The 128,111-nt window shown below is 49.9% G+C and overlaps 5 protein-coding genes across 11 annotated transcripts in view; all 5 read right to left on the reverse strand.

Moving 5' to 3' along the window:
• AIMP2 (aminoacyl tRNA synthetase complex interacting multifunctional protein 2) overlaps nt 1–2,152 on the reverse strand; it is a 7,276-nt gene extending 5,124 nt beyond the window's left edge. The window contains exons 1-2 of the mRNA XM_061560869.1: nt 1,899–2,152; nt 1–111 (exon numbers count right to left, since the gene is read on the reverse strand). The exon at nt 1–111 is cut by the window's left edge and continues 114 nt beyond it. Coding sequence (XP_061416853.1) covers nt 1–111; nt 1,899–2,021 — 234 coding nt within the window. The 5' untranslated portion in view covers nt 2,022–2,152. The remainder of the gene's footprint in view (nt 112–1,898) is intronic.
• A 2,228-nt stretch (nt 2,153–4,380) lies between these two features.
• LOC133347995 (probable ATP-dependent RNA helicase DDX17) lies at nt 4,381–14,050 on the reverse strand. 2 transcript variants are annotated; one of them, XM_061560784.1, is made up of 13 exons: nt 13,877–14,050; nt 10,707–10,908; nt 10,122–10,218; nt 9,786–9,919; nt 9,588–9,653; nt 9,157–9,298; nt 8,633–8,793; nt 8,311–8,483; nt 7,848–7,958; nt 7,585–7,646; nt 7,339–7,398; nt 5,625–5,855; nt 4,381–5,416 (listed from the first exon to the last, which is right to left on the reverse strand). In XM_061560784.1, the coding sequence occupies exons 1-13, from the start codon at nt 13,882–13,884 to the stop codon at nt 4,824–4,826; spliced, it is 2,040 nt and encodes a 679-aa protein (XP_061416768.1). In that variant the 5' UTR covers nt 13,885–14,050; the 3' UTR covers nt 4,381–4,823. The 2 variants fall into 2 exon arrangements, with proteins under 2 accessions (XP_061416768.1, XP_061416767.1); XM_061560783.1 differs by having other exon boundaries at nt 13,832–14,029.
• A 1,911-nt stretch (nt 14,051–15,961) lies between these two features.
• Nucleotides 15,962–22,383, reverse strand: LOC133348011 (importin subunit alpha-1-like). Its single transcript, XM_061560819.1, is given in 12 exon segments — nt 15,962–16,498; nt 16,813–16,959; nt 17,294–17,476; nt 17,951–18,148; nt 18,150–18,185; nt 18,525–18,788; nt 19,009–19,103; nt 19,375–19,643; nt 19,821–19,906; nt 20,349–20,489; nt 21,826–21,943; nt 22,360–22,383. Coding segments are annotated over 11 exon segments (1,584 nt in total). The 5' UTR covers nt 21,895–21,943; nt 22,360–22,383; the 3' UTR covers nt 15,962–16,402.
• Nucleotides 22,384–27,962: 5,579 nt separating this feature from the next.
• On the reverse strand, nt 27,963–105,022 carry LOC133347982 (myosin-10-like). 6 transcript variants are annotated; one of them, XM_061560745.1, is made up of 44 exons: nt 104,907–105,022; nt 101,497–101,648; nt 98,464–98,727; nt 93,358–93,514; nt 87,784–87,811; nt 84,702–84,804; nt 81,690–81,719; nt 76,656–76,748; nt 74,721–74,784; nt 72,699–72,797; nt 72,287–72,430; nt 67,443–67,538; nt 65,706–65,824; nt 64,823–64,975; nt 63,745–63,918; nt 63,033–63,206; nt 61,067–61,181; nt 56,744–56,937; nt 53,051–53,172; nt 52,591–52,660; nt 52,319–52,479; nt 51,148–51,256; nt 50,431–50,562; nt 49,955–50,161; nt 48,905–49,042; nt 48,405–48,528; nt 47,244–47,415; nt 46,898–47,110; nt 45,929–46,073; nt 44,848–45,054; nt 44,054–44,158; nt 42,996–43,148; nt 42,316–42,564; nt 40,933–41,145; nt 40,054–40,266; nt 38,772–38,933; nt 37,887–38,015; nt 37,626–37,714; nt 36,931–37,054; nt 36,112–36,320; nt 35,477–35,585; nt 34,423–34,595; nt 34,043–34,066; nt 27,963–32,483 (listed from the first exon to the last, which is right to left on the reverse strand). In XM_061560745.1, the coding sequence occupies exons 1-44, from the start codon at nt 104,926–104,928 to the stop codon at nt 32,303–32,305; spliced, it is 6,114 nt and encodes a 2,037-aa protein (XP_061416729.1). In that variant the 5' UTR covers nt 104,929–105,022; the 3' UTR covers nt 27,963–32,302. The 6 variants fall into 6 exon arrangements, with proteins under 6 accessions (XP_061416729.1, XP_061416726.1, XP_061416728.1 ...); XM_061560742.1 differs by having other exon boundaries at nt 72,287–72,438; nt 72,698–72,797; XM_061560744.1 differs by having other exon boundaries at nt 98,464–98,730.
• A 5,451-nt stretch (nt 105,023–110,473) lies between these two features.
• LOC133348065 (ER lumen protein-retaining receptor 1) lies at nt 110,474–120,387 on the reverse strand. The gene is made up of 5 exons (XM_061560907.1): nt 120,195–120,387; nt 118,716–118,816; nt 117,518–117,676; nt 114,673–114,925; nt 110,474–112,736 (listed from the first exon to the last, which is right to left on the reverse strand). The coding sequence occupies exons 1-5, from the start codon at nt 120,283–120,285 to the stop codon at nt 112,702–112,704; spliced, it is 639 nt and encodes a 212-aa protein (XP_061416891.1). The 5' UTR covers nt 120,286–120,387; the 3' UTR covers nt 110,474–112,701.
• Between the last annotated feature and the right edge of the window lie 7,724 nt (nt 120,388–128,111).

A 128,111-nucleotide genomic window follows, 5' to 3' on the forward strand; every position in this document is an offset into this window, starting at 1 on the left:
GGGCACTAGCACGGCTCGCACCAGATCATCCACCTCGTTACGCAACTTGTGTAGCCGGCGCAGCATCGCCTCCTGCCGCTGCTCCAGCTCCAGCAGGGTGGCATCCTCCCCCTGCACCGCACATTCCAGCAAAGTTGATTTCTGTTCTGAAAAACTGTGGCATGATGAAGTGCTTGTCTTGTCTACCCCTAGAACTGGTTAGTGATGGGGGGGCCTGGCTTGCCTGAGACTCATTGGGCTCAGGTGGTTTCATCCACCCAGACGTGGATTTGTTGGCCCAGGGTTGTGCTGCGTTATTGCCAGGAACGGATGAAGCTTTATTAGGGTTCAGTATTTTGAGAGCCCCTCTTTGTATATTAAATTACTACCCTTTGCTGTTTTACCACTACCCATGTCTGATAACACACGATTGTTATTTATCTTGGTTATTTCAGTTCTGATTTTTAAATGTAATATACGATTTGTAAAGCTGATTAACAGTTCCAAATAAGAACGGCATTTCAATTTCGACACAACTCGCGGTATCAACGTACTGTACGCATAATGATGCGGCAGGGTGGTGCAATAGTAGCACTTGTTCCTTGTGCCTCACGGCCAGAAGTTCCTGGGTTCGATTCCCGACTCGGGCGTCTTTGTGGCGTGTGTATATTCTCTTCCTGTTCTGCGTGAGTGTCCACCGGATTCTCCATTGTCGTCCCATAGCTAAGAGCATAAACCATCACGCAAAGTCCAGTCATCCTCGCAGTGGATTTTGGCGAACCACCGAACAAAGACGACCGCATTGACGCTTTCAGATGCGTTTCTGTCGCCATCTGGAACGCTCTTCCATTCCGATACAGTATTTGGAAACCACGGGAGCAATGCACTTTTAAATCTAGATTGAAAGCTCATTTCTTTAGAACTACTTTTTGTGTTTAATTTGTTGTCCTTCCCCGCAACCTCCGATTGGCACGGATGGTTACGTAGGGTGCGAAAAAAGTTCAACATACTGTACAAAAATACACACATGTAACGTAATTGGCATTCATGGTGTGGGCTGAAATTAGGCACAATAACCCAGGAACCAGTTTCACGCTGAGTCATAACTAATCATCTTACCATTCGAGTCCCCATCACATACCTGTCAACCCCTTGTCAGTGCTCACCTTATTAGGATACCAACTGAGACCTTATTGGTCACCCCCGTGCCCTTATTAATCTCAACGAGCATCCTACAAAGTGCCATCACAAGGGAAATACACAAAATACAAATGTTTTGTTGTTGCCCGAATTGAAACGGCTGTACGCCGTATGGGACCTCAAAACTCAATTTCCCTGGGATCAAACCGACCGTGTGTGTTCACAGGCTATGCCATCACCAAGAACCATGACGAGAGCCATGAACAAAACCACTTCAAGTCCCACATTGAGCCCCCATCGCCCAGCCGCGTGGCGTCTCTTCGCGAGTGTCACCCCAAGACAATCACTTTCCAGGTGCCTCTGACCACGCGAATCTAAGAATGAACGCAAAGCCCCCGAATATAAAACCATAGAGTGCAACACAGCCAGAAACGAATTTACAACGATAGGACGTGCAGTGGGACTCCCAAGTGTTGGAAATCACGTTAATTTTATTCAGTATTTTAAGCGACACCGGCATGTGCCGGTTTACCATGGCCTAGAAGGAAGAGGCCGTGTTGCACCGTGGCGCTGAACGCTATTTTATTAAACTTTCTCATTGTACCACAACAACAAAACAAAACTCGCCACGACAACGGCAGCCAGCGGACACCTCCCCGCGACTTAAGCCCAGGAGACATTTAAACCGTGTTCGCATTAAATGCCCCCCCTCAACCCCGAGCGGCGCAAGGCCCAAGCCTACACGATTTTCCTAACAGCCCTGCCGGGCACCACCGCACCTGCGAGGCAGCGGCGGCGGAGGCGTCGACCCCGGGCGCGGCGTGGACGCCCGGGAGTCGGTACATGCAGCCGGGCAGATCGTCCAGCGGCGCGGAGCTATAGAACGGCTTCACCTTGTACATATTAATTGTATGTAACTCGACGATAACTCTTCCCGCAACACCCCTCCCTAACTCGAGTGTGTAAACCACCGCGCTTTGCGATCTGCGTAGAGGCGGCAGCGGGTGGCGTGAGACTGGCGGGGAAGAGGAGGAGGAAGTGGCCGGAAGTGGTCGATCAGCACGTGTCAGCGACTTCCGGTGGCCTCAAATTTCATTTATTTGGTAGAGCCCTGTGAGCCATGTGGCTATTAAGTTCAATCTGGCTGTGACGGTCCCACCTGATGCCTCCAAAACGTCGTTATTTTTATTTTACTTTCATTAAATTTAACTTCATATTTTACCTACGTGACTTTACCGAAATAACTAATGAATCCTTGCAGTCACGAAAGCTTCAAATCTAGAATCTTAAGTTCAAGTTCATTTATTAGGTATAGCCCTGTAAGCCATTCGGCTCTTGAATCGGGTGCATCCGCAACAAACAAAAAATACAAAAACATGAACAGTACATGTTGTTTGTCGTTTATTGTGAAAATTCCGTCACAGTGCTTTCATGGCTTTATTTTGGTCATTTAGAAAAGTTTTTTTGGTTTGGCCATGTTTGTTGTAGTACGGAGGAAGACTGATGGCCTTAATCTAAGTTGTCTTGTGGTTGTTATGTTTGACTTGAATCCCACTGGGATTTTTGCACACAGCGTTGGTGTACGGTGTTTTTTCTGCAATATTTAGCTGTCTTTTCTTGGATTTTCTGTTTGCACTTAGTTACATATTCACTTTAAGATGTTTCTTGTTCATGTTTTTGTTTGTTGCGGTTGCACCCGATTCAAGAGCCGAATGGCTCACAGGGCTATACCTAATAAATTAACTTGAACTTGAAGTCGGGTGCGGGTGCAACCGCAACAAACTAAATATGAACGGAGAACATCTTAAAGCAACGACGCGCAACAAAAACATCCTGGATAAACCAGCAAATCTTCCCAAAAAAACACTGTGCAAAAATCCCAGTGTGATGCAAGTCAAACAATAACAATCATAATACAATTTAGAGTACCCATGTTTTCGAAATCACCAAAATAACGCTATAAAAACAATGTAACAACAGTAATCATAGGAACTGCTTTAAATTTGGCTGTAAGCAGCGTGCGGGGAGGGGTCGAGGGTGGTGGCTGTTCTGCTGTCGAGGGACTCTGGTGACGAACGAGTTGGGTCCCAGAGGGTTGTTCCAAAGTCGATTTGTTCGCGAGTCTAACGTTTAGTCCCCGTCGATTCCAAACGTGTTGCACGGCGTGTACACGAAACACAGGGAATGGCTTTAAAAAAATTGTATAATCTCCTGTAGATGCCACCGATTCTTCATGTTCTGCAGATGCCACTGGTTCTTCGTGTTCTGCAGATGTAGATGCCACTGGTTGTTTTTAAATCCTTTATATTAAGTTCACTTGCTTGCTTGCACGCTTACGACCGTGCAAATCTTTCGGTCGTTTTTTAACCCACTTCCCGTGATCCAATCGAGCTGACATTTGGCACACAGACTCGTTGTGCGTGACAATTTATTTTAGTGAAAAAAATTCCCACTTTTTTTTCATATTTAATTTAAAATACCAATGTGATTTAAATGAAACTCTTACTCAAGAAAAACAGAAATGAATAATAAAACAGATGCCACGCATATAAAGGATTTATAGTGAAAATTTTTGTTTTTACGGGTTAATTTCTTTGCAGATGTAGATGCCACTGGTTAATTTGCTACATATGTAATTGCCACTGGTTCATGTTCTGCAGATGCCACTGGTTCTTTATTTACTACGTATATAGTTGCCACTGGTTCTTCACGTTCTACAGATGCTGGCTCATGTTCTGCAGATGGCATCTGCATGACATGCAGGGATCTATTCGTATTTCTGCACGTTTCTAAGTCGACTATATTCATGAGTAGTCCCTGTACTGTACACACTGCCTCGTCTTCGCTTCTCGCCGCACTGACCAGCGTGAAGAGACCCTCCACCAGATTAGTTAAAATTGCATCTACAAATCCTTGACCCCAGAATTTTTCTAATTTTATTTGCAAAACACTTAAAATGATTTTTGAAAATTTCTTTACAAATATTTGTACATTCTTATAAAGTGTGCAATACATTTTAAAGTAAAAAAAAACCCCAAGAGGCTCAGCGGGATCTATAAGTTATTTAAATGAAATCTTGAATTGTAACGCGAGATGAGTACAACATTGAGCTCTTTTAGGCTTCCTAGATCTGAAGATTTGAGCGTAGACAGAATATAGACAATGTGAAAAAATCCCTCAAAGACGTAATGGCTCGTCTCGCTGTGCTTAACAAAAAGATCAGACCACAAACACGTCGCACAACACCACACGGACCACTCGTGTGCTCATTGGCCTTTATTGAAAACGATACAAACATGAGTGCTACGCCATAATTTGGTAACACTACAAATACAGAGCTCTGAAAAGGTTAAGACTATACAAATAAATGGGAATGTGTCAAACACCTTCACAAGGACTTTTTTTGTTTTAAACCAAAAACATGCTACTTACCATGGGATGATTGCCCCGATAATGCAGAACCTAACTCCATTTCCTAGTCCCCCCCCCCACCCCGAGTCCATGTTGCTCGAGTACCAATTCAAAGTCCAATTGTCATACGAGTGTTGTCAAAATAAGAGGGACACGGGGAATGGAGTTGGACAATCACTTTTACACAATTTTTTCTAAATCAAGGAACAAAAGTATATGTAAGTAAATGTCCTTAAATGTTTGATCTACTTTCGAAGTGTTAATACACAAGTGAACAGAAATGAAGAGTGAAATCAATTTTTAACTCCTGGGGGAGGAGGGGGTGGGGGAGGAGGGGGCACAACACCATTCGCAGGCAAACAGAAGTTAGCCTGGTTTAAGTCAGGAATAAAGTTGAGGCTCATGAGCGGCATGGGTGACTGGTACTGGCTGTACTGCTGCGCAAGGAGGGTTGAGATTTGGGGCGTGCTCGCTGTAAGAAACTGCTGCTGCTGCTGCGCTGACTGCTGCGAGCTTTGGTCCCCACCCACCTGGGCCAACTTACCGTCCCTGGCAGCAGAGAAAGAAGGGATCAGTCCCAGGAGACCTGGCTGGCCTATTAGGGATAGACCACCTTGTGGTGCTAACCCAAGCAGGCTTTTTTGCAGCATCTGGCTCTGGCTGTTGTTACTGTCAGCATCTCGGTTCGAGCCAGAGTCTCTGTTCCCTCCCGATAACCCGTACCCACGATCCCGACTGCTCCCGCTATCGCGGTCCCGACCACCACGGTCTCGGTCGCGATCTCGGCCGGAGCCAAAGCGACTACCGAAGCGGTCACGTCGATCGTCATCGCTGTCATCGCGGTAACTGCCGCCACCTCCACCACCACCACGGTACCGGGAGCGACCTGTATATAGACAAAAAGGGGGGGGGGACATGGTCAATACAGCATGCGTTCACACATCCCTGCACAAACCACCACCACCCTTACTGTACCAATGTGTGAAAAATGAACTCAAACCCAAGACAAAATAATCTAATTTCCAGTGTACACCAGCCACAGCAAGACAAGTATTAAAATCTTTAGCAAAGTGAAAATGTTATCTGTGCAATACCTTTGCCTCCACGGGCCCCACCAGCCAGCTCTAGCAGCTTGGGGTTGATGGCCTGGTTGGCCTCTCGTAGGACGTTCACCAGGTCGTTGGCCTGGCGGAGGTTGGATGGAGTAAAGAAGGTGTAGGCAGTGCCCTTGTTGGTGCTGCGAGCTGTGCGGCCTATGCGGTGTACATAGTCCTCCGACGAGTTTGGGTAGTCGTAATTGATGACAAATTTGATGTCTTCCACGTCTGAAGGGTGACGCAGCAAGGCGCCATTTACACACCGCAAGACAGCCACACACACAAAGTCAAACTCGGTCGTGCAAGGATTAGTCACTTACCTTTGCCCGGAGTTGTTCAGTGGGAAGAGAGCACACATTCCACTGCATATGCCAGTGCGTGCGTATTTGTGAGTGCGTGCGTATCAAGACGATTCCGCCATCGTGCCCCGCCACGGGCATGACGGACAGGCACCCGCTTTTCGGATGTCCAATCCACGAGGGGGCGCCAGTCGCACTCAGCGCGGCCGAGTGCTGACAAGTGTCCAGCGTTCGTTGGCAACCCCCAGTGGCCAGGCAGCCGATTTCACCAGCCACTCTGATAGCCGGATGGTCGCATTGGCCAGCTGATCGCACCAGTCACTGCTGTTGCCAGCTGGTCACAATAGCCAGCCGATGCCTTGAGCCAAGCCGGTCGCACCAGCCACTGGTCAGTCACCAAGGGTTGCTTAACGCCAAGGGCTCAGACAGTGCCTCTGTACTGTGGGACATGGCTACTTGCCAATTGCACTCTGACCCAACAAATTCTGGGTGCTGCTGAAAATGCAGTTGAGTAAATTAAAGGGTTTTGATTGCTATCAAGTGCACTGCCTGAAATCACATGGAATGCAACATCCCAATTTGGCGGTGGCAGGTCCTGACATGACTTGCACGGCAAGGGAGGAACCAGGCGCTCCACAGCCAGGCTAAAGCCACCCGCTCAACTTAAAATACCTCAGGGCTCTGGGCTGTCGGGGCCAGTGTGGTCATCGCCGTCATTTCAAATGGGACGCTGGGAATGCTGCCCCACTCCCGGACGCTTGTCCAGGTAGGAGGCTGCAGCTGCTCTCTCGCGTTTTCAACAATTACTACCCATATTATCAATGTCTTCGGTTGCATTTTTGCCTAAGTCGGCCCACAATTCCAGCAGGCAGAAGCATGTTCATCTGCCGTAGGCGTTCCACCTGTTGTGTGCGTGCTGTTGGACACGCTGCTTTATGAAGCACGCCCTTGGCTTTGCAGCCAACTTCAGCGTCACTGGCCGGCAGATTGGGCTGCGGCAGGACAGCGGGCAGGCCTTAGAGAGAACAGCCCGCGTTAAGGCAGTTTAGCATTTTCCCAAGTGGCGGCAGTGCAGGCGATGAGCACTGGCGCCCACAGTGGCGCCCACAGAGGCCCTCGGTTTAAGCCGAGGCAGACTACGCGAGTAGGCTGCTAGGCGGTGGACGGGTGGCTGGCGCCTAGAGGCCTCTCCGGCTCGCTCGTGTCCCCTGGCCGTCATGCCAAGGCCCTGCCGCGCGCAAGGCCAAACTCCTGCACCTTATCGTCGCAGGGAACACTAACACAGAGCACAATTATACACAGGCGTTCATCACACATTGCACGTTCGGCCAAGCCTCCCCAAATTCCTCACAATGCTAAAAAAAGTAGATGTGCTTAAAAATTAGAGTCAACATTTGCAAATATTTACAGACCTAGTCCTCTGGAAGCAACATCAGTCGCAATGAGGATGGGGGCCTTGCCAGTGCGAAATTCTGCAAGAAAACAAATGGAGTTCATGCATAAATACATGAACACATATGCACAGAGGGAGTTGCAACAAATAAAAGTCAATGCCAACTGTAATGATAAATGATTGCAAACATTGTAAAATTACGAATGGGAATTATCTGATATCCTTTGAGACAAATAAACAATTTGTGACTGATTGCAGCATTTACCACTCAGAACCCAATCTCGCTCCGGCTGACTTTTGTCTCCATGAATGCACATTGCCGGCCATCTGCACACAAAGTCCATCAATTAAAAAAATTGAGAGACATCAATAACAAAGGCTATACCGTTAAGGCCAACACAGGCTGATGACCATAACCCACACCCCACCCCGTGCAAATAATATACTGTGACACCATTAAGAGGTATGTGCAACTGCGCTTGGGTGCGAGTGTGCTTGCGTTCTGACGTGAGAAGAGTGCAGGCTCACCCGTCGCGCCTCATCCTCCGTGTCAGGTCATCCACACGCCGTTTAGTCTCCACAAAGATGATCGTCTTGTTTTCCTTCTCTGCCATGATCTCCTCCATCAGGCGGATCAGCCTAACGACACGTACATACATTCTTCATCAACCCCAAGGACATTGCATCCAGCGGTGAAACCTCCACAGCGGGTAGGTCATTGCCTCCATGAGAATTTACAATTAAAATTATCCTGTCGACGATATGCTGTTACATTGAAGTCAATGAAAGCTATAGTGTATAAATTATGAATTAAATACCAAATTTTGACGATATATTAAATCTCAGGGGGTAATAATTGTTAGACGCCTTCTAGTTATTTCCTTAATAGTGCTGACAAGTGTCAGCAATATTAAATAGGTAGATAAGGCATGGCCCGAGCAGTGTGCACAACTGCAGAAGTGAGCCTTGTCGGCCATGCACATCAACTCACTTGCTGTCTTTCTCGCTGTCCATGCACACGTCGACAATCTGCAGGATGTTGTGGTTGGCCGATAGCTCAATGGAGCCCACGTTGATCTGGATGTAGCTCTTCAGGAAGTCCTCTGCAAGTTGTCGTACCTCCCGGGGCCACGTGGCGCTCCACATGAGTGTCTGCCGGTCCGGCTGCACGTACGATGCAAGCACCGAGCACAGCATCAGTAATCTGTGAGCCTTCGACTTTTGGTTAAGCCTACACTTCACAGCTCATGATGAGCTAATATCCAACAAACCCAATTCATTTGTTCAAATGGTCTTATATCATATCATAATACCCGGATCTGGTCGACGATGGTGCGGATCTGTGGCTCGAAGCCCATGTCCAACATGCGATCGGCCTCATCCAGCACCAGGTAGGTGCAGCGCCGTAGGTTCGTCTTGCCCGACTCCAGGAAGTCAATGAGGCGCCCCGGGGTGGCGATGCAGATCTCAACTCCTAGAAGAGACAGAGCACATCGCGATTCTACCTTCGGCACAATGTCCACGGCAATGCAATTGGCACCGTTGGACCAGAAAAGACACTCGTACCAACAATTGTGTAAAAGGTTTAGTACGACTGAGAGAAGGGATTTCGTAGCATTTTTAAAAGAGTATGTTAGCATTATGTATCTTTAGGAATGGAATAAAAAATACAGTTTGTCACATCTGACCACAAGATCATTTGGACAATTTAATAACGAGCAATCTTGACCGCAATCCAGTAAGATCAATGAATTGAGAAAATGTGTAGGGCAATATAAATCTGAAATATAAACGTTGATTCTTCAGAGTACGATGAACGCATGGCAGGGGAGCGCACCTCTCTCAAGGTCGCGCAGCTGTGGGCCCTTTGGGGCTCCGCCGTACACGCACGTGGACTTGATGCGTGACAATCGGCCGTAGTCCTGCGCGACCTGCTGCACCTGCTGTGCCAGCTCACGCGTTGGTGCCAGCACCAGCACCTGCAAACGAGCACCATTAGCCATACCTGCTCCATTTCAGCATCACTTTCACCGATATCATGGGTGTTTTAAATCACTCACAGCAATCTCTAATATTAAACAGGTAAATATTTCACATTTCTTAACTTCAATCACTCAATGTTTACAATTTTAATTTGATCAGTTATATAACAATATAAAGTAACAACACATTATCTAACATTGTGTCCACTTAACACAAGACATCAACAGAGCTTGTAAAACATGCAGATCATGCTCATCTCAAACAATCACCTCAGACAGTACTCACCACTGGGCCATCGCCACGCTCCAGGAAGGGCTGGTGGTTAATGTGCACGATGGCTGGAAGCAAATACTGTAAATAAACAGAGCAACAACGATGTATTTTAAGATTTCTGTGGCACGAAGCACAAGAGGCACAACTCTGCGAGGGCCCAACTGAGTCATACGTCACTGGCGAAGTGGTGAAAAGGGCAGTGGCACTCACAGCCAGGGTCTTTCCTGAGCCCGTCATGGCGATGCCAACCATGTCCTGCCCGCTCAACGCCAAGGGCCATCCCTGTGCCTGGATCGGGGTGGGCTCCTTAAAGTTCAGCTGCTTTATGACGTCCATCACGTAGGCTGAAAAGGTAACATAATACAGACTCAACACCAGCTACTTGCCAACGATGCAACTCAAAACTCTCAGAAAGATTATATCCAATACAAGTAGAGAAAGCTACTGCATGCTGCGCAAGGTTTTGCATGGAAAAAGTTGCGAATATGATAACATAAGCGACATTCCTTTAATAAGTTGTGTACGCTATTGATTGGTTCTACTCACAAGGGAAGCTGGCCTCCTCGAAATTGAAAACCGGTTTGGGACAGCTCTGCCCTTTGACTGTGATCTCCTTCTTCCGCCTGTATTCATCCACCTCATGCTGCAAACACAACAAAAGCCGTGATGTTGGGTTCTCACACAAGATACACACCACATACTGAGAGGCAAGAGCAGTAAACACCCAAAGTGACGACGACACAACAGTTCAGTTTTATTCGCCAGTTTCCCAGATATTTTACAAGATCCGTGGTGCACGAGCACAGCAACAAAAACACCAATATTCCATATAACTCGAGGGTCCTTAAGATAGAATAAGTAAGCAAAAGGTGGCTGGGATAAACATAACATTTTGAACTAGGGCGTCAAGGGCCAGTTGCATAAAATAGCTTAAGTGTTTTTTTGCTCATGCCTTTGAAAGCAACAAAATAAACGATAGGAGCTGGTTGACTAGTCTAAGAATTGTGCTAAGGGCTGCTTGGCTCGTTTTTAAGGTTGACCACTGTCCACTCCCTCATTTTTTCCAGGTATGGCCCCCTCCTTTTTACCTTTCATCCGCTTTCCACTTCCCGTGGCACAGCACCTGCGTACCTGGCTCCGGCGTACCACGTTGGGACTCTCCACGTAGAAGTTCTTCTCAAAGCGTGGGAGTTTGCTCATATCCCACTTGACCTTGCGCAGCTTTTCGCCAGGCTGCCCGAATTTCCTCATGCCGCCGCCGCCACCACCACCGCGGTCACCCCCACCGAACCCGCGGCTGCTGCCGAAGCGCGGGCTGGAATCACGACCCCACCTAATTCAGGAGTGGAGGGATGTGTTTTATTGGCTGCAGTGTGGTGGTGTGGTTAAATCGCTTCACTTATAATTTGTGGATTACAATTCAAATTTCAGTACGGGTTTGCTCAGCTGGTTTGATCTTTTTGTGGCAATTAAATGCTGGCCCCTGCCAAAAGAATATGAAATTGCCACGATATTTCACCTCATTTATAGTTTTACGACAGCGACACTAACTTCAATCTGAAATACAGACTAACAGTTAACAAATATCAATGGTTTTGCTTCTTTTAAATGTCAGTTTAAGCAACACAGTGCGCCTAGTGCCATACATCATTCACTAATAAATAACATTTACACAATTTACACAGTTAAACCATCTGTATAACTCGACACTCATTTGGGACATTGGTTCATGCCTTTGCTCACGTGAACCAGGATGAGTGCATCCCACACCCAAGTGCGCCTGGCTCCCTGCCAGGATTCATGACCAAATGATCCTCATGGCGTGCCCCGGGGTACCAAATAACACAAAATGCCCGAGGCAATTAAATATTTAATTTCTGGGACACTATTTTTTCCAGGGGTGTATTTAGCTCCACAACTGGGGTACCAATCAATCCAAAATCAGTGTTACTCAGCCATGTCGAAACGCCAAGCAGCATAAAAAATCCGTTGTTAAAAAATTCAACTTTGAATAGTGCATCGTGTACAGCTCGTCGAGATGAGTTGATTGGCGCATCGCCGGCCATCAAGAGACTAAAAATTACTGCATCACGGACATTACGCGAGAGCCGGGGAACTATTGAACCTTATGGCGGTACCCTGGGGTATCAATGTGCTTCTACGTTTTCACGTCTAAATAACGTTGCCGGACCAAGGCAGGGCAGGACCAGCCTTGAAAGAGCCGAGGACCGACAGCTCCATGTATGGGAGGTCACGTGGCCTGGGCTACGGCTGAGCGGGCCGCACCCCGTGGTGACCTTCACCCCACCCCCCCTGCCAGCGACTTGTTGAGGGGGGTTTGGACAACGTAAAAACACACGGGGCTAGCCTCATTAGTATACCTACAGAACACGTAAGCCGTGTATAGTAGCCAACAGAATACAGCATCTGACTGCCCATAAACATCTACAGCTGAGGCATAATCAATCCGCATATTTCAGTTGCTATATCACCGTATTCTCAGGATTTCAAAACGCACCCACCAACCCCCCCTTGCCGATGTTTTTTAATGCAAGTGTTGCTGACGAGCCTCTCGATTTCTTTTGGGTTTATTTTAAGGCACGAGTTTACGTTGCGCAGTTACTTTCCAGAACGTCTCTAAAATCCGGAGAATACGGCAATAACTGGAATAGACAATGACATAAAGTAAAAACATCAACGGTTAAAGCAAAGTGCCAGTGTTCCCCAACCTCGCATTACGTGAATTGTCCCCCCAGTGGTGACTTACGGTGGTGGATTTCGTCGATAATGATCGTTACGGTGTGGTTACGAGATCGATGACAGTGGTTGTATTCTGATCGCCGTTGTTGTCCAAGAGAAATGTCGCGGAGGTGATTCTCGGCTAAACACCAAGAATGTCGGCAGTGTGTTTATTTGTATAAAAGCAATGAGAATTATTGCTTTTTATGGTTTTCGGTTCAATTGCAAATATTTTGGCGTGGTTCTGCTTGTTACAGAAGTTTACTTCATTTCGTAGTTTTTAATTATACGCAAATTATTAATGTATCCACCCAGCCATGGCGAATATAACACCGTTTGAGACGAGGCTCAAAAGAAAGCTGTCTGGTGTGGACCAATCGGTTTCAAAGACAATATATTATCAGAGTATGTTTTTTGTTTGCATTCTGACCACAAGTATTGTGGTTAATGCAGACATGATTCCTTGTAAAAGTAAATTTTATTATTATTACTATTATTTATATTATTTTTATTTATTTATGACTTTACCGAAAAAATTATGAATCCTTGCAGTCACGAAAGCTTCACATCTATAATCATTGTAAAAGGTTTCAGTTCGGTGTTTTAACGTCTTAACACAGCTGTTTTGTTGCCAGAAACAGGGGGAAAACCTATTATCAAATAATAAACTTGCTTGAGGATCCTACATCGAGACACCAAATTAGTTTAGTTTTAAATGCAACATTTCACTCGATTGCTCAATGCGTCACTGCGTCGTGGATTGCAACATTTGTTATTGTGGTCATTATTGGCGCTGCGTCACGAAATGTACAATACTATTTTTTATATAGTATCTCTTTTGAAGTTAATAGCAATTTGTGAATGTTGTATCGTCATGTCCGTTTATATATTTATACATTTTAACGTCTTGTCGTAGTCACGAGTTATATTTTAAGTTTGTTGAAGATGCGTCACGTCCATACTGTAACAAGTTACTTTTGTTTCGCCGTGAAACTTTTACATTATCGCCGAGGTTCTTTAATTCTCCAACCACTTAACTCCCTCGCCGCGTACCGATCAATAAGCTGTATTAGTAACAACACGTGCCATTTGGGCCTTAACGTAGCACAAGTTATCATTGGTAGGCCCGCGGCGTTATTGACCACGCAGCGTCGCCAAATGTTTACTTTTATAATTGCTCTCTCGTAACGCTAACCCCATATTATAGTTATTACAACTGTTAGCATGTTTGGTGTATAACAGACGTTAGTATTGTTGCAATGTGTCTGTGTATTATCACTGCCCTCGTCACGTATTTAACGATTAATGTCAGCACCTTCACCCGTTACATCCCCCCCCCCCTTGTGCGATGTCCTCACGCAATTAAGACGTTACTTTTTTTAAACAAATAACCCGTTATTTTGCGTAGCTTTATTACGTATCATAACCACTTCTGTGTGTTGTTATTAGTATCGATGTTGTTGTTTTATCTCCCGCGTCCCCAACCCCCCCCCTCGCGTTGTTGTTCTCTAACGAACCTGTCGCGGCCGCGATCTCTATCGCCGCGATCCCTATCGCTGTACCCCGGCATGTCGAAGAGACGTTGGCGACAACGACGTGGTAGAAAACGACGGTAGACGAGGTGGAAGGAGGCGAAGAAGTCGTCGCGCTGGAGGAGGAAGAAGAGACGACGCCACTCGCAAGCTTCAAAATGGCGCCTGCCTTCGCTCTGACGTCACCGACCTTCTTAAAATGGAGTCCGGTGGCGTCGACATAAAAAAATGAGGTGACATGACGTCATCGCGCGTGGATGACGTCACCGACGGCGCCAGTGTAAATCGGGGGGAGGCGGGGGGGTGTCACGTGACGTTGTTTCGAGAACATGACGAGCGCGGAGAGTGCTTTTCAACGTGGCCGTCCTTGTAAAGGGCAATTTTTCCCAAATAATCTATTACATGTCCTATCATGCTATCAATGCTGTTGACGATTGTGTATAGGAAGTGTAATTGAAGCAATGCAAATCCCCGCCACGCCACCATCCACGACCATCTCCCCATTTACCATCCATGATCAATCCACTGCTGAATGAATACCTCCCATCCTTGGCACGTTTTCCCACAACCAAATCAGGAGAATATTGGCTCCTCCAGCCCCAGTCTATTAAGACTGAGCAGTACCGCATACTGTATAGGTCTATAATGCCATCAGATCTCGGTACTAATGAATTCCTGTCACCCAGATGGTCAAAACATTCGGGTTGCCAGTAGATCAAGGCTGACAATGGTTAAGCTCCCACAAACTTAGGTGATACGCTGCATCAAGAGACCATTGTACGGATACCAGTGGAATGTGAACCGAGATAATGGTTTCTACTTTTGCCACATTAAGACAAACTCAGGTGATTTAGAGTATCTACAGCCTGAAAGATAGCCACAAATTACCATGTAGTTACAATACACTTGTTTTTTGTTAAACGCGTCACGACAGCCAATTCGTAAGGCTTGTCACGTAAAACAAATTCGTTCCTGATACAACACACCGATGTGTTGGGAGAGCAGACAGTAACAGGTACTGCAATTTTCGTGCACCCAAAAAATTGTATGTTCAAGCAACATCTCCCTACAACCCATCGTACTTTAGATGTATACATTACCCCCCCCCCCCCCAAATCCTCTGGCCTTCCCACCCAAATGGCTCAGGGCAACAATTATCCCTCCAAAGAATGAAACAGGATTTCACCACAAATATGGCTGCCGCCTGATGACGGTAGTTGTAATTACTGGTAAAACAGTCGTACGCAAGATTGCAAATGTTGTGGATTGGCTTTCCAACACCGGTGTGTTGGAAAGCAAATCCTTTCAGGTGGTGGTGGGTTTAACACATTTACGTATTCCAACCCAAAAACCTTGATGAATATTGGTTGCAAAAACATACGTGTTAAGCCTTCTCCAACATAGGTGTGTTCATAATCAACGTTTTTGGGTTTAGATCGCGTTATTTATAAATGTGTCGTAACCCTCCACCACCCAACACAGCCAATCAGTAAAAAAGTGTCACGTTGACAAAAAGACAAATTAGTTTCACTGCTTTAGCCCACCAGGTGTGTTGAAGCGCGAAACCACAACATTTACAATTTGAGTACGACGTTTCGCTGGTAATTGCATCCAGCATCATCGGGCAATTCACCAGAATGGTGAGGCTCTGCTGTGTCTCCCGTTCTTATATAGAGCAGCAGCAGGGTGACGTCATTAACTCATCAGGTGCATAGATTTGAGGGGGGAGTTATTGTAATTATATACTAGATTAGTAATCAGGCTATTGTTACGATGTGAGTTGTAGATTAGTAATCATTTGGAATGTGTTTTATTGTGATTATGCTACATTAGTAATCAGCTAGTGTTTGTTTCCCTTAAGGAATTGTAATGTATCTTATTTAATAATACGCTTCCAGGCCGCACTAAGCCTGTAGCTGTCTGAGCGATTAAAGTTATTTCTGTTTCTCTCAATTTCAATCGATTCTCTAATTAGTCTTTGCCAGTAGTAACTAGTTTCACACAGCACTTCAACGTTGTCAAAATCAATTGATGTGTTCATGAATTACCTTTCACCAACAGAAAATTAAACAGTCTATGCACCTCACCATACAGATAAAATATTTCACACTTGCATATTCACACATTTTTATTTAAAGAAATACTGTGTACAAAAGAAAGTTTTAAGCCAAATTCAAGTAGACTGCAGTACATATTCACATTAAAAGTGGATGTGAGAGCTGCTACAACGGCAGTGGTAGTCAAAACGAGCACAGCCAACACAATGACACAGCAGCAACCTCAGGAGCCTAGTGTGCGTGTGCCCAAGCGGTCTAGTATTACACTGGATCGCCCAAGGAGGCCCAGAGAGTTGAAAGAAGAAACACATAAAAAACACAGAGACGAGGGTGAAATGACACAGCAGTCGTTAATTTCCAGCATCTTGTTTTAAAATTCGCTGCGGCAGTTCATTATGCCCGAAGCGCGGAATCTCTCGCCCCACTCCCAATTTGGGGGGGGGGGGGGGGGGGGAGCGTGAGGAATGGTGGGTGGAGGTGCACTGGGAGGGAGGGCGGCTCAGAAGGCAAAGTTGCCGTGCTGCTCGTCTGCCACCTGGAAGTTGTACCCCTGCTCCCCAGCCTCGGGCACCAAGTTCTCCGCCTCGCTGTCTTCCTGCCAACAAAAAGCACCCAAAACACAGCACTAAAACGTTAAGCGAGAACTTCACTTGTAATTTGCTTTTTTAGTAGTAAAACATCGACACGGTCTTACAAATTGATGTGAAAATGAAAAAAATTATGGGCCAAAACCATCTCGTAATCTTCCAAAAATCAGCCACAACTTCAATTCATGTCGATTTAAAGCTTTCGTGACGGCAGGGATTCATCTTCTTGGTTCTTTCGGTAAAGACTTTACCGAAAGAACCAAGAAGATGAACTTCAATACAGCGCAAATGCGGCCAGCAGCAGCGCTTTGCCAGGACGCACCTCAGAAAAGTACTTGTCGATGATGTTCAGGGCAGCCTTGTACACCGCCTCGTTCTCGTGCGACTGAAGGTGCTCAATCTTATCCAGTCCCCCAAGCTCCTCCACCATCATGCACAGCTTGTCCGTCTGGCCAACCTTGTCACCAGCCTGTGCACAAACCGCACCACGTACACCGGGACATCACTTTGCAAGGCAATCCAAAATATGCCAGCCGACAGCAAGCAATCATTCAGAATGCATATTGGAAACAGCCACACGTTAAGCTTTATAATACATGACGCAATCAAGTGTGCTTGCAAAGTGCTGCAGGTTTATCCTATATACCATTCTATGCACCCCTGCAGGTACTTTTTAATTGGGACTGACAAATTAGGGGTCCCTACTAAATTATAAAAAACTTTTTGCAACACCGGTAAAAATTCACCATTTCATGGTCTTACAAACCAAGCCAGATAACAGTTTTGAGGAAGAAAAGTCAAACCTGGAAGATGTTGGTGATGGCGTCCAGGATGATGAGCACCGTGCTGCTGTCCTTGACTTCAAGCAGAGACAGCAAGGGCTCCATGGCCCCCACTTGGACCACGTACACGATATGGTCCACAGTGCCGCCCGACGTCAGGTTCGTCACCGCCCATACCGCTTCGCGCTGGGCTTTGAATTCTCCCTGGGTACGAGAGGAATAAGAAGACATTGGTTAGCCTCCACTCTAGCACTGCGGCTTAAACCGTATCGACAGTCAATCTTCTGGGTAAAATCCTAGAATGTCACGTTCGTTACACGGCAGTCGTACGTGTGGATGCGTGGTCATTATACAATTTCTCAATGGCTATAATCAGATGCAAATGTCATTGAATAACTTTTTGTTAGTATATATACAAGTCACTTGTGTTTTGGCGACTTCAAGTTATAGTATTTTGACAGAAAACATACAAATCACCATTATGGTAAAAAGGACTTTAAGCCGATCCTGAAAATGAGTGCACATATACTAAAAAAAGTCAAATTTAAATCTACAATCTGGATGACACAGAGCTCAGTACAAGTCAAACCATTAGGTGAACCCTAAAACTGAAATGGCCTCCAAACAGACGACGCTCAAGTGGGAATTGGACCCTCCCCACGCACGTATCCCCCCCACCTTGTGCAGGACTTCGACCAGTGGGGGGATGAGGCCAGCAGTGATGACTGCGTTGATCTGATCGGCGTGCCCAGCCGTGATGTTCGACAGTGCCCAAGCAGCCTCCTTCTGCACATTACTGCGCTGATGACGCAGCAGATTCTGGAACACTGGAAGAACACCGGTGTTGATCACCGCCTGCGTCTGCTGGTCTGTGCCCTGTCACGATGTTCCCCACTGTTCGGAGCGCTGGAGTCTGAGGAGAAAGTACAAACACATGAGTGGTGACGTTGCTCCTAAAAAGGAAAAAAAACATGATACCGAGCAGAAGCTACCAAGCAGACATCTTTGTTCTCCAACTTGAAAATCACTCCACTTTTATTAAAATAAAACTTAAGGGATTGTGTCCTGATATATAAAAAATATAATCAACTATGAATCTATTTGTCTATTCAGATCAACGGCAGTGTTAATGATAAGTGTCGACTGGTTGTACGAGCAATTATTGTATTCATTGCAAGCAGCGAGTAACGGGAGTGTCCACGAGTGTTGCAAGTGACGTGGTGACGCGGTGCATGCGGTTATGATCACCCACCAGCACGGTGAGCTCTGGCGAGGCGAGCAGCTGTGCAAGGCGCGGCACCACACCGGCCGCCACCACCATTTCGATGCGATCGTTGGGGCCATCGCTCAGGTAGGAGAGCGCCCACGTGGCATCCGTCTGCACCTCCCTATCCTCGTGGTGCAGCAGCCGCACCAGCGCCGGCAGCAGCATCAGCACAGCCTCCTCAGGGGGAGGGGGCTTCTTGTTGCGGCACAGGTTCGAGATCGTCCACGTCAGGTTGCGCAGGTAGCTCACCTGTGCACGGGGAAACCGAATGACAAAGTTAAGCCCAATAGCTGCACATTCATTACAACTTCATAATATTTATCGCGAAAGCATATACATCAGTAACTGGTTTCATCCACTTTAACAATTAACACAAGTTGACTATCAATTATAGTGTGAGAGAGCTCATGACAATCAGAAGCCCAAGATGTGTGCAGTGTCGGGAAAGCGTTGGGGAAGTGAAACTCACGGACAGCATGGACAGGTCTGGCATGGCCATGAGGGCCAACAGGGGCTCTACAGCTCCATACTTGATAACAAGGTCACGCAAGACAGGTCCATCACCTGCAGGTTGACACCGAAAAGAGAAAAAGTTAATTTAATGTTCGAGAGGCCAAATCTCAATACCGCCAGCACAAACACAAAGGACACAACCAACGCATGCGTACAGGCGAGCCTGGCCACTCGACTTCCAACAGCTGGGGGACAGCACAACAGCCAATCACCGCTCCCGTCTCCTGCAGCCACAACCCCATACCCATCACCACTAACCCTTGCTGATGCCGATAGTAATGGCACTCGCACAGCTTGTATGCGCGTACACACACACACGTACCGGCAATGTTTCCCAGCGCCCACACAGCCTGCTCGCTGATGTGCGCGTGCGGCGACGACAGCAGCGCCACGAAAGCAGGCACGGCACCGCCGTCCACCACGGCCTTGGTCTGCTCGCTTGTGCCCGACGCAATGTTCGTCAGCGCCCATGCCGCCTCAAACTGGATCTGGCTGCAGTCCTCGTGCCCCAGGAACTGCACGAACCGTGGGATCAGCCCGGCGCTGATTATCTCGTTCAGTGGTGGGTGCCGCTCGCGAGAGAGCAGTTTCCTGTGGAGAGCACATGCGCGCACGTGGCTCAGTCGGGGGAGTGGGTGTGTGTCGACGGGCTGCACAAGTAACCGAGAGGACATGCGCAGTGCGATATGATGAATTGCACCTGAATGAGAACTGGAGTCTCAATGACCCAGCTCTAGGCCATTTAAGAAAATACAAGCAGGGCCTCACCGTGCTCCCTGCGTCGACTGCAACTGCACATCACTCTCATTGCTGCTCACGCCACGGACAATCTCTTCCAGGGACATCTGTTGCACCTTCTGTCGACAAATGCCACAGCACACACCAACAAGAAAGCACCCCTCCGATTAGCAGCTGGCTACATATGCTGCGAAAGAAGTTCACCGTTTAATAAAGCATTCTTTGAAACTTGTTGGCAGCTACATTGGACAATAATCACGGAATGCATCGATCAATATACACTCCAGACACGTGGATTAAAATTGTGCATGCGAATCGATCACTTGTAGATAAAATATGCTGTTGTATTAGGGCTAATCACACAAACGAGCCTACAATGAGGCAAAACGAGAAACGATACAATTTCCTTTGAATTGCAATCTCGAATCGTGACAATCCAGACTCATTGGGGGGGGGCGTGGGTGGGGATGACCAATAATTTCTGTGCCCCCCCCCCGCTACGACTCTCATCCAGGGTCAAAACGTCGGAGGCGGCGATGCAGGAATGTTGCCCCCCACCTGTCCGTTCTGCTGCTTCTCCTGCAGTGGAGACGTCGGTTCGTCATCCATCGCGGCCACATTGCGCCGCTTCAGGATCTGGTCGTCCTTGCGTGCCTTGCGCAGCTCCAGGCACAGGTCCTTGCGATGCTGCCGCAGAGCCTGCTCGCCGCCCCACAAAACGAAAAGCACGCCAAGGTTAAGTGTGGGGAGGGAAAAAACCACAGGGGGTAGCAGCGAGACGCCAGCAGCTGCCCACAACGCACAGAAACCTACGTGTGACGCACGAAGAGCACACGGTATTTACCGGCAGGGCAAGACGTTGAGATTGCTTCCCCCACAAATTCGTGCCGATAAATTAGTAGTACGTACGAACTCCAATATTAACTAATAAACCCTACACGGAAAGAAAAACTGTATCCCTTGATATTCATCAACGGAACCCAAAAATAAAGTTTCGGAACACACAAAGATCTGGATTACTAAAAACAAGATAACCAGCAAGGAAAATACCTACTATGTACCGGGAAATGCAGCATTAGTTAAGAGTTGGCTATTGGATAAGGCTCTGAGGGGGGCCCATAGGCCGAGGTGGCGTTTTGCCGCTTGGAAATTGCGGTGTGCACGGTAGCGACGGTGTGCCATCGTGATCGTGCGAGATGGAGGGATGGGACCCGTTCTATTGCGGGGACCACACACGATGGGTCACGCTTCCATTGATCATGACCGACGTTCAAGGAACTAGTAATTGACGGAGGAAAAACGACTGGGGGATGAGAATTTGTGATGACGAGATGCGACACCGAGACGTTGCACGTACGTTGAATTATTTTGCACCGTACGCGGCCAAACATGCGATGGGAGACATGGGAGGTGGTGAGGGCGTGTAATGGACACGTGGGGGATGCGAGATGGAGAGATCGCGACGAGGATGCGATGGCGTCGATGTCATCGCGGGTGGTGGCTTTAACATCCCAAACCGGCATTTTAAGCCGCCCTGATGACGTAACCGCTTCTCATCACCAAAGAAAAATCACGCAAATAACATCGCGATTAAATCGAAATCCCACCCGCAAAAGGACACGTGTGCATTTGTTGATTCCAACACTTTTCGCGAGGTCGAATTCACCCCCCCTCCCCCTATACCGTCTCGTCAGTATTCCGTGCCCAAGCCGGTTGTATAACCAGGCCAACAAGACCAACAAGACATGTGCATGTGGGGGTGGGTCTGGGTGGTCTGGCCGCGCTCACTGCGACAGTGTTCACTTCGTGCGACTGTGGCCGACCTCTCCAACACGTGCGAATTGATGGGACACGAGACAATGCCGCGCTAAGGTCACTCCCCTACGACCAAAGCGTCTCTCTCGTTCTCTCCGTGCCGAGTGCGCGATACCCCGGGGGGCGGCATCTCGCCGGGGTTGCCGTCCTGCCCCCTCGTTCGCAGCCCCCCGGCACTCGGCTCGCTGGGCACGGCATCCACCACCCACGCCTCACTCACCGCGGCGTCGCGTCCTTTGTTCTTGAACTGCCCGATGCGCTGGGACGAGTTCTCGTTGCTGGAAGCCATGGTGGCGGTGGCGGTCGACGGAGATGGCGGCGTTAGCGGGAAGCGGACACTGCAAACGGACGGGAGCCGCGCTTGGGTTAGTTCGCTCGAGACGAAGAACTTGTCCCGAGCCGCACGATTGCCCGCGTTCTCCCGCCTCAAGCCTGAAACAACGCGATTGTATCCTCCGACTCGCCCTTTAAAATCCGCCTCTATAACACGCCGCGCAGAGACGCGAGCGGCGGGGCCCGGTGCGAGCCACGCGGGCTCGGTGGGCGATAGAGCACAGCAGAGGGCGCCACGGGTTTAGCCGAGCCGAGCCGATCGCTTCCCGGACTGGGCTCAGCTCATCGTAGAATCACCGGTTCATAGATCCTTTTAACCCCCTCCCTCCCCCGCCAACGATTTCAGTAGACGGGAACCCCTTCGAAACCCCTTCGAAACCCCTGCGCCACGGCAACGCGAACCGCCACATCGACCACTCACCTCAACTCTCTGCGGAGAATGCGTCAAGTATGGTCGCCAGCCTCTTTATATAGGGCCGGCGAGGCGCGTGCCCATTGGCTGCGAGGACACGGCGCGCTCACCGATTGGTGGATTTAAAAAAAAACCGCTCCGCCGAGGGGGTGGTCTGGTCTCGCGCCGCAAAACGCGACCACTTCTCGCGAGACTTGAGCTCGTCGCCGCCTCCGCACGTGACTTTTAAATTTTAAAAGGCCAACCGACCCCGTCCTCCCCTGCAGCTGGCGACAGCGTTTATACAGTGGGGTTTATACAGTGGGGTTTATACAGTGGGGTTTATACAGTGGGGTTTATACAGTGGGGTTTATATAGTGGGGTTTATATAGTGGGGTTTATATAGTGGGTCTATACAGTGGGGTTTATACAGTGGGGTTTATATAGTGGGGTTTATACAGTGGGGTTTATATAGTGGGGTTTATACAGTGGGTCTATACAGTGGTGTTTATACAGTGGGGTTTATATAGGGAGAGTGGGGTTTACACGGGGAGAGTGGGGGCTATACAGTGGGGTTTATACAGTGGGGTTTATATAGTGGGGTTTACACGGGGAGAGTGGGGTTTATACAGTGGGGTTTATACAGTGGGGTTTATACAGTGGGGTTTATATAGTGGGGTTTATATAGTAGGGTCGATACAGTGGGGGTTATACAGTGGGGTTTATATAGTGGGGTTTATATAGATCGAGTGGGGTTTATATAGAGCGAGTGGGGTTTATATAGTGAGAGTGGGGTTTATACAGTGGGGCTTATACAGTGGGATTTATACAGTGAGAGTGGGGTTTATATAGAGTGGGGTTTATACAGTGAGAGTGGGGTTTATACAGTGAGAGTGGGGTTTATACAGTGAGAGTGGGGTTTATACAGTGAGAGTGGGGTTTATACAGTGAGAGTGGGGTTTATACAGTGAGAGTGGGGTTTATACAGTGAGAGTGGGGTTTATACAGTGAGAGTGGGGTTTATACAGTGAGAGTGGGGTTTATACAGAGAGTGGGGTTTATACAGTGAGAGTGGGGTTTATACAGAGAGAGTGGGGTTTATACAGTGAGAGTGGGGTTTATACAGTGCGAGTGGGGTTTATACAGTGAGAGTGGGGTTTATACAGTGAGAGTGGGGTTTATACAGTGAGAGTGGGGTTTATACAGTGGGGCTTATACAGTGGGATTTATACAGTGAGAGTGGGGTTTATATAGTGGGGTTTATATAGAGAGAGTGGGGTTTATACAGTGAGAGTGGGGTTTATACAGAGAGAGTGGGGTTTATACAGAGAGAGTGGGGTTTATACAGTGAGAGTGGGGTTTATACAGTGAGAGTGGGGAGTTTATACAGTGAGAGTGGGGTTTATACAGTGAGAGTGGGGTTTATACAGTGAGAGTGGGGTTTATACAGTGGGGTGTATACAGTGAGAGTGGGGTTTATACGGTGAGAGTGGGGTTTATACAGTGAGAGTGGAGTTTATACAGTGAGAGTGGGGTTTATACAGTGAGAGTGGGGTTTATACAGTGAGAGTGGGGTTTATACAGTGAGAGTGGGGTTTATACAGTGAGAGTGGGGTTTATACGGTGAGAGTGGGGTTTATATAGTGAGAGTGGGGTTTATACAGTGAGAGTGGGGTTTATACAGTGAGAGTGGGGTTTATACAGAGAGAGTGGGGTTTATACGGTGAGAGTGGGGTTTATACGGTGAGAGTGGGGTTTATACAGAGAGAGTGGGGTTTATACAGAGAGAGTGGGGTTTATACAATGAGAGTGGGGTTTATACGGTGAGAGTGGGGTTTATACAGTGAGAGTGGGGTTTATACAGTGAGAGTGGGGTTTATACAGTGAGAGTGGGGTTTATACAGTGAGAGTGGGGTTTATACAGTGAGAGTGGGGTTTATACAGTGAGAGTGGGGTTTATACAGAGAGAGTGGGGTTTATATAGTGAGTGTGGGGTTTATACAGTGAGAGTGGGGTTTATACAGTGAGAGTGGAGTTTATACAGTGAGAGTGGGGTTTATACAGAGAGAGTGGGGTTTATATAGTGAGTGTGGGGTTTATACAGTGAGTGGGGTTTATACAGTGAGAGTGGGGTTTATATAGTGAGTGTGGGGTTTATACAGTGAGAGTGGGGTTTATACAGTGAGAGTGGGGTTTATACGGTGAGAGTGGGGTTTATACGGTGAGAGTGGGGTTTATACAGTGAGAGTGGGGTTTATACAGTGAGAGTGGGGTTTATACAGAAAGAGTGAGTTTATACAGTGAGAGTGGGGTTTATACAGTGAGAGTGGGGTTTATAAGGTGTCGTGATATTGAATAAGTCACTGGAGTGCGTGCCGCTGGGAGATTGGTAGACAATGGAATTAGGGGCAGCAGCCCGTTCTACCAGTTGGACCTGTGGGCAAGGCACGGAGCCCTCTGGGGGATCCAGAGGAGGTGAGGAGCTGAGGGCGGAGCCTGGCCACGCGGGCGAGGATAAAAGGCGAGCTCCGAATCACAGTCGGGGCTGCTGCGATCTGGAGTGTAACTCGTCGTGCGGTCATCGTCGTGATCTTCGCCCTCTTCAAGTTGTGGGTTTGGCAGCATGTTGGCTGTCCCGATCTGGGATATAGTTATCCCCTAAGGCTGTGAAGGCCGGCATAAAAGAGAGTACCTCCTTCTCGTGTCTGTGAATTAGTACACGACACAGGTTTTTAACACTCGGGTGTATACAGGGAGAGTGGGGGAGGGGGTTTGACACCCGTATTTATAAAAGGGAGAGTTAGTGTGTTTAACAATTATATTTCCACCCTTATTGCCGTCCACTGCCAGTTCCACTATATCGAAGCGATAGCCGCTCGCGTTCACTTAAAATGACGTTGCGTGGCCCATTTCGCTTCAATTCTCCGTGCAATCCTCTTGCACGTATTGGCGGTTGGAAGCCGCGTAACGCTGTGACCTTGAAGCCCTTGGAAACATTTTCTTTCCCGCTCTGCGTCGCCGTTAATGATTACAATGAGTTTCATCCGCAGAGCCACGTATGTGCCCACAAACAAAAGTGCGTGCGATTGGTCTCATTATATTATCATTATTGTAACGACTTGACATAGTTGTCTTAAGACGGTTTCTTTATTGTAGAGACACGTTCACTCGAAGAGGACGGAGGACCCCACTACGCAAATTTTTTACTTGCATAGTAAAGTAATTTATTTTTAAATCCTTTATATTAAGTTCACTTGCTTGCTTGCGCGCTTACGACCGTGCAAATCTTTCGGTCGTTTTTTAACCCACTTCCCGTGATCCAATCGAGCTGACATTTTGCACACAGACTCGTTGTGCGTCACAATTTATTCCGTGAAAATTTTTTTCCAAAATGTTCCACTTTTTAGGAAAAAAATAAATTATATTTAATTACCAATTGCTTAATGGTGGCAAGCAATCATCTGACCCATAGGTGGCAGCCATCTCAAGCCAGAGGACGAGAGGACTCTAGCCGCCACGCATATTAAGGATTTATAGTGAAAAACTTTGTTTTTACGGGTTTACTTGTTACATCCTTTATATTAAGTTCACTTGCTTGCTTGCTTAGGACCGTGCAAATCTTTCGTTCGTTTTTTAACACACTTCCCGTGATCCAATCGAGCTGACATTTTGCACACAGACTCGTTGTGTGTCACAATTTATTCCGTTAAAATTTTTTTCCAAAATGTTCCACTTTTTAGGAAAAAAATAAATTATATTTAATTACCAATTGCTTAATGGTGGCAGGCAATCATCTGACCCATAGGTGGCAGCCATCTCAAGCCAGAGGACTCTAGCCGCCACGCATATAAAGGATTTATAGTGAAAACCTTGTTTTTACCAGTTAATTTTTAATTTGTTTTCCAGCCAGATAATACGACAAATCGCTAACCTTAAATACCTGGTCGTTCGTAAAAGTTGAAGGCGGTATAGTACTATAGTAATAGAGCGAGTGCTGAATCACTGAACCGGAATTGATAGCTTCAAAGCATTTAGCGCGGGGCCCTTGAAAGTGCGGGGCCTGTAGCTACATGTGTAGCTACTTTTGCTACTAGGATAATCCGGTCCTGCCCACAGCGGCTATAATTATCGCGACGATGCAAGAAGTAGCGAGTGGAGGCTCTGCGCACAGACTGGGGTAGGGAACAGAAAACTAAAATTCCATACTTGGCATTAGGCCTCGGTAAGGTAAAAACGAGCCTACCTTTACCCTACCTTTTTACCTTACCACAATACAATCACTCTACTCTACCTTTTACCCATTAGCAGGTAAGAGGTAAAAAGCAACGAGCCTACCTTTACCCTACCTTTTACCCTTACCCCATACAAATTACCCGATTACAGGGTAATTACTGGGGTACTACACATGAAAAAGGTTTATAACGGTAAATGCTAGGTAGAACGCTTCATTCACATAGATTACTCTCGATGATTCCAATTTTACACGCTTGTTGTTGTCGTTGTATCCTCAAATCTTGTAACTCAGTTTTAATCCACTTCCCAATGTGGTATCGACTGCAAACTTGGTATACTTATGTCATACTGATGACAAGACTATATTCTGTCATAAAAATATATATTTCAAAACATTTTTATACGTTATGTTCCGGCTGAGGTCGAGTTGCCCACGCTCAACTGACGTTGGCTGTAATTGACCACGGTTCCTTACGTTATGGCAAGCTTCGGGGCCACTTTCTGGAGTCGTGGAGTTCTGCCATTACTAGTACATTTCATAAAAGCATGTTTAAAAAAAAGGTTTTTAAAATATTACTTATTAAATGGAAGCCACGGATTGCGCCACGGAGCTTTTAGCGGTAAACAAGGTACCGTATTTACCGGGTAATACTTCTCACTACCTTTACACTACCGGGTAATTCTTCCGAGCTACCTTTACCCTACCCTTTACCTTACCCCTTGGCATGTCGACACCTTTACCCTTTTACCTGGTAAGAAGGGTAAATTACCTTACCTTGCCGAGGCCTACTTGGCATATTGGCGATGGCTAACGTTGGCCGAACGTTGCATGTTTACTGGGAGCTGACATTTTCTACGGTTCGGTTTTAATCAATGTGAACCAAGCCCATGACCGAAGTACATAAATCTGCAGTTTCTCCCACACCGCTTGTCTTGTTAAAGTCTGCTTGTCCGCAGTCACCTCACCCGTCCGAGAAATAGCGATATTGTTCATGAATAAACGTAAGCATTTAAATTCTGCTGTGTCCGATAGAACGTGCCAAAGTTAAATCAAATCCAGCAAACTTGATCTCCTCACGACACTGCTCGCCCATCCCCTATAACCTGAACAGCTCACCCCTGAGGCTTAAACCTAACCTACCTTGGCTGTGACCATGTATGAACCAAAGACACGTTTACGAACCAAATAAACCCACGACTTAACCGCGAAGTCGGTGTTGGAGGTCAGGGGTGTGGGCACATCGCTTCAAAATTAGGCCGAGTGGAACTTGTCAGCAGAATTGTAATCCAGATCCCAATTCCGAACTGGCCACCTCTAAGGGTGCACGATATCTGTTTGGATCCCCTACACTTAAGCAGGAACCGACACCGATGAAGACAAAAAAACACGTGTTTTAGGGTACAGCAAGTATAACTTTTATTTTAAAAAAATGTTATGCCATAACTCGAGCAGATGCCACATCGTTTTGTATTTAATGAGACGCTTTCACCGCTCCCCCCGGGGCCTTTTGCTGTGAATGAACACTGCTGTAACGTATAATCGTCATTACTAGATATACTTTGATCCATGTCTCCCTTGAAATATACTTTTCGTCTCAATGGGCTTTCACCTGGACACAAATATAGAGCGGGCAATGGCTCTACTGGACCAGGTGAGAGTGGCTTCCCAGAGAGGCTGCTCCCTCACTGCTCAAAGCAGTCGAATCACCTCGCCTAGCATGTGGCCAGGTTGTCTAGGGCTGACCAATCACAATTCATCACGCAACAGAAGAGTCCATGGGACCAGACAAGAAGTCGTGTAACAATTCATCCCTCCTCCCCCTCCCCAGCGAAGTCGATCATTTGTCATGAATTTTGGGCAGCGATTTTACTCAAGAATGTAACAATCATATAATTTGAGATTTTAAATGACATTATCATACACGTATATGATTTGATGCATGAAGCGTGAGTGTAAAGAGTAGAATTTTAATTGATAAATTGATGCATTGTTACATTCCCACATACTATTTCACCCTTCGCTACCACCCGTGATGGCAAAACTTAATCGTTATTAACAACCTAAAAAGATTCAATTTATAAACACCACTCGCATAAGCAACTCATATGAAAAAAGTTATCACGTTAATTCACCTTTATTGATCATGTAAAGAAATCGTTACGATTCGTGTTTTGCCACCAAGTTAAGTTCTCCACCTCATGGACAAACGGGTAAGCGTCGGATTCCCAATTCGAGGAGCGGAGCGACGAAACCGACCCAAAAATGAAACACGTTAATCATTTGTCATCCGATCACAATCAAAATAAACCCAAAAGGAGGCTGCAACCAGAGTCATGACGCATGACATACGACCATACCATTAATAAAGTCGACTGCGTCACACGTTCCCAAAATCCACATCCCCCCCCCACCTTGTCTAATGCCTTCCATGTAGGGAGGGCCCATAGACAGAGATCGGTGCCTTGATTCTACAGTCGTAATGAACCGTGCTGGCTCAGTTCTGGCTCACTTGTGGGCAGCACGGGGAGTGGGGAGCCGCAACGCTTGAACGCGACTTGAGTCCAGCACCTAAAGCTGGGGTGGGACACCTTTTTTCTCACCGAGGGCCAAATAGGATTTTAAAATAACTTTATCGGACTGCACCGAACACACGGCTGGTGTTATCTAATCATAATAAAAAGATTGTGAAAATAACTCGGGCTGACCTTTTACCGCTTTACTTTCACTGCAACGCATTGATGCCGGGTCGCAGTTTCAAAGTTGGCGTGTGAATAATACGCTTGTAGTGATGGATAAATATCGTTTGAGAGCCATAACGAAGAGGTAGGCCTCATGTGGCCGCAGTCCGTACGCAATGAGGTCGTGGGCCAGACACGGCCCGCGAATCGCAGGTTCCCCATTCCTGCTCTGAAGCCACCGTAATTTAAGACCTGGCGTCGGCATCAGCCGACAGACGTTTCGGGGTTCATGAGGCAATGTGTGAAAAAGACTGCTGCGGCCACCCACGATAGCTTTTGGGGCCCGGCAATGTGCATGTGGATGGGTACTCTAAAACCATGATTGGGTGAAAGGGGCATGGGCCAGGGTTGGGGATGGGGTGAGGGGCAGGCTTTGGGCTACTTTTACTGACTATTTTTCACAACAACAGTCTTTCACATGACAGCAAATGCCCCCCTCCCCTAACCTGAACCTCAAGATTCCAAATCGCTGTGCGGCCTCTGCAGTAACACATGTTTGCCAGGTGGCGGCGAGAGACCCCGTTCTGCCAAACGTTGCACGGTTATTAGTGGGGCCCTTGGAGCAATGTTGCTTGTCCGTAAGCCCAATGATAACGTTCATGGTCAGGGCAGAGGCCAGACTTACTAACAAAGCATGTAACGATTCGCCTGCCCACTGTGTCCATGAAACGTGGTAAAAAAACACAGTAATCAAATTGTGTAATTTATACCGACCCGCTTGTACAGTTTATTGTTCAGTTTTTTAAAATACGTTTGTTGTCTCCGTTCATCTCAATTTCTAACATGTACTTTGCATAACTTGTAAATAATTGATTCTCACACACACACACACGTGTATTCCGAGCAGAATAATTGATTTTAACAGATGAATGGATACATCTTCACTGTTGCCCAGTGAACATGCAAACCTTGGCCCAACATCAACCAATGTTTGCATGCGTACTGGGTATACGCCTCAATCTGATCCCACAGAACAGCTCGTGGGGTCGAGCTCCCATGCGCGCTGTGCCGCACACCTCAGATCACCGAGTCTCCGGATGAAGTTCAGCTGCTATAGCTGTGTTCACACCAGGGCCACGGATTCACAACAGGAGCACACTGAGAACCGAACTCTCCCACTCAGAACTGGAACTCGTTTATGCCACTTCAAAAGGAAAATATGGCTCAAAAATAGAGACAGAAGTAGCCCCCCCCCCCCCATCCACGGATTGGCTGACAAGCGGTCACAATCCCATTGGTTGAAGCCCTCTTAAATGTCCCTTGTGTTCCTCTCCATTTGCTCGGAGCCGCAGGTCTGAGAATGTAGCGTCCTAATAGGAACCCCCATTCCCGTCGTGTTCTCAACAAGTGACCACTGGTACAGACTAAATTCCCTAGTGTAAACACAGCTGACGCACCTAAATTAATAACCATAAGCAAAAGACGTGGAGTTGAACACGATTACACAGATGACAGTGGTAGAGCACTGTAGTCATATTTCCCCTACGCTGTGCAAGTTTGCGATCTCTGCAGTTGCATCAAATACGTGGACACGGGAGTACATTAGGCATCACAGTTTTCTCTCAGGAAAGAAAAAGAAAATGTACGAGTACATTTGCAGCAGGATCGACGAAAAGCGAAAGCCACACTGGGAAAGGCTCCGTGGCTGGCTTAGGTCTTTCACTGCCTCCGACTCCGGAAAAGCACAGGCGCAATAACTTTCCAGGGACGTACGCGGTGGGGGGTCCAGGATTCAACAACGGAGGAAATGTCTCCAATCCAACGCTCCTCGTCCGCATCAGCACGAGAATCAGGTGCGTAGTAAATCATCGTCTCTCTCTTAACACAAAGCACATCCAAAACAGGTCATCGATATGTCCACACAGGGCCCGAGTTTGAAAAATGTCACCTGCCCACCATCACCAATAATCAAGCGAACACCTTAATCATTTCCTTTGCTGCACGTGCATTGCACGCGTTTCCAATGTGGGGCTAAGACAGGCATGCATCATTTTCTCCCTCGCCCCTCTACGCCCACCTCCGCAAACACCTCCATCAGGTATGAGACATAGGAGTCACACCAAAAACAAACACTATCTGGGTCAGACCTCCCACAAATAGTTTGTAGGACTTGCAAATTACAAATGGTTTGCCTCTGTGTCGAGATGTTAGCTCCCTCGTCTGGTATACAGATTGTGGGTTCGATCCAGACCCTCACGTCTGTATAGAAACATGCGTTTAAGAGTATTTGGCTGCTATAAATTTCCACATGAATAGCCACTTTCGTTGAGGTATTATTTGTGGCCAGATCGCTTCTGAAAAGAGCCACATAGCTCAGTGGGTCTTACCTGGTAAAATAAAAATAATTTAGCTTGGGTGTTTACAGACCGATTTGCAGGGGGCAGGGTGGGCGGGCATTGCACGCTCTGCTCGCCTCACTTTTCTGCCTTAGTTTGTACGGCCTGAGTGAGACCATTAACTTTTGGAAATTTTGGCCTCCTAAAGGACAAATACCGTTTTGTGTATGAATGCGTGGACTCGGATCAGATACAAAGAAGCCTTGAGCTCGCTTTTTTCACAGTTGGCTTGCCAGCAAGGCTTCGAGATTACAAAAAGAATATAACATCAACGAAAACGTCAGCTAGACCAAAATGTCAGGCGTATGGTTACGATTACAAGAAGTATAACAAGCTGTAACAGGCATTATATCTAAAGTTCTAAACATACTGCGGCGAACTTGAAATACTGTTGGAATTTCCGTTACAATGAAAAGTGCGGTCGGCACGCCCGCCGACCGGGATCGTAGCATCATCGGCGCAGCGTGCGTTGCTGCTGCTGCTCAGTGGTTGCCTGTAGTTCTGTTTGTTTCAGGTCTAGTCCTATAGTCCAGGTGATACAGAGACCAGCGCCACCCACGGCCCCCCTCCCCCCGCCGCCGCCGGCTCCTCCTTGTGCCGCAGTCCAGGCCCTAAGGCCGAGGTCCCCTGGGGACCAGCGCGGTGGTGGAGGCCGCCTACGCAGGCTACTCGCTCGGGCTGGGCTGCGTGTCGTTTAGAGAATCCTTTTCCTTGCTGCTCACCGAGTCGTCGTCCGACAGGTCGCCTTCGAAGGAGGAGTGCTGCACAGTGCGGCGTCCGGTTCGGCTACTGCCGCTAGTGCTGGCGGCGCCGCCGCCGCTGCTGAATGAGAAAGCGCCGCCTCGCCTGGGGTGGGTGGGCGACGGGGTGTGAAAATCACGGTCAGGGGAGGGGTAAGGGTGAAGTTACAGGAGAGCTGATCTATTCTCATTAGCAGAACATGATATTCGTTAGCACCACTACCACCACCACCATGAATGTGGGACGCAAAGAGATACAAGCAAAGCCCTAGGCCCCTAGAGGGCAGCAGCGGTGAGTTCAGCATCCTCAATTAAACCAGGAGACCCTATTGGGGTTGTGGATTTTTTTTGTATGGGTAGCCGTAGTTCGGCAGAAGAAGTTGTTTTCGAGATTATATAAAATAGGTTGCAGGTAATTTTATACAAGTTGGGATTTGGGCTGCAACACTTGCTCGCATTGGTCTACGCTTTTAATAATCACGTCCTTTGTTTTGGAAAGCCTCGCAGACTCTCAAGACTTTTTCAAGAGAATCTTGCGTTGCAATATTTGGCCAATTCCTTTTCAAGTCGTATCTTTCTCATGGGGGAAAAACTGGCATGACCACACGATACCCGCCACGCATACGAGGGGGTGTGGTGGGGGGGGGGGTTATACTCGACTGTCTGCATGGATAGCTCCACGAGTGATAGCACAGGGCTATTAACAATTCCATTTCGAAGTTGGCAGCACATTCGGCAATATTTTGCATAATTCACCAGGCAGCTGCCAGGAATAAGCAGTCACCTCGGTGAAAAGCAGCCATGGTGCCGAGCACATTCACTTCCACGCTACCTCGCGTGGTATGCAGGAGGTTGTGGGTTCGATCCCAACCCCTGTATATTTAGAGTTTGCATGTTCTCCCCGTGGTCGTGTGTATTTTTTCCTCCGGGTCCTCTGGGTTTTCCTTCCACATTTAGAAACATGTGTTGAGATTATTTGGCTGCTATACATTTCCACATCATAAGCTATTTAGCTATCATATGTGGACAGGTCGCTTCTGAAATAGAAGCAAATAGCTAAGTGGCTATACCCGGTAAAATATAAATTTTTCACTTGAACTTTTTTAGTTATTTGCTTCACTTTCCTATACTGTGCACTCCTATCGTGTTTTTGGATTGTTTGACTTTCTGACCCACCCTTACTGGACATCTGTGGCAAAAGAGCTTTATAGCTCATCGGATTCTTCCAGTATATATATAAAAAAAGATTCTGAACTCCAAAGCATCGCGTGGACCAGGCACCTGCCCCAGCGAGAATCATCGACATGCGCAGGATAGATCACCCGTGAAGAGCGTTGTTGTGCGTGCAGAGGGTGACGCAAGAGCTAGCAATAGCGACAGACGTGGCACAGGCGGCCCTGCGTGACACTGCACTGCTGCACACGGTGGGGGGGGGGGTGTGGGGGGAGCGCCACTCAAGTCGTCGGCAACGCTTTGTCATTTCCTCCACATCAGGCCAATCCAGTGCTCGCTGCCAATTGCACTTATTGAGTTTAGTTAACTTGCCAACGGTCGCGTATTGAGCAGCAGCGGCTGCGAATTTGACCGACGACGGATATCTGACGGAGGAAATGGTCAACGAAGGTGCAGACGACAGGAAGCAGGGAACTCAGACCGGAGCCTTACTTGTCAGGTTTGTTAAATCGGGTGCTGTTTCCGGATGAGAAAAAAAAACACGAGTCAGTCCATCAACAAACAACAACATCACGACCACCGCCGTGCCGTGTACACTCATCGTTCAAACAAATATCGTTACAAAAAAATGTCGTGACCACAACGCAAAGCTCGTGAGGTTTTTCTGTTTGGGCCGAGGCGACATGGCACCACGCCGCTGCATTGCTGTGTCACATCGTTGTGGTGTCGGTTTTGCCATTGTGCCGACGTGCCTTGGTGTCGCCAAGCCGCTGTGTGGACGCGTCACCGCGTCACCGTGTCGCGGCGTCACCGGCTGCGTTGTTGCAACGCCATGTACCGGGCGCTGCTGCTGCTGCCGCCGCGTGCCTCACCTGAGCTTGCTCTTGAGGGTGTTCACCTCACGGTTCATGGCCTCCGAGTGCTCCATGGCATCGTCCAGCTCGCGCTGCAGCTTGCGCCGCGCCGCATTGGCGCGCGTTGCCTCCTCCTCCGCCTCCTCGAGCTGCCGCTTGAGCGCCTTCACGCGGGACATCGCCTTCTCCACCTGCCGGTGGGGGATGAAGCAGTGGGGGGGGGGGGGGGGTTACGAGGTTGAAGGGCACTATTAAGATAAGCTATCGTTTATTTTACCAGGTAAGGGCTCGCCGAGCGATGTAGCTCTTTGTCAGAAGCGACCTGGCCACAAATGATAGCTCTTAACAGAAGTGGATTATCATTGCGTGGACATTTATAGCAGCCAAATCCTCTAAACGCAAGTTGGTTCTAAATGTGGAGGGAAAAACAGGACTACCTGGAGAAAAATCCATACGACCACGGGGAGAACATGCAAATATATAAGAGGTGTCAGGGTTGGGAACGAACCCACGACGTCATGTATACCAGGCGAGGTAGTAAACATCTCGCCACTGTGGATTCACCACACGGAGAGGAGGGAAGGAGGTGCTCTGAAAGCATCTGGATTCCGTCCGATTAAATAAGACTTAGGTTTGAATGGAATCAATGTACGCAACACATGCAGTGAATGACGGTGAATTCCCCAGAACGCAGCTGGAAAGCGTTCCTCTGCAGAGGAAGTGAGTGCTGGGTGTGAAAGCTCCGATAAAACGTGTGGGTGTCCATGGAAGGATAGCGGTGTCCGTTGTATTCCCGACGGCTTGAGGAAATTTCAAGTTCCCAACCTGATTAATTGAAGAGGACGCTGACGTCACGAAAACGAACGCTGCTGCAGCGTCTGCAGCACGCACTGCACTTCCTGCCTGATTTCTCTCCTCCGCGGTGCGCAGTGGCCACTGCAGTCCCACGTTGCCATGTCGGCGACCCAAGTGGCCACCGTAATCCCCCGTCGGCCACCACCCTCACCCCCCAACGCGGCCATCGCATCCTACTTGGGAGCCCTGGCGGGCCCACCAGTCGTGCCGAATGTACCTGCTCCTTGTAGGTGTCTCCGTGGCGACGCTCATCCTCCACTTGTAGCATAACCTCCTTCAGCCGCTTCTCCGAGCGCCGCACCAGTTTGTTGGCTCCTGTTCGCTCCCTGCGACGGCGTTCAAGCGACCGCTTTTGAATTGCAAACATTTCTCTCGCGGCATTTAGTTGGTGCTTGTGGTGTTTTAAATTAAATGACAATAGCAGCCTTTGTCGGGCACTGGGACAGCAGTGTCCAGGATAGTTAGTGGACCATTGATGAGATTTAAAGTAAAAAAAACTGCAAATTTTTTTTATAGTGTATGTGTTGTTTGTCTCTTAACGCTGTTTCTTGAATCTGTAATTGTTAGTGTCAATGTTAGGCGAGTAACACTTCATGCTCTCCAGTTTCCTGGACGAAAAGTGGGCTAAGTTTTGCCCAAGTTGTTGAGCCAGCTGGTTCAACAATGTAATAAACTAAACACATGGACACGCACACACACGCATGTGAAATGTGTCGTACACAGATACATTCACGAACACATGTATGGACACACAGGAACGACCGGTCCATCGGTCCATTGGGGGCAAGGGCAGCGTCTTACCCCGAGGCGCGGCGAAAATGTGAAGCTTCGGCAGTGGGTGCAGGCACGTACCGAGCCTCGTGCTCCAGCTGCTCCTCCATGGTGGCCACCTTGGCCTCCAGCGCCGTAACGGCGCTCTTGTATTTGGCCTTGACGGACGTCTCCAGCTCTGCCAGCTTCGCCCGCAGCTCCTTGTTCTGCCGCTCCAGCTGCTGGCGCGCATTGTCGTTCTTCTGCGCGTTGCTGCGCTCCGCCGTCACCTCTGCCGTCAGCTGCTCCGCCTGCTCGCGCACGCATGCACACACGCACACTCGCTATAACAATTCTAGTACTCTTACTGCCCTTCGTTAATTCACCGATGGATAAAGGACTGCCCCACGCCATAGTGCCGGTGGGAGTTGTTTGATCAGCGTGGTGAAGTATAGTCAAAGTTAATTAGTGAAGCGGTTGGTGGGGGGGGATCATAGTTCCATGCGTTAGCCACTGTTCTACCATCAGGTTATATTTGTTTACTTATTTTGCTGAGTACAGGAACAAACTACTCGCGTCACAGACTTTCAGCTTTTTCTAAACGTATTTCACCTGCCGGGCTGCGGTTCACATGGCCCGTGAAGTCTTTTCTGGGGTCCTTAGCTGGCTGCACAAGTGCCCCGAATGTACCATTTCATAAGTTTTGATGGCCACCTGCTCCGAATCACAAGTATCAAGTGACTCGTCACATCCTCCAGTCATCTGACAACGCGAAGCTGCAGGCAGGATGCTCAGGCGCTCCCATGTGCCGTTTGGACAAAGACGCTTCTCTTCTCTCTCTCTCCACCCCCACGAGTGCCACCCTTCCCCATGGCCGTTTCATTTCACTGCGGCTGCGTTGCGAGGCCCAGGCCGACTGACCTGCAGGCTGGCCTTGCGGAAGCGGTCGTTGAGCAGCTCCACGCTGCCCTGTTCTTCCTCCAGCTCCTCCTCGAGCTGCGAGATCCGGGCCTCCAGCCGCCGCTTGTCGTCCAGGAGACCGGACCTGCGGAGGGAGGGACACACGCAACCAAAATTGGCCGAACGTCCCGACGGTCAAATCCCTCCGCTGCTCACGAGTCCTCCGATTTGGCCGACACTTTGCTGGGTAAGGAAACGTCACCGTTATTACTCTAAATCTGCATCCACACCCGAGCCATCGGTTGTGCAACCCAAATTGCTCTCGGAATAGCGCAACGTAATCGCCTGCTACTGCTTTGTCCGTATCTTAGTGAGCAGTTGCACAACAAGGAAATTAAAACGAGCTTATTCAGGATTGTAAGAGCAAATCAATCTAGATACAATCAATCCCGTAAATCGCCGAGCAGATCGCTTGATGGCAAGCAGGAGTCTGCACTGCAAGAAAGTGCCCGGACTGCACAACTGCTCGCAATAAACTTGAACGTCCACCCACTTCCTAGTTGCCGACTAAACTCAATGCTATGGAACTGCCTGCACCCAGGGGTTGGGGTGGCCGCAGGGGACCTCTCCGAGTCGGTCGCGCAGCACGCACACCGTGCCCTACACAGCGGCGGCGGGCTCACTGCTGTATTGTAACCACGAGAATGGCCACTCACTTCCCGGTGGAGTTGTTGGCCAGCTCCTCCGCCAGCTCGTCGCGCTCCTGCTCCACGTGGCGCCGCGCTCGCTCCGCTCCCGACAGCTCCTGCACCGCACACGGCACGGGGAGGGATGGCTGAGCACGCTGCGTCCGACAGGCAAGGTTCAGGCTAGTGAGCCATCCATCGCCAGTCTTGGAAACTCTACACTGCGCCGGGGCGACCGTGGCGCTCGCATCCGAGGGATCGCCGAGGTGATAACGGTCCTTGCGCCCTCACCTCTTGCATCGTGATGACCTCCGCCTCCAGGTTCTTCACCTTCTTCTCGTTCTCCTTGCCAGCGCTGAAGGCCTCCTCGCGCGCCGCCCGGGCCTCGTCCAGCTCCCTCTGGAAGTCCTTGAACTGGGCCTGCGCCACGGCCGCAACGACAAAGACAACGGGTGAGAAGGTCGCCAAGCCACAAACCCAGCGATAGAACCTGAATAACGTGTGGAGTTTGACCCAGCAGAGAGCTTAGTCCAATCCCATCCCATTTCCCACACCTCCGATTAGCATGGTTGGGTACGTACGGTGAGAAATAAGTTCAACATACATGCATACATAGGTCCTACCTTCTCATTTCTCTCTATATATATATATATATCTTACATAGCGGTCTCATTGCAAAAGGGACTTTTACGTCAAAGGACTCGCGGCTGGCTTAAAGTGCACGGTTACTGATGATGGACGCACAGCCATTTTGCGTCTCGCTGCCTAACAATGTGAATAACATTTTCCCTCTTTTCCACGTTAAACCGAAAAAAATAAATCTCCGCCACGACTATCGTCAAAATCTCACATCGCCCTCGTTCGTAACGCACCATCACATTAACACGTGTTACACATCTACGCTCAACTGTGTTGTCACGGTGCTGTATGGGGGCAGCCGTGTCGGTGCGTCCGTGGACTGCACCGTCGCTCTCTGGTCACGGTGTCTACTCGGAGCGCGGCTAGCGGTGTCGGTGCCACGACGCCAGCGAACCAACGACACGTGGGTGGCCGCGCTGGGCATTCCTCTCCCCCTCCTCCTCCTGCTGCTGCTGCTGCCACTGCGGGCAACATCGCCCCCGGATCCGGCGGAGCGGCGATCGTGCCCGGCTGCCCACGGCGGCAGGTGTCACCGACCTGCAGCTTGCGCAGCTGCTTGACGGCGTCCTCGCGGCCCTTGTTGGCGCCCTCGTTCTGCGACTCCAGCTCCTTGTAGTCCGCCTCCAGCTTCTTCTTGGCGGCGACAGCCAGGGCACGCTGCTTGCGCTCATCCTCCAGCTCGGACTCCATCTCGCGCACCTGCGTGGAGCGAACAAGCGAGTGCGATGCACGATTAGCGATGAGCTACGAGCGTGCCGCGTACGGCACACGAAGCATGCGGTGTAGAGCACAGCCCGCGCACAACACACACAGCAGCCCGTGCAGCACTTACGTTGCACACGCATTGTGCACACACACATACACAAAGTACACGTGCAATCCACATGGTGCACCCTGTGCATGAACAGTACGCACATTACACACAAATAATTAGCATAACACGCGCAATATAGACATAACATGCACGTACAATACATGTGTAGTGACATAGCGCTCACTGTCGTACAGCAGCTGCAACTGCAGTTGGGCAATTGGCACACACGCCGTTGACCATGTACACAGTGTGTGTGTGCCGGCAGGGTGGAGGAACTGGGGCAAGGGTCACGGTAGACCTCATGGGGAAGCCCCTGGAACCCTCTGGTGGGTTCGAGAAGGGAGGCGCGGCTAGGGCGGAGCCAAGCAGAGCCGAGGGGAATAAAAGCAGCGGAGCGCGAGAGCTCCGGGCTGCCGGTTCTGGGATTGGACTCGTCTCCTCGTTGCTGTCGTCATCGCCGCCCTCGTCACTGCCGCCTTCGCCTGATCATTGTGCGGCCGGACAGGAGTTGGCTGTCCCGGTCGACGCCATCGGTGCAACGCGGACAGGGTCGTGTCTGGGACGGGTCGTACGGACAGCAGCGTGGTCGTGAGAGGGGGCCTGAGTGATGGCGTGAACTCAACGACAATAAAAGGGGTGGACGGTGCCTCCTGCGACTACCTCGTCTCAGACTGAATGTGTGCGACGCACGCCACCTGCATGCACACACAAGCCTCGAGCGAGAAGGAAGAAGAGACGCACGACACTACACATGCATGATAAACACAACACACAGCACAGCGAAAAGCACAGAGCACACCCGAACACAACCGCATACGCTCGTCCCTGCCCCCGCTGCACTACAGCAAGCAGTGCCGCGCCGCGCTTATTATCCACAGCACCACGTGCATGGCACCGTGTGCACGACGCTCGACCGCAGCGCGGCAGCGAGACAGCAGAGCGAGCGGCGGAGTCGGGCACAGGAGGAACCTGCTCCGATAACTTCCGCGCGGCCTCGTCGCCCACCTGCTTGACGAGCGAGCGTCGCTTTTCCTCGCCCTGCTCGTCCTTGCCCTGCAGCTCGCGGTCATACTGCGCCTTCAGCGCCTGCATGTTGACCTCCAGGCGCAGCTTGGCGTCCTCGGTGGCCTGCAGCTCGTCTTCCAGCTCCTCCAGCTGCGTGCGCATCTCTGCCACCTGCTGGTCCAGAGCCCGCTTCGACTTCTCCAGCTCGTGGACCTGAGGAACAACACGCACAGCACACACGGTACGCACACACACACGCGGTGCGAAAGAAGTTCAACATACATAGAAAGCACGCACGCATGCTCAGGCGCGGGGCCGCGCGCGGCGGACGAGGGGATTTATTTGGGGCGGGTGTGCGCGCGTGTGCATGTGGATGCACGTGCGTCTCAGCAAAGATGATGAAAGGGCCTGGAACGCACAGATACACAGTGGAAAGTCCAAGTGAATTCCTGCTCAGAGGCGCGTGGAGGCAGTGCACAGCTCCAGTGCCGGAAGCTCCACATTCCTATGGCAGGGGTAAATCAAGCCAAAGGACAATCCTCTGCTGGCTTCCCACAGTGGCACTAATTTCATCGAGCCCAGAGGAATTATGGGAATCAGTCAACCCCCGACCAGGATTTGAACTCGCAACCGTCCAATTCTGAGCCACTAGGCCGGATACAAGGGAAGGCAAGAACAACAAAATACCTAATGGGTAAAACCACACACATAACAACATCTGGCATTTGACTGCAGGCGACGATCATCTGTCACAGCCTGGCGCTGTGAGAACAGCACGAATACCAAATGTACCAACGACTTGATTTGCGCTGCGACACGTCACTTGAGTTTCGTACGGTGGGATGTTTGCAATGCGATTTCTCTCCCGGCGAGCCTTACGCTTTTGCCGACGTCGTCCTTGGAGCTCACGAGGTCCTCCATCTCGGCACGCAGCTGCTTGTTGCTCCTCTCCAGCTCCTCCTTGGCCTCCACCGTCTCCTCCAGTGCCCGCGCCAGCGACAGCGCCTTGGTCTCCTTCTCACGGGCCTCCGCCTCGGCGCGGTCGCGCTCCTCCGCGTAGCGCGCCGACACGCTCTTCTCCTCCGCCAGCATCTGTGGTGGGGTGCGGCGGGGCCAGCGCCGTCAGTGTGGGTGGCCGTCGGGGCAAACTAGCACACAGTTCAGAATCTATAACGGCACCTGCTTTGCGCTTTCACGTGCCGAAGGTTTTCGCGAGGCATTTTTTTTTTTTTACTGGGTCGGGCTGCGTGTTGAGCATTTCTTTTCCGAGCTTTCGCCACGCACTGCTGTGGGGAACCTTGAGGGGTTGAAGTGTGGGCAAAAAAGCCTCGCATTGGTGAGAGGAGAAACGCTCAAGACGTGGCCCAAACCGGATAAAAAAACCACACTTGAACCATTACAGGTAAAGCCCGACAGACCACAGGAGAAGTGCTGTAAGTGAGCACCGAGCAAGAATATGAATGGGCAGGGTGGTCAGCACCACATCCATCTCCCCCCCAGTGCTGATATTCGCACATCCCACCAAGTACTCAATTTAAGGCTGAGTCTAACTAAGGAGAGCACAGGACAGTTCAAGATATCACCGGCCACGGATACTGCTGTCCATGGCTGGAAATGAAACCCAGGCCACTGGTATCATAGCACACGTGCAAGCTACAAAAACGGTCACTGCATCGTGCGCTTTCAGATGCCATTCTGCGGCCTCCTGGAATGCTCTTCCTTCTGATATTAGGATGCCACTGGAGCTATGCAGTTTTAAATCGAGTTTGAAAACTAAATTCTTTACAACTGCTTTTTGTTTGTAGTTTGTTGTCCATCCCCCACACCTCAGATTAGTACAGTTGGCTATGTACAGTGTGAAAGAAGTTCAACATACATACTAAACTAAACCATTTTTATCTTATCAGGTAAGGCCCAATGAGAAATATAGCTCTTTTTCAGAAGCGACCTGGCCACAAATGATAGCTCAATTTACAGCAGCCAAATGCTCTAAACGCGACCACGGGGAAGGAGACATGCAAACTTCAAATATACAGGCGTCAAGGTCAGGATCAAACCCACGACCTCCTGTATAACAGGCAAGATATTTAACATCTCGCCATCGTGGCACCCATACATCCATACTTCGCCACTGCTCCTCTCACACGCACACACACACAGCATGTTTATGAACAAGGCCACATGGACACCGCCGGTTCCGCCCCCCCCTTCTCTCCCCATCGCCATCGTGTGGAGGACCAACTGGCGACGGTCACCGCGCACCTGGTCAAACTTCTTCTGCTTCTTCTCGAGGTTGGACACGGTCTGCCGCTGCTGGTCCAGGTCCACGGTGAGGTCATCGAGCTCCTGCTGCAGACGGTTCTTGGTCTTCTCCACCTTGTCGCACGCGGCGCTCTTCTCCTCCAGCCGCTGGGTCAGCGCCTCCATGTCCTTCAGCATCTTCTTCTTGCCCTCCTCCAGACCCTCCAGGGACCCCACGTCCTCCTCCACCTTCTTGCGCGCCTCGGCCAGCTGAGCGGGGGGGAAAAGCACAAGGGCACGTCCCAGTCATCTCCTCTCCCCAAAGACCTTGCAACTGACGTTGCGTACGATTGTGTGTGCCTGTGCGTGCCAGTGATCACCTCTGTGCCAGTCCGCACCTGTGTATGGCAGTGGGTACACAAGGGAGACGAAGGTGGTCGGGCATGGTGCCGGCTACCTACCCTCTCGTGTGCTGTGCTGGCCTTCATAGGTGCTCGATAATAGCACTTGCCCCAACAGTGTGTTATAAGCTATACAGGGATCTTTGTCGATGGAAGTGTATATTTGTGTGTACCACTGTATACCCGGGTGTGTCAGTGTGTACCTGCATATGCCAGTGTGTATTTGTGTGTGCCAATGCTCTGTGTATGCCAGTGTGCACCTGTGTGTGCCAGTGATCTCCTACGTGTGCCAGTGATCACCTGAGCGTGTAGGGAGGTCATCTGCTTCTCCAGGTTCTTCTTCGCCTCCTCTTCCTCCTCCAACTGCTCCTGGAGCCCGTTCTTCTCATCCTCCAGCTGGCGGACCTTCGTGCTGGCATTCAACTTTTGCCGCGTCTCCTCCTGCAGCTGCTCCTGAGGAGGCAGAGCGCGCGCGTCAGGTACGGCTCGCGCACGATCCACGCGCGCCAAGGTTCGCACGATCCACGCGCGCCAAGGTTCGCACGATCCACGCGCGAGCGTCAAGGCCCCAGAGCTATTGTCACGCGTCTGCAGCCAGGAGACAGTTTCCCTGACGAGTGACGCAGATGAAAGCCACGAGGCTTGATGAGACCAAGTCAAGTAAACGACATTTGTCTTAAACACGTGGCGGCTATCTGGCACACAAATCTGCCACTCCAAGTGCCAAACTTGAAGAACAGATTTTTATCATCAAGCTCCTTTACCCATGGAAGCCTCACCGAGTCCCGTGACTCGTTTGCAGGAGAGTCCTGCCGAGTTTGCGCATAGGAGCGGGGGGGAGGGTGGGGTGCGATAATTGCGAATGTATAGTCTCACTTGCGTTATTAAGTGGGAACCTCAATGTTACACAAAATGTTTCCTTGACTGAAAAGCTGCAACAGGCGAACACGTTTCAGACCACGTTTGCAGCCCACTGTTCCCGAGGCTGCGAAGATGAAAGGCAACCAATGTACACTCTAGCATCCCAGCGGGCAAAGCAGAATTATATCTGTCTGTATTCCCCTGTGGAAGGGATTTTGCACGCCCACTGGCGTGAATCGATGTGTTCGGTTTCTTAATTTTCAGCTGAGCGCACGCCTGTCTCACATGGTTGACAAAAGCAGCTCACGAAAACAAAAACAGAACACAGAGGCAACCTAAAACCCTCTCCATTACCAAACGTACGCCGTTGACAACTCGCGGTTAACAATTGTCGACGGTCATAAAATAAAAACTACATTCATTTTTAAAAACTCTTAAATTCTGGACGAGTGGTAATTTGCGCGTGCGAACGAGCATGCAGGCCCGGAGGTCGGCACCTGCGTTTCTTGCAGCTGCGACTCCAGGCTCGACACCTCCTTGGCCAGCTTGTGGGCCTTGCCCTCGGTCTCCGACAGCAACGTGGACACGTTCTCCAGCTCGTTCTGCACCGGGGAGGAGAGGGGTGCAGCACACGAGGGTTCAGTCGAATCGACGTATGCAGCAAACCAGGGCGATCGACGTGCTTCGAAAGCGACTCCGTAGAATACAGTTTTCAGTTTCAGTTTCATTTATATTTGGTATAGCCCTGAGAGCCATGCAGCTCTTGAATTGGGTGCAACCGCAACAAACAAAAACATGAACAAGAAACATCTTAGATTAGAGGGGTCCAAGATAGTGGCTCCCTTTCTGTTGTCTTGATCAGGCACCTCGCACCAACCTCGCTCTGTTATTTTGATGACGATCAAAACGATGATGGTCATGATCACAGCAACGATAACTAGGATAGTAACAATGATGGTGAAGATAATTATCATGGCGATGAAGAAAACAAAGGATGACGATGATGATAATGACAATAATAACGGTCATGCCGAATACAATGACACCTATCGCCAAAGGAAACAATGACATCTATAAATCAAGGTAAAACAATGGGGACGACAAAGATATGGTGAAATGTGACGGTGAATACAATGATTGGCGGTGACGGCGATCGTGACGACATCTTTCTTATCAATGGAGACGTGGCGCAAAAGGCTCCAAGGGGGCCAACACCGCGAGGCGACCGGCGACAGAGAGAGGGTAAAATGCACGCTCGTAACGACATCGACGACGATGGTTCGAAGCGCACCTGCAGCTTGGAGGCGCGATCGCCGAGCTCGGCGCGCGACCTCTCGCTCTCCGCCGCCTTGACCTGCAGCTCCTGCAGCAGCCCGTCCGTCTTCTTGCGCTTCTGCTCCGACTCGGAGCGCGACTGCGCCAGTGCGCGCACCTCGGACAGCAGCTCCTGGCGCTCGGCCTCCAGCGACTGCTTCGACTTCTCCAGGTTGCCCTTGAACTGCAGTAGCAACGCCGTGGGACACAGACGCCATGGCGGTCACCAAAACGCACCATCTCAATACGCTCCTCCAACACGCGACCCAGCCGGGATAAAAACCATACCTGAACCATTATAAGTTTAGACCGACAGACCACAGGACAGGTGCTGTTAGTGAGCACCTACTGAGGGAGACCACGGTGGCGAGATAACTACCTCGCCTGGTTCAATATCGATATGTTCTCTCCATGGTCGTGTGTATTTTTCTCCAGGTCTTCCAGTTTTTTCCCTCCACATTTAGAAACGTGCATTTAGAATATTGCCTACTGTAAATTTCCACGTGATAAGCCACTTCATTGAGCTAACATTTGTGGCCAGGTCACCTCTGAAAGAGAGCGATATAGCTCAGTGGGCTCGCAGCAAGGGTTGACCAACCTGCACCTCATCAGGTCTTTCCTCTTGGTTTCTGCCCTCTGGGTGCCCGCCTCAACGCCTGTCTGGGTAACCTGCCCCGACTCTAACAGGGTCCAAGTCAGGGATAGGGAACCTATCGCCGCCACATGCGGAACAGATACGGCCCACAACTTTATTTCATATGACCCATGCCCCCATGAGGTCCAGGAACAATATATACCGGTCACTGCAAGCATCTTAGCCACGCTAAATCGGTTCCTAGGAAGTCAATATTTTCACGCTGGTAGCACAGTGCACTCACTCACGTTTGTCACCGCAAGGGCCTTTTGCCGTAGCTCCAACGTTCCCGCCGGAGGTATTTGAAAGTCTCTAGGCAAGGAAAAGGTTACCCACTCCCGTAGTCTAATTGGAATGTCTCCCCCACACTGGAATCGTTTGCCGATTGCGATAAAGAGATAGAGAGGAGCGCGGTGGAGCTTACCCTCTTCGCCTGCTCCAGCTGCTCCGAGAGCTCCTCCAGCGTCTGGCCGTGGCGGTGCCGCATATCCACGATGGCCGCCTCGTGGGATTTCGTCTCCTCCTCGATTGCCTTTTTCAGTTCCGCCACCTCTTGCTCTCGCTTTGTGCTGCAGGGATCGACGGACGGGTGTGTGGGTGTGTGGGCGGCCGATAGTGTAGTGACCTGAATTAAATTCCCGCTCACGTCCAACACCAGTGACGATTATCTGAACCGGACCTGGGACTCCCCTGGGTCGACTCAGCCTCAAATGACTACCTGGTGCGGTGTATATACATCACCACTAGGGAGACGAAGGCAGCCAGGCGTGGTGCTGGCCACCCACTCCCTTGTGTGCAGTTTCGGCCTTCATAGTTGCTCGCTAACAGCGCTTGCTCCAACAGTCTATTTAAGGCTATACGGGGGATCTTTGTCTTTGTGTGGGTGTGTGGGCGGGCAGCCACGAGAGAAGAGCGGGATGAGCGCAACCGGGGGTGGACGGAGAGGAAGGTGAATACAAAGACTCGTGGAAACACGCGACTTTGGGCGGGCCTGCTGAATTGGGGACGTGCACACACCGATCTGAACCTCCATCTAGAACTCTGCTGCCATTCCGTGTTCCTGCGAACAACGAGGAGTGACTTACATGCCGAATGAAAACGCTCTGTGCTGATATTTAAAAATGAAGACGTTAACGACGCGACTATTTCACGCAAAGTTTGTAATTTTTGATCTCAAAAACTTCCTTTCTCTCAACGCAAATATTGGGCTCCGAAGTGCAACATAGACCGAGCCACAAACACCAAGCCACAGCAAATTCATCGCCATTTCCATTCCCTCGCAATTTTCTCACTACCCACGAGCACACGCACGCACACACACACGCATACGCACACACACGCGCGCGCATGCACACACACGCACACACGCGCATGCACACACACGCGCACGCACCGGAGCTCCTGCTGGGCGGCGGTGGTGTCGAGGGTGTCCTCAAGCTCCGTCTTGAGGGCCTCGAGCTCCTCGCTGAGGTCTCGCTTCTGCTTCTCGGCCTTGTTCCGCGACGTCTTCTCCGACTCCAAGTCCTCGGCCAACTCGCCCATCTGCGACTGCAGCTCGCGCAACTGCTTGAGGACGTTGTTCTTCTGCAGCGTCTCCTCGTCGCCCCTGCGCCCGCAACGTGCACGCGGCGCGCGTAAGCGGCGCGCGCGAGCGGCACAACGAGCACGCGCGACGATGTACGCGACCACCCCGCACGCGACCACCCCGCATGCGACCACCCCGCTCGCGATCGACCGACCTGGCGAGGGCGGCCTGCAGCTCCTCCTCCTTCTTGGCGAGCAGCATCTTGAGCTCGATGATCTGCTGCTGCAGCTCGGCGATCTGGTCCTGCAGGTCGGTGCTCTCCCCGTCCAGCTTGCGCTTCGCCTTCTCCAGCTCCTGCCGCGTCTTCTCCTCCTTCTTGAGGCGCTCTGCGCGAACGCGAGGGGTCACGCGGGGGGCGCGGCAGGGAGTTACTGTGGCTAGTGGACGCGCTGCCTGCACTGTGCTCGGTGCCGACCACTCGTGTCCGTCCGACACGAGCCGAGCTGCATTGGCTTCCGGTTGCCGAATTAGCACTTCATAAGGTCGGACTCATTGCACACAAATGAAGCACAATACCTCGATGATCTCGTTAAGGAGCATAAACCAGCTCGTGAACTCGGGTCATCCTCGCAGCGGCTTTTGGCAAACGAGATGCGCTTCTGCGGCCGTCTGGAACACTCTTCCTTCCAATATTAGGAAGCCACTGGAGCTATGCACTTTTTAAATCATCTAGGTTGAAAACTAATTTCTGTAGAACTGCTTTTTAGTTTGTTGTCCTTCTCTCGCACCTCCCATTGGCATGGCGGGCTACGTATGGTGCGAAAGAAGTTCAACATACATGCATACATACCTGTGCGTGGCTGGGGAGAGCAGTGGCGCGTAGTTAGCAATCTGCGCTATGAACCTGCCGACCAAATTTGTTTCCCACTCACGGCCAACGTCAATGACGCATATCTGAGCTGGACCTGGTGTTCCCCTAGGTTGACTCAGCCTCAAGTGAGTACCCGAGTGCGGTGTGTGTAAACGTGGCCACTGGGGAGACAAAGGCAGTCAGGCGTGGTGCTGGCCACCCAGCCCTTCATGTTCTGTGTCGGTCTTAATAGATGCTCGCTAACTAACAGCACTTGCCCCAACAATCTGTTCAGGCTTTACAGGGGATCTTTGTCTTTGCGCCTGAATGTATACGTGTGTTTGCGTGTGTGCCTGCATGTTTGCGTGCCTGCGTGTGTGCCTGCGTGTCTGTATCTGCGTGTGTGCGCCTACGTGCGTGCGCCTGGGTGTGCGTCCTTGCACGAGCCTGCGTGTGTGCCTGCGTGCGCCTGTGCATGCGTGTGCGTGTGTGTGCGTGTGTGTGCGTGTGTGTGCAAGGGTTCACCCTCGAGGTCGGCGATCATGGCTTCGTGCTTGTGCTTCACTTTGAGCAGGTTCTTCGCTTTCTCCTCCTCCTCTGTGAGATGCGTCCCAACCTCGGCCACGCGCTCCTCCAGCAGCTTCTTCTCCTGCACGCGTGCGGAGCGTAGAGAGGGACACGGCACGCGTGCGCCCGCGGGAGACGCGTTAGCGTCAACGGCCCAGGGACAGGGACTCCCCCGCCCCGCCCCCACTCTAAGCTACGTGTCAGCATTAATAAATAACCCCATGATGTAATTCTATAAGAGGAAGCTAACGCCCAATTGCAGGCGAGGTGCTAGGTCACCTTCAAAGGGCACCCCCAGCTGCCACTGGGGGAGCCCTTTGAAATGTTGAGATGCGATGTCGTCAAGCCGCTGACGTCGTGCGGAAGACGCGGCGTCAAAAGCAAATCGTTATCATTACGATCGTGATTGCTCAACCGCCAAGAGCGACTGTGAGCGGAGCGAGAAACGTGCCAAACACCTTTGTGATCTTGGAGCTGTGGTCTTCCAGGAGGATGATGTCCTCCTCCATCTTCTTCACCTTCGCCTCCGTCGTCACCTTCTCCAGCTGCAGCTTCTGCCGAGCCGCCTCCTCCTCCTCCAGCTGTTCCCCTAGATCCTGGGCGAAACAGTTGCAACGGGCGCGTCAAGGCGGTTGCCCGCATCGCGCGCTTCCACGCACGCTTCCGTGGCCGTCGGCAACGCCCTTTCCTTCCGATGTTAGGAAGACAGTTGTGCACTTTTCAATCATCCAGATTGAAAACTAATTTAATTCCAACTGCTTTTTGCGTTTTAGGTTGTTGTCCTTCGCCGCACCGCTGATTAGCGCCGTTGGCTACCTGCGGTGTGAAGGAAGTTCAACATACATACATATATGTCACGCGAGCGGGGCGGCAGAGAACAGAACTCGAACATAATTCGCCGATAACACGAAGGCCGCGTGTCAAGCAGAGTGTGGACACGACCAACCCGGGTGTTTTGAGTGTCCAAATGGCATTCAAGCACAACAAAGTGACGACGTACACTCAAACACGAGAATAAAAAGCTATATTTGACCTAGTATGGGGTGATTTCTGTTAGTGAGCAGCAACGGGAGGCCGTGGATAAAGAATCAATCACACGTATGTCCACAATCGCAGCGGAGTGCAATAACCACTGTGCTCACCACTCGCCAAATCATGTGGAATAGACAAAGAGAAAGATCCCCCATATAGCTTTAACAGTCTGTTAGGGCAAGTGCTGTTAACAAGCACCCATGAAGGTTGGTACGGCACATGAGGGGGGTGGGTGGCCATTTCCGCGCCCGTCCGCCTTTGTCTACGCAGTACCGATGTTTATACACACCGCACCAGGTACTCATTTGAGGACGAGTCGACCTAGGGGAGGAGGACCAGTTCAGATAATCGTCACCGGTGTTGGCCATGAGCAGAAATCAAACTCGGGTCGCCGAGTTCGTAGCGCGGGGCACTAACCGCTACACACACACACACACAAGATCATCCGGTCCGCGCATCTGCCAATCATATTGCACCTGCACGTGCTGCTGCATCTTCTTCTTGTCCTGTGTGAGCGACTGCACGCGCTCCTCTTCCTCCTCGACACGCGCCTCCAGGTCGTGCAGGATGTCCTCCAGCTCCTGCTTCTTGGCGGCGAGACGCGAGCGCATCTCCTCCGCCTCGGCGCACAGCTCCGTCTCCGCCTGCAGCTGCTCCGCCAGGATCTGCTTCTCCTCCACGAGCTACAGTGTCAACGAGAGTCACAGTTGTCACCTGTGCTGCCCCGGTCGCCCGTACCGGTCACCCGTGCACCCCGCTCACCCGTGCACCCCGCTCACAACGCTCACCCTTGCACCCGCTCACCACCCTTGCACCCTTTTCACCTTTGAATCCTGTTCACCCTTGCACCCCGCTCACCCATCTCACTTTTGCACCCCGCTCACAACGCTCACCCTTGCACCCGCTCACCCATCTAACCCTTGCACACCGCTCACCCGTGCAACCTGCTCACCTGCGCGTGCTTGCGCTCCAAATCGACGAGGTCGCACTCGGCCTTGCTCTGTTTCTCCTTCACCTTCTGCAGCTCCTCCTCCTTCGCCTGCAGCTCCTCCTCCTGCCGCGTCACCTGCAGCAGCGGCTTCACCTGCACGCAAGGAGCAGGAGGACGGCACGCGTGGCGCACAGATGGTACAAACGCGGCACACACAAACATACACGCGCACGGCACACACACACACATGGTACACACGTGGCACACGTACACACACACGTGCACACACACAAGGTACGCACACACAAGAACAGAGTTAAAAGCTGGTGCCTTCACGCTACTCAATGGACATTGGCATCGGCACTTGTCTCCAGTAGCGAGCTTAAGTCGGTGGTGAAAATTCCACATTCCTCCGTTTTCAACGTGTCTCTCCACACAGCCACAGTTAATTGGCCGATCAGCACGGTTAGGATACGTACGGTGCTAAAGAAGTTCATCATACACACATATACATGTAGCGTGGTGCTCAATCGATCTACGCTGGAGAGATGTTGGGCTGAGCCGATCACCAGCCGAGATCCGAGTTTCTGGGGCAGCCTTCCGTGAGTGAGGCCTATAATAAATAAACATTCAGATTCTGAAGCGCCCTGGCCACGGTGCCAACCCAGCCTCCGCCCCCCCCCCCCGTCCTTCGTGCAAAGTGGCCAAGGAAGGGAAGTTCCTTCACGTCCGCCTCACCTTGGTGAACATACGCCACCACTGCCAGTTGCGGAGCTTGAGGTAGGCGGCGCAGTTCCTCTGGATCACCTTGAGGGCGCTCATCTGCTGCTGCCGGCGCCCAAACGCCCTGCGCGTCACCACGACAAAACGGCGCACGCGCGGTTGAGCTGGCGTGGGTGGTGCTCACCGGGGAAGCCCCCCCCCCTCCCCTCCTCGGTAAATGCACGGCACGGCTCTTGGCACGAAGCTTGAGTAACGTGCTCGGACGCGTCGTTGCACTGTCGTCCAGTACAATAGTAAACTGTTAAAAAAAAAATTGTATTTTACCAGATAAGGTCCACCGAGCTAAAGACAGCTCTTTTTTCAGAAGCGACCTGGCCACAAATGATAGCTCAACGAAGTGGCTTATCACCACGTGGAATTTTCGAACAGCCAAATACTCTAAACGCATGTTTCTAAATGCGGCGGGAAAAACCGGAGGCCACAGAGAAAAACCCACGTGACCACAGGAAGAGAGAACACGCCAACTCCAAATATGCAACGGTCGTCAGGGTTGGGATCGAACCCACGACCTCCTGTGTATCAGGCGAGGTAGTTAACATCTCATCACCGTGGCACCCCTTAAACATCAATTGGATGTTTCATCAATTGGAAGCTTCAAATCAAGATAAATTGGATGTTTAAAGACATCACGTAATTTACGGGTATATTAATTGGGTAGAACAGCGTAGCAAATAACACCCCCCCCCCTCCCCGGCTCCCCGCTGACACTACTGTAGGCAATGCGGAGCATCGACGACTAAAAGAGGGAAGCAAAACGGAGCCCTTGCGGTCAGGATGAGAAACAACATGCACAGAGTTTAGCACACGGAGATTACAGGAAGAGCGAAGGTGAGGCGAAAGGATAACGCACAGGGGGAGCGTGACTGCGGTGACGACAAGGGTGGTGGCGAGACTTCCTCCAGATCGAAGTGGAGGAGGGGAGATCGACTACATAGAAGCGTGGTAACATCAGCGATGAGGAAGAGAAAGAGGGGAGATTGTGCGCGATGATTTTTTATCCACTAACGCATTGAATTTTTTAGCCGCGCGACGACTGAACCACTGAACCGGGGCAGCGGGGGGGGGGGGGGTCAGCGGGAGTGACTGCGGCCGCGTCAGTTTCCAGAGGCGCCTGGGAGCCACCTACTTCCTGGCGAGGTATCCGCGGCACGAGGCCTGGAAAAGGATGACGATGTCAGTGATCTTCATGTCGCGCTCCTCCTCCAGGTGGGCGAGCACGCCCGCGCGGAAGAAGATCTTGCTCTGTCCGATCCGGAAGAGGTTGGGATCCAGCTCCAGTGCCCGGATCTACCGTGAGCGAGGTCAGAGGTCAGCTTTCATAGAACAACTTGAGCGGATCATGATGACGATGATGCATTACAGCAGCAGCATAAAAACCATCAGGCAGTGTGTGCCTACCATGAGTTCGCAGGCTTGCTTTCCGTCCATGAAACCCTTGGGAATGGCATTTGGAGTCAAGATTTCATATCTGCAGTGAGAATCCAGACAAGAGACGTGTGTTGAGGATAGCAGTGGCTCACACACACTGCTTGGGTGTTGATACACCAGACAGGAGCAGTGCACGAACACTGACAGGTGCAGTACATGAACATTGACTATGTGCAGAACTTAAACACTGAAGAGGTGCAGGACACGAACACTGAACAGGTGCAGGACAGGAAAAGTTAACAAGTGCAGGAGACTCGCACTGAACCTGTGCAGGACATGACAACATTGGACAGGTGCACGACACGAACTGTGAACAGGTGCAGGGCATGAACATTGACAGGTGGAGGACATGAACACTGAACATGTGCAGGCATGAGAACATAAGTGGTGCACGAGAAGGCTGATTGGGTCATGCGGGGGGTCGACTAACCGCTGGCGGAACTCCTGGAAGACGATGCGGTTGGGGAAGCCCTGCCGGCAGATGCGGATGCCCTCGAGGACTCCGTTACAGCGCAGCTGGTCCAGCACGAGGTGGGGCTCCAGCTTGCCCGCCTGCATCCAGCGACGCGTGCACAAGCAGCGCAAGTAGCACAAGCACACTCTAAACTTAAACTTTTAAACTAAACTTTTTTATTTTATTTACTAGGTAATGCCCACTGAGCTATACGTAGCTCTTTTTCAGAAGCGAACTGGCTGAGTCGACCGAGAGGAGGCCAAGGACTGGTTCAGATATTCGTCACCAATGTTGGCCACGAGCGGGAATCGAACTTGCGTCACCAGGTTCGTACCTTAGTGTGCTAACCGTTACACTACCGCTCCCCACAAGACTCACAAAACAACCGCCATTCGCCACTAAGTGGCGGTGACGTCACCACGACACTTGTACCAGGCTATGTGCACGTTGAGGCCACATTAAGTGTCAAACGCCCGCTGGCAGGAGGTCACTGGGCAGACCCAGGTGCCAGGGGTCGACTGACTGAGATGACCGAGATGACTGGCTAATGCACCACCTGCGAGCTCCTCACACAATCCAGCCTGGTTAACCCAGGATGGATAGTAGGCAGGCCAGCCTAAACGTTTCTAACCGACGTTTCGCAAGCGTAGAGAAGGGAGGGAATGACCGTGGCCAAGAAGACCTGAAGCTTCATGCGGAGCGACAAACCAGGTAGCTTCCACACAGCATTACACAACCGATGAAAAGATAATGCCGCTCGACTGATTCAGAGTGAGACCTCTGCTGTCATGAGCACACTACCCAGGTATGGGAAACTCTCCACTCTCTCCAAAAACTGCCCCATCACCAATTGGGAGTTGTGGGGGTGGAGTGTCCGATGGTACAAAATACCCAGGCAGGTGCTTAGTTTTGGTGGGGCTGATGGTAAGGCCCCACCCTCTTAGTGGCAAGCTCCAACTCCTCCTCTGAGTGAGCAGCAATTACCAGATCATCGGCATACATAACATGGTTGAGCAATAGGGAGCCATCACTTGACCACACCCGGGCATCGATCAGCCTCCCATTATATCTGTACCAGATAGAAATTCCTCCGGTACAGCTATTGAAGGCTTCACGAACTACGTGGTCGAAAAATATGTTAAATAATGTGGTAGCCAGAGGACATTCCTGTCGCACTCCAAGGTGAACAGAGAATGGCTCCGACTCACGGCCACGTAGTTTTACCCGGGCCCGCTCACCATCTTGAAGGTCCTTAATGATCGTGAGCAGAGGGTCAGGGACTCCAAAAGCAAGAAAAATAACCCAGAGCCCAGGCCGACTGATGGTATCATAGGCCTTGACCAGGTCAATAAACAGAGATGTAGGTCTTGTTGAAATTCCCTACACCTCTGCTGTAGCAGGCGGACAGAAAATATGGTATCTGTGCAGGACCGTCCTTTCCTGAAACCGGATTGGGACTCCACAAGCCTCTCCTCAGCGTGCCTGGCTAGGTAATGTTGAATAATCCTTGCCAGGACCTTTCCCGGCACACTGAGGAGTGAGATGCCCCTGCAGTTGTTACAGTCTGTGCCGTCGCCCTTAAAGAGGGGGACCACCAGGGCATCCTTCCAATCCTGCGGAACCCGTCCAGTGGTCCAGACTGGTGTTATGATGTCATGTAGGGCAGTCTGTGCACAAACGCCACCCTCCCTCAGCATTTCGCTTGGGAGATCATCTCTGCCCGGTGCCTTTCCTGGTCTCAGACTCTGGATCGCCTTCAGTACTTCTTCAGCAGATGGCACCTCAGCCAGCCACTCACAGGGGGTAACTTCTTCTTCCAATGTTTGAGACACCGCAGCCTCAGCAGGGTAATCCCCACTTTGTCCGACGATGTTTTCCATGCCGAGGGATTTCCCCTCCCCCAGGACTTCACAGAAATGCTCAGCAAATCTGCAAACCTGTTCCTGGGGGTTGGAGATTGGATCACCGTTTTTTCCCCTGATGGTAATAGGTGTGGGCGCTGCAGGTTACTTTTTTGATGGAGTTAAATAGTGATTTATGATCGCGGGCCATTGAGGCAGACTTAATCTTCTCAGCAACCCGCAACCACCACCCATCCATCCATACAGCGCCTCATGGCTCTCCGAACCTCCGAGCAAAGGCTGTGCTAAGCCTCCTCATTCTCTGACGTGGGATGCTGTTGACAATGAGAGTGGGCCTGGCGCTTTTTCTCAGCCAGCCTGAACACCTCATCTGTCAGCCAGGGTCTCTGGGCAGGTCTGGATCGTGTACCCAAAGCAGCCATTGCAGCTGCATGAGCCACAGTCCTAAACCTCGCCCATTTCTCCTCGACATCTGGAGGAGTAGGGGACGATGCCAACCCCAGCTGCAAGCGATGATTAAATTCTCACTTGCAACTTTCATCAGCTCGCTGAGACAAGGCCACCTTGGGTTTGAATGGGGTCCTGGGTCTACACCCACCACCGAAGTGGAAGAATGGCAGGCACATCTTACAGATGACAAGTCGATGGTCAGTGGGCAGATCAGCTCCACGGTAGGTCCTGGTGTCAAGGACATGGGCTCGCATCCGCTGGTCCGTCACTATGTAGTCCAGCAGATGTTCTTGCTTGGACCCGGCATGTATCCATGATGTTGTGTGGATGCGCCGATGCCGGAAGAGCGTGTTGGTAATTACAAGCCCATGGGCTACACAAAAATCTAGCAGCCTCCTACCATTGTTATTGAGCTGATCTGGCTCATGCCTTCCAATCACTTCAGACCAGGTTCCAGCATCATGACCAACTCGGGCATTGAAGTCGCCCAACAGGATGACTATCCCGAGAGGCCACTTTAGCTAGCACCTGTGACAGGAGGTCATTGAAGCCATCTGACTCATTGGCTTTGCCTGCATCCCTCCACGGATGTTCGTCTTCGGTGGGGCAAAAGTAACCACGACCACCACTCTTTGCCTCCGGTTGATGGGAAAACGAGCCCAAAGTAGTCTTCATTCTTTTGTTCAGATGAAGAGTCACTCCCTGTTGTCTCCTGCCCCGAGGAGAGGACTGTCCACCCCTCATGTTGGCAGGAGCCAGAGCCAGTCCACCGGACCTCCTCAATACCACAGAAATCCAGGCAGTACCGGTCCAGCTCTCAACAGAGGAGTGGCAGTCTCTCCTCCGCAGTGAGCGTTCGAACATTCCACGTGGCCACCCTCAGTGGTTTTTTGTTGTTACTGGAGGAGCCACTAGGGTAAAGATTCAACCTCCTGGCTCCGCCAAATTGGGTTTGGCCAGGAGACATCATAGATGCCTGTTCCCCCGGGGCCTCCGGCACAAGCTTATTAATTCGATATTTTATACGTGGTTTTGTGGTAATTAATTGAAGGTGGAGGGGTTACCAGCCCCTCACACCAATCCAGAGCCACTGTGGTGGTTCCAAATGCCATGAGGGGAATGGTCAATCTAAATTGGCCCTCTCCCCACGGCACTGCCCACCACAGCGTTTCCGTTTGGCACCACGAGGAGGTAGGGGGTTGTTTTTGCCGGACTCACACAGACACACGTGCACGTACACGGCCAATACAGCTCTGAACTGACACATGGGGCCCGCGTCCACGGCAACAAGACAGGGCAGATCTCGGCGCCGCACGCACGTACACACACGCACGCACACACACATGCACAAACGCACCCTCTTCTCGTGGTTGGGGATGATGCAGCGCACGAAGTTGGGGTTGGTGTTGCGCAGCGTGGCCATGAGCTTGGACAGCTGCTCCTTGTAGAGCTGTCCCACTGTGCGGAACATGCCCTTGCGTGTCTTGTAGGTCGAGCCGAACGCCGTCTCCGCCATGCCCGACACCTGGTCCAGCCCCACAATGCGGTCCACTGCCGGTTGGTGAGGGGGGGGGGGGTGGGGGGGCACCACACGGCGTGGGTGAGCGTGGCTACTACCACCGCAACCGGCCTTGAAACGGGCTACCCGCCCGCCCACCAAATGCAGCCACCGCGAGCTGCTGGTGTGGTCTACGGTGTTGTCAACACCATCAACCACCCACCCCCCCACCCAGGCGCCCACCCATTTATCTCTGACCCCCCCAGCCGACCTTTGTGTCGGCTTCAACGCGTGTGGTTAGTTACATCTCTTCCCACTTGGTATCGCGGCTCAAGGGGTTAATCGGGAGGTTCCTTCACTCTCAGGTGCTTCAGCTCTCCCTTTGCTGGACAGGTACGCATCGTGCGTGCTCCATTTATGCCACTGGCAAGCACAGACTACAATTTGCTACGTAACCCAAATGTTAATTTTAATTACTCGGAGTCATTAACCGAGAGCAATAGTAAATGTAGAGCCCCGTTTAGCCTTTCTCGCTACGCAGCATTGTCGAGTCAAGTGCTGGAAACGTTTCATTTCATTCGTAGGCGGCTGGGTAGCCGGGTGGTGAGCATGCGTCACAATGAGCCAGTCTTGATATATTATGGCAGAAAAGCATGAAATAAACGCAAATCCTTTGTCAGCGAGCGCTATTCGTAGGATGGTTCAGTGGCCAGTTTCGCGGGCGCCGTTATCAATAGAGCGTGCCGTCTGTCGTTATCAATGCACGTTAAAGGCCCGCGATGTCGCTTGCAAGAGTGGGTTCACGATGTGACGTGTCGCAATGCGAATGAAACCGCATTTGAAAACCTACACGAGCACATTTGGTAGTTTGCACCGTTCTTATCATGCAAGGCCATCGCGAACGGGGCCGTATTTCGAAAGTATTACCCCGCAATTGGGAGCGTTAGCGGGAGATTTGCCAGTAAAAAAAAATGTCAAACTCGTAAAATGTTGCGGAACGTGACGCCGGCACACGTGGCCCCCATTGTTTTTTTGTTCAAACAACATCCAAGAATATTTAACGTCCACTACGAAGCAGACGATGGTGCCTATTCACTGTTATCGAGACCCACAGCATTCACCAGGGTGGCCACTGGGCTCGAACCACAAACCACTGTTAAATATCCTATCATCATTGCGATCACCCAGGTCTCCCTTCGGGAATTGATATACAGTCATTATTCTGGGTCTCGCCTGCTTAAAAAAGACCCTGACGTTAATTGTATGAATTAAATTGCAACTTTCACTCTATAATTGGATTATTTAAGCAGGATATTTCCCCGTATTGACTTTCAAAACGTTAAGCTATTTTAAATAATACAAAAATCAGCAAATTGTCAAATACGAGATTATTCATGAAAATATTAAGCCTCAAAACTAACAAAAAATTAGCTGTAAAGTTTTCCCCAAATTGTTTATCCAGATACTGTAAGTAAAGCTTACTGTACAGGCTGGTCCCGATGTCTTGTGACCCCCCCCCCCCCCCCCAATTAATTGACTCCTAACATTTCCCCCCCTTCTTTACATATTTATTTCTGCGCTTAAATAAACCTTACTTTTAAAATATATTAATATTTTTGAGAATTAAATGGGGGTCACGTGACATCATCTTGACCACCCTGTCCACCACATACCCTGCTCCCGTGTCACAAGCCAGTCGCAGCTCTGTGGGTACTGCCCCCGGAAGATCTCACGTGTTGCGCCCGCTATAAAGTCACCGTACTTAAAATGACTTGATGAAACCCAGCGTTTGCCCCCTGTGAAAGAGGCAATGCTGTTTCACGTGTCAAGGGGTTTCTTTTCACCTCCTGGTTAAACAAAGGTGGCCAACCGACTCGACTCAGCTTTGCAGACAGACCCTGCACGACCGTTCTGTGCCGGGGCCACCGCTCGTTGTGGGGGAAATGTGGCAAGAAGAACACAACTCGGACCGAACCCAAACTCGGTTTGTTGTCCTTCCCCAGAACCTCCAATTAGCAACGGTTGGCTACGTACGGTGCGAAAGAAGTTCAACGTGCATACATATAAATCAACACTCGTGGTGACCCGGAGACGATTTACCAAAGCAACGTTCATGCAGCGGTGGGAACTCCGGAGTTGCGCATTTATTACCAGCGCCGGAAATGCAGAGTGCGCAGCTCCGTTCTTTGGTAAATGCACTCGCGCCGATTTTGCGCCTCGTATGTTCGCTGTGAGATGGAGAGACTGGGCAGAATATGTTTGCAAACCCCCCCCAACCTCCCCACCGCCTGCCCTCCCCACCCCCAACCAGCTTCCGCCATGGCGAGTAGAGGAATGCATAGTAGCGTCTCATGGGGGCGAGAAAGCGCAGCGGGTTTTTTGGCACTGAGATATCACGCCTGCCACGAAGGCTGGCCGCACGGCATCCATTACAATGGCATGAGCAACGGAGAGATGGATTAAAAATCGGGTTAGGTGAAGAGCGTGGACCAAGCCAGCATTCCGGGAGGGTGGCCAGCGCAACCTCCCCCTGCGATGATTAGCGCCAGCAGACAAAAAAAACCTGCGGTAGCACCAACTCCACGTTACTGCACCACAGTCCGGTTTAGAATAGCGAGGGTAAAATTGATATTTTTTGTTGTTGTTTTAATATTCAAAGTCTTTACACGTTGCACTCAATTAAAATTATACACGTTACGTTTTAATCGGAAAAAAATCCCTGCACGTGCGATTTTTAAATCGCGTGTTTTTTTATTGTGCAATAGAAGCTAGTGCTTCCGCAAATTTATACCGACCCTGACGCCGACAAAGCCCGTTTTACTGCATTGACAGCAGTCACCTGGTTGATTGTGAAGCACTGGGAAAGTGTCATAGAAATAGGCTCTCTGAATGCCCTGTATTTCTGCAAGACATGCCAGCGGGGGGGGCCAAGGGAGACAGGCACACGCGCTCTGTAAGGCCCACTTCGCAGAACGCACACACGCGTGTGCGCGCACGCACGCCAAGAGAGAAGCGATGAACACAAACACACACGTCAACATTCAACAGAAGCGTGAGCGACAACAGGTCGGGAAAGGAGGGGGGGGGGGAGAAAGTCCAACAAAATCCACCACAGATAAACAAGGAAAGCGACATCAGGGATATTGAAACGATCACTGGACAATCGCGGGCCATTACCCAAGCTCACAATCGAGCGAGGGCGTGCAAGAGAGTCCCCATAAAGATTCGAAATCGTAGAATGGTGCCCTACTCTCAGTGTGTGCTGTTTCGTCACTCGGGTCGCTGTGCACGCTACCAAAACCATTATTTTTGTGCACAAAAGTTTAGTCATTGTAAAGCAAGTGCTAGTTTATTATCTGGCCAGGTGGAGCTATGGGAAACGCACTTGATTCGGCCCATTATTCCTACCACTTTAGTGACTAGTATGCTTTTTCAGAAATCAACGGTGCTTGTCCTCTTGACAGACTGGTGGCCCCTCCACAGCCATGTGTAACTTCCACTCCAGGCCTGAGGGAGCTGCCAGTGGTGATGAGCACAGCCCCACAGCCATTAATACATTGGGGCACACTTTGGCTGGTCGATAGTTCTTCTATCTGTGTCATCTCAGTCAACCCATGGCACCTGGGTCTGCCCCGTGACCTCCTGCCAGCGAGCCTTTGACACTTCACGTGGCCTCAAAGTGCACAAAGCATGGCACAAGCGCCGTGGTGAAGTCAATGCGTTTTTTGTTGTTGTTACGTGTATGTATCTGTATGCGTAAACAAGTGTTTATATATGCACATGTTCATGTGCTAAGTGTTGTAAAACTAGGATTACTTTCTGCCAAATCTGCTCTTAGTACAGCGTCTTGAGAGGTTTTTCGTTTGTCAAGTCACACGAACTGCAGGCCACGCTGTGTTTCTTGTCCTTCCCCCCGCACCTCCGATTAGCACGGTTGGCTACGTACGGTGCGCGAAAGAAGTTCAATGAACACACGTACGTACGAACCTCGATGGTAATAATGCGGGCTCCGAGCCCATATAGACGAAACTAAGGAGGGAGACTTGCAAGCGACAGGAGCAACAACGCTGATGCGGATTAGTCAAAGCTAAAGGCCCCCATGCACACAGCGCCAGCGCTGACAAAACGCTCGCCAGGTTTGGGTGCGCTCGCGACGCAGCCGCCCGCGTTTGCCACTCTCACCGTCCTTCCAGAGCTCGGCAACAAATCTGTCGGAGGACTGGTGTAGCAGCGTGGCCACGTTGTCATTCAGAGGGTCCATGTTCTTCATCAGCCACTCGTCAGACTTGTAGTCCACCTACGCAGGGGGATGCGGCAAGCCAGGCATCATGCCATCAGCATACACATCACAAGCGTCGAACACCTGCCACCGTACACCACCATCATTGCCACCAGCCGACACAGACTTAAAGACGGTCACTGCATCGCGGGCTTTCAGATGCGCTCCTGCTGCTGGCTGGCACTCTCCTTCCTTCCGATATTAGAAAGCCACTTGAGCGATGCACTTTCAAATAATCTAGATTGAAAACTAATTTATTTGAGACTGCTTTTTGTGTTTAGTTTATTTTCCTTCCCCCGGCACCTCCGATTAGCATATGTACAATCCAAAAGAAGTTCAACATATGAAAAAATAATAGGTTTTACCCTGTTAAGATGTTCAAACAGCAGATAGAAACCTTTTGCAAGGAATCAAGTCTGCATTAACCACATGTACTTGTGGTGAACATGTAAATAAACATGCTCTGATAATATATGCATTGTCTTTGAAACAGATTTGCTTACACCATATAGGGCCTAGTCTCAACATATACAGAAATGTACCTCCGGGCTCTGGAGACCACCTGGAGAAGATTCCAGGCGTGTGTTGACAATGATGGCGAACAAGTGGAGACTCTTTGAAGCTATTAACAAACATTTGTTATCATGTTACAGTGTTTTCTCTGTTCTTTTTCCATTAAAAACAATAGTCCCATATAAGTATTAACAGTTTTTGAAGCACCCTGGAAATACTATCACCATTACACCCACCACCACAGTACACAAACCAGAATCAGAATATTTATTTATCCCGGATGAATTCAGTATATTGGAATAACCACTGCACATCATGACCACATAGCAACAAACCATCACACACCAAACCACAGCATACCATTACAAACCAACCACCACATACATCAGAATCTCACACCAACCACCACAGCATTACCAGCATACACGCGCATCATACATCACCGCACACAGCGAGCACAGACCACCAGCAGTCACACGTAAGACATACCACGCCATGCACAGCAGAGAAACTACACAAATTAGACATCTCTCCTTCATTTATAAACCGCCTCGTTTAACTGTAAGTGCGGACAGGTGAAGAATATGATGGATATTGTCGAGGAGGTGGATGAGGTTTGACCAGTTGGGAACAGAAAGAGACCATGTTAAGTCTCTAAAAAGAATAGGCGTTACCCTTTCCAGAAATAAAACAGGTGGTGTTAAGATGTTCAAACAGTGAGGAGACACCTATCCACAAGGCATCAAGTCTGCATAACCACACGTGCTTGTGGCAAAATATGCAAAGAAGAATGCGTTGACAATGTAAGCACTCATCTTCTTGGTTCTTTCGGTAAAGTCACGTAGAAAAGTAATAATAAAATAATAATAATAAAACATAATCAAATAAAATTCTCACAAGTTTATTATCTCCCTTCTTCGTGACTTTACCGAAAGAACCAAAAAGATGAATCCCTGCAGTCACGAAAGCTTTAAATCGAAATTTAATGTAAGCACTGTTCTTGAAACTGTTTGGCCTACACCAGAGACGCCCTCTTTTATGACCTTGTCTCTGCACAAGTGTTAGACGAGAGACCGCCAAAAGACGAGCAGCAGCACAAAAGCATTGCAAATATCAGCGTATTGACAGCTCGGGTTCAGCAGTTATGAAGGGTCCCATAGAGAGGATAAGTCTCATTTGCAAGAGTGATCCGGGTCACGATATTGCTGAAAGCAAAGCCAAAAACGAACTGCAATGAAAAAACTAAACATAAATCGGCGCAAAGACAACTGTGGCCTTCAGATGCCCACCGACATAAGGGCCAGGACTTGTTTTACACAAGACAACGCGCATCGGCGGAGCTGCTCAGGGGCCCACCTTGCCGGCGTAGTGGATCACGCAGAAGTCCGCCTTGTCCTTGAGTTGCTTGGCCTTCATGAACTTGGAGTGGGTGCCCTGCTCCTGGATCAGCTTTTCCACGAACGACTTGTCCGTCGCCTTGGGGAACCAGCACTCCTCGTCCAGCAGTGCCAGGATGCCCGGCGGGTTTGCCTGTCCGGCACGACGTCGCAAGATACAGTTCACTTACGGCTCGGGGCGCGTGTGTAGCTGTGTGCGTACTGATGCGTGCCCCTGGGTGTGCGCATGAGTGGGGTGCGGGGTAGGCTAGTGGTTAGCACGCTACGCTACGAACCCGGAAACCCGCATTCATTTCCCGCTCATGACCCACACCAGTGACAATTATCTGAACCGGTCATAGGCCTCCGATAGGTCAACTAAGCCTTAAAGGAGTACCTGGTGCGATGTGTAAATATTGGCACGAGGGAGACAAAGGCGGTCGGGCGTGGTGCTCACCACCCACCCCGTCTCGTGTGCCATTCCGGCTTTCATAGGTGCCCGCTAACAGCACTGCCCCAACGGTCTCTATGATCTTGTCGCCATGTCTACGACTGTGCAATGGTGTCTCTGAGTCTATAAGGGTCCCTATGATCATGTTGCTATCTCTGTGACAGTGCAACAGGGTATCGATGGGCTCTGCGGAGTCTATGAGGGTTTCTATGGTCGTGTCGCTATGTCTGCGAGCGTGCACCGGTTTCTCGATGAGCTCGATGCACGGCTGCAGGTCGAGCCCGAAGTCGATGAAGTTCCACTCGATGCCCTCGCGCTGGTACTCCTCCTGCTCCAGCACGAACATCGTGTGGTTGAACAGCTGCTGCAGCTTCTCGTTGGTGTAGTTGATGCACAGCTGCTCAAAGGAGTTGAGCTGCGACAAGAGAGAGGAAGGGAGGAGAAACGGGCGTGCGCTCATCAGTGTCAGCGCCACGCTGAAGCTCGCCACGCTGCATTGTGGGGAATCCTCCACAATGCCGCGCTGAATAAAATACTCGGGGTGTAGCGGCTTCGTCGATTCATCGATCAGAATCAGAATCTCTATTGATACTGATGGAATCCGATGAGCTTTTTTTCACAGATGTCCAGTAGGGGTGGGCCAAAAAACCATAATGTGCATGTGCAGCCTTCCCTTTGTCAATCCACTGCTGGATGAGGGCCTCCCCATGCCGTGCAGGTCGCGGGGGTTATGCAACTATTTTTATTTTATTAGGTAAGGCACACTGAGCTATATAGCTATTTTTCAGAAGCGACCTGCCCACAAATGATAGCTCAACGAAGTGGCTTATGTGCAAATTTATAGTGTACAAATACTCTTAACGCACGTTTCTAAATGTGAGGACCTGGATAAAAATTCCACAAGACCACAGGGAGAACATGCAATCTCCAAATATACAGCAGGCGTCAGGGTCAGCATTGAACCCACGACCTCCTGTACACCAGGCGAGGGAGTCAACATCTTGCTACTGTGGCAGCCCTTCGATGTTCCTTCACCCACTGTGGTCAGTATGGGTAAGTAAGGGTGGCGAGGACCATAGATGTGAGAGCACAGATGTACAGTACAACACTTCCGTCTGGCGCCTACCGCTTAGCATCACAACAGCCTGCAACGCCTGTTTAAAGTGCACGGCCATCGCTCATCCCAAGCACGATCCTGGCCCAACGCTGTCGAGCTTCTGGGATGTGGCGAGGTCGGCCGCGTGCCGGGTCGATCTCGTCTCGGGCTCATCGCGACAAACGTATCAAACCTCCGCGCTGGAGAGGCCGCGGGCGGTCACCTGGAAGATCTCGAAGCCGGCGATGTCGAGGATGCCGATGAAGGAGGCGCCCTGTCGCTTGGTGCGGTCCAGGGCCTTGTTGAGGCGCAGCACGAGCCAGCGGAACAGACGCTCGTATGTGGCCTTGGCCAGGGCTTCGACCGCAAAGTCAGCCTACGCATGCGTGCGCGGGACAAAGACAAAGATCCCCCGTAGAGCCTTAACAGACTGTTGCAGCAAGTTTTGTTAGCGAGCACCTATGAAGGCCGGCAGCACGGCACACGAGGGGCTAGGTAGCCAGCACCATGCCCGGCCGCCTTTGTCTCCCCAGTGGCGATGTTTAAACACCGCACCAGGTACTCATTTGAGGCTGAGTCAACCTAGGGGAGATCCAGGACCTGTTCATATAATCGTCACTGGTGTGAGCTGGAATCGAACTCTGGTCGCTGGGTTCGTAGCGCAGAGCGTTAACCGTTGCGCGCTACACACACACGCGGCCTTTATCACAGCACCGCATGGGTGCAGCTGCTGTTTGTGAGCACCTGTTAAGGCAGGCAAGGCACAAAACGGAGTGGTGCGACCAGCAGCGCGCTGACGTTTACACGCACAATACAGGGCGGTCACGTAAGGCCACCATCATTCTAGGGGAGGTGTAGGACAGGCTTTGATACCATTTTATGCTGGTGCGCATGGTCTGGAATCAAACCTTGGTCATGAGAACTGCAGCGCAGTGTGTGAACCAATGCCGACGCAGCTCCCCGCATCCGCCAACGCTTTATTCAACAGCTCTTGTTTTATCTGCTGCAACACTGCTACAGCTCACCGCGACCTCTTCCCTTCTCCACTCCTCCCTGCCGACTCTCTCTTCATCTCCCCTGGCCCACACAACCCCCCCCCCACTCACCTGCTCCTTGGTCTGCGCCTTCTGCACGTAGTCGCGGCCGACCTTGATCCGCGGGGTGAGGATGGCGCGGCTGAACTCCGTCACGGACACCCCCAGCAGGTGGCACACTTTCTGCGCCGCTGTGATTGGGTCGGGAGGTGCAAGGCAAGAGGAGGGGGGGACGTCAAAGCGCTGCGTCGCAGAGGCTCGCACGATCAAAAGATACGTCTCCGTTTGTAGCCCACCGAAGGGCCACGATAGAAATTCCACAATACCATGGAGGGGGCCGGTTCCTCCACGGGATAATCGCTGTTGAATTTCTGCTAAGTTGTAAGTATTTCATCGTCCCTGGATGGATGAGAGGATGGTGAGTCTACATCTAACCGGATTCAGAAACTTCCAGCCTTTTTGACTATGTGCCAAGTGCTCTGGGTAATAAAACTAATAACCTAAAAAGGGCATTAATATGAAGGTAATGAACAAAAATTTACATCAAATCAACTTTTTTTTTCAAAATCACACTAAAAACAAAAAGAGCCGCCATTTACCACTAAGTGGTGATGACGTCACAACGGCGCTCGTGCCAGGCGAGGTGCACCGAGGTCGTTGCTGATGGGAGGTCATGGGGACAGGACTCAGGTGTTATGGGTTTACTGAATGAGATATTTCACTCGACGCTGGGGGGGATACGAGCCTTCGAGTGGCAGCCCCAAAAATTTGGAACACCCCGCCTGCCACCAGATGTCCGAATAGCGGCGAGTGTCTCTCAATTCATCTCTTGAGAACCGCTTTTTGTGTTCAGTTTGTTGTCCTTCCCCCCGCACCTCCGATTATAGCACGGTTGGCTACGTATGGTGCGAAAGAAGTTCAACGTACATGAAATGCAGCTGGCTGCATCTCACAATGATGCTCAATCTCCCAGTTCTAGTTCAGGCTTAGGGGACCTTCACAAGTCGTTCTCCTCTGCCTATGAAAGAAATAAAAATCCCTCCTTTTTCCCATGACCACGCGACGTAACGCTCGCGTCTCAGCGCACGGCGTCGTGCTCGTGTCGTCCCGCATGGGCTGCTGTTAAATTTTTGTTTTTATTTTGATTGCAATGCAACGAAGATCCCGGTACAAGGTACAGACCGCAACAAGGGGAGAAGTTACAAACTCCGTGGACTAAACAAGCCCCAACTCAGCACTCCTGGATCTAAAGATGTGGAGGAGATTGGACTTACTGCCCCACACACACAATGTCGGGGACTATGAGTGGGAGCGTCTGTTGTTATATGGGGGGCGGGGGGGGGGTAAGACAAGACTGTGGTGGTGATGTTCTCTGGGAGATGGAGCCTTCTGCAGCCAGGCTCCGAGATTGTGGAATCCTCTTGCTCAGCCCATTAGGGACTCCGAGTCTGTTTCACTTTTTAAATCACAGTCTTAAACTCACCTATTTATACTGCAGGTTTTCCATGTAACTTAATATTTTAAAAAAACAATGCTGTTGTTCTTTTGGATTACTGTGCACTTATTATTATTCGAGAGCAGACATTGATTTTGTTATTATCAGCTTTCTATTTCACCTAGATTGTATCTATATTTGGGAATGTAGTTTTATTTTACGTGCCACTTTGAAATACTTCAATATGAAAGGCGCTTTATGAAATAGAGGTTGTTATTATGATTAAAGGTAGGGGGGAGCCTACACGCGCCAAATTAACTTATCGTCACTTGGGCTGTAGTTGAAAATCGCACTTGTGGCGTACTGTACTGCACCTGTGTTGTCGGGCATGGAGGCCTGATCGGTGTTCCTCTCCTTCTTGAACACCACGTTTCCAAACTGCAGCACGGACGACACGACCCGGAGCAAGGCTGCGGCGGACAGGAAGACACGGGCATGGTGAGCGTCAGTGACAGCGTGGACCGCGTCGGCCACATCGCGGCGTTACCCGCGTCGCATCGCTGGCGGTCTCCGGCATCATCGGTCGCATCGTCGTGGCATAGGTCGCATCTCGGTAGCAACTCCGCCGTGCGTGGCACCAACGCGAAGCAGAAGCTCAAGCACCTGGAAACCGCAATGGTGTTCAACACAGCGAAGACTTCACGTCCGTCAGCCTACGCTCTCTCAAGTCTTATCGCGTGCGCTTGGTCACCCTTTGGTTTTGTTTACACTATTCCCTCGTTATTCGCGAGGGATACGTATGTTCCGGAGATGTCCGTGAGTAGCAAATTATGCAGTTAATGATGTTGGCCTATGAAAATTAATTACCTTATTAAATACATATATATAAAAAAGGGAAATTTGTGAATGTGTGTCTGTTCGAAATGTTTAGCATACTTTCCGACATGCAACAAACTTGAAATTTGGCATGTGGGTAGCTTCCAGACTGGACACAATGCAAAAGTATAAAAATAGATTATTGTATTTGGGGGGGGGGGGGGGGGGAGAGGGGGGGCGCAATAATGGATATAAGTGAGCGGTGACGTCAATTCTATGATGTCACCCGCATGCGGCAGCGTCATGCAGCGTGCCTGCTGACGTCACGCATCCCCCCCCCCCCACCCTCCGCGTAGGCCGTGTATTAATCCAAGACAAGAATCCAAGTCTCGTGCGAAGCCGGCTAGTAAAGCTAGTAAATAATAAATCACATCACTTTCTCTATCATCACTTTGTCTCATCATTTTTTTTTTCTCTCTCGATGCAGTCGTGTAGAGTTCCAGATACGATCCGCAGATAGTCAAAATCGCGGACAGCAAGTTCGTGAATAATGAGGGAATACCGTACGTACTGTTTTGTTTCCTGCGCTGAATTTTCTGAACGTGAACTTTGCCTCCCCGAAAGTGATTTTACTCCAGTACATTCCCTTTCATCTCAACGAGCTCCATTTTACAGGCCTCTTTTTTATTCACTGCCAGGTGAAGACCTTCCCATGGCACGGCTCCATCCGCCGCTGCATGAGCGCCTCCGCCGTGCAATGTCGGTGGTCATGGGGGAGTGGGTTCGCGAAACGGGGCGGGGGGGGGCAGGCGAGAGCAGCAAGCCGGGTACCGCTTGGTTCGTAACGCAAGCGCGCTCACCGATGAGCCACCGTCGCCGCCACTCCAACCCGCACCCCCCCCCCCACCCACTCAAAATCGGCCGAACGTCGCGAGCTGCAAATACATTTCAATGATTGATCGCAGCACTTCGTACGCAAGTCCAATCCATAGAGCCGCGACCGTCCTAGGGGCCTTTGCCAACGACGTCACGTTGAACGACATTCACCCGCCCGCAGCGCATACCGTTTGGCCGCCATCATGACCCGCTCGCCCAGAAAAGGAGGAAATTCGTTGATTGGCCGATATACATATATCTATGAATACAATTACGGCTGTGCTTATTTGAAAACTAATTTCTTTAAAACTGCTTTTTGTGTTTAGTTTGTTGTCCTTCCCCCACACCTCCAATCATCACGGTTGGCTAAGTATAGTGCGAAAGAAGTTCAACATACATACACGCATATATTGAAACAAATACCTTTAAAAGATCTGAAAAACCATAAAACCCAGGCAGTAAGAGTTCGATTCCCGCCCGTGGCCAACATTAGCGGAAACTAGAACCGGTTCTGGGCACCACCCCCCCCTCCCCCCAAACATTACGTGAACCAATGTTGGTGACGTATGATCAAACAACCACACACGACCAGCATCGTGTGGGGGAGGCCTTTGCCCAGCGATAGATTGACACAGGGCCGTAATCTAGTATCACTATTATTGTAACTCATGGGCCAGCAGGCAGAGGCATCGCGGGCTGCGCCCAGCTGCTGCCGCGGCAGGTGGACTTAGTTTCAGGCCGTAGTGCAAGTCATGGTGTCGCTCACGCTTTAAAATAACTATGGCGGCACGGTTACACAGCAGCACGGGACATCCACTGCCCAGCCCCCCCTCACCCCCCCCCACCCCCCAGACAGCTGCGCCCTTCCAGCACCAGTTCCAAATACGTGCGGCCGTCTCCTCCCAGCTGATACACGACAAGTCCATTACCGCTCGCTTAAAGGACGTCTTCATCATCGTCGTCATCATAATCATCCGCGATCAATCCACTGCTGGATGAAGGCGTTGCCCACGCTCTCGCCGTACCATCACAATCGTGCGAACTAACGCTCCGGCCAGCACCTCCGCGCGAGAGCCGATGCCATCGCCCCGTCCTCACACGGGAGACATCCACTCAGGCGCGTCCCGCCCGTTTGTTCTGCCACTCCCGTCGGTCTTCGTCCCTTCTCGACGTGACACGTCCCGCCCAAGCCCTCTCACTATTGATACTCGTCAGTGCCTTTAATCTGTGAATCTAAATATGCGTTTAGATTGCTTAGATTATTTGGCTGCTGTAAATTTCCACATGATAAGGCACTTCGTTGAGCTATCATTTGCGGGCAGTTCGCTTCTGAAAAAGAAGCAAAAAGCCCAGTGGGCGTTACCTGGTCAAAAATAAAAGTTGTTTATAAAAAAAAAATTGTGATTTGTTTACCTTTCCTATACTTTGCACTCCTACTGTATTTTTGTGTTGTTTGTTGTTGTAACTTTCTGATCCGCCTCTACTGGACATCTGTGAAAAAGAGCTTCATCGCTTATCGGATTTCTCCAGTATAATTATTCTGATTCTCATAATCCATCCTCTGCTCTTCCTATACCTCGACGTAATTAGATGCATGGATTCTCTCCGTTCGTCTCGGTGCGCTTTTCAGTTTTTGTTGCTCCATTTTCTTCGTTGCTGTCCACACGTCCGATCCACACTTCAGGGCAGGCGGTCCCGCATCGGCGGTTGACATTCATAACCAACCCCCGTGCGTGCCGTTTGGCGGCGCTTCATCGTTTCAACAACGAGCGTCCTAACGTCTCCTCTGCTCCCCGTCTTTCACGACGAATGTGTCGTGGGGCGAGCGACTGGCGAGGCAAGCAGGGCGGCAACGGCTGACTTGAACAAATCGTCGTGCCAGCGGGGAACATCGATGCAATGCATTTCAGATTTGAGCGACGGCAGTTGAAGAACAAGACGCCCAATCGGTGAGCGGAAACGTTTGTTATGTACATTCGCGAATATTTCCTTCACCACTGTTCCTGTGCGCGGTTGCATTCGGACACTGCGATACAAGTCCATGCGGTTGCTGCGAAATCGTCATCGAGATCGGTGACCGTACGGATTATTCACGGCTTGTCACAGGATACCCTCCACAGGACAAAGACCCCCTTTGAAGGTGAGAAGCTGACCACTTCTTGGGTTTCCCACTTTGCTGCTGCGTGCGGTGCCGAACGGTAAAGGCGATGCCTTGCTTTACACCGCTGCTGGCGGATGTGTCTTCAAGCTAGCTCCTTTACAGGATCACTTTGTCCTTAACTTTTCCATGCTTGCCAGAACATTTTTTTTAAGGGCTGGGCGTACCCGCAGATTTGACGCACTGCACGCGACGTGCCGATCAGCTGACCGCGGTGCGCCACCCATTTGCACTGCCGGACGGAAAGAGGCGAGAGGACAGCTGGGGCAGGATTTAGGACCAGTACCCCATTGTTTCAACTGCCACGCCAGGAGATAGAATCCAGCGACTTTTGAACGCCGAGTCGAGCGCGATCACCATTGCAGAAATGGCAGCATCACGCTCACAGTGTGTACACACCTGTAACTCAGCGCTTTGGAGGCAAGGCATTGTGGGTGAGAGACCTGTGAAACTCCCAACGCCATAGGCCTGCAGAGGCAACCAGGAGGTGGCGGTATGTAAAAGGGGCTTGCGAACCCATCTGTGCGGACTTTTCAGAGTTATCCCACCCTCCTCCCTTTTCGTACGTGGGAATTTCTTCCGGATGCTCTCGTACGTTACGCAGTAAAAATATAACTTGAGAGCGAATAAACGTTTAAAATGACGCTCTTATATTTATTTAATGAACCCTAATCAGTCGGATTGTACAAATTTACTGATACAGTACACAATGTACTTTGGCGTCAGCAGCGGCAATGTACACCTGGTATCAGGTACTTTGCAGGCAAGGATTGGCGATTCACACGGAGAATAGTTTTAGGACTCCAAAACCGGCTGGGATTGCCAAGGTAACTATGCAGAGGAGATAGCAGTACAGCAAGTGGGTGCACGGCAGAGCATTGACTGTTATCCCTCGTGTGTGTGGTGGGTTTCCTCTGGGAAATGGAAGAATTAATGCAAGAGGTCAAAAAGACCCATGAAGAAGCATCCAGAAAAAAAAGTATTGAGAGTCAGGCAAGCTTTCCTAGGTTGTCGCCGCCAATTTGATCACATTAAGTTATCGTGTTCGGCCACTATGTAGCGATCCGACCAAATCGGAGTCGTTCAGAACAGTCTCTCTACCACCCGACAAATTTGCCAAACGAATTAAATCGGTCACGTGGTGTAGGTGTACAAGAGTTTAACGTCCCAATTATGATTGTATCACCACCTCACCGGTGAGCTGAAAAACAACCCTCACAACCATTGCAAAACTGAGGTCGTGGGAATTTTCCTTCGGCTTCCCGTTTAAACATTCTTTTGGATCGTTTTACGAACCATGACACGAGTGCCACAGAAACGGTTAACCGGCAGCGCAACGCGACGCAGGCCACGGCACCCGGCACCCACCCATCTGCTCCTCGTGAGCGAAGCCCATGATGCGCAAGGACTCCATGGTCTCCTGGAAGTTGTCCTTGTCCTGCTGCCCAGGGATGGGCACGTAGCCATTGGACAGGAAGCGGTAGTTGGTGAAGCTCTCCAACAGCAGCTCGGCTGCGTCGCATACACGCACACGACAGCAACAATCGGATTACAGCAACCGCACCTTGCTCTGGGGGTTGAACGCAAGCTCTTTAAGGAGCGCCCCCCACCCCCATCCCCCGCTCATGCGTTATTCTTGACCATCGTCCATTATTCCCTTCAGGGGGCTCTCACCCCGGCAATGATGCTCGTGCATGCGCGACGGTGAGGGTGAGAGAGGAGAGAAAGAGATGGTGGGTGACGGAGTTTCAACCGGGGGAGGGGGGGGGATGTCGCTTACTGCGCAGGTGCTCGGTGGCGCCGGTGAGCAGCTGGTAGAAAATGTGGAAGGCCCGCTCGTCCTTGGCCTGACGGATCGCGCGCGACTTCTCCAGCAGGTCTTGAGGGCCAACGCTCCGTCAAGGGGAAGTAAACGACGCTTCTCAACGTCACTCGGCGCAACATCGTTGTCGTGAGATTTAGATCGCGCCATCGTCACCTCCACCACGACTTGCTCCGTGTCCCTTCCTTTAAGGCACATCTTAAACCTGCGGCTCGGAAGCCGAATGCAGCTCTAAGAACTGCTTCGTAACGCAATTCATTTAGGACCACCATCTCGTATAAACCACATGCTCCTTGTTATTTTGGTTGCAGACCCCTGCCCTCGCCCATCCTACTCCCCGTCCCCGCTCCCCAGCTACGACCAGGCCTACCCAAACCCCTATCATTACCCCGATTACTACTCCTGCTGCTACTTCCCCCAGCGACGATCAGGCCTACCCCAATCTCTCCTTAACTACTCCCCGCGTGGTCTCCGAACAGTCATCGCAACTACACGACCACTTTTAATAACCTCACTCTTGATCTCAACCACTTTCATCTCATGTACGATTTCGTAATTGTTGTAAAGCGCCTTGGGATAAGGAGCTCTATATATCGCGACAAGATAAGATCGTCAGGGCACATCAACGTCATCTTCCTCGCCGCACCTGTCATGCAAACCGTCAACTCTCAGACACACGGCTCAAACCCTACACTCAAGAACACCGTTTCATCCACCTTCTCGCTCACTCACTCTCACACTCATTACTAATTCGCCGCCTGAGATGAACACTGCTCGCTCCCTCGCTCCCACGTAAGCCGCTCATTAACGCGCCGGGCCTTGCCAAGACCCCGGTTCGAGTCGCACATTTCTGGCCGCGAGCCCAAACGCTGGATGTGCGTAGCGCCCGTACCGTGCACCCGCATCTAACACAAGGGGGGGGGAAGGGGGAGTAGCGGGCGCTATAGAATTAAGGAGCGGGGGGGTGCCTCTCGTAGCTCATGTAAATGAGGCTGCGTGCCCACACCCCCACTACAACAGCTCCACTTGCAGCGGTTTGGGAAATAATCACAGCTACTGGGCGCGTCTTTAATGTGGATGCCTACATAAACGGCACACGCGCAAGAATGGCGCGTGTCGCACAAACGCCTCGCTCGTTTGTGCGAAACAGACCTACACAGATGGCGGCGAAAACCGTCGCGTGAATTCCGGTCGTCGTCCTTGCAGCAGCAGCGGCTTTTTTGGCTGGCCATCGAACAAAGACGGCCACCGCATCGCTCGCACGCTTTCAGATGCGCTCCTGCGGCCGTTAGAAACGCTCTTCCTTCCGAAATTAGGAAGCCACTGGAGCTATGCAATTTTAAATCTCGATCGAAAACGTATTAATTTAGAACTGCTTTTTGTGTCTAGTTTGTTGTTCTTACCCCGCACCTCCGATTAGCACGATTGGCTGGTACGGTCGGGAAGTTCAACTTTCTTACCTTTTCTCCACCTTGCTCTCATATCTTTTTCGTATTGTCCGTCGATGTAACTCACCGACCTAGTCCCTGCTGGACATCTGTAAATAAAGGCTGCGCAAAGCCTCATCGGATTCCACCTCTTCCTTCCTCCTCCCTCTCCTCCTTCTGCCTCTTTCTTCCCTCCCTCCCTGCCTCCTCCACCAGTCTAAACAGAGATTCCGATTGAATCTCTCTGTGAGGGGGCCAGCGGCCGCCGTCACGTTTCAGCGAGGCAGCCGCTCGCGCCACCACAAATGGCGGAGTTGTTTATTTGGTTTTCATCTAAGGGGCTCGGGGTGCGAGCCATTCCGTTACGAGTGCGAAACACTCTGTGTTGCTGCGTCTGTGGGAGAAAAATCGCGTGTGCTTTTTTGGTCGTGGCGAGGCATGCGAAGAAAATAAACTCCTGTAACAGGGACGGGCGCACACAAATCACGCTCGCCGCAGTCCTGGCGAGGCCCCGTCACTCTTTAAAACAAACACGGCTCGCAAGAAAGGATACACGTCTCAATGTTTGCCCCGACAATGTAGCCAGCCACGTCAAAGTTGATCCTGATGAATTTCCCCTGGGGGAAGAGGAGGTGGATAGGGGATTGGGGGGAGGGGGGGAAGAGTGAGTATTTTTCACCTCTTCGAGTCATCCGTAACCACCACCACCCTGCAGTCACGAAAGCTTTAAATCGAAATTTCACGCCGCCACTTGTAACATCTGGATTGCATACAAACCGTAACTATATAACAAAGATTTATAGTACGTCAGATACGTTAACATTTAATCACGTGTCATAAATTGGACCAAGCAATTTGTGGGGTGGGGTGGGGAAGTGGGGGATGGGGGTGCCAGTGGTGGGGAAGAAGCATCGTTAGGAATTCTGACGATGCTCCGGGTTCGCGCGGGAAGTGCTCCCCCCGGGCAGAGCCATTGTCTTGCGGTGGCTTCATTTAGCAACCCCACTGCTGCTGCTGCTGTTGCTGGTTAGGGGTGACGGTGGGTGGGTGGATGCAGAGGTCACGGGGGGTGAGCGATGATTTATTGGCTGCCTGTTCATCCGACCATTCTGCGTGCGCCGTCCAGCTAAAATGCAATCTCTACGGCCGCGCGGCACACGATCCCTGCTTTGCTGCCTCGCAAATCTCACACGCCACCGCCAAGCAGGTCAGAGCAAGGTGGCGATGAGGCGCGAGGCGCGCCAGGTCACGAGAGGTCGACGCTTCCCTCCGACGCCACATGAGGAGGGGGGGGGGGCATGGCAACGCAGCGATCAACGGCGGCAGCCCGGGCTCCAGTCCTGCTGTGCACTGCCAATGATCGTTTGTCTATTTGGCTTCCCAACAGACAGACTCGGCCTGCTTACGAGCGTCCGGGGTTGTTGTGTTAACCGAGTTGAGTCGTGTTTTCCCCTTCAATTCGAATTCAGTGCGTTCTGAGGCAGCCAGCACGAACATGACAGCACTACAGACACACGTGCAACTATTTTATTTTTTTACCATAAGGTCCGCTGAGATATATAGCTCTTTTTCGGAAGTGACCTAGCCACCAATGATAGCTCGACGAAGTGGCTTATGTGGGAATTTATAGCAGCCAAATAATCTAAACGCATGTTTCTAAATGTGGACGGAAAAACCGGAGGACCTGGAGAACAATCCACGCGACTACTGGGAGAACGCGCAAACTCCCTAATATACAAGTGTGACCAAGTGAGGTAGTTAACATTTCGCCACCGTGGCGTAAATGCCACTTGTCCCATAGAGAACCGTGTCACAGCCCTCACGCAAAGTTCACTCGCCAGGCTCGTAAAGGAAAGTTTTCTTGAAAGACAAGACAAAGATCCCCTCCCCCCGCCCCATTTAGCCTTGATAGATTGGAGTGGAGTAAGTGCTCTTAGCAAAGCTTTGTCTCCCCGCTGCTGGAATTCACACAGTGAACAAGTTAATGATTTGAGGCCTAGTCAGTCTTGTGCAGGCCACTCTGAACATTTTCAGATGACACTTGCCACTGACGATGGACGTCACTGGGAATGGAACCGAGGTTGCTGGGACTTGTAGCGAAACAGACAAAGCACTGTGTAACCACTCTGCCTATTTGTATACGTGACAAAGATCCTCCGTATAGCCTTCACAGACTCTATGGGTAAGTGCTGTTAGCGAGCACCTATGAAGGCTCGCACGGCCCATGAGGGAGTGGGGGGCCAGCACCACGCCCGACCACCTCTGTCTCCCCAGTGGCGATGTTTACAAATCGCACCAGGCACTCATTTGAGGCCGAGTTGACCTAGGGGAGGTCCAGGACCAGTTCAGATAATCGTCACCGGTGTTTGCCATGAGCGGGAATGGAACTCGGGTCATCGGGTTCATCGCGCACATGCACGCACGCACGCACGGAGTGATCATCGCCTGGTCTCCTACGTGCAGCGACACACGTCAGCGGTGCACTCACAAATCGGGAGGAGTTGTCATTCTTGACCGTCTTGGCATTGCCGAAGGACTCGAGGATGGGGTTTGCTTGCAGCAGCTGTCTCTCGAGCTCCCCCTGCGAAGGCAAAGTGAGAGGCAGGGGGTCATGGCGATCCGCGCCGTCATTAATACGCCGCTATTTTTAGGCGTCTCTCAGTGCGACGACAACGACGAGACTTCCTGTGCAGGGCCGCGTGCGGCAGCCGTGAACGGAGAGAGCCGCGGTGCGACTCCACGAGCAGTCGCAGTGGCGGCGATTCTCACCCAAAACCCACCGATCGACTGCATAAACCTCACCGGGCCCAGAGGGGCACGGGAGTCACTCTCGGGAATTAACAGGAATCTGTGCCACCGGTTGCTGTCAACAAAAAAAAAGATCCTGGGAATTTATTTTCATTAATTTTATTACCCCACCCTCTCGCCACCACCCCCAACCCCCCGAGAATATTATTTTCTTTTGTTAAATGAACCTCATGGCGGGACCCCGGGGTCCCATAAGCACCCGGCTGGCTCTCGCATAAACATTATATTAGAATGGAAACACACACTTTGATCTTTTTCACCAATGGGTTTGAAGGATGGTGGCAAGTGTTATCTTGTTAAACTATGCCTTTAGAACTGAAAATTAATTACCTGCAGTACCTCTATTTAAATACACTATCGAAAAAATCATTTACACCCCTCTGTCAATCATCGTGTTTCTCAGTGTGGATTTGTGAACACACTTTGTAAACAGTACATAAAATAGTACGCGTTTTCAATGCGCTGTTCATATTGTAACAAGCGTTTATATCAATGTTACTCTACAGAGCAGTGGGTCACCGCTCCTCTTATCCGCATTGATACGAGCGGTATGTGGGGACTGCGGCTTAACCGCAAAAAAATACCTATCTGCACAGATGCATACGGACAAGAGAAGTATTATCAAACAGGAGGAATTAATGGTGCAACGCATCTCATCTGTTAAATATCTGCAGGTAATAGAATTGTCATCGATTGATCCTGGCTGCAGACATTGGTAGGTCACAAATAATAATGAAGATAAGAGGAGCAGTTTCACTGTATTATGGATACCGTTATGACAAATAAAGGACTTAAGTCGTGTAGGCAGTTTCAGCAGCTTTGGATAAGACTTATGATCCTGCCCATACTCGAGCATGGAGTGCAGCATTCGCTTGTTCAGCTCTTGTGCGCATTCGTCCTCACTGCTGCGCTTGGACGACACGACAACAGAATGATCCGCGCCAGGTGGGTCGTGGCGTTTATGTGCGCGGTGGGACAAAGTCGCCCAAAGTAAATAAATTAATTACGATTTTGACTTGCGTTTATTCGGGACCCCGGACTCCCGCCATAAGGTTCAAATGGATAACTCCGGAAAATATTCGAGGGGGGTGAAAATGAGAAATCATTATTTGTATCAGCTTAACACTTAAATGGCCCAGAAGCATCTCAGAGCGCCTTACGTCATATCTCAACTCGGTCATCCCAATGGCCTGCTATAGATTTATGTATTTTTTTTGTTAGCCAAGGGAACCCGCTGATCACAGCTGTTCCCCCGTGCTGCCCAAGGTGGTGATGCGGCACTGCCCTGCGAGTGGACATTAGTTGGTGAGTACGGGAAGATGTTGCTCTAATCATTCTGATTCAGCAATTGTGCGAGTATAAATACACTGATATCAGCTGCGATGAAAGTTGTTCGTCTGTCGAAACTTTGAACAAGGGGTCAAATACTCTTTGGTTATTTCGGTAAAGTCACGTTGAGACGATGAAAATATAAGGATGGGGTTTTACCCGTTTTGGCAATAAAACAGTTGCGTTAAGATGTTCGAACACCAAATCGATACCTTATGCAAGGCATCCAGTCTACATTAACCACACGTACTTGTGGCAAAACATGCAAATAAACGTGCTCTGATAATATACCTACGTGACTTTACCGAAAGAACCAAAGAGTATGGATTCCTGCAGTCACGAAAGCTTCAAATCGAATGGGGTCAAATCACAATTACAATTAAACACGATGGCTCGAGTCTATGGTGGAGAGTGTAATATATCTGCTAAACTACGGCTTTCATGGGTGACAAATGGATAAACTATATAATAAACTATATCATTAGACGTTTCAGTTCATGCATGTTTAAATTGGGGCCTTTTATTCAACCCGAAGCTCAGGTGAACAATGATTGAAGATCTAAGAATGGCCATCGTTGTCTCAGAGTTTGCCCAAATTTGGGCAAAAGTGAATGTGCGAAAAAAACAGCGAGATGACTACGGAAGGAACTGCATGACTCTCGCGTCGGCAGCAAACAGGCTTACGAGGCAGCACGGTGGGGGAGCAGCGGGTGGGTGGGGTAGGTCGGGGGGGGGGGCACGGAGATTTTCTTCGACGCAACCCGTCCCCGCAATCTGGAACGTTTCTGAAGCAGCGGAAACCGCCTGCTTTTCTTAGCAAGCCATAAAAAGTGGTCTCTCCGTGCCACACGACAAAAAGACCAACATTAATTCATCATTGCTTTTCAGCAGAGATTATTTTCAAAGTGACATCCTTTAGGCAGGAATGCCCGCCTACTAGCCCGACCGAAATAAGAGAGCTGTAAGGAATGCGCTGTGCAGCATCATTCGCGAGCTGTACGTTGATGTGTATCATGAGTAAAAGCCCACTTTTCCGTCCATTAGTTTTATTAAAACAAACCAACTTCTGCTGATTTGTAGATAGGGCACTTACGGCCGCAGAAACACAGGGGGACGGGGAGGGAAATGTGGGTATACCAGAGGAGAAACCGGCAAATAAAGCCTTGGATGACGAATGTAGCTCTCTAATCTGTGCAGATCATCCAACCGCATGGGATGTACAGTGAGCGTCTTCCTTCGAAACTGATTCATGCTCAAAAAAGCACCGACTGGCTCTCACCCCTGTTGGCGGCTCTCATCCAGTGGTGAAATTCCACCTTCCTATGCTGGGGACCAGTCTCTCGTGTAGACACCCATTGTAAACTTCCAACTAGAATGTACTAATTTTATCAATGCAAAATAGGTGGCGAGCGATTCAACCCCTTGCCGCATTTTGAATCGAGCGGCCAACTACTCGGAGTTGCGATTGAGCGATTTCCTATTTGCTATATATTTTTCCTGACCGAATTACGATTTAACGTTTTTCCTTTCCCCAATTTAAATCCACTTGTGTTATCAGTGTTAGGTCATGTGAAGAGGTAGCTATTTTTGAACTCTTGCAGTGAGCCGTGGATCACCCCGTGAGGTAGGGGCCGTACCTTCCCAGAACCCTGCCACGGAAATGTTCTTCACATCGCAGTCAAACCGATAATGTCCACTCTCAGAATTTAGCGAATTTATTTGACGAGCAAATTTAATGCTTTGGGTTTTTTTTACGTGCAGCCATTGATGACAGGGCGAAGACCGTCACTCGTTCTGCGATAACCGCCTCGGCGAGCCATTCTCTCCAACACGAAGGATTGCACCGCTCCGCGAGAGATTTGAATGCAGACTTTGTCTCATGGCCGTTAATTATTTATTACTACATCGCTTACTCGGGAAAGCCTCACCGAGTCTCAGGAACCGCCTGTGACGAGGGTACTGCTAAGTTTTTCACAGTTGGGGGGCGACGAGTGTTACGTATAATTGTTACGTTTCATACCAACCGAGTCATTTGACACCAATAGCACCATTGGGATAAAACTGGGGGCCCGCGATTAACGGTTTGAGTAAGAAAAAAACAGCCAAAAAGCGGGACCAACGTTTTCAAAGTGAATCAATGCGCTTCTGTGTGGTGCGCCTGCGTGCCATGCAGGAATGCCCGCGGAGGACAGCGCCACCACGCTCCGCCTACGCAGCTGTTTGGCGGGGTGGGCAGCTGTCCCACGTCCGTCAAGCAGTGGACGTGCGCTCACAAACACACACGCCGGGCTGCGCGCTTCCTCCTCGCCTCGCATCTCCGCGGCACCACGGGAGGAAGTTTCGCCGTTAAAAATACACCATGCACGCTTCCGGTGTGGCTGCCCAACCAGCGATTCGGCAGGCGCAAACCGGGAGGAGGACGAGGTGGATGAGGCCACGTATAAATTGCACTGGTGATAGGGGTCACGTCCACTCGAGGAGAAAATCGGATGGGTGTTTCAAAGGGATTTCTAACGAAGAGATTGGGGTCGTGCGGCCTTGAAACGGCGCCCGAGTCGGCGAAGCGAGCGGCGAACACGCGGGGAGGTAGAGGCGGCCGTGGTGATCTGGCGAGACGAACGCCGTAAATCACGGTCGCGTTTCACAATCGCCCAAGCTAGGACATTGTGCGCCGCAAGGAAAACCATGTTCCAGAGCCAATGTGAAAAAAAAAACACAGGTCGATAACTTTGAACGCTCTCCAAACTTTTACGATTCATAAATATTACTAATACTTTATTTACTCAGAACAGCCTAAACGATCTCTTTTCAGAAGCGTTATGCCTGGGAAATTTGCCAATTTTTTTCCGAATTGTTTGTCATGTCTCCACGATATACTGGCCCGGTGACGTGGTAGCGAATCACACGACTCGCAGCTGGAGGGCTACGAGTTCAAATCCTGGTCAGGTAGGCCAACACACCCCACCCCTCGTTGCACCACGATCAAGAAAACGGGGCACCATTCGCGCCAAGCTGCAGAGAAAGCAGTGAGGCTCATCAGGAGTGAGCGGCCGAAGTAAGGTGGCAAGGCCAAGAACTCTCTCTCTGCATCACGTTCCACGACCCTAACGGGAATTGCTAATTGTATTAAGATTAACCAAGAGCTGTGCTTCGAGTGGAGGGCGGAATGGACACGGGGAAAACGAGAACCACTTCTTTGTCAGACGTCAAATGAGGAAAGTTCGAGCCCGGCCCGGAATGATCGTTGGAGTCGAGCATCGGCCAGGAGCATGGCGGGGTGAGGGGTGGGGGAGGGGGGTGGCACCACCAACCGCTTTGATCACGAGCACCGCCAGCGGGGTGCACCATGAGCCTTCGCAGCAATTAGCAACAAAGAAACACTTGCCTGAGACTTGAGAGGCCTCGGGGACTCCGGCTGCGGCAATTCCAAAACACGCGTTGCCGAGACAGGGAGGGAAGGAGGGGAGAAAAGGAGAGGGGAGGGGGGGTTAGATATCAGAGCGAGCCGGAGCGCCGGACCGTCCAGCACAGCTCAGGGACTGTCCTTCATGCCGCGTGAACGCCCTCTGTGCCCTCGCCCTTCCCGGCACAGCCTGTTCCACGCCAAACCAGCCGCAGCCAGCTTGGCTTTCACTCCTCTTGCTTTTCTATCCGACAACAGCTGTCACGCGAAGCCGCTCACTTGCGCTCCTCGGGCGTAGTAGGCAGCAGCGCCGGTAGTATCGGAGGCCGCGCGCGCGTGTTTACTCCTGGGCCACACACGCACTGCTGCACGAGGGGGTCTGTATGCTGTGGAGGTCGCTTTCCCGTACTTCGCTAAGCTGGGCAGTGCGGGTTGGTGAGCGGTGCAATTAGCCACGGCTGGAAATCGAACTCTGTTCTCTACTGTGTGCAAATCACTATGCTACCGTTCCACCCTGCCATTGTGTGAAATCAAATGACTATTATGCAGCGTAAAATGCCGATGTTCCAAACTGCAGCCACTCTTGACAGAATTTAACGTGGCTGTACAATTACAAAGCAATTCAAAAATACTTTGAATGTTCTCCACCCCCCCACCGCCGAGTAATAGTCCTTGCTTAATTGTCAAATTTTAATCATATCTTTTCTCGTTCAATCCCATCCGCATCTTGACTCTTCTTGTAGTTTACTTGGAATTATGCTGCGGAGTGCTGAGATGGCCACCCACGAAGGACAAAGTTACGATTTTTATTTTTATCGTGACCCACAATTGCGTGCCGTTTATCCCATTCGCCTTGTCGCCGTTTCTTCACGAGCACTTAAAACGTCATCACAAACAGATCCCGCCGTGAATTCCTCCAAGGCTCGGGACTCAGCTGGTTACCATCCGCGGGAACCGTTGGGAGTTTAGTTCACGCCCCGCGTGCGCTATGGCAGAAGCCACGAGAATGGGGAATGGCATCGCCTCTAGCACCGCAATATAACGAAGATAACCAAGGTCGGAGCCCGATGAAACAACGGAGCAGGGGAGGGGGGGGGAGGCTTTTTCCTGTAAAGGGAAAAGTTAGCCAGGCAACACATTCTTAATTCATTACGCAAGTCTTAATTCCCCACTAAATATTTTCCGAGTCACTTGCAACAGACTGGGTTGAGGCACTTGATCAGTAGCCACAGCCATGGCCGACAGAAGGATACCGGATGCCAAATAAATAACCATGCGCTGTTGACAAACGTGGTTGTTTTGCTTCAGCGCACCGGTATGCCGAAGAGAGCGATCTGCAACATTCAACAATTGTTCTTGCTCCAGCACATCGGTATGTTCAACACCGGGGTATGCATACCGTTGGGCTGAAGTCATCGAATAATTGGCACGTTTGTTTACGTGACAACTTTATTTGTTGGAGGACGGTGTCGGGCGGGAGGAGGGTCTACGACGCGCGTTCGGCATTGCAACCCGCGCGATCTGTCCCGTGTAAAAATCAACAATGGTTCGTGCGCGAGTGAGAGCCTTCTCTGTACGAGACGCGGGAGACGACCGTCGTGGGTTTACGCCGGCGGCTGCGCCGCGACTCGCTCACACGCCGTCGGAGAAATTGCAGCGCGCTTAAAACTCCGCTTCGGATTTTACTGTCGGGGGGATATTGACACCGATTAGGCCTGCCTGCTGTATTTCACACCATTAGTGCGCGACCGCTCCGTGCCGTGCGTACAAAACGGTAGCAGTCAGCAGCGGCCCAACCTTCGCGGAGATGTTTCTCGGCCGCCGCGTCAGCGCTATTATTTCCCGTCTCCGCGAAGAAAATTTACGCCCCGGCAATTTTTTCGTCAATTTTTATCTGCGCTTTTCCTAATGTGGCGCCACCCGAAGGCCGATTTATTTATCCACTCGGAGTGAGCTGCCATGACAGCTGAGCACGTGCATTTGTAAAACAACCCAAAGGTGAAATTTATGACTCAAAACTGTCGTGACAGCAGGAATTCATATTCTTGGTTCTTTCGGTAAAGTTACGTGACTTTACTGAAAGAACCAAGAATATGAACCCAAAGGTGACATTAAGGCCATTTACCAGGCATCCTTCATTGGCCCTCTCCATTACGCAACCTTATATCCTGCAGACGATTCCGAGGTCATGTCTGCACCTATCCGATGGTTAAAGTCTCACAACAGCGATTGCCCGAGGCATAAAACTAAAAACGTTGACGTAACTAAAATGTTTTGCTTAACCTCTAGTGATCGTGCTGAGGCCATCAAACGTTACACACGAAAATCGGATTGCATTTTGGGTAGGAACCAGGGATTCCAACATCGAGTCTCAACGCACAACAACACGAGCCTCTAGACTCCCTTTTCAGGACGTTTGTCCAGTTCGCTATGGGGCGTTCTCTGCACGTGGGAAGTCACCTGAGTACCCGGAGAATACCCACCCACACCAAAGGATAACATTCAATATCCCCATATGCAGGTCGGTAACCAACTTGCTGTACTGCCGTTTCACGGTCACTTAAAAAAGCCCAGCGGGCTAGGGGTCTCTCGCACGATGACCTGCGCATGACCCACCAACTCACCCCCGGCCCCCCCCCCCGCCACCAGCTCCCAACAATCAGAATCAGAATCTTTATTCAGACTGGAAGAATCCGAGCTATGAAGTTCATTTTCAGAGATGTCCAGTAGGGACACGTGGGTCAGCGAGTTACATCAACGAACAATGCAAAAACAATATAGGAGCAAGATAGAGAAAAGGTCAGCAAGTCACCAACAATAAGTGAATATAAACAAAGCGCAGCCCTGCCCCAGACATTCAAAGGGGAAGCGCCCAGCATTCACTGCAAGCGTTCACCTACCGGGAGCGCGTGGGGCACGGGTGCTGGTATCGGATCCGGCAGGTGGATCCGTAAAGGGGGGGGGGGGGGGGCAGGGTGAGGGAGAGATACTGACCGGAGCGGTGTGGTCCTTGCGTCCCCGGGGGGACGACGCGACATGCGCCAGGTACTGGATCACCTTCTTCGTGTTTTCCGTCTTGCCGGCGCCCGACTCGCCCCTGCACGCGCAGAGCCCCCAGCCAATCGGAGAGAGAGAGATAGGAGCCAGGCGTGAACGACTGCTCTCCTCAGTCGGGCAACTCGCCCCTGGCACAAGGACTACTCTGCCAATCTGAAGGGGAGAGGGACGTTGGGTTTAAACGCTTCTCGCCCTACGCTATTCAAGGACTGGCACAGCCATGCTCGCTGCAGAATGCATGAATGCGGTTGTGTATGTATGTTGAACTTCTTTCGCACCGTACGTAGTTAACCGTGCTAATTAGGAGGTGCAGGATACGACGTACGATACGGTAATTTAAAATGGATTCTTACCCTTCCGGCATGCACACACACACACAACTGAATAATGTGCCTAAAAATAAATAAATTCCTCTTCATATATATTTTTTATCATGATGATGATAATAATCAGATTTGGAATGATGGCCGCCGACAGTCGAGATTAACGGTCGATTGGCAGCCAAAGAAGAGAACGTGCCCCCGATTGTACGTCCACAAAGGAGATGGAGCAATGAGACGCAGCTCGTGTGCAGGAGCTGCAGGGTTGTATTGCATGACCATGAAAAACTATGACAGGTTGACCTTCATCCAACAGTGGATATATCATGGCTGCTGATAATGATTATGATGTGTTTAGAAAAATAATACCGCTGTAAAAATTATCCGCAGTGGCGAGATGTTAATTCCCTCGGTATGGGTTCAATCCAAACCCCAACGCCTGTACATATGGAGTTGACATGTCTCTCTCTCTCTCCCATGGTCGCGTGGATTTTTATCCGGGTCCTCCGGTTTTCCCACCACATTTAGAAACATGCATTTAGATTATTTGGCTGCTATAAATGTCCACATGAGCAACTTCGTTGAGAGATCATTTGGGGCCTGATCGCTTCTGAAAAAGAGCACATTCAACTCAGTGAGGCTTACCCGGTAACAATAAACGATAGTTTATAGTTTAGCATATTTTGTGGCATGCGCCAGAGAGGAAAGGGAACAGGATACGGTTGAATCGTGACCCACAATCGTAGAGTTACGGGGGAGGGGCACAAACGGTTCGTTAAGTCGACAACGAGCGCAGGTCACAATGCCCACGACGGAACACAGGGCTCCGTGAAATGTAATTTAACGGTGGTGTGGTTACGTTTAACACAAGCAAACCTGTTCAACGTTATTCTCAGAGTTTCACATCGGTCAGGATGAGAAAAGTTTAAATTCCACACGGTCCCCAAACTGACAAAATATTTAACTGCGTCTGATTTATAACACCGGCCTTTTATCAGGGTAACTCAGAAACGTGAGCGAGTAATACAGTTCACAGGCCACGCACGGGATTTTCACTTTGACATCAGTGCACAGCGACATTCTACTCTCAGCAAATCAAAGGCCAAAGAACATAACTGTGCTACTCCAGAATGCCAGCAGCACAAGTCGCCACTCTGGGATCACAGCAATCAGCCGCTGACGCAATGCAACGCGTGTCACCCGCACTCTGCGAGTTAAGTGTTGAAACAGATAACTGTTGAGATTGGCTTTTGACAACAGTGAAAGTGGTGGCAATGGCTTGGAACCCCCCCTGGCAGCCCGGCAATGAGCCCCGTGTATCCTTGCCACCCCACGCCCCTTCACAGAGGCCAACACCGGTTGCTTTTAAACCAAAACGAGAGTCTCAAACCGCAAACGCTCACCACGTACGGCTCTTTTTCGGCGAAAGCGCCATGCGGACCAACGCTTAAAATCCGTCAACGCGCCGCACTGGTCTCAGAGCTGGACGCAAGCAAAGATTATCACGTAAATACCAAAGCAAACATCAATCTTTCTGGGACAGAAAAATTCCAGCCATGTCCAGCCACTCCAGATATGCGGGACCCGCACGCCAAGGTGAAGACGTCACCGATATCGGCTATCAACGCCTGTGCACGCTCGCCGTCCTGCGAGCTCCGGCAAACAGGCGGGCAGGCGAGCAGGCCGGTTCACTCGACGAGCTTTCAGCTTATCGCCACGGCAAATCGGGCCGCAGGAATTCCCAGTGGGGCGCTGCAACGGTCGAAAACATTAAAATCGGAATCCGAGTGAGAACCAGGCTGCGACTGACCACGCGCTCACCACACGCAGCCTCCCAAGCAGTGCTTTGCTGCGTACGATTTCCCAAACGCTGGCAAAGTTACAAGATCACGGTACGTTTAAAGTCGCCTTTCGGCTTGCTTAATCGCCAGATTATCGTCCCAGCAACAATCTGCGCGATGCAACCGCCGCCACCCGACCCAAACCGCTGCACGGAAATTTTCATCCCAGCTCCTGGCGTTTCACGCCGCAAATTCTAAACCGTGCGTCGCGAAAAATTTACGCGAGCAGATAGCCGTCGGGGAAAAAAGATAAAAAGAACCAGGTCACCTCAGTCCATGCCGCAAATTGTATTGCGCGAAGATGTCAAGATTTTTCTCCTTTTATTTTTATGCACAGGAATGTGAGCTTATTGCCGAGCAAACTTCTGACCCAGAGGGAGTCTCAGGGCATCAAGGAAACAAGCTTCCTGACTCCACCATCACGACAAAAAAACTGCAGTTTGTTTTAGTGCCTGCAGTGATGGAATTCATAACCAAACAGCAGCTCTGCCCAACGCAGAACCATAAAAAAACTACCCAGGACACATAAACAACAGCAGCCCCTTGAGGGCCAGAAGAACCACAAAATACTCCCTGCATCAACTTTCTGAAATGCTTTTTTTCTTCACCAATGTTTTCCACATGGGCTACAAAAAAATAACACCACTGATGAAGTTAATTTCCCACCCCCCCCCCTTTCCAGGGGCTCGTTTTCATTAAACGGGTGCCCGTACCCACAGAGTCGAAAGCGCGGCAATCTTTTTGCGTTGCATGCGCCTATAGCCGGAACAAAAGACAGGGGTTTGCGCAAAGGAGACCCCCCTCCCCCTCCAAGAGGGTTTGTAACGGGATCGAGTGGAGCAGATGGATGGGACTCACGTGCAAAGGATAGACTGGTCCTCGCGATCTGAAACGAGACAGGGCGAGGCACAGGCGTCAGTCAAAAGGCAAGGTTCACGAACACTGCCAGTTACATCAGCACCACACATGACGCTGAGCGGCATTCCCCGGGCTGCAGAACAGTTGAATCCGGCCAAACGAAGCAAAGAGGATTTGTTACATTTTATGCAATACCCCCCATCGCTTACGGTAGCCGGAGAAGAAGAGACACCATCGCTGCTACAAAAGCGGCAAAAAAATTTCCGCTGCAGCAGGAACCCGCAAAATTGACGCAAAGAAGCTCGTCCATTAGCCTCCTCACTCTAAGAGCAAAGTGTTCGCGTGGTTACTTTTCGATGTCCATGCATGTGCTCGTTTACATCGACAAAAGCCGTCGTTGCCCCCCCCGCCTCTCCCGCGTCCTTCATGCAATTCATTTTTGAATGCACGATATGTATTTTGTAGGATCGGTCATTTCCATACACACAATTCCCAAGTGCTTTATAGGGCAAAAACAAAAAATGGCCATTTACATTGTGCGCGTGAAGGCCACATTAGCCATTCTATTCCAAAACCAAACACTCCTAAAATGTAAATACTCTTCTTACAATTATTCAAACTCTTTGTATTGCAGTCTGTAAAAAAACATGCATGGAACAAATCCACAGGAACGTGAATATCAGGAGCCAGATCTATAGACCGGTGCGCGATTTTGGCTTCAAGCGAGAAACCACAAAGACTGCCACCGTCAACAAGAAAACCCGGCTTGGGGTTGGTGGGATCGCAGATGTGAACGTTCACCGATCGCACGAACGCGACCTCCTGCAAAGCATGTTTGTACTACATCACGCGCACTAAACGAATACATCTTGGGTCTTTCGTGCAGTTTTATTGGAATGTTTAGGAGTCGCGGTGCCCATATAAGGCGGCACGTGGGGGCACTCCGAGGGTTGGGGGGGAGAGGGGGGGGAACGTGGGGGTTTGTGGGGTGCGGGGGGGCAGGGGGGAACCAGGGGCTCTGGCGGAACCAGGGGGCCCAAGGCAGAGGGAGGAAGTGCCCTTGCAGCTGCGTGGGACCGCGCGAGGTGTCAGGAAACACATGTGGCGACGATGCCGCGGGGCAGATCCCGCCAAGTGCCCAGCTTTGGGGGCGCACGGACGCTGTGGAGCTCCAGCGAGTGCTGGTGCAGCAAACATCTCAGGAATAAAAAAAAACATTGACGATCCGAGTGGCACGCGGAGGAAAACTCGCGCCACGGAGCCGAAGGGCTCTGCCATGGCACTCGGCAAGCCTCCGTCAGCGGAGTCCGTTGGGCCTGGCCTCTTCTAGCACCGGTGGTCAGACCCGGCATGTGACACTAATGCTTAGCCCTGGATGGGCCGCGGTAGGCGGAAAGAGACGTAACTGTGCCTTACCACCGAGTCGTCCCGACGGCAAATGTGACATCGGAAAAGCGCAACGCTGACGAGGGAGCGGACCAGGCAAAAACAGGGTGGCCTAGTTTAACGCGAGGGTGCGAGACGGCTATTTGCAGTGATGAAGGAATGTAACCTGATCATAGCAACGGCATACTTCTTAATGCAATTGCACAACTAGGAAGGCAAACACACGTTACTGACCTATGCTCCTAAATTTAAAAACAGCCAAGACCACACGACGCGTTATTTCTGCGTCCAGCGAAACCACCACATCATCCATTACCCCTCCCTCTTGCCAAACAGAAGTCGCACAGGAATCGTATGGAAACCCAAAAATTTTTTTTTCAAGATTTCATGGCTAAATCCCACGGTGCTAATGCACGCTCCGATTGCCTTACGAAGCCCTCGGCCTGACTGCATGGTATAAGTAATTAAGCGTAAGCATCTGTGGCCAACAGAGGCAGCCCAGCCCTTGAGGTTACGGCCATGGCGAGTGAAGCCAAAAAAAATTCATCCACTAACGCTGCTCTCACTGCCACAGATGCTGCTCCAACTGCCAACTTCCTGTTCAATCTAATTCAAAAAGACACAAGCCATTTGTATTTCTGTTGCCAATACGTACAAAATCGAGGCGATTAATTGAGTGAACTTTAAAAAGAACAAGGTGGGGGTGGGTGGGTTTACTTGGCTGCTATAAATTTGGACCTGATAAGCCACTTCGTTGAGCTATCATTTGTGGCCAGGTTGCGTCCGAAAAAGTAACGAATAGCTCAGTGGGTTTTACCTGGTAAAATAAAAATAATATAGTTTTAGGTTGGTTATTTATTTTTAGTGATTTGTTTACCTTTCCTAAACTTTGCAGTCCTATCGTTTTTGTTTGCATTGTTTGTTGTTGTAACTTTCTGACCCGCCCCCCTTACTGGACATCTGTAAAAGAAAAAGAGCTTCACCACTCATCGGATTTCTCCAGTCGAATAAAGATTCTGATTCTGACGAGGAGGGGGGGGAAGGGACGTATTGGCGGTATATTGGTACATCATAATACACCGGTCCTCATAAAATCTGCCTTTGGAACCTGGAGCCAATTGTTATCAGGCTGGGTGCTAAATAGCTACGTGTGTAGTGGGCTCAAACCAAGACTCAAGTCGTATTCTTGGAGGCAACACATTTATTAATACCAACACACTAACACAAAGGGGTAACTGCCCCTTCACCAGATAACAACCTATAATGATGGTCCATCATGTAACTACACTAACTACACTGGGAGTAGCTACGACGGACGGGACCCCAGCTTGGGTCCCGGTCCGCGTGTTGGCGACTTGTCTTCGGATGTAGGCGCAGAGTCTTGAGGATAATAACAGCAGCCGGTGCCGCTCAGGGCTCCGGCTTATAACCTGTGTGGCAGGGCTCGCTCCGCCCCTAGCCACTGTGTATGTCACTTCACACAGTGACATACACAGTGACATCCAACGATGTCACTACACGTGTTCAGCTGCTCATAACGTTCATCTTCCGACTGCATCGACATTAAAAAACTGATTTTGATGCACCCCGCAAGATTTTATGACCGGGGTTGTGAATCGCAGGAAAATAAATAATTATTACAGAAATGTTGCTGTTTTTACACCGCGCACCACCGGTTTACCGCCAATGCGTTAAAATGTCAAAAGTGTTTATACGACGAGTTCACGTCTCGCGGTACAATGTGTGCCGCCGCGGCGGCAGCAGCAGCAGCACCACAGAGCAGCAGTCAACTCGGCGAGCCGCGCGCAGACCCCCGTGGTTCCAAGAGGAACCAAAAGGGTACTGCGACGGGAAGGGAAGTACCGTAACGGCCATGCACGGCCTACCGTGGATGGAGGGAAACGGGGCATATCGCACCCATCCACACGTGTCACGTCATTTTGCTGTGGCAAGCTGTCGAAGCTGACAACAACAAAATCGAGCATATTTTCCCGTTAGAAATGTAAAACCGCGTGTAAAACGATCTGCTGCCGTACAAACATTATCTGCAGGAAACGGTATTCGTACAGAGGATACGTTTGAGGTGCTATATCACCAATTTCACACTAAAGGCAGTTTTTGACCGTATTTACAAGAGCATACGCTGCTGCCACGGTGTGACGTATGTCAACCATTTTAATTGTACACTTTTTATAATGGGTTGCCAATCACTGCCCCCCCCAAAGGACCAAATCGGCAAGCAAACCAGCAAAATAAAACGGCACTGCCCAATAAGATCAATGCATTTCTTGAATCGAGCAAGGTTACAAGAACTTGTGAAAAGAGGCGAGGGTAAGGGGGACAATTCCAAAGTCGAGCGGAGGAGAAGGGGGAGAGGAGAAGCAGAAGAGCTTTCGATCCGCGGCATTGAGGTTGAAACGCGGCACGGTGGCGGCGGGTTGGCCGGGAGAGCCGTTGCCAGGCGACACACCTCTGCCCAGATTCTGCGCGCACCACTTTCTGTCCCGTGTGATCCGTTTCAAAAGCCGCGACCCTCTTCCCGGGAAACTTAAGCCACGTCAGGTGGCCACGTGCGGGGGGGGGGGGGGAGAGTAAGCTGTGGCGCTCGTGCAACCAAACGCTCGCGATTCCAAGCATTCCCACCGCTGCCCACGGCCAAGCAACGTGGCACTGCGTGTCGCCCCCACCCCCCGTTCGCCTTGGGGAGCGCCGCGATGAGGAAAACCCCTCGGGTGCGCAGGCCTCAGCGACACATATAGCTGGCGGTGTGTGACAGCCTCGCGCGACAACAATGGCACGAATACCCAATGTACAAATTCTGACATCATCTTCCCGCAACCGGCTTGCAGGTCTGACTCACACTCAGAGTGTGGCGGGGGAGGGGGGTCGTAAGGTAGGAGTGGGGGGGTGGCGGGGGTGACTCCATTGCCTGACCAGAGCTGAGGTGAACACTACCGTATATGAAGAGTACACAGTAGTGCGGTCAATTTCAAACACAGCTTCCTCCCCAGCCGATTAAAAACTACCTCCAGATGGACTCCAAACAACTTAGCTGGCTGAGGACAGCTGCCCTGCTTAACACCGGGGAGCAGGGTGAGAACGATGACTCCGAATAAGGACAAAATTTTCCACACTACCACAGTTACCTAAAACAGCCCCAAGTTGACAGTGTTAAAGCAGCGAGTGAACCAGGCTGCCGCCTACACTTATTCATTCTGCCGAGGCTCGCACGGCATTGTGGGAACTTGCCCACAATGATGCGGCAGCCCAACGGCACCCGAGTTAAATTTGTGGTTCACGTGACGATAAGATCAATATGCTACACGAGCCAGCTTGCTGATGGTGATTTTAAACTACAGTAAACCGGGGCCAACCAGAAGGAGTGGACACACAAAGTGAAAGAATGAAAGAGCAGACCTTTTAGGCCTGGTGTTAACTATGCAATTGCTCTGGGATCTGGCAGATGAAGTTATGGTGATGTTGTCTGTTGGTGGTGGTGGTGGTGGTGACGGCATCAACAGCATTGGCCTTGATGACCTCTATAACTTCAACTTGAATGGCCTTCCCAGCCATTCCAAGAATGTATGTATGTATGTAGAACTTATTTCCCACCGTACATACCCAACTGTGCTAATCGGAGGTGCGGAAGAAGAACAACAAACTAATACACAAAAAACTGTTCTCAAAAAATGAGGATGTAATGTACAATAATTATAAACATTCAAAATTGACTCTTACACTTCCAGCACCCACACACACAACACTGAATAATGTGCCTAAAAATCAATAGCTTCATCTTCATATATATTTTTATGATGATGTTGATGACAATAATCATTACATGTGGAATTATGGCAGGTGGTCGAGATTAACAGTCGACTGGCAGCCAAAGGAGAGAACGTGCTCCCAATTGCACGTACGCCAAGGAGATGGAGCAATGAGATGCCGCTCGTGTGCAGGAGATGCAGGGTTATTGTATTGCATGACCACGAGAAATGATTACCGCTTGGAGTTGGCCTTGATCCAACAGTGGATAGATCGTGGCTGCTGATGATGATGATGATTATGGGGAGGTGGGGACGGCGGTTTACTGCCATTTATTAGGGTGCAGGACGGCACGGGATGGCGTGGGACGGCATGGTTGGCTAACGGCGCCGCAACGGCGCATGTGGCGGGAGAGCGGCTCACCCTGCAGCATGCTGCGGTAGGCCGAGTCCGTGATGGCGTAGATGTGGGGCGGCATCTCGTGGCGCTTCTTGCCCCGGTACATCTCGATTATCTGGTCCGTGTAGATCGGCAGGTTCTTGTAGGGGTTCACCACCACGCAGAAGAGTCCCGAGTAGGTCTGCGTGGACAACGACAACGCTCGACTCAGCCACGTTCGCGCATCGACAGAAAAAAACTATTATGTCAAAATAGCCGTTCGCGATATGAATTCACGAACGCAAACGACCGTGCCACAAAAAAAAACCACGTTGAATTATTAACAGCGGTGCACCGGGCAATGCTTTTAAGAGGAGTGAGATTCTGCATTTTGCTGGGTATCAGAAAATAGACAGCAGGTACGTCAATATGTACTGTAATAACGAGCGTCAGTTAACCTTCTCTGAGGTCAGTGCACTCTGCATTACCGGTGTGACAGGAGGCATTATACGGAGTGCTGCTTTGGCAGTCCAGTGTACAAGGCCCGAGCGACCGTCTCATTCACGGAACACGTCAAGGGACCCCTCCCCCGGACCTCCTCCACATCACTCCCACGGGGCAGCACTGCACCGTGCAACTGTGACCCGGCTTTCCAAAGAGCAACATTGCTGATTGCAAGCAAAACACACGAGTCACAAGAAGACGAGGATGTTACTGGGGTAGCCCGTTGATGGGTAAAGTGGGAGAAATGAGCAAAACATCAGAGTAGATAGTTACATAATTATAATTGGCCCCATGAAGCTTATTTATGAATTTTGAACACTGTATGTGGTTATGTCATATTTGCTAGTGTTTATTTTCTGTCCCCTGCATTTGGCCGGGTGGTACTGCTGTTATAATAATGGTATTTATAATGCTCTTTATCTAGGAAAGCCTCACCAAGTGACAATACTCTTTATTTAGAGGGTAATTGCATTGGGATAATTGACCAATTTCATTAAATGATGGTAGGCATGCTTAAACAAAACAATACACATAGGGTAACTGTACATATCGCTCCACACAACTATGTAAATATAATACCGTGCCGCGTGTCCGCATGCTGCAATGAGCATGCGGGGGACAGTGCTCATCTGCATTGGGTGGCCCTGAAAACGTAATGGTGGAAATTCCACATTCTCATGGCAGGTACTCCAATTTATGCAAAAGATGACCACTTTACTTCCCGCAAAACATATTCTCATGTTATGGACCCTGCAAGGATGAAGCAACTAAATATATATATTACATTCAGGACTGTAGGAGACTATAGGAAGTGAAAATCCTCTTGACGTTAAAAAAAAAGCACAAACAATTCCGCTGATGCGCCTGAAAGCAGAAACACACCACAAACTGTCTGCGGGATGGCGGTCTTCTTCTCACATGCAGTGAGAAAGAGCTTTGAGCCGTGCACTCCGATCTCCCCCCGCCCCCCAACTACGCTCAGCGCGCGAGGCCTAGCAGGGTTCACTGGCCTCTGGAATGTCACGGGAGGTTGACCCTCCTTCTGGCGGATAAGCAGCGACGGACACGGCGACCCAAGAGCACAGCTTCGTTGCACGCTGGTAATCGGGGCAGCGTTGAAACATTGGAGAGAAAAACTCCCCCACTATGTTTTTGTTGTTGCATAAATGTGTGATTATACCTACACTTCGAGTCTCTAAGCATAATGTACGGTTGCTCGATGAGTATAGTTGTTTTTAGGCATGTTAACCAGAAATGAATTCAATCAGCCAGCTCTCGCCTGCCCGAGGCTGCGGCATCAGCGCAGTCTCACTCTCCTTCCTGCTGCTGCTGCTGCTCGTCTTTCGCAGGCGGTAGGAAGCCACCGAGCGACAGACAGAAAAAACGCTGGCGCTGCACGCGTGGTGGGACATGGTCCTACAAGCGCAGGCCATCTGGAAGGGGGGGGACTCTTGTGCCGGTGCCGCTTGCATGACCCCCATCTCGTGCTTGTGCCGTAATGCCGCACCGATTAAGTGACTTTGCACCGCCACTGCGTCCAGATATTGCCCGCGATCATCAACGTTCCGCTCGGGGAGGCGCTTCGAGACGACGTGGCCGAGTGTCGCCAACGAACGCCATCGCCCCAGGGCGGTTGGGGGTGGAGCAGGAACAGTCTCGGCGCGGATTTGTGAAATTAACGCTCACCTCATGGCTGTAAACTGCTATTTTAAACACCCAGGCTTAAAGCTCATAGCACCTCCAGCGCACTATTAATTAAGTATCCAAAATTAGGTTTTGATTCGTGTTTATTTCCACCGACATCCCTGAAGATAATTTCCACGCACCTACAAAATTTTGCACTCAAATCACGTATCGTCTTAACTATGTCACAAATGTCTAAACCCGTGAATGTAATCACCTGCGTATTTTTTTTTTGTCCAACTTGGTGAATAAATTTGCGTTCTTTCAAGGCACCCTTGCCAGCATGCTTCGTTTTTTTTCAAGGAATGAGTTACAGAATGTGGTTAACTGCTCGTGAAATCCATCATCCAATGTTTAGTATCAATCATAGATCGGGCTGAAACATTGCACCAAGTGCAGACACGGAGCAGACTCTCTCGACTATGTGACCTAGACTGACTTTTTTTGGTTCACGGACGCAGGAACCGGTATAAATTTTGTGATTTTCGTAACAGTTGCCACATTCACCCACAGACGTGTAAACTCAGGGCGGTGCGGGCAGCGCGGGCGGTGAGGGACTACTGTGGAATGCTGGCACAATGACGAACTTGTCAGATGGCCATTGAAGAGCAGATCCCACAACATGCTCATTAAGATCGCTAATGATTTGTTAGGATGCACAAGGCCAGATTAGGACCGGACCGCTGAATATGCTTAGAAAGTACGTATTCATTTGTTCACGTTGCATTAGGAGGTCGAAATGCTCAATCCATGCACACAGCTTCGATACGCCACACTCCTGCACACACTTCCTGCATACACCCACAAACAAAGAAAGAGATCCCCCGTGTAGCCTTAACAGACTGTTGAGGCAAGTGCTGTTAGCAAGCACCAAAAAAGGCTGGCACGGCATACGAGGGGGTGGGTGACCATCACCACACCCGACCGCCATTGTCTCCCCAGTGGCGATATTTACACACCGCACCAGGTACTCATTTGAGGACGACTCGACCTCGGGGAAGCCCAAGATCGGTTCAGATAATCGTCACTGGTGTTGGCCGTGCGTGGGAATCGAACTCGGGTAGCCGAGCTCGTAGCACAGCGCATTAACCGTTGCACTACCGCTCCCCTCAAGCACACACGCAAACGCACGCAAACACACGCAAACACACGCAAACACAAACGCGCACCTTCCCCCTCTCCCACAAACGCCCGCCACACTCCCTCCCTCCCTCCCAGAGCAGACCAAATTCCACTCCCACAGGCGAGTTAACCCCCATTCCCAAAACACACTACCCATACAAAAATACACCCCTAATCCACAACACTCCCCTCCACCCCTCCACACACTACTACCGTCCCCATCACATAAACGATCCTCCCACTCAGCCTAACTCCAGAAAAACTCTGCTCTCTCATGCAAACCCACTCAAAAGCACACATGCAAAGATAAAGACAAATATCCTCCATCTAGCGTCAGACACTGTTGCGGAAAATGCTGTTAACGAGCATGTACTAAGGCCAGCGTGGGAGCACACCATTGCCTCCCAGACGCCGATATTCGCAAGCTGCACCGCGGTTTTCATTTCAGGCAGAGACAAGATAAGGGAACGTGGTCCGAACTGCAAATGGTGATGAGTGTAGCTGCATTTTCAAAGGATCCTGACCGATGATAACATTAATCGAAAATGGTTGAGTCCACCTTGTGGGGTGGCCCAGGCCTAGTTTAGGATCCACTGGTGAACATGGTAAAAAAAATGGATTGTGGTAGGCAGCAGTGCAGTGTCCGAGCGAAGACTACGATCCCTCATGTAGCCATATCACAAACGATTGAGGCAAGTGCTGTTAGCGAGCACCAATTAAGGCCGGCACTGCACACCACGGGCGTGGGTGGCCAGCACCCCGCCCAGCCGCCTTTGTCTCCCCATTGCTGCTGATTACACACTGCAAGAGGTATTCCTTTTAAGGCTGAGTCGACCTGGTGGAGGCCCAGGACCGGGTCAAATATTCAATGTTATTATTTGTGAGCGGGAATCGAATTCGGCGCGAACACGCACACATGCGTGCACTCTCCACTCTCCCACACACACAATACGATAAAGCACGAACTGGATGTAGACAGCGCGGGAGGAGCCGGGAACGAGCGGTAGAATGTGACAGGGCCAATGGAGGAATTGAGACGACATTATGCACAAGAGGTGTGAAGACACTTCATCGAGCGGAGACGGTCGGTCAGTCATGCGCATAAGGAAAGAGGCAAGTCTTGAGCCGACGTATATGCAGCCAACAGCACTAATTTGAGGTTTAAAGCAGGGAAGAGAGTCTCAGCAGTTCAGAGTTCCAGAAGAAGGGAATTCTAGACATTGAGAGCAGCAGCGGCAGCAAAGAGTAATCCTCCCATCAAGTGGAGGTTCTCGGAAGGCTTTGACAGAAGGCCTTGGAAGTTTGAACGGATGGTCACGGGAAGAGGAATAGAAGTGGGACGATTGGGCGGAGGTACGCACAAAAACATCGGATACGGTCGCCCACTCTCACCCAAGCATGCACACCTATACAAAGATAAAGATCCCCCATATAGCCTTAACAGACTATTGGGGAGAGTGCTGTTAGCAAGCACCTACGAAGGCCACCATTGCACACGAGACGCTGGGTGACTAACACCACACCCGGCCTTTGTCTCCTCAGTACTAATGTTTACACACCGCTCCAGGTACTCATTTAAGGCTGAGTCAATCGAGAGGAACCACAAGACCGGTTCAAACATTTGCCATTTTTATCAGTCATGAGCAGAAATTTAATTTGAGTCGCCGGGTTCGTAGCAGTGGAGTGCATGAACCACTACACTGCCTGCCTGTATACACACAAATGGTGCTCGCTCACACACACCAATAACCGCCATTCGCCACTAAGTGACGGTGACGTCACCACGGTGCTTGTGCCAGGCCACACACACACTCACGTACGCGTGCACGGGTGTGAACTCACGTAGATGAGTCCCGAGTAGTATCGGTCCTTGAGGTTGTGCAGCACGGATGCCTCATTGAGGCATGTGAGCTCTGCCATGTCCTCCACCTTGCAGAACTTGGGCGGGTTCATCTTCTGAATGTCATCCTTGTTCACCACCGCCTTCTTGCCGTTCTCCGCCAGCTCCACCACGACGTCGTCACCGCGCTCCTCCTGCACGCTGGCCGACTCGAAGCCGTGGCGTTCCGACGGCACCCACACCAGACGCTTGGCGGTCCAGTCCGCCTGCTGCCCGGGCACACAATGCGCCGCAATCGTCAACTTACCGGCCGGCCACGCCGGCCCCGTCCGCACCGTAGCGGCATGACTCTCAACATAGCACCCTACCCCACCGCCACCACGAGCCCCCACAGGCATTTGTTAACCCAAGGATCAAGATCAAAAATGCCATCATCGTGATGCCACCATCACTGCATCTCATCGTGATGCCACTACTGCCGCATGTCATCGCGATGTCACCATCACTGCATCTCATCGTGTAGCCGCCACCGCGCATCTCATCGTGATGTCACCATCACTGCATCTCATCCTGATGCCACCACAGCGCATCTCATCGTGATGTCACCATCACCGCATCTCATCGTGTAGCCACCACAGCGCATCTCATCGTGATGTCACCATCACTGCATCTCATCGTAATGCCACCACAGCGCATCTCATCGTGATGTCACCATCACTGCATCTCATTGTAATGCCACCACAGCGCATCTCATCGCGATGTCACCATCACTGCATCTCATCGTAATTCCACCACAGCGCATCTCATCGCGATGTCACCATCACTGCATCTCATCGTGTAGCCGCCACAGCGCATCTCATCGCGATGTCACCATCACTGCATCTCATCGTGTAGCCGCCACAGCGCATCTCATCGTGCAGCCACCACAGCGCATCTCATCGTGATGTCACCATCACTGCATCTCATCGTAATGCCACCATCACCGCATCTCATCGTGATATTCTACGAGCCAATATCCCCCTCAATAAAGTAGGCGGTCAGTGCACATTACGACAGAATTGGAATGGTACAGCGGGCATGCAACAACAAGAATAAAAAACCAAACCCTGTCAGTACCCTCAGTAGCTAACACCGACTAAGTAAAATTAATTGCAACCGCACGCAAAATAAAATGCAGCCGCACACAACGAACAACATAATAAAAGTACAGAAGATAAGCGACCTCCAAGATCTGTCCTCGTAGAATACCACCACATGATCTTAGGGTATTCCCCTTGGTTGCGAGACTGGTGGTCGCTCTCACCGTCTTGTTTATATTGTTTCTGTGGGTTTTTTTACGTTTTGTTTGACAGTTTTGTTCGCTATCTTAGCCTACCCTACATGCAAGGTAAATAAACTATTTCCAAAACGTGTAGATAATTGACTTGTAAATGCACTCCCGAATGCCCATAAGCTGCGTAAAATTTTCCTTTTTAAATAGACGAATCGATGCAACGTTACATGAATGTCACGTGTGATTATTACAGTGCACCCACAAAGTTAATATAAAGAATCAACAAAAGTCTTCCTGCTCACACAGGCTTTTGGTGGCACGCACATCTGAGCCAGAGATCGAAATTCCACAATCCAGGATCATAATATTTATACTGGAGGAATCCGAAGAGCTATAAAGTGCTTTTTCACAGATGTCCAGTAGAGGCGGGTCAGAAAGTTACAACAACAAACATTACAAAAACACGAGAGGAGTGCAAAGTATAGGAAAATTAATCACGATTTTTTTTTTATTTTACCAGGTAAAGCCCATGGAGCTATTAGCTTATTTTTCAGAAGCGACCTGGCAACAATTGATAGCTCAACCAAGTGGCTTATCACGTGGAAATTTATAGCAGCTGCCAAATCATCTATATAATCACAATTTTGCTCTGGACAGCCGAATGGTGTCTTTTCAACAAAGTGGTATTCATTTCATTGACACCAGGGAGGCCTCAAGATTCAACTCGTGACCTTCCGATTGTCTGCACCACATGGCCGAATATTATCACCATTCTTAGTTTTACATTATCAAGCGAATTGTGATGATGATGATCGTGAAATGACACCATCAGCAATATTCAGTGAAGCACAAACTGTTCCAACATAGTTTGGTTTTATCTATGCTTTGCTGCGTAGTAAAATGTAATGATATTTTGATATTCCAATTACGGGGAATGACATTGCATCCCCGATAAATCAACTTACTTCTCTGGATTTAAAATGCGAAGTCTTATCTCGAACCAGCATTGGTGTGGTAATGTATCTGTGCTGCGTTCAAGTGCAGAAACACCATTCATATCCACGAAATAAAAAGAAAACATCAACATCGTTATCAGGGTTCGACATTCGACCCTGTCACTGCCTCTTCTGGAATGGGGGTTCGCAAAACATTAGCATCTTAGTTTTATAATAGTTTTTTTACCCTTTTATCTGGCAACAAAACTGACACTTTTTTTTACGAGGAGTCATGTTTGCATAGACCACAATACCTGCAGTCATAATGCAAACAAAAAACATAACTCTGATAATGTATGCACTGTCCTTGAAGTTGATTGGTCCACACCTGAAACAGCTTTCCTTAGAGCCTAGTCTCACATATTTTTTATAGGCAAATGAGGTACCAATGGTGTAAATCTTAGTTTTAGTCTATGTACCAATGCAACGTCATTCACTGACGCAGGATTGCATTTCGATTGTTCGATATTTATTGATATTATACTGATGTTAAGGTATAATTCAGCACAGCGTTAATGACGTGCACTAAAGTCAACTTTATTCCGTTTCTTTGCACGCCGCTCTTGCACTTGTGGCCTCTACATTTTCTTCTCAGCTCTGCTGGTGGTGGTGGGTGGTCGTGAGGGGGGAAGCCGTGGTCACACATCGGCGGCGATTCTCAGTGACCGCACAGCGAGCAACGGCCAGGCACAGCCAAGTCCCACGACGTCATCACGGCTCGAAGGAGCGGGCATGCAGGGATAGACGCCGCGTGGCTTCCAGCGTACCTGTGTAGCCATGTTGTAGACGACGCCCTTGTCCACATACAGATACTTGTCTGGGTCCTCCGAAAAGCTGGCGCTGATGCTGCTCCGGTGCGCCATGACGCTCCCTGTGGGGGCCTGCTGGGCGGACATGATGATGCTCCCTGTGGCCTTTGCTGTGGGGACGGAGGGCCACGCGCAAAAACATCATGCGTGCGATTTTAGGCGACATGGTCACATGAATGCTTTCCATTGGCGGGAGCCAAAAGCGGTCCGGCTAAGATTGCTACACTAACGAACAGTTCACGGCCGATGACTTTTGCGTGTAAATATAAAGCGTGACACGGGGACGCAACGCGCCCCAGAATCTTGGCGCTCGATGCCGAACGAAAATATCATCGCTCAACTGCCACGGCCGTGACATAATTGACCACGGCTTGGATTACGACATCGAAATGCAGAAACAACTCATTTTTGTATCGCCATTAGGCAATGCTGTGACTGTACACAGCAATCCAATCACACACCTACAAAAGGCGACAATAGCCCTGCCGGCCCTGTGAGCACAGTAAGCTCGGATTAGGCCCTCCGAGTTGGCCCGCAGATGCAGGGGTGGCACAGCTGCCGTCACTCTGCGCGCCGCACGCCAAGAGGCCCAGTCGCTACAGAGCAAACCTCTTCCATTACACACCATGCACCACCGCTCCATCGCCACGCACACCTCCGTAAGCGCGCACGTCACACCGTGGAGGCGTTACACACCTTTTCCATTGCACCCCACACACATCTCCGTCGCCACACACACACCTCCATCACCACACACACCACTATAAAGCACACCAAGTACCATACACTCCACCGCACAGGACCTCTAAACAATAGACACACCATTATGGTACCATGCATGCCTTGATCACCAGGCACACAATGAATACCAGACACCACTACCAGATTAATGGATTTTCACCAGGCCCACGTACACCACCTCGCAGCGCTAAATAACCACATATATCCCCATGCATGACTATTTCTCCAGACATCCGATCAGCACCACCAGCCAAATATCACACATCGATCGCCAGACACACCATTATAAGCATTCACGACACCACCACCATCACCAGCAGCACCAGCAAAGCCATCACCACCAGCAGGCTCCTCCTAATGCGGATATCGAGATGATGTGGTTAATAAATTTCGTGCCAATACCGTACACCATAAACCCTTTATTTTTGGCCTCAGTGGCAACTCATAAAATAACCTCCCTGCTGTGCGGTTAAGGTCTTAACGGTCGCCACAATCACGTCGTGGATTATTCAAGCTCATGAAGACGCATTTACCGAGTCAGACAGCAAGAGAGCTGGGACCCCCCCCCCCATCACTGCGGAACCTGTCAAGCGCTACCGTACACCTTGGTGACAAACGAGCGGAGGCTCCGCAGCACCGGCTCCAATTGGGAATCCAAGAACAGGCGGCGGCTTCGCTGCTTTTAAAGGAACATTTGTTACGTTACGTGACTCATGCTGCGAATACGGGTTTAATTTTAGCCAAGGGGGGGGGGGGGGGGGGTAACAGAGTAGCCACCGTGCGGACCGTCTATATTCGTCCGCACAAAATACACCCGTGGCCTGCGCGGCCCCCATTATGACGATGGCACAATTTTTCGGCGCGCGAAGCCTCCAGGGGTTTCTCTTTTGCGGCACACGTCTGGGTGCTGCTGGGGCAGTCGACAGCAGTTGCAGCAGCAGGAGGGGCAGCAGGAGGGGCAGCGGCTGCCCTTGGCAAGGGGTGGAGGGGCATGGGAAGGGAACAGGGGGGGGGGCAAGCGGGAGAGGGACAGTAGGCTAACAGGGGGGAGATGGGGAGAGATTCCGACTGGCGGGAACAATGAGGCCACAATCAGTTTGGTAGAAAGTGAACGTTTTAATAACCAGATATGAGCCCTTTCAAAGCAGACTGGCTGGTGGCGCTGTGGGTTAAACGCACTGCACGAAAAACTCCAAAGACACGAGTTTGATTACCATTGTGGCAAGTGACACTGTACCTAAATCGGTCCTGGCCTCCAACCAACGCGCATTGACCAGCGTGGTGAAGTATGGTCAAACAATCTCTACGGACCGGCAAGATATTGCGAGGCCTTCGTCCAGCAATGGACTAACAAAGGGCTGTAACCCAAGAGCCCCTTGACAATAGGAATCTCTCTGTTAAGGGAGACCTGGGATTAAATAATTAATAAGTCATGGCATGGGAATTGGAGGGTTGGGGGTAGATGGGTGGATGAAGAAGGGGTCACAAAGAGAGGATGAGAGGCAGCAGGAGGACGAGGAGGGAAGTAGGGGATGGGGAAGGGAGGGAGGAAGGCAAGATGGTTTTGGACGATACTGCCCTGATGAGCCTCTTCCAAACTGGCCAGAACACCCTGAACCCGACTCCAAAGCCAGGCCCAGTTCGTGACAAAACAAAGACCACGAACCACGCGGCGAAAAAAGCAATAACATATTAAAACACGGCACCCCCACCAATTACCACAATCACTGGACACAACCCACCGTCATTTAAAATCGGCAGCCACAGGCATAATCGTGACGACAATCACAGTGACAGCCACAATGGCAATTGTAACCATCATAGGCACATTATCAACTCAACGATAACCACGGAGAACGTATCGGTAATATAACTTAATGGTCATAGCAACCAAAAAGCCGGCCACCATCAAAACCCAAACACTCTCAACAACCACACACTCAACCACATTTGCAACCTAACTACATTTAGAACCTAACCACATTTAGAACCTAACCACATTTAGAACCTAACCACATTTAGAACCTAGCAACGAAAACCCAACCGCACCCACCGCCACATCACAACCACAGTCCAAATGCAACTCCGGCCCTACCAGAACCAAACCACCACCGATCCTCGACCCAACCGCAACCCTTCCACAACCTCAACCACAACCTCAGCCATTTCTCAACCACAATCACAACCTGTCCACCACTCAACCACAATGACAACCACAGCACAACCACGGCTCAACCACAACAGCGGCCACACCCCGCCACTGACAACACATAACCGCAACCCAACCACATCAACAGCCAAAGCCACAGCGTTGCCACAGCCAAACCCACAACCACGCTACGGCCCCACCACAGCTCAACCATTTCAGCAAGCACACACCACCACCACGAATGAAACACAACCACAGCAAACAACCACAGCCACAACTGTCCGGGCCCGAATAACGGGTACCCGGCCGCGCCATGTTGAGCTCTCCCGCCCGAAGGGACGCGGCTCACACCTCGCGGAGCCGGACTCTGAGCCGGACACAACCCACACAAGCTGCTCGAACCAAAACGCCAACCGGGACCCCTGACCGTAAACCCCCGACCCGGACCCCCCCCCCCCCCCCCGGCTTTGCCTCTCACCTCGGGGTCCCCGCGAGCTCATGCGAGAGCAGCGGCAGCAGCAGCGCAGAGCGGCGCGCGCCCTGCAGCAGCAGCAGCAGCGACGGAATGAGCGCGCTCAGGCCCGCCGCGTGCCCCGCCCCTCGTCTCGCGCACCCTCCCCACGCCCCTCCCCCTACCACAGACCCCCCCCCCCCCATGGGCCCGCCCCTCGTCTCGCGCACCCTCCCCACGCCCCTCCCCCTACCATAGACCCCCCCCCCCATGGGCCCGCCCCTCGTCTCGCGCACCCTCCCCACGCCCCTCCCCCTACCACAGACCCCCCCCCCCCATGGGCCCGCCCCTCGTCTCGCGCACCCTCCCCACGCCCCCCCCTCCCATAGACCCCTCCCCCCCCCCCCATGGGCCCGCCCCTCGTCTCGCGCACCCTCCCCACGCCCCCCCCCTACCATAGACCCCTCCCCTCCCCCCCATGGGCCCGCTCCTCGTCTCGCGCACCCCTCCCTCTCCCATAGACCTCCCCCCCCCCCCCCCATGGGCCCGCCCCTCGTCTCGCGCACCCTCCCCACGCCCCCCCCCCTACCATAGACCTCCCCCCCCCATGGGCCCGCCCCTCGTCTCGCGCACCCTCCCCACGCCCCCCTCCCCACGCCCCCCTCCTCCCATAGACCCCTCCCCCCAACCCATAAACCCGCCCCTCGTCTCTCGCACCCCCTCGCCCATAGACCCGTTACTCATCTCGCGCACCCCCCCGCCTCCCCCATAAACCCGCCTCCCCCATAAACCCGCCCCTCAATTAGCACCCCCCCCCCCCAGCCACCCCCCTAGCCCCCCCCCCCCTCATAAACCCGCCCCTCGTCTCGCGCACCCCCTCCCCCGCCTACCGTCTTGCACACCCACTTTATAGGCCCCGCCCCCCGTCTCGCGCACCGCCCCCTTTAATAGAGCCCACCCCCTACAAATCTCTCCCCCCCCCACCTCCTCGCACCACGCTCTCGCCCCCTAATAAACCCCGCCCCTCCCGCACCTGTCTTACAGAGGGCCCCGCCCTCGTCTCGGGCCCCCGCCCCCCAACCCCCCTTGTTTTCTGGACCCTTCCCTCCTCCTCACCGCCCCCCTCCCCCAAGTAGGAATGCATGTCAGGGTGACTTGAGGTGATGGGGATATCCAGCAGTTATAGCGGTCATGGGGGATTGGCCTTGGAGTGGGGGGGGGGTGCAAGTGAAGAGAGGCTATTGGGGAGTTTAGTTTCCGGGAAGTGGATGTTTAATTAGGGGATCTCGGAGGGGTTCATTGGCAGGGGTGGCTCTAAGCATAATAAAACTAACGTTTAGGGCCTCAATCAACGCAAGGGGCCCTGGATTCATGGAAAATATGGGTGAATCAATAATTATCTCGAATTGAAACCAGAACAAACAACACGATAATTACGCCTATGAATACAGTATCTCTCTCATTCCAATATTGTCTGCATCTCTCTTCTCTCGTCTGACTCTATCTCTTACTCTATTACATCTGGCCTCACTACATCTCTATCTCTTGCCGAACGCCTCTTCCGTCATCTTCGCTTGGAGTTCACAAATTATAATGGGGGTGGGGATGGGCTGGCACCCTCAACAAATGTTTTGCTTTGGGCCCTCAATGGCACAGGAGCGCCACTGGTTGTTTGGGTGTCTGGCATAGTTAATTGGGGTGACGTGAATAATAGGGGAGGAAGGGGACTTGTGGGAGGAGCCTCAATCCCTCTACCCTCTGTGACGTCACCGAGACGGGCTGCTCTGTCCCTATACATGATTATACAGTACAGTACTCGACAGTACTCGGTATAGTAAACCAATATATCACAATAGAGTAGGGCAGTGAAAACGACAGTGATGTATTGCTGGGCAATGCTGGGGCTTCCACTTTAAAAACCACGCGGACACTTGAATTGTTTTGGCGTCGCGCGTACGATGTCTAAACAAAACGCGACCGTTATAAGCAGGCAAAGGGCGGTGACATGACGTCATACCCAAACCACACGGGATGACGTCGGGCTGAGGCGTCCAGAAGGTTACGTCGGCGGGAAAAAAATGTTGTGATGTCTCGCTCAAAGCACCTGTACGGTGACGTCATACCGAAGAGGACAGGTTGATTGCGTCATTGTAATTAAGATTGTCTGCAGATTGCGTCATTCTCAAGTGCCCAATCTGGAACTGGGTCATTCCGCAGCGGGTATAGCGGATGACGTCAGTCTCAAATGTCTACAAATGTTGTGCCGAGGTGATGACGCCATGCTGGTGAATAATAGCGTGACGTCACGCAATTACTTACGCGTCAGAATTAACAACATTATGCTGCAGTCCATAATACAGGTTTTTTGGGTTAGGGGCCGTCCATAAATGACGTCACGCACCTAGCGAGGGGGGGGGGGTCGGATAATTGTAACAGTGAGAAATGTGACGTCACGTCAAAATGCGCAACTTTAAATAAATGTAGACAACACGTTCTATTTAATTAAATAGACTTTTTAATAAATGTTTTCTCCTACAACGTCAGAGTGTAGTGCCACATTAAATACGCACTATAATGACAATAGTTGAAAGGGATTTGAAGCATGTTTTATTTTGGGGGGGGGCAGAGCTTTGTGACGTCATATTTGAAGGAGGTCTGACTTTATGACGTCGTGTGACGAGGGGGGGGGGGGGTAAAACATCGCCCAAAATCGCGTGACGTCATTTATGGACGGTCCCTTTGTGTTTCGGGTGGCAGGAAGTAATTTGTCCTGTACCGAGATCTAGTAACGGTATTGCGTTGAACTTTATTACAATAACCTGGAACAGTTTTGATAGTAGTTCCACTTTGGAATTCCATTCCAACGTCCTTTTCCCCCAAGTTCGTGCAACTTTCCGCAATTCAAGGAACTATTTATTTGCAGTATTACAACTTCGATAGTCCTGTTTGTTGCTGGCTGTTGAGCAGCGTGCGCCTTGTGCTAATTCTCCGTGATATAGTCTGTTGGCTAAAGGGTTGCCTAGTGGGGATTATTTGTGGTAAAAAGGCTCGCATTCGGACGAGGTTTTATTTTCCATTCATACTAAAGTTTAGGGTCAGTTGTATACATCTCGAGTGACATTTCCCTTCGTTTGCAACGTAGATCTGTGTGCTCCAATGGAATTTTTCACGCAAATCGCATGCAACTGGCCACAACATAGTAGCATTGGGGGGCTGGAGGGAAGTGGGGGCCCGGCTCTCAACGAAACTCTTGGTCAAATCAACGAGTGATGGAACAATATTTACAGACGACGGGTGAGGGCTAGATTAGAATGCACGATAGGCAAACGGTAAATATTGTACCGTTTCTAATTATGTTGAGCGTTTCTCATTGGTTTAAATGTGTTTTTTTTTACACTGCGTTGTGCCCCCCGCTGTTTTTATATGCCCCCCCCCACCCATACTCTTTAAACAAGGTCAAACTCAGGAATGACATTTTCATGGAATGTTTTTCACACCGGTATTTTTTTCAGGAGCACAACTCCGGATGCCCTGCAGTGTGCATTCTATTGTTTGTTGTTGATACTTTCTGAGCTTCCCCTCCTGGACATCTGTGAAAAGCGCCTCTTAGCTCATTGGATTCCTCCAAAGAAAAATAAAAAAATAAAAAAAGTTATGGTCAGGGATAGGGCCAGGGCTTAGGCTTTCGTTAGATAATGGGCGTCCAGAGCGCAGGACAATAACCACGTTCCCACTTCACGTGACATCAAATTAGCGACCCCATTATAATTCTGTATATGAGTCCTATTCTGTTTAAATGTGTAGCAATTTCATGGTTATTGTTACGATTACTAGTGTTATTTCGAATTTGTTTGCACAGGAAACCTTTTACCAAAGGCGTTTCTATTTCTCGTTTTGCCATATTTTATCTTATTCCTCACTCTAAATGCTCTATTTTTCAATTATTCTCTAATCTTAATGTTAAGTTTATTACATATTTAATTTATAATTAAATCATAAAACATTTATTGTCTTTTTTCATTGCTGCATTTATTGTATTTATAATTTGTATGCGACCTCTTGCAAACGTTGTTTCTGTTTTGTTGATGAAACCCGATTCAAGAGCTTCTCAGCTCACGGGGCAATTCTAAATAAACTGTTCAATTAGGCAACCCGCGGGGTCGCGTGGTGCTCGAGCCCAGTTACACCCCCCCCCCCCCCCCCCACATTACGAGTATGATGATCAACATCAGATATTTCACTCGTCTCTATTACCTGAAGTGGCAAAACTTTCATCAAGATCTAATCCCTCCAACTCCTGCACACGAGGTGTTGACATCGGTTCGTCTCCACAGTGGACAGTCTTGGGCGCGATCCCTCCTTTTGCTGCGACTCCATTCTCCACCAAACATAAGTCATGTCCAAGACTAATTTTCATAAGTCAATACGGTGTCTCGAAACACGACGCCAATATGAAGTAAAACTAAAATGTTGCCTTGTGTATGGATTACAGAGCATATGCAAAGCAAAAGTGGTCACCATTTAATTAAGTTTGCTATGAAAATTGATAAAGATTTTGGCACTGCTGTTTTTAATGGTCCACAGACTAATATTCATCATCATCGACCCACCACGCACATTTTATGCAACTTACCCCTAGTACTTCTTCTAACAAATGGTAGCAATACAAAAAAATGTAGATACTGCTTTGGCAGTGGTGCCCAAATAACAAACATGTGTGAATAACTGCTCGAAAAAATATACATGTTAGGCGATGTTCGGGCATAGCCCTTCTCTCCACGAAGGGTCATTGCCCAAATTGTCACCTAAATATATTATTTATGGCAGTGTTGACGAATATTTAAAGGTTTTTGTTGTGCTCAACTCCCAAAGGACCATTCGGTGCGAATATTAAATGTACCCGACAGCCTCATACTGACAAGCCACTCAAACCGTTCTCATGCTGAGATTGTCGCAGCAACGAGGTAGCAGCTCTCATTGAGGGCACCAAGGTGGCAAGATGATAATTATCTGGCCTCGTAAACAGGTGGTCGTGGTTCTAGATTTGAAGCTTTCGTGACTGCAAGGATTCATATTCTTAGGTGTTTTCGGTAGCCACGTAGGTAAAAAATTAAAATTAATAAAGGTAAAATAAGAATCACGTTTCGGAGGCAACACAAGCTTGCGTCTTCAGGTGGAACCGTCACAGCACGATTGCTGTATCAAGTACTTGATAGTTTGTGTTGCCTCCGAAACGTGATTTTTATTTTATTTTTAATTTTTTACCCACGTGACTTTACCGAAAAAACCTAAGAATATAATAGGTGGTCGTGGGTTCGATCACGACCCTGACGCCTACTGTATATTTAGGGTTTGCATGTTCTCTTCGCGTGGTCGTGCGTTGAGTACTTGGCTGCCATACATCCCCACGTGACTTGAGCTATAACGTGGCCAGGTCGCTTCTGAAAAAGAGCTATTACAGCTCAGTGGGCCTTACCTGGAGATTTAAAACAAATGTATACCCAGCCTCTCCCCAGGGCTCCAAATACAGAACAAGATATTGCCACCCAGAGGCGGCCACATTCCACAACACTCACGCACCCAACACACAGAGGTTAGAAATTTTGATTGTTTTAATTCGTTCATCTCGGACAAATGCCGGAATTATGACCAAAATCATACCACCACACGCCACACTAACTGTTCAAGCCTGGCGAATCACTTCACCTCATCGCAAAGCTCCACCGAGCACAGCTACTTCTTCGAGAGCTCGTCGACGCTTTGTTCTCAACCTTACTCAATTTCTAGAGGTCCCATCGGCACAACGCCTCGCTCAATCTGGCGTGACAGGCACACACTCAAAACTGTTCTCAAAATTTATTTCAATTTGATTCTGGGTTTTCTTTGTCCCCCCCACCACACACCCACCCCCCACGCCACCCCTCCCCAATCACGTTCAGCCCAAACACAGCTCTGCTTCCAGGCACGTACATGAACGAAAAATGGAGTATAACGTTAAATGCTTTGAGCAACAAAAAAATCAGCGCAAGAACCACAGTGTGTTTAGCAAACAAATAACAGTGTTCAGACCAGTAAATTACATTGCCTAACTGCAGGCACCACCGGGATATTCCTAAAAAATTACAGCATTATTCAATCGACAAATGAAATTGGAATGACCAGTTCTTATAGTATTCCATGGAAGAGCAGCAGCACCGGTACCAAGTGTAGTGGCAAAACTTGGAGTGAAAGTTATTTTATATGGCCAATTTAACAATGGTTGGCAACCCAAAAAAGCTGTGATTATAGAAATTTAAAAAACCTAGTTTTTCAACCACAGGTGATACCAACTGGTTAATTATCCGGTCTGCACCCATGGATTACACACACGTATTATCGAGTGCTTTGTGTTGGCAGAATACATTAAAACTGTGCTAAATCCTTTACAATGGACACACCATCAGTCCAGAGGCCAATATCAGTTATCTTATTCATCAACACATTGAGTGTGACAAGACTTCGGAATTTCTACAACACCAATTTCTTTATATGGTCAAGAAGAGTGTATTGTGAGATAAGCTTTTCAAATAAGATGCTCCCATTTATCACTTTTATTGTCCATACAGAAAAATCGGTACCACTTAATGTTTCGCGAACTCCCGACATCTGACCTGGCCAATGGACTACGTTTGTCATTAAGTTTCAAAATGCCACATTATCACCAGAAGCAATGCCTCTCCACAATAAAGGCCGATGTCGTGACTCTGAACACCCACGTGTTGTGCATGTGCGTGCACTCTTCCAGCCACAGCCATCGCATGCCAGATGATTTCCCCAAAGCGCGGCCGTAAAGAAAACGTGCGTGAAGACCGATCTTGGCAGCTGTGCAGTAAGAAAATTGTGTTCACGGTGCTCAAGAAGTTAATGCAATAGCCTGAAAGTTTTAGCTGAACAACTTTGACCCCTGACAAAAGTAGCTGCAAATTCCTGCAAGTGTCCACGCTCACGGAATCGCGTAATTGAGCAGAGGCTGGGTCCAAACTGGACAAGCATGCCAGTGCATTGCCACCTCATAGCTTGGGAAAACCCTCAACCCACGAGATAATAATAGAAGTGCCCCTCTTCTCGTGCTTTGCTCACCTTGAGTAACAAATTCAACCCTGACAAATTGTATTTGGTGGTTAATAGCTGTGTTGGGTGGGTCGCTAATTGTTGACATTTAAGAGTACAAAAAACCCTTACACACACACAGCCAATGAGAATGACCGTCACTGCAGTGGAGAGTGTCCTTTTGCGGATTTTGACCAGCCCTGCGACACAAGCCGGGACAATCACAGCTGGGAAAAGCATGTGGCTGTGTAAACCACCTACCGCCCAACCGGACGATAAAACAAAGCACATTGTTCTAGTTGTGTGCGTGCGCGTGTTAGTTCGAAATTTCTCATTACACAAGGAGTTGAACACTTACTGCATGTCGTGAGTTAATAAAGAAAATTACAAATGCCTTCCCAAAGGACCCCCCCCCCCTCCCCCGGTCGTGGCTAATGCAAACGTCTACAAACTCGTTTCGGCCTCAACGACAACAATAATTAGGTGGTTTAACTTTAAAACAAATGGAAAGTTCACCAGCTAGGAGAATGTACTTTTGATATTTAAAAAATATACAACACCATAACAAAAAGCCCCAGAAAAGAAAGATGCGGGGAGGAAGGAGGTGGCGGTCGCCTCCTCTTCATCCCCGGCGGCACGCACCCCCCGCCCGGCCCCGCATCCTCCCAGCGTGGGGGCCTCGTCCGCTGGTGCTCGTAGGCACGGGCGTCCGTGCAGCTCTCGCGACACCTGTTCAGGCCGGGAGGCTCAGCTTCTTGCCTTTCAGGACTGCGGGCGAGAATAACACAAAGGTAAAGCACCACCACACATTTAGACGTACACGTCGGATGTGGCACCACGGTGGCGATATGTCAACTACCTCGCCTGGTATACAGGTCCTGGGTTCAATCCTGACCCTGACGCCTGTATATGTGGAGTTTGCATGTTCTTTCTCTCTCCCCCCGTGGTCGTGTGGATTTTTCTCCGGGTTCTCCAGTTATTCCCTCCACATTTTGAAACATGAGTTTAAGAGTATTTGGCTACTATAAAATTGCACACAATAAGCCACTTCATTGGGATATCAAATTGTGGCCAGGTGGCTTCTGAAAAAGAGCTATATCATTCAGCGGGCCGTACCTGGTAAAATATAGTTGAATAGATTTACGAACGCTTATCATGGCCGGCACGGCACACGAGAGTGGGTGACGTGTTTAACGTGACAACTGGACCCTTTGGATGTTTCGGACTGATTATAAGTAGGTACAGCCCAGAACCGGTTAAAATATTAAGCACCAATGATGTCTATGGTTAGGAAGTGAACCTTGTGTTGACGATATCACTGCGCATTGCAAGAACCACGATGCCATCACTTCCCATGCAAGCACGAACACACGTACAACACACATAACCCATGCGGAAAGCTTGGAGATTATCCCTTTCAAATGACCAATGGGTTAGCACAAGTCAAAAAAGAATTGTCAAATAGAACTGAGCAGATAATTTCGTAAATTTTCCTTTTTTAAATCTTTCTGATATTGCATTACACGGCACAGCATATATAAAACCAAACTGAAACTTTACTTTTGGGTAATTTTCATAAAAAACACACCAACTATTATGCAAACTTAGGCAGTATGCAGCAACTAGCGCTGTACATTTTAAGTGCAATGTTCACGAAATGGAGAAAAGTTCTGAAATTCAAACTTCTATCAAAATGTATATTTTCATTCCAAGATAAAACTGTAGATAAGCGGTACGTTGCGTATTGTTACGCATTACATTTTAATACCATATGCAATTCGTACTTTTGTAATGCTTCAACGACCATTATGTAACTTAACTGTAGCGTTGAAGAGACCTATTGCACCATTGGTAGTAAGGAAGGTGCGACACCAAGGGGGCGAGAGAATGTTCAAAACCCTACCCCCCCCATGGCTCTCAAAGTTCACTTGAGCATAGGGCATCCACGAGACATGCAATGATGCCAGGTTCCAAGAGAAAACATTTTATTTAATTACTGGCTATATCTCGTCTCATTTTTATCACCTTGTTTGTATTGTGTGTTGTGGTTTTTCTTGTCTCACTTGCAGCTTCACGCACAATGTAATAATAGCTGACAAACTTGCACATAGGCAGCTGCTTTCTCACATTCAAGATTTAATGCGTGTATGGCAAGCAAAAGAATTGAGTTCGATAGATGATTTGCTGGGGATCGTTACGAGGGTTGTTGACTGAGTAGTGTCATTGTGATAATCAATTAAAGAGTCCTTTATCAATTCCAAAAGCCATTTAAATGTTAGTCATATATAGTTTACTTTTTGGAGCGATCGAACAGATATGGATGCCAGAAAGTAAAAACGCAACTGGTGATTTATACAACCCATGAAAAATACATTTTGCTGGTTGAAAGCCTCACTAAACAGTGTTGGTCATGTGGGGTGTTTAACCATACTTCACCACTCTGGTCAGTGCGGGTTGGTGAAGGTTGGTAAACCAATCATACATTTTTCATCATTATTTGCGTGAAATTATCAATGTTAGCCACTGGGGAGTGACAAGCTTCTTTTTTAATATCCTGTTGCTTGTGGCCTACTGTACCGTTCCGAGGTCATGTGCACGAATGCCTATTTTATTAAGGGTGATATTGGCACGTAAAATAAAGATTGATGAATTGCTAATCGTTCCAAGTCTGGCGATTGTTCATGTTGCGCCTCCCGCCCCGTACCTTTAGTGATGTACAGGTAAAAGAAGTCGCAGTAGAGGATGGTCTGCACCAGGCCGGCCACGATGGCGATCAGGTCGAAGAAGCCCTCGGCAAAGTAGCGCCAGATCCAGTTGAAGAGGTAGAGGGTGCGGTAGACGCCCAGCGCAAAAAGGTAGTGGCTGGTGATGGTCTCCGCCTCCCCCGTCTTGCTCACCATGAAGAGCTGCGGCAGGATGGCCACCGACTCCAAGTATATGGAGAAGGTCCACAGGATCTGGGGGCAGCGGTACACAATGAGTAGGGTACACAATTGAGCGTGGTACACGCGGGATGTGATATGACAAGAGCTTGGTGAACGCCACACGTGGTACACAAGGTATTTGGTTTACAATGGGAGGTGGACAGAATGTATTTTAAGAAAAGTTGTATTTAGCACTCAATGGCTATGCAAACAGAGTTTGGTAGACAATGGGTTTAGATGACAATTTTTTTAGCACACAAGATTCAACAATTTAACACGTACATTTTAACACGTAAGATTCAACACACAAAGTTCGTGCATGGTACACAAAGGGTTTCTTATAATCCTCAGAGTGAATAGATATAAGCATGTGTGCAGACTCTACCCTTGACAGCAAAATGAGCAACGGAACCACAAAGCTTGCCGCACAACCACACAAGAATTGTCAATTCAAGGCATCCCCAAGTCACCCCTGCTGTCCTCTGCTGGTGACTACATATATAGCACGCCGATTGTTACAACGCAGTCTCTTCCAAAGGTGATTGCTAGACAGCAAAAGGTACGCTCGCCCTTTGCTGTCAAGAAATCTTCTTGTGTGTGTATAATTACGCATCATTGTTTCCAGCCTGCACGCGCCTTTCCATCCCTCGAGTTTCTCACCATTCCTAGATTTAAAATATTTCCCCTTGCCCAAACAAGAATTGGGCCGATGCTCATCTTCATTTGTGCTGCCTTGGGGTCAGTGGCAATTCCATTTCCTTTGGTGGGAGAAAAGTCTCTCCCCATACCTCGCCTGTTATGCAGGGGGTCGTGGGTTAGGATCCGACCCTGACGCCTGTATATTTGGAGTTTGTATGTTATCGCCCCGTGGTCGCGTGCATTTCTCTCCGAGTAGTCCGCTTTTTCCCTCCACATTTAGAATCAAAGTCATGCGTTTAAGAGTATTTGGCTGTGATTCATTTCTACTTGATGACAAGTCACTTCACTGAGCTATCGTTTGTGGCTAAGTCGCTTCTGAAAAAGAGCTACATACAGCTCAGTGGGCCTTAACTGGGAAAATATAAACATTGTTTAGTTTAAGAGTGTGAGGAAGGAAGAGTGAAAATCAAATCGGAGTTAACCGTGTCCACCAGGCCATTGCAGATGCACCCAGAGCTCGGTGGTCAAGGGGGAGCCCGAGGATCGGACAGATGGGGGTGATGGGAATGTAAGAGTGGACAAATGTCGTTTGGTGTCACTTTGAAACAGCTGCAGGATTTAGCAGAAGGAAGCCATGACAAAGTGCAGTGGGCATCGGTGGTATTGTCGATGGTGATCTCCTGAATTTGACCAGTTAATACAGGCAAAAAATAAATTTTCCTTGAGTCTAAACAAATTTTTCTTGATTGACAGGTATTGTCGTAGAAAGAGGTATGTGAACGTGTGTTTGTCGAGACAGCGCACTTATTTAATTCAACCTTGCTTCAGGCAATTTAACAACGACCACAAAAACCTAAAGCCAAGGCAAACACTACAAAGCAAACGAGCAAACTCATACATGTAAAACAAACATGCCAAACACGTAAAGCTCCTCAAGTTACACATGCTTAAACATTACAAATAAAAACTTTACTCCATTTATAAAGTTATGACTGCTCACATGAATAAGTTAATTGTGGATTAAAAAAACACTTAAAAGGTGACTAGACTGTGATTGCTCTTGATGAATAATTAATTTTAAAACCTGACTGATAATGATTGAAAAGTTAATTTAGACATTCTCTTTTGCACTTAACCATATCATGTGAACAGGTCAAACAGTGTAACGGGAACAACTAAAGACACGCTCATAGTTTCAGGACAGCAGTGGCGTGTGCCACTGACTTCAATGTTCCCGTCTTGCGAGCAGACTCACAAGCTTGGTAATCTTCAGTGATGGTGACAACGTTCTGGGCCACCCACCACTTACAAACTGATGTATCACCCTGCTCCAGCAACTAAGGCCTCGGGGCCGAATTCTTAAGTCACAGCTCTGCTGCTGAGTTGGTCTCTTACCACGGCTCAACTCAGACTTGAGCTGCTCAGTTGCTTTCAAAGAAGCACGAGCAGCAGTTCAGTTCATTGAAATACTGTGCATGGCTGGGAACGAACATGCTCCAGAGCAGATTCTAGTTAAACCTGGCTTTGAGCACACTCAGGTCTAAGAATGCAAACTCCTAGTCAACCTGTGTTCAATGGTTGGTTGCTCTTACTCCACTGCTGTGCCCGCAGCTTGAAGCTCCCTCTTTCTGGCCATGTGCTTCTCCATTTCAAGTCAATGCTTATTACCATTCTCTTCTCCACTCCTGTTTGTCTGATCATATTCACTTGACTCGAACATCGACAAAATGCCATCATCTTTCGCCATGATCCAATAAACCACGAATTGCTTTTTGAGATGTTGAAATGCAACCGTCTTTCGGCGCTTACAAATTAAAATCGTACTGCATTGTAAGTGAACACGAACAGCCACCGTGTGACTGTGCATCGCCAGCCGAGTTGTGAAAGCAGTTCCGTTGAAACCAGCCGCCACCCGTTTGCGATCTACTGTGAGCCCTGGCCGGGTGACGTGCGAACCGTACGCACGCGGTGTCTGTGTGCCATTACCTCCACTACCGAGTAGTCATGGTTGACCACCAGGGATAGCAGTGCCACGGGCAGCACCAGGAACTCCACGCGGAATGTATCGTGGTTGCTGTCGTACGTTGCCTTAAACTTGGAGTAGATCATCCACACCGTCGCATAGGAGCAGCCTATGTAAATGACCTGCTCGCATCACACAGCAAGTGAATATTTTTGGTGTTACTTTAATAAAATGTGTTAGTTGAATTTACCTACCTATCTCTTGGCCTGTAAAAATATTGAGGCACGAATATATGTCCATGAATCTTTATCAAAGCAGTCTAGAATGTGAAGTTTCCACGGTGCTGGTAATATTAAATATGATTTGAAGCTTTCGTGACTGCAGAAATTACTCTTTGGTTCTTTTGGTAAAGTCACATAGAAAGAAAATAAATTAAATAATAGAGTACGACGTTTCGATTGCAACACAAGCAACCGTCATCAGGTAGAACTAAATTTGAGAGAGAAAAATCACAAGACACGGAGACATTTCACACTGGTTAGCACTAGTTGGTGAAGCGGGATCTAGGACTAGTTCAGATATCACTTACCACAGATGTTGGTTGTGGTCAGGAATCGAACTCTGGTATCCAGATTCATAGCGAGGCATGCTAGCCATTGCACTACCACTTCAGCCCCAGCATTCATCATATTACTTTGTTGACAGTCTTTTGCTATGATCTAGCATTTATGATATTTCTACAAAATAGAAGCAATGTCTGACAAGAAAAAAACCCTGTAAGATGTCCCCTGCACAAGACACTAAAGTTGCATGTCATTAAGCGTAAAAAATGTACCAGTTCACCCACATAAAATGTGCCAAGAGAAAGTAATAAAACATGAAAGTACTCAAACACCGTGAAAAATGTGACGTGGAACTGAACTACAGGTATACGCTTGGGGTGTGCACAGATGCTGTTGAGACAAACGGTGCCATTTCAATAGTAGTACCGATGGGTTGCTCGTTTAGTTTGCGATATGTCTGCAATGTGGCATCATTTCTATACTGCTAATATTTGTCTACTATTGTAAGTTTCTCATTTAAAAAAATGCGTCTTTTGGCAGCACTAGCCTAGATCTGTTTGTTAATCAATTGACATCAGAGGCCTGTGGTACAGCGAGACCCGGGGGGCAGGGAGGGAGGTGACACAGTGGGAAGAGCCAACGTGGAGAGGGGACCCACCTTCATGGTAGTGTTGTAGAGGGAAATGTAGTTGGTCAGCAGGTCCAGGTATCGGGTTGTGAACACCAGAGCAAATAGGATCTGGCTCTTGCCCGATATACCTATGCACAACACACACACATTCAAATGTTTGCATAAGGATACACCGACAGCCCACGGCCTCCATAGATGAGGGATGTAAAACAAACAATGAAAAAAGTTAGAATGACTGATATAGCTATAGACTGCACGTTACACTAAAGTACAAATCTATTTTTATATTGACCAATGAACAGTTTTTTCCCACATTAACAAACACTTAGTATCAAATACTCAAAGACGAATACATATAACACAAAGGATACTCATTCATTACAGCTCCTTTAATGTATCTCTACCTGGCCAATTGCTCCTCTGAAAGTGTCATGGCCATACATATTAGCCTGCTATATATTTTATCGTATAGTTTTGAAAAGGCATTTTTTTTTTACAATTGTCTCCAAACTTCCTGAGTCCACTGCTCCTTTAATTTCAGGTCGGACTCTTATTTCCTGTTTATTGTTGTCCTTCCCCGCGCCTTCGATTAGCAACGCACGGTGCGAAATAAGTGATATATATACAACGGACGTGCCGAGCCTGTGTTAGCAGGGGCGGCTCCTGGCGTCATTAAGACTCTAAAGGACCCTATTGCTATAGACACTAACTAGAGTACCAGGCATATACTCACTATCGCATTCACCGACACCGGCCCCATTTAAGTCGCCCACAACGCGGCCTCTGAGCAGGCGAGTTAAACATCCCGGTAGCATCACCGTCACTTCGCGCAGTATCAAGTACCACTCTGTGATGGTCCGACAATTGTCATCCAATGGACAATCTGGTCCCCGTCATACGCACGAGGAATGTCACATCAGCAGAGCAATTGAGGCATCCAACACACGGACGAGTCCAGACCTCACAGAACGATTAACTCACCGTAACCCACTCCCCATTACAATGGTGAGCGCTGAAACATTTAGCAAATGGGAGACATTTTTTGAATGACAGCGTCTCTCGTGAGGACAACACCGGACAACCTCTCACGCCGGGCGTGGCGGACAACGCGGTGTTTGAGAGGCAACACAAGTTCGTGGGATCTAAGCAGCGTTCCAACAGAGTCGTCCGCACCCCCTCTGCGTTACGGGCTGGGCCAGGAGACGGACACCGCAGCGAACCCCTTTGACGAGGTCGCCCGCCCGCCTGTCCCGTGCTCCCAATGCCCACAGGAAGCGTTATTAACAAACGAAACGAGAGTCGGCCGTGCGGCGGTAGCTCAGTAACACATCACAGCGATGCGGGAGCATCTTGAGACTCGGGCAAAGAGATGCGGGGCGAAAACAATCGCGAAGAATGACGAATTATTACCAACCAGGCCCCCGTGGTTTATCGAGTCCCAGTTTACGGTGGGCCGCCGCTCCCCCGCGGGACAACCGGGCTTGCCACACCGCGCGCGACCCTCACCTGCGCACGACCTCGTCTTCCATATCTTGAGGAGGAGGATGATGATGGCGAGGAGGTGGGAGAGGTCTCCCGCCAGGCGGAACACGTTCATGGCTCACTTTGACACGGCCGCCTCAGCGATCTCCCGGCTCCCGCGATATCGCGCGCAAGATGGCGGTCGCCGACGTGGCCCCGGTGACGTCACCCGCGCGATAGAGCCCCGCCCCTTCCGCCGCCGTCACCGACCCCCCCCCTCCCACCACATCCATCTGGCCCCGCCCCCGGCAGGGTCGTTGACCAATTGGAACGGAGCAACGTGGGGGGGGGGGGGGGGTGACGGGGTCAGTGGTTTCTCGATTATAAGACGCACAGGTGCCACCCCCCCCCTCGCGCTTTAAGTGAAAGCAAAAGTTGGGGGGTGCGCGTCTTATAATTCGGTGGCGTCTTATAATTCGGTGGCTTCTTCTTGGTTCTAGATTTGAAGCTTTCGTGACTGCAAGGATTCATAGTCTTAGGTTTTTTCGGTAAAGTCACGTAGGTAAAACATTAAAATTAATAAAAGTAATGTTCTTGTTGGCTCTTTCGGTAAAGTCACGTAGAAGGGAATGAATAAAATTATACAAATAAAATATAAAAAAATAATTATTTTATTATATTTTATTTTTATTATTACTTCCCTTCTACGTGACTTTACCAAAAGAACCAAAAAAGATGAATCCCTGCAGTCACGAAAGCTTTAAATCGAAATCCGGTGGCTGTTTATGTGAGAGTGATCAGATTTGCAAATTGCTCTTTTTTTCAGGGTGGTGGGGGGTCTTTCTGGAGCGTCTTCAGCAGATCGAGTCTACCGGTTATTTTCGGGGTTATTAGACACTCCGGAAAGTAAGACGCACCCACCGCCAGCCCCGTGCCCGGTGCAAGTACTAGTGACACAAATATGATCTGCCGCTGTGAAGAGCCTCGGTTTGGGCGAATATCGTCGCTCAAGTCTTCTTCTGATGAATATTTTTGGCATCTCTTGTTATGGCTACAATCTTCAACAAGGGCTGTAAAAGCAACACACATACACAATGTTCTTGAATCAATTGGTGACCCACAATCGTGGCAATTCATCAAAACGTACGGGGGCGGTGGGTTAATCTTAATATGCCTCTTCGTAATTAATTAATACTATTGATCCATAATAGAGGTTTTGGGGTTAGATTCTGTAAATATATAAATGTGTCGTTGAAACCCGCCACCACCCGACACAGCCAACTAGAAAGGGTTGTCACATAAAACAGAAGATACCAACATTTATAATCCGAGTACGACGTTTCGCCAGTAATTATAACTAGCATTCATCAGGCGACAGTCAAACACAATTTAACCCAGTCAAGCATCTGTGTTACTGGCCACATCCTGCTGACGTGGCTTCAAAAGCAGGCACCACTCGAGGAGTTTGAGCTTCTAAAATAAATTTTGCTGAACGACAATTATATCCCAGAAGATCCCACAGTTTGGATTTAGTTTTTATTACGGCACGGGTAAAATCCACTTGGCAATACATGCACATTTTCGATGGAGACCTGGTTACGGCAAAAAAACATGAGCGAAACAGAAACGTAATGGGCCTTCATCAAGCAGTGGATAGACCATGGCTGGGAACGATGAATCAATCCACCGAGCAGCGCAGTGACTTCACGTCCTCCACATCAGCCGTATTGCAGTGACGTCATCGTTCATTGTCCTGCTGACCCGTTGATCGTGCGCGCGGGGCCAATGGGAGGGCGACGTTTTCCTGGATGAGCGACCAATGACAATTCGACGCTGGCTTAGTGGAGGCGTGGTCTAAGTGAGAGGCGGGGTTTGAGTGGGAGAGAGGGGGGGGGGAACTGTGTGAGGGGCGGGGCTCGTAGACCCACACTCGACACGTGGCCACGTGGGGAGGACAGGTCCGGCTTCGTGGCTCAAACTTTTGCGTGGAGCTTTGTGTAAATTGGAAGTGTTATTTGTGTGCGTGTGTATTTGTTTGAATGGAACGTGGCTGTTTTAAAGTGACTCACCTTTTCATGCCAAACGGTAACCTTATTTAACCAAGCGAAAGTCCAATGAGGCCATCTATGATCTTAATTTTATATCACCTTCACCCGAACATACATTACAAAATCATCATCACTGTCATCTATGATCTCTCCTCTGCTGCATGAAGGTCTCTAAACAAGCCCTAATGACCCCCAAATCTCTACAAAGTGTACTATTGTTTGTAGATTGTCATGACGAAACGCACCAATAAACAGATCGACCTTTGCTGTATCAGCCTCAACGTCACCCACCCAGTGTCGCTGTGACGAGAGTGCACGACTCTCAACGGGAAGGACATGAGTTCGAGTGCTGCTCTGAGGGATCGAAGGAGCCCATCACGCATTTGACATATGTCTTTGTTTACATATTCGTGCAATCGTCATCCTATATCTGGTTAAAGTTTATGTAAGGGCGCCACGGTGGCAAGATGTTATCTCCCGCGCCTGGTATACGGGAGGTTGTGGGTTCGATCACGACCCTGACGTCTGTATATTTACAGTCTGTATGTTCTCCCCGTGGTCGCATGAATTTTCCTCCAGGTCCTCCGGTTTTCCCCTCCACATTTCATAATGTGCGTTTAGAGTATGTGGTTGCTATAAATGTTCACGTGATGTGCCATTTTGTTGAGCTGTCATTTGTGTCCAGGTCACTTTTTAAAAAGAGCTACATAGCTCAATGGGCCTTACCTGGTAAAATATAAATATTTTAGTAACTTCATTGTAATATCATTAACCTGTTTACGTGACAACCCTTACTAGTTGGCTGTGTCGGGTGGTGTCGGGTTTTAACAAAACATTTATATATTTACGCGATCTATCCAAAAAAAACCTCGATTATGAAACATGAAGATAGTCTGTCGGAGCCCACTTACGTCATATATTTTTTCTTAACAATGATTTACGTTCGCATCATATTTTCCATTTATCATGTTACACAGTTGTTTTTGCACTGATTTCTATTTGCTTTCATTAGCTGCATTTTGTTTTGCTATCGTCAATTATTTGTCACTCTCGCCGCAAATGAAACTATCCCGGTCTCTTGAGTTATAACCTGGATCAAACAAATATGCACACTTGTCGTGACTTGCCTTCCAGGGCGAAATAATGTGAGCATTACAACAGCGGCTCTTCTTTGGTGAGCGCCTGAGCCACGTCACGGGAAAAGGAATTTCCTCCACTGGCTCAAAGGGTCGTTCCGCTGCTCGCCTGCGCAAAGAGGCGCTGGCTTATGGCTCAATCAAAAACCTACACGTGTTCTTGCTTCGTCAAACCCAGCCCCAACCCGGCTCATGACAGTTGGTAGCACCTCCCACTCGGTCGAAATTAGAGACCAGACTTCTTTCTCTTTCTCAAGTATGGCTCGGGCAAGATTTATAATTAATATTTCACTTGATTACATAAGAAAGTCTCACTGAGTCTCCATATTCTTTTTCAGGACTATTTAAACTTATTAAGAAACTTTTTATTTTATTTTTACTAGGTAACGCCCATTGAGCTATTAGCTTATTTTTCAGAAGCGACTTGGTCACAAATGGTAGCTAAACAAAGTGGCTTATCTTGTGGAAATTTGTAGCAGAAAAATATCATCTAAATAATCTAAATGCATGTTTCTAACCCCATGCGAAACCGGGAGAAAACAAGAGTAGAACATACAAACTCCACAGATAAAGGCACCCAAGTTGGGAATTAAACTCAAGATATTTTGTCGTAAGGCACTAGTGTTCAGAATCAGAATATCTGCTTATATTGGAAGAATCCGATGAGCTATGAAGCTCTTGTTCATAGACGTCCAGTGTTACCACTTCTGCACGATAACTTAATTATTTGGTGACGCTGCGTTGATCGTGGTGAACAAGCACAAATAACCTCAACATATTCGTCAATAACACTTTAGTCTTAAAAGGAAAAACATTATAGGCGACGTTTCAGCCAATGGCCCTTCTCCAAAGCCGATGTAGGGCTGCGCCCATCACAATCGCGGGCGGTGGGGGAGGCGTGGCTTAATGAACTCGATCCAATTCACGCTGCTTGAGGCGGAACCAGAGACGCCGCCGCCATGAGTGGTATTAATATTGCCACACATTTTTTAATTGCCAATTTATAAGCTGTTCATCAGGATTTTATTCTTCTCTGACCTCTCTATGTGGGATGAAGAAGGGCCATTTCCCGAAACGTCGCATATGATATATATTTTAAATGTGTTTTATTATTTTTGCTTGTGTAGTGAAATATAATTCGTATGTATAAATCAGTGGCGTGACTAGCGTAGGGGCAGCAGTGTCTTTGTCCCCCCCACCCCGCCTTGTGGTCAAAGCTACGAGTTGGGGCTCCCTAAACCACCACCATGGAAGACATCAAATATGGCGGCCCCACCTGAACGATTGCGGCATCCCCCTGAGCTGATAATGGAGTTACGCCACTAGTATAAAGGAATTGAGAGGCTTTATGATAAAGGAATGAAGGATGTGACACCATAACGGGGAGTTACAGCGATGGGACTCCCGGACTCATGGTCCTGAATGTGAACGTTAATACACCACTGAGTGGACAGAGCCCCGCCCCTACAGCTCGTGGGTGTGACGTGGGGTGTGATCGGCAGACAGCCACGAGGCTGTCGGCCGGGGCAGTTGACGGACAGCCACGAGGCTGTCGGTTGGGGCAGTTGACGGACAGCCACGAGGCTGTCGGTTGAGGCAGTTGACGGACAGCCACGAGGCTGTCGGTTGGGGCAGTTGATGGACAGCCACGAGGCTGTCGGTTGAGGCAGTTGACGGACAGCCACGAGGCTGTCGGTTGGGGCAGTTGACGGACAGCCACGAGGCTGTCGGTTGGGGCAGTTGATGGACAGCCACGAGGCTGTCGGTTGAGGCAGTTGACGGACAACCATGAGGCTGTCGGTTATGGCAGTTGATGGACAGCCACGAGGCTGTCGGTTGGGGCAGTTGATGGACAGCCACGAGGCTGTCGGTTATGGCAGTTGATGGACAGCCACGAGGCTGTCGGTTGGGGCAGTTGACGGACAGCCACGAGGCTGTCGGTTATGGCAGTTGATGGACAGCCACGAGGCTGTCGGTTGGGGCAGTTGACGGACAGCCACGAGGCTGTCGGTTGGGACAGTTGACAGACAGCCACGAGGCTGTCGGTTGGGACAGTTGACGGACAGCCACGAGGCTGTCGGTTGAGACAGTTGATGGACAGCCACGAGGCTGTCGGTTGGGGCAGTTAACGGACAGCCACGAGGCTGTCGGTTGGGACAATTGACGGACAGCCACGAGGCTATCGGTTGAGGCAGTTGACGGACAGCCACGAGGCTGTCGGTTGGGACAATTGACGGACAGCCACGAGGCTATTGGTTGAGGCAGTGGACGGACAGCCACGAGGCTGTCGGTTGAGGCAGTTGACGGACAGCCACGAGGCTGTCGGTTGGGGCAGTTGACGGACAGCCACGAGGCTGTCGGTTGGGACAATTGACGGACAGCCACGAGGCTGTCGGTTGGGGCAGTTGACGGACAGCCACGAGGCTGTCGGTTTGGGCAGTTGATGGACAGCCACGAGGCTGTCGGTTGGGGCAGTTGACGGACAGCCACGAGGCTGTCGGTTGGGGCAGTTGATGGACAGCCACGAGGCTGTCGGTTGGGGCAGTTGATGGACAGCCATGAGGCTGTCGGTTGGGGCAGTTGATGGACAGCCATGAGGCTGTCAGTTGGGGCAGTTGATGGACAGCCGCGAGGCTGTCGGTTGGGGCAATTAAGGGAGTAGCAGAGTAGATATAAAAATGGGTAAAATGACACTTTGAGTTCGGTTAAGACTGGAGAGGAGAGGGAGTGTCTGGGTTGTTAGAGCTCTATATGAAGCTGTAGAATAAGAGGAAGTATGCGAGTGAAAGTAAACAGTATGCATGTTTTATTACATTGTGTTAACCATTAGGCGATGTTACATTTGTGCACCACTGCTAACGGAACATCACCAGATAATTTAATTATGTTTTTGTGTATAGCAATAGTAGTACTGTACTGTATGCTCAGGAGCTACATTCCGATGTTAAGCTCCTCGCTTGAAGGAGTGCAAATCCCAGTTGTTTACGATATTTGTTTTTTTAAATCTGTAATTGTGGAATGATTTGATGTTGTCTGCTGGTCGAGTCACCCTAAAAAAAGAGCTTCTTAGCTCAAAGGCTTTACTCGGTGGGAAAATCACTTCTGATTCTCATATGGTTCATCGTTTGCACCGTGGCTTCTCTGTAATTTAAAATCTATAAAGGAGATGTGCGCATCGGACTTTTCTCATGCTGTTCAAGGTTTTACCAGCGTCTTCGAGGAATGTCAAAAGCCAGGAGGCGTGATGTTTGGGTCTCAAATGAGGCTCATTTTGGACGCCTGTGTTTATTCTGCTTTGTTCGCCGGCGTTCCTCCGGATCTGGGTGAGGTTCTAGGACGGTGACAGCAGCAGCACGATCACAGAGGTGGGGTCGGGACTTGAGTTGGTGGTGGCGAGGTACATTGTTGAGTTCTCTGTTGATGTTGGTTGACGTTGGCAAGAAACCAACATGGAAAAATCTCCCTTGCAGCATGCGCGATGTCTCTGCAGATATTTGGTGGCGAAATGTTCACAAGAACAGGCAGTGGCGTCACGAGCGTGGGGGTGCCTTGGTCCCCCCTGGTGGCCAGAGCGGCGAGTTGGGACAAACTTGACAATCACAATGAGATATGTTTTCAAAAGTGTAAAAGAAAACGTTGTTTAACTTTATCTTACGAAAATCCTTAATGGTGTGATTAGGCAAGAGGAGCCGCGATGTGTAGCCTAGGTGCGACCATGCGAGACCAATCAAATATTGGGGCCCCACCTGACCGATTGCCACACCCCCTGAGCTGATAATGGAGTTACGCCACTGGCAAGGGGCACTGATATCGGTTTCAGGGTTCTGGATATACGTATAGTGTTGCGTCACGGTAAACATATTCCTGCGGAGGCAGCTGGTAGGAACGTTGGGTTGCTCGGTCAATGGCCAGGGTCAACGGCAAATATGGCAGACTGTGAGTCACGGGGTGACCAGCCCCACCCCACCCAGCCCCAACCCTCCCACCCCCCACCTAGCCCCACCCTCCCTACCCAGCCCCTCCCCACCCTCCCCACCCAGCCCCACCCTCCCCACCCCGCCCCACCCTCCCCTCCCCACCCAGCCCCTCCCTCCCCACCCAGCCCCTCCCTGCATGATGGACGGACGGACACAATAATCCCTTGTGGGCTGGTGTAACCAGGAGGTTCCTATCAGTATTAACTGTGCATCTAGCAGCTTTGTGTCCAAATCTCCCGGGACCAAGCTTGAGCACAATACTGAATAGATAGACGAGTGAGCTAATAGCATATTTTAAAAAGTTACGTGTTTACCTTTCCTATACTTGGCACTCCTATTGTGTTTTTGTATTTGTGGTTGTAACTTTCTGACCCACTCCTACCGGACATGTGAATTTATAGCTAATCGGATTCCTTCATTATAAATACATATTCTGATTCTGTTCCTGACGCGGTTATCTGGCTTGACCACCTACCTGAATGTGAAATTGTAGTTGATGCTCTGCATCTACATTAGCCAGAGGAAAGTAGAAACAAACGACGAAATGTGCAGTGGCTAGCTGCCCATGCATGGATCGTGATGCTGATGTTGATGGATCTACAGATGTTTTAAACCCGTATAAAATAATATGTAGGCTATAACTATACAATATGTTTCAGTTGCACCGTGTATTGAGTTTAGAGGAAGACAGTCTCACAGTAAAATTATTAATAACAATAATTAAAGGGGCAATACTCAATTAAGTTATGCGTCTTGCTTAGAGCAATTAAATATTTGGGAAAATATCTAATTGCGATTTTT

This window comes from Lethenteron reissneri, chromosome 26 (genome assembly GCF_015708825.2).
Source record: "Lethenteron reissneri isolate LAM-NWPU_2019-01 chromosome 26, ASM1570882v1, whole genome shotgun sequence".
Lineage (NCBI taxonomy): Eukaryota > Metazoa > Chordata > Hyperoartia > Petromyzontiformes > Petromyzontidae > Lethenteron > Lethenteron reissneri.

Bases quoted from the DNA above. Each gene is read 5' to 3' on its own strand.
- LOC133348065 (XM_061560907.1), bottom strand. From the start codon at position 120,285: ATGAACGTGTTCCGCCTGGCGGGAGACCTCTCCCACCTCCTCGCCATC. The intron at 118,817-120,194 runs GTGAGGGTCGCG...TGTTGTGCATAG, and splicing joins GAAGACGAGGTCGTGCGCAG to GTATATCGGGCAAGAGCCAG. The intron at 114,926-117,517 runs GTAATGGCACAC...CGCTGCCCCCAG, and splicing joins ATGACTACTCGGTAGTGGAG to ATCCTGTGGACCTTCTCCAT.
- LOC133347995 (XM_061560783.1), bottom strand. From the start codon at position 13,884: ATGCCGGGGTACAGCGATAGGGATCGCGGCGATAGAGATCGCGGCCGC. The intron at 8,794-9,156 runs GTGCGCTCCCCT...TGTCTCTTCTAG, and splicing joins GCTGCGCGACCTTGAGAGAG to GAGTTGAGATCTGCATCGCC. The intron at 7,959-8,310 runs GTGAGTTGATGT...ACGTGTCGTTAG, and splicing joins GACAGCGAGAAAGACAGCAA to GCTGATCCGCCTGATGGAGG.
- LOC133347982 (XM_061560741.1), bottom strand. From the start codon at position 104,928: ATGAGCTCGCGGGGACCCCGAG. The intron at 48,529-48,904 runs GTGTTTGGCACG...GCACGCGTGCAG, and splicing joins ACAGCTCCAAGATCACAAAG to GAGAAGAAGCTGCTGGAGGA. The intron at 37,055-37,625 runs GTGAGTGGCCAT...CTCCCTCCGCAG, and splicing joins GCCAACAACTCCACCGGGAA to GTCCGGTCTCCTGGACGACA.